At 40.9% G+C, this 108,530-nt stretch overlaps 3 protein-coding genes across 8 annotated transcripts; 2 read left to right on the top strand and 1 right to left on the bottom strand.

Annotated features, from left to right (window-relative positions):
• Positions 1-21,432: 21,432 nt before the first annotated feature.
• On the top strand, positions 21,433-73,013 carry sh2b2 (SH2B adaptor protein 2). Of its 2 annotated transcripts, none has more exons than XM_004911650.4 (9): positions 21,433-21,583; positions 47,630-48,507; positions 58,984-59,085; positions 60,654-60,745; positions 61,797-61,891; positions 63,712-63,897; positions 65,683-65,876; positions 66,078-66,249; positions 70,416-73,013. In XM_004911650.4, exons 2-9 carry the CDS (start codon positions 47,656-47,658, stop codon positions 70,721-70,723), a joined length of 2,001 nt encoding a protein of 666 aa, XP_004911707.1. In that variant the 5' UTR covers positions 21,433-21,583; positions 47,630-47,655; the 3' UTR covers positions 70,724-73,013. The 2 variants fall into 2 exon arrangements, with proteins under 2 accessions (XP_004911707.1, XP_002942312.2); XM_002942266.5 differs by having other exon boundaries at positions 70,413-73,013.
• Positions 73,014-75,087: 2,074 nt separating this feature from the next.
• alkbh4 (alkB homolog 4, lysine demethylase) lies at positions 75,088-81,058 on the bottom strand. 4 transcript variants are annotated; one of them, XM_018091489.2, is made up of 3 exons: positions 80,969-81,058; positions 78,150-78,329; positions 75,088-77,916 (listed from the first exon to the last, which is right to left on the bottom strand). In XM_018091489.2, the coding sequence occupies exons 2-3, from the start codon at positions 78,195-78,197 to the stop codon at positions 77,278-77,280; spliced, it is 687 nt and encodes a 228-aa protein (XP_017946978.1). In that variant the 5' UTR covers positions 78,198-78,329; positions 80,969-81,058; the 3' UTR covers positions 75,088-77,277. The 4 variants fall into 4 exon arrangements, with proteins under 4 accessions (XP_017946978.1, XP_002942310.1, XP_004911705.4 ...); XM_002942264.5 differs by lacking the exon at positions 80,969-81,058 and adding an exon at positions 80,795-80,921; XM_004911648.4 differs by lacking the exon at positions 80,969-81,058 and adding an exon at positions 80,836-80,918.
• Positions 80,975-100,469, top strand: lrwd1 (leucine-rich repeats and WD repeat domain containing 1). 2 transcript variants are annotated; one of them, XM_031895679.1, is made up of 16 exons: positions 80,975-81,061; positions 82,199-82,341; positions 83,230-83,464; positions 83,730-83,849; positions 84,085-84,237; positions 84,988-85,092; positions 85,323-85,646; positions 86,456-86,585; positions 87,230-87,315; positions 87,570-87,777; positions 89,575-89,647; positions 90,012-90,152; positions 90,841-90,944; positions 92,128-92,289; positions 96,901-97,019; positions 100,017-100,469. In XM_031895679.1, exons 2-16 carry the CDS (start codon positions 82,262-82,264, stop codon positions 100,155-100,157), a joined length of 2,181 nt encoding a protein of 726 aa, XP_031751539.1. In that variant the 5' UTR covers positions 80,975-81,061; positions 82,199-82,261; the 3' UTR covers positions 100,158-100,469. The 2 variants fall into 2 exon arrangements, with proteins under 2 accessions (XP_031751539.1, NP_001120130.1); NM_001126658.1 differs by lacking the exon at positions 84,988-85,092 and having other exon boundaries at positions 81,039-81,061.
• The last annotated feature ends 8,061 nt before the right edge of the window (positions 100,470-108,530 follow it).

Raw genomic sequence — 108,530 nt, 5'->3', positions numbered from 1 at the left:
TAAAAAGGACTGTGATTGGCTATTTATGTGGACTGGCAGCTTACATGAGGCTCTGTTTGCCGGTACACCTGTTTCTTATGCACTCAAAATGTACATCCAAGACAAGAATTCAAAAGTAATCACTTGCTTTAAGGCCACCAGGAGCAACATCCAAGGGGTTGGAAAGGGAGTACCAAGATTTTGACCCAAAACAATGTGCTTTGAGTATGACTTGAAGCTTGTCATTCATCCAGGTCAAGTTATATCTAGTATAAGTAAATCTAAAGCAACTGGACTTGTTAGGTAAGCATTGAAGACATTTCACTACTCATCCGAGCATCCCACAGCAGTAACTCCACAGCCTTCACACCTTTGTGAGTTTCAGCTTTCCCCTCTTTGAAGAGTTACAAAGTGCCATTGTGATTGGATTAGTGGAATAGTATACTGTATATGCTGAGGACTGTTGAACTGAAGAAGCTGCTCGGATGAGTAGTGAAACTTCTCAATGATTACTTAGCAAGTCCAGTTGCTCTAGATTTATTTATACTAGATAATGTGCTTTGGGTATATTCTATATTTGTTCCTGACTAAGTTGTTGTTGAACCCGGCCCCACACATACAGGAGATAAACATAAAGCCGTACAGTATGCCTATGAAACATCACTTTAAATAAACAAACAGCAGCATAAAAGGCAATGAGACAAAAGCAATAATAAAAACCCCACCATACATTTACTGTGAATATATATGGAATAAAATGAGAGGCTCTGCAGGGTACCTGGAAGCTACAAAGCAGGCTGTCTGATCAAATTATAAAAGGGAAGTTGCACAGACGACTGTTACATTTAATCAACCATCTGTGAAATGTATTATTAACACTTCCTTACATTTTCTTATGCATGTTTTTAACCGTAGCTTATTCTGAATACCTGAATCTGCATTCAGGAAAAAGCCTACAGGGCTATATTGTCTGTTGTCAATATGACAGCAAGTTCCCCTTGGCGACTAAAAGAATGGACAAAAACACAAGATGAGTATTTATTAACAAAGAAACAAAATAGCCTGTTGTGTTGTACAGTAAATTCAGCTGTTTAGAGCTTTTTGTTACGAAAGGTTTAAAATTTCAATGGTGTCATTGACTATTGGTGCAATTATGGACTACTGATCAAATGGGAATCCTCTGGTTCTTTAAAAAAATAAAGTGGAAGGTATATTCAGGCCAAGAGGTACTGGTGCTCAAGGCAAGTCCCCACCCCCAGAACTAGTAGCCGGGATGTATCATGCAGTCTTTCTTTTATTTTTTTCAAATTGGCCACCCACCATGTTGTGGTCTAGGCAGCTGTCTCTCTTGCCTACACCTAGTGGCCCTGTTCTGCTTCCATATAAACCATGTTCATTGATGTTTAGATTTCATCTTAGTCCTCAGATGCTCATTTCTCAGTCTCTTCAGTAGCCTTAATGGGGACTCATCTCAGGAGCATCTCAGGAGTCTTTAGGCCTGGGTGCCTGAATGGCTCTGTATCCTTTAGGTGAAGATTTGGAGTAAAGGTGGCCACACACGTGGCGATTTCCGATCTTTCATGCGACCATCGGTCGCACGAAAGATCGTACACTAACTGTTTTAACTAACTGTTTTAACCTGGCTGATTGGCGAGTCGACAGATATCAGCAGCCTCCTGCGATACCGGTCGACTCACTGACTTGCCATACACGCACCGAATATTGTACGAAACGAGGTTCTGTATGATATTATCGGTGCATGTATGGCCAGCTTTACACTGTTGATAGATGTTTGTTGAACATTAAGCTCAGCCTCCCAGCCACTCAGAAGATGACCTTCTCCTGCTGGCCCATAAACTAGAACTTCTCTTGTAGCAAAGCAAGTGAAGATTCTTCTGTTTTTGTTGGTGGCCTTGGGTTGGTGACCACTGCTCCTCTTTCCTGATGTGTTTTATTCTAGTTTGTCATACACTATCATGCTTTTTGACATAGCCCCTCACCCTTCACACCTTAAAAGGGAAGGTTCAACTACAGACAATAGTCCAAATGTGAATAGCCCCTGTCAGGCTTCAGAATCAGCGCTGCTAAAACTCTCATGGATCTGCTCTCTGCTCTCTCTGTAGGATTTCCCAGACCAGTACTTGGCAGGAAGACAAATAAAAAAGTTCACACTGACCTGGTTCTGCACATGCCTTCCCTCTCCTGCTTCATCTGCGTATCTTTGATGAATCACAAAAATGTTTTTCTGACAGCAGCTCTTCAAATTCAGAACATCCCCTTTAAATAATTTAGCAGGTTCTGTAAGTGATGTTCCTGCAATACAGACACCAACTTTTCAACTTCTTTCTCATATTTGTTACAAATGTGCATATGGATAGTCCTAATTTTATATAAAAATCACTAGTATTAGCAGTATGAAATGTGTTAGAGACGTTAGTGTGTGGATCACTCTTGTTGGCTGCTGTACATAATAGGCAGAAAAGTGCACTGACTGCATTTGGATATAAATTGTAGGAAGATGATAAGCCTTTAACTGTTTTCTACCTTTTTCTGGTTCTGCTTGTGTTTTTTACATATTACCAGCAGGGACAAACATAGGAAAGAGTTAGTTTTGGAGTCTGTGATGGGCTCAGGAAATCACTGGCCAAATTTATTGCCCCAAATAAGCAGGAGAATTCAGGGAGGCTGGTAAATGTATAGGGCTGCCAGCCAGGGTGAGTTTCTCAGAAAGAATTTGCACAGTGTAAACTAAAGAGCAAGAGCTAATAGATCTAGTAGAGGGATGGAGAGTTCCAGCCTGCACGCTGCCTGTGCTATCCTATACAGTCTGTCTGTATCCACTGCATTGCGCGGTGCTCTTACTCAGCTTGTGTGCAATTATACAACAAACAGAATGCACAGGAGATCACAGCTGTCCACACAAAATTAGCCCAGAATGTGTCTATTTGGAAGCTGCCATGTTGGTTGCTGTGATATCTCTCTGTATTAAATAATTTCCATAAACTTCAGTGAACTGGCACCTAGCGAGCAAATAGTTTTGGAAAACAGTGCCTTCTTAGCTATATTGTACAGATAGATTTGAACAGTAAATCTTTCCAATTTGGGAATACAACAAACAGAACACACAGAATTAGCACTGAATGTGACTTTTTTAAGCTTCCACACTAGTTGCTGTGAGATCTCTATGTATTTAATGTTTACTTTAGTGAACTGGAACTCCCCTGGGGGAGAGGCAGCCCCTGTGGGCCCTACATGCTCCAGTCTAACCTGTGTAAATATAATACCAACTAAAGATACAGCACAAGCCAATAACTTACAAGCCACAAATACCCAGGAAAAACCAGGCAAGACCTAAAAATGCAGATACAATATGGCTTATAAAATGCAGCTACTATGTCAAGGTTAAGACAGCAATGTAAGTATCGAGACAAGAGATCAGCTCTTCAGATATTGAACCATCCCTGCCCCATACCAAATCAGCATCTGGCAATATTTTGCATTTGCAGTTATTTGCACTGGAATATTTTTAACGCAATAATACATGGCAATAAAAAGAAATCATTCAGGTTGTTATCAGAGAGCCTCGATGTAAACCAACCAAATACAATAAAACAAACCATATAAGCCTATGAATTTACACTAATAAAATCCATAATAACAAGAAGAAATCAGGTCCTGGCTGGTTTGTTTGCCTTGTGCAACATTGGGAGATTTCATTCCCAGAGCCGTTATGTCTGTGACATTTCCTCCACTTGTTTAAATCATCACAAACTCTTTCTGTTCCTCATTGTTCCACAGAAGGGGGTTGCTGATCTAGGCTACTCTCCTGCTCCAAGTTCTGCGTTGCCGTGTGGAAACCAAATGTTTAACTATAGAATGGAAATGCAAGCCAGGGCAGAGTCATTACTGGGCTATTATAGGATCAGACTGTATTTGCACAGCATGGCAAGGCACCCTTGAAGTAAAACAAAGATTAAAGGGCAAACATAATTTATATTGTGTCACCGTTAATGTTGAACCCTCCAGCTGTTGTTAACCTTCAAGTCCTAGCATCCCTGTGTAGGGTGTTGGGAGTTATATTGTAACATCATCTGGAGAGCTGCATGTTGGCCATCTTTGATTTTTGTAATATATTTCTGTTCTCAGAATGGGGCCCCAGCACTCACTACTGAATTGTTTTACTGGAGCAGGTACTTGTAATCATTATACTGCAGGGATTTATATACTAAGGTATCCGTAGAACCCATACATAATCCCACTAACAGCTACTGATCCAACTGGATTTTTCCCATGATTCCCTCTGCTTTGAGGTGAGGGTCTCTTCACTTGAAATGCTTTTCATGTTATTCCCACTATTGCTAACACTTTAATGTCCCACATAAATGTTATAAACATAGGGGGGAGGTCCCACAGAGTGCACCCTCCCCCCCCCCCCACACACACACACACACACACACACACACACATACACACACAACCTAACTTGCATGTCATTCAGATGTCCAAGTTTGTGAGCACCTGTGGCCACAGGCCACAATGGCAACCTATATATACCATCTGCCCTATGGTAGGAGATAAGGACAGGGCTGTGCTTGCCTCCCAATGCTGCACTCTGCACCTTCTGCCAGATTTCTTATCCAAGCACTATCTGTATGAGTATCTCTCTTGCACATCCCTCTCCAGAGTCTAACAGGGAGATTTACTAATCCACGAACGGTCCGAAGGCGTCCGAATGCATTTATTCATAATGATCGGTTTTTGCTACTCTTTTCTCGGCATCGCAACTTTTTCGTATGTCCCACAATTTTTTCCGCGACTTTTTTGTCGCCGTCACGAAAAAGTCGGATTGGTTTTTCCGCCATTTACTATCGCTCAATACGAAAAAATCGCGACGGCGACGAAATAGTCATGCAAAATACAATAAAGTCGCAATGGCAACGAAAAAGTTGCGCCAAATACAAAAAAATCACAAAATTTTCGTTTCCAATACGATTTTTTCCCTTTCGGGATTCGGATTCGTGGATTAGTAAATCTGCCTCTAAGTGAATGACCTCTATTGTCTTTTTATAGAGCCAAATACATTTTTAAGAAAACCACGAACAAATGCCATGAAGAGTTAAATTTAATAAGATTGGACTGGATGTGATATTGTCTATTTGTATGAGTGGCCTGGGGATACATAGAAGTGTTCTGCAGGACTAGCTACCTACCAGGTTGGGAAATTCAGGGGGAATAGTCCATCCTACATAACTCCTAAAGGATTTTTCCCTGAACTAATGTTATATGGCTTATCATCTTCTAAGAAAAAAAAAATATTTAAGAATGGAAGGGGGATGTTATATAAGTTTTTTATGTAAAAAAATATTCTGTGGATGTAATAAATCCCTTTTACTGAAAAAGTCTTTGTTTCTGATATTCTCAGACTCTCTTTCATCAGGTATGGTACCTAGGGATTGGAAGAAGGCGAATGTCACTCCCATATTTAAAAAGGGAGTAAGATCTCAGCCTGGCAATTATAGGCCTGTAAGTTTGACATCCGTGGTGGGCAAGTTATTTGAAGGCTTGTTAAGGGATCACATTCAAAATTATGTAGTGGAGAATGGCATTATGAGCAGTAATCAGCATGGCTTTATGAAGGACAGGTCATGTCAGAATAATTTAATTGCTTTTTATGATGAGGTAAGTAAGAAGCTGGACAGTGGGGATGCAGTAGATATAATCTATTTGGATTTTGCCAAAGCATTTGATACCGTTCCCCACAAACGACTGCTTTCTAAGCTAAGGTCTATTGGTCTTAGTGAAGTCGTTTGCACATGGATAGAAAACTGGCTACAGGATCGGGTACAGAGGGTGGTTGTTAATGGTACATTCTCTACTTGGAGTAAGGTTCTCAGTGGGGTCCCTCAGGGTTCTGTACTGGGTCCACTTTTGTTTAATTTGTTCATAAATGACTTAGGGGAGGGTATTATGAGTAATGTATCAGTGTTTGCAGATGACACAAAACTCTGCAGACCAGTCAATTCTATCCAGGATGTGACATCCCTGCAGCAGGATCTTGACCAACTGGCAATCTGGGCAGCTAAGTGGCAGATGAGATTTAATGTGGATAAATGTAAAGTCATGCACCTGGGATGTAAAAATATGCAAGCCACTTATACCCTTAATGGGACTGCACTAGGCAAATCCATAATGGAGAAGGACCTTGGAGTCCTTGTAGATAATAAACTTGACTGTAGCAAGCAATGCCAGGCAGCAGCTGCAAGGGCAAACAAGGTTTTGAGCTGTATTAAAAGGGGTATAGATTCACGGGAGGAGGGGGTTATTCTTCCCCTTTACAGAGCGCTGGTAAGGCCCCATCTAGAATATGCTGTTCAGTTTTGGTCTCCAGTGCTCAAACGGGACATTATTGAGTTAGAGAGGGTCCAGAGAAGGGCAACTAAGCTGGTAAAGGGTATGGAAAGTCTCAGTTATGAAGAAAGACTGGCCAAGTTGGGTCTGTTTCCACTGGAGAAGAGGCGCTTAAGAGGTGACATGATAACTATGTATAAATATATAAAGGGATCATATAATAACCTTTCTAATGTTTTATTTACCAGTAGGTCCTTCCAATGGACACGAGGGCACCCACTCCGTTTAGAAGAAGGGAGGTTCCATTTAAACATTCGGAAAGGATTTTTTATAGTGAGAGCTGTGAAGTTGTGGAATTCCCTCCCCGAATCAGTCGTACTGGCTGATACATTATATAGCTTTAAGAAGGGGCTGGATGGATTCTTAGCAAATGAGGGAATACAGGGTTATGGGAGATAGCTCTTAGTACAAGTGAGGGAATACAGGGGTATGGGGGATAGCTCTCAGTACAAGTGAGGGAATACAGGGTATGGGGGATAGCTCTCAGTACAAGTGAGGGAATACAGGGGTATGGGAGATAGCTCTCAGTACAAGTGAGGGAATACAGGGGTATGGGAGATAGCTCTCAGTACAAGTGAGGGAATACAGGGGTATGGGAGATAGCTCTCAGTACAAGTGAGGGAATACAGGGTATGGGGCCAGGGGAAGGGGGATAGCTCTCAGTACAAGTGAGGGAATACAGGGGTATGGGGGATAGCTCTCAGTACAAGTGAGGGAATACAGGGGTATGGGAGATAGCTCTCAGTACAAGTGAGGGAATACAGGGTTATGGGTGATAGCTCTCAGTACAAGTGAGGGAATAAGGGGTATGGGAGATAGCTCTCAGTACAAGTGAGGGAATACAGGGGTATGGGAGATAGCTCTCAGTACAAGTGAGGGAATACAGGGTTATGGGAGATAGCTCTTAGTACAAGTGAGGGAATACAGGGGTATGGGAGATAGCTCTCAGTACAAGTGAGGGAATACAGGGTAATGGGAGATAGCTCTCAGTACAAGTGAGGGAATACAGGGTTATGGGAGATAGCTCTCAGTACAAGTGAGGGAATACAGGGTTATGGGAGATAGCTCTCAGTACAAGTGAGGGAATACAGGGTATGGGAGATAGCTCTCAGTACAAGTGAGGGAATACAGGGTTATGGGTGATAGCTCTCAGTACAAGTGAGGGAATACAGGGTATGGGAGATAGCTCTCAGTACAAGTGAGGGAATACAGGGTAATGGGAGATAGCTCTCAGTACAAGTGAGGGAATACAGGGTTATGGGGAAATAGCTCTCAGTACAAGTGAGGGAATACAGGGTTATGGGTGATAGCTCTTAGTACAAGTGAGGGAATACAGGGGTATGGGAGATAGCTCTCAGTACAAGTGAGGGAATACAGGGTAATGGGAGATAGCTCTCAGTACAAGTGAGGGAATACAGGGTTATGGGAGATAGCTCTCAGTACAAGTGAGGGAATACAGGGGTATGGGAGATAGCTCTCAGTACAAGTGAGGGAATACAGGGTAATGGGAGATAGCTCTCAGTACAAGTGAGGGAATACAGGGTTATGGGAGATAGCTCTCAGTACAAGTGAGGGAATACAGGGGTATGGGGGATAGCTCTCAGTACAAGTGAGGGAATACAGGGTATGGGAGATAGCTCTCAGTACAAGTGAGGGAATACAGGGGTATGGGAGATAGCTCTCAGTACAAGTGAGGGAATACAGGGTTATGGGAGATAGCTCTCAGTACAAGTGAGGGAATACAGGGGTATGGGAGATAGCTCTCAGTACAAGTGAGGGAATACAGGGTTATGGGAGATAGCTCTCAGTACAAGTGAGGGAATACAGGGTTATGGGAGATAGCTCTCAGTACAAGTGAGGGAATACAGGGTTATGGGAGATAGCTCTCAGTACAAGTGAGGGAATACAGGGTTAGGGAGATAGCTCTCAGTACAAGTGAGGGAATACAGGGTTATGGGAGATAGCTCTCAGTACAAGTGAGGGAATACAGGGTTATGGGAGATAGCTCTCAGTACAAGTGAGGGAATACAGGGGTAGGGGAGATAGCTCTCAGTACAAGTGAGGGAATACAGGGGTAGGGGAGATAGCTCTTAGTACAAGTGAGGGAATACAGGGGTATGGGGGATAGCTCTCAGTACAAGTGAGGGAATACAGGGTTATGGGAGATAGCTCTCAGTACAAGTGAGGGAATACACGGTTATGGGAGATAGCTCTTAGTACAAGTTGATCCAGGGACTGGTCCGATTGCCATCTTGGAGTCAGGAAGGAATTTTTTCCCCTCTGCGGCAAATTAGAGAGGCTTCAGATGGGGTTTTTTTTGCCTTCCTCTGGATCAACTAGTAGTTAGGCAGGTTATATATAGGCATTATGGTTGAACTTGATGGACGTATGTCTTTTTTCAACCCAACTTACTATGTTACTATGTCTTCTCCTTTATGCATGCCTTAAAAAAAGTGCTATGCACAATTACATTTCACCATGTAATAATTGCCTAATGTAGAATGTTACATTGTGAAATGCAGATTTTTTTTCTTATTTATGTACTTTTATTACATTATTTCAAAAGCATTTTGGTACTGTGACAAATAAATGTAAAATGCTGTTTATGGATGGCATTAGCAAAACTATGGTGCAACTTGTTTATTAATTCATTTATTTAAAGTCTCATGTTGCAGTTTTTTCTTGAATATATGTACTGAAACTAAGACGTTTTTTAAGACTAAGTGGAGGAAACACCTGTCACCGGTTCAGGCCAACAAGCACCAAAGGTATATTTAATTGTGTATACTCCCTATTTAAGGTAAAGCAGACTACAAAAAACTGTTTCATGTAAGCTGTTTAATAGGTTCTAACAAGGACTGCTGCAAATGTGCATAATAAGTGGTACCATGAAGTGAGACATTCAGTACAGTCTATCTAAACCAAGACCCAACTAGAATAAATACAATTTGGTCATTTGTATTCTCCAGAGAATTTGCCAATGTGTTTTTCAGAAATGTGTGGTTTCTGAGATTTGACTATGGCAGCAATGCGAGTACAAATGTACCCAGCAGAGAATACAGCTGGCAAGCTCACCCAGGCACAATAATATACAAGCAGAATGAATTACTAGTTCCCACTATGTTAACCCTTGCTATGAAGGTTTTTGTCTTTATTTTATTATTCTTTATATACATAACAGCAACATGTATGGCACAGTGCTTTAACAGGCTTTAACAGCAGTTTAATTTTTCCTAAGCCATATCTGCCCATATTATAAAATATTTTCAATGGAACTGAGTGTTTTCCTAGATTTTATGTCTTTGCCAAGGTTACAAATAGTAAATTCTAATTACCTGGACAGGCCTATAACAACACTTAGGGGCACATTTACTAACCCACGAACGGGCCGAATGCGTCCGATTGCGTTTTTTTCGTAATGATCGGTAATTTTGCTATTTTTTCAGCGTCTTTACGATTTTTGCGTAAAAACGCGATTTTTTTCGGCGTCTTTACGATTTTTGCGTAAAAACGCGAGTTTTTCGTAGCCATTACGAAAGTTGCGCAAAGTAGCGATTTTTTCGTAGCGTTAAAACTTGCGCGAAACGTTGCGCCTTTTAAGTTTTAACACTATGAAAAAGGCGCGACTTTGCGCGCAAGTGTTAACGCTACGAAAAAATCGCGACTTTGCGCAACTTTCGTAATGGCTACGAAAAACTTGCGTTTTTACGCAAAAAACGTAAAGACGCTGAAAAATTCGCAAAAAATACGAAAAAGTCGCAAAATGTTCGTTTCCAATCCAGGTATCCAGTTATGGATTAGTAGTGAATTTCCGCATTTTGTTATTGGCGAATAGTTTTACGAAACTTCCTCTGCAAAATTCGTCACACATAAAAAAAATAGGCGCGGACATGGCAAAAATAAGACGCGCAACAAAAAAAGACATGGGCAACAAAAAAATGTACGTGTTTCCACCATTTTGCGAATTTTTCGGCTAAGCAAAACGGGACAGATTCGCTCATCACTAGTGACAGCCTGTGCTAAATTCCCAGCGTCTGGTGGCCTTTCAATTGAGGGGTTAAGAGGCATATGGGAAAAAAATGACCCACTACTTAAGGCATATATACAAGATTACCTTCCCTTATTCTTCTATTCATACTGATTTGAGAAAGAGGGCAAGGATCCAGATCTTTGTGCATCATACCAGGTGCTAGCCACGTGGCTAAGATCTAATGTCACACAAATAATCTACTGAGAGCAAGTATATTTTAAAATGCAAGGACCCCATAACAACCCAGGGAATAGGGTAAGAGTTACCTTTAAGAAATTCTGTACAATGGCAATTATCTACAAGAAATTTAGCTTTGTCAATCACTTTATTAAGTGGATACAACTGATATAATAATCCCACTGCCCAAATTAAGGTAAGTGGTATGATCAAATCTACGTTTGGGAAGGGGAGCTTGTTTTCTGCTGAAGAAACAATACTGCTTTATACAGAAAACGCACTTCTACTCTATTAGAAATTTTCAGATACTTTGAAAGTTTCACTAAAAAGCTTATGTAAAAATTGATCCAAATACAGATTTTTTTCCATTTGATCAATCATCCAAATGATGTGGCAGATCCCCAAATTCAAAGAGTATCTCTTCTGGTACCTGGGAATGCAATTCTCTCCAATACTTAACAATTGGTATGCTGGAATACACTTCCTATTACTCAGAAATTGAAAGCATCTAAAGCCATATTGAACAGTCCATCTGTTACTGAATGGGGCAGAGTAAACCTATTTATCCCTAATATGTATATGTTCTAAATAATGCCCCAGTAGTAGTCCCCTAGGAGATACACTACCCCATGCAGGAAAAGTTAACACTCTTTCTTTGGAATATGACATCCCATGGGGTAATAGTTACCTTAGAGAAATTATCTTGTGTCAAAGCAAATTTGACACAGAGGCCATACTGCAAACAGACTGACAGTCTGACATATTCTTGGCTTTGTTCCTGTGCCTTTCTGACATCCCTTATGCTTGCTTTGGTAACTGACCTCAGATTGACTCTTGACCTTGCCTTCTGATTGCCCCTTGCTACTTAGCTCAGACTTTGATCTGATTACTGGTTCTGACCCCTTCCTGTATCCTGACCCTCCTTTATTTGCCTTGGTGAGTCCTTCACCACCCGACAGAAGTCTATCTCATACTATTATCTGCAAAAATGTCCCCTTCTCCCCATATAAAACATCCACCTCTGCCTTAATAGAGCAGAAAAACATGGTTTCACTACATCTGGGATAAATAAATCTAAAGCAACTGGACTTGTTAAGTAATCAGTGAAGACGTTTCACTACTCAATCGAGCAGCTTCTTCAGTTGTGACTGAAGAAGCTAATTGGATGAGTAGTGAAACGTCTTCAATGATTACTAAACAAGTCCAGTTGCTTTAGATTTATTTATACTAGATATACCATGGCCTGGATGAATGAAAATCTTCATAGTCATGGTTTCCCTATGTTACCCAAGCCAATCGATGCTATTAGAGCCCAGAAAACATCTTACCCATGTAATGCAGATTAGGTGGAAGATTACCACCTGCTAGGGTGTATATTGGGGTGCTGGTTAGCTTCTTATACATTCATTAAAATCCTGATTCAAGAAATATAGGATGAGCTTTTAGCACAATAGCAGTATAAATGACATAACAATGTATTCCTGTATTTTAAGCCTAGTTTTAAGGTGAGGCGAGCACTGATCAAATGTTGTTCCACAAGGGCAACTTATACTTCAAAAGTCTGAAAACCTCTGCTCTATATCAACTATCAATCTATATCAACTAGAAGCTAGTTAGGACTAATCTAAAGGTCTCAAGGCAATTTTTCAAATTCAATATATTACTATGTTTGGATATAAACTCTCCACGTTTGGAATGCTGTGGGTGTTTATAAATGTTTTGGGCTCCCTGGGGACCCATCACCCGTACTCTATGCAGAGGGTGGAAGCTTCTTATAACTGCAGAGGTGAATAATACCTTAAATCCCCTCAACTTTCCTGTATAATGCAGGTCCCTAGGGACCCACAAATCTTTTAACAAGTGGCACTGAGAAAAGAGTTCTTCATTTTCTGATGAGCTAGGACTCTTTATGTTGTGGTAAGTTTTATTTGTATCTGTCTGTCTAGATACGTATTCACAAGATATACCAGCACTCATGTAGCAAAGGGCTGCAGTTCAGCTTAAAAAATGTATCCAAACAAACTACAAATGTAGTTTTGAGAATTCTGATATACCAGTGAGGACAACTATTATACTACATGCTTGTTGATGTCACTTGTGTCTCGTAAATCAACAAAACTTGTGTATTCTGATAATATGATTAGATGTTTACTTTCAATCAGGTGACCATTAATTGCTCCTTGCTGATTGGTGGCTTGGGTTACTAGACCAGTAGTATATATATTAAATGGTTAGCTTGCATAAAACACTGGGCCTGTGAGCTCTAATATCCTTATATTTTTTATCAGGGGTGCATTATTGTTATGCATACATGTAAAAGATTCTGTATGCTGTATATCTGTGTAGAAAGGGATAAAACAAGAAGTTTCCATGTATATGAAGTATATGAAATTAACATGCATGTAGTGAAAGCTTAAGGGTGAAGACACATGGAGTTACTTTGTAGCAGCTACTGAAATAGACGATGCTGATCATTTTCTGATAATTGTCTCTATGTGTGCGTAGCAGAGGCAATTCTCACTATTGTCTATGGCAGGTTATTTCCTGGCATTTAGTAGCCATGACAAGTAGCTACTAAGCAGCTCCATGTGTCTTCACCCTAATACAACAGAAAACACCAGCGCTCTCCCTGTTCTTAGCACTTTCCTCTTGATAAATTAAATACCTTGGAGCAAATTGCATGAATGAGTTGCTCAGGCTTAGGGCTCTGGTACACGGGGAGATTAGTCGCCCGCGGCAAAACTCCCTGCTCGCGGGCAACTAATCTCCCCGAGTTGCCTTCCCCCTGCCATCCCACCGGCGGCGCGATTTCGCGCAAATCGCCGAAAAAGACTCGCGAGTCTTTTTCGGCGATTTCCCGAAATTGCCCCGCCGCGTCTGCCATCCCGCCGGCGACTTACATGTTCGCCGGTGGGATGGCAGGGGGAAGGCAACTCGGGGAGATTAGTCGCCCGTGAGCAGGGAGTTTTGCCGCGGGCGACTAATCTCCCCTTGTACCAGAGCCCTTATGGCACACATTGCAATTTGTCTTTTATCAACTGCAGTTCTGCCACTTTCAGAGAGAAGCCTCTTTTTCTCTCCTTTCTACTGTAGCCTCTTGCATCCCAATCACCATTCAAGACAGCCATCTGCACAGGTCATTATCCTCTAACCACCCAACTTGCGCTGATCTTTGATCTTTGAAGAGTCTTCAAACTGGTTCGTTTAGAAAAACTTAAGTAAACTGATTAAATTAAATTGATGTTGTGATTATTCCAGTATTCCAGCCTTTGCTTTCTCTTTAAAATAGAATATACATTTCCCCCACAACAGGCAAGGTTTCAAGAACTAATTCTGCAAAATGATTTTGATGCTTATCCTATTGGCATCAATAAGGAAATGGCAGGTGATTTTTTTCGTTTGACAACAGGCTTTAAGTGTTAAACATATTCAGTGAGCAAAGCTACCCAATACAGTGTGTGTCCTATTGAAAAAATGTTTTGTTTTCTCTAAAAATGACTTGCCATAGTATAACATTATAACATTAATATTGATGAATAAATTAATATTTATTTGCGGCAAATTTAATTTTTTACTATGTCCTTTTCAGGAAACAATTCTTACCTTGTGCCTTCACCCTAAAGGTATATGCGGAGTAAACTGTGGGAAAATGCAAAGGGAGGCAATTTTTGGGAGATTTGTCGCCTGTGGTAGTGAAAATGTAACCAGGCCAAAGCTGTCCCTATCAATGCAGCTAAACCCTGAAGCATATAGGAGCATATCCACTGCTCCCCCCTGCCAATTACTTTATTATTCCAGAGGAGAATAAAAATGTGTAGATAAAATGACTTGCTTAAAATGGACTGGATAGGAGATGTAATATTAAGCTTTCTGCATATCAGGTTTTCAGATAAGAGATGAGGGTGCTACTCTACTGCTTTCCATACTAACAAGACTAATATATATTTTGCCTGAATATTTCTGTGATTCTATTGTGATAAATTATTTCCAATATCTGTAAAGTACAAGTCCTCTTCTGGGGATTTATTCAGATCCCATAGTTAATGTTTTAGTGCCCTCAGATCCATAATATTAAATGCAGTTGCCACTGAGAAATAATGAAAAGTAGAGAGCAGAGCCCCATCTTCTTCCTGGGGGACTACACATTCATCTTCACTACAGCCACTTTATTGAAAAAGGCGTCCCATATGAACAATGCATTTTTGCATACATATTTATATGAGATTCCTCAAATACAAGATCTTTCAGTGCATCCTCACCATAACCTCTAGTAGGATTTCCCAGTGAGTCCCCCATCCCTTTTATTTCAGTAAATTCTCAGTGGAAAACAATCCCACCACCTGGACAAAGGGGAGTGCATGATAATGTCAGCGAGGTGTGTTGCTAATGTCATCACGCAAACCACTGACATCATCCTGCAGTGCCATCATGTGATGATGTTTCTTTCTGCTTGATGATGTCAGGGGCGGGATTATTGTGTCCGTCAGGACACAATTGTTATGGTTTCTGTCCAGCTTTCAGAATGTTGAAAGCCGGGCAGAAGGTTTTGACCTACACAGTCTCTTGGAAAAACTGGCTTTCTGGGTCAAAACCAAACAGGTCGTAACCCTTGCCAATACTGAGAGTCAGTTGGCTGTGTTGGGAGTTATAGGAGGGTTGGGAATTATGAGGCTGCAGGGTGTGTTGGAAATCTGCAGTTCTGAGAGCAAGTTGGCAGTTGGTTGGTAATACTGAGAGTCATTAAAGGGATTCTGTCATAAGTTTTATGGTGTACTATTTACTTCTAAGTTACAATGTGTACATAGCAAATATTTAATTCTACCATTTAACATTTTATTCTTGAATCAACAAATGTATATATATATATTTTTTTTTTTTGTAACTTCTTTTTATTAAACATAATCATTAATGGCAATTCACATAGTTTCAGTCAAAAAACATGATATTTTTTTTCATTTGTAATATTGATGTGTAGGTGCCATCTCAGTGCTTTGTGCCTGAGCTTTCAGAAGGAAGAGTCCCAAGCCGGACTTGGATTTCTTATTATTGAGTGCTATTCTGATATTTACTTGGAGCTGCTATAAGCTGCCCCTCATTTGCATTCTTCTGCTGATCAGCAGCTGGGTAGGCTGTGCAGAGAATCAGTTTGCACCGCTGTGAGTAGCTGTAAAATTAGAATCAATAGGCTGAGCTGGGAGTCACTAGGCTGAGCTGGGAGTCAATAGGCTGAGCTGGGAGTCAATAGGCTGAGCTGGGAGTCAATAGGCAGTGTTGGGAGTAAGTAGGCAGTGCTGGGAGTCAGTAGGCTGAGCAGGAAGTCACTGGGCTAAGCTGGGAGTCAGTAGGCTAAGGGGAGAGTCAGTAGCCTGAGCTGGAAGTCAGAAGGCTGAGCTAGGAGTCAGTAGGGTGGGGAGGGGGTCAGTAGGCTGAGCAGGGAGTCACTAGGCAGTGCTGAGTCAGTAGGCTAAGCTGGGAGTCACTGGACTGAGCTGGGAGTCACTTGGCTGAGCTGGGAGTCACTGGGCTGAGCTGGGAGTCAGTAGGCTGAGCTGGCAGTCACTAGGCGGTGCTGGGAGTAAGTAGGCTGTGCTTGAAGTCAGTAGGCTAAGCTGGGATTCACTGGGCTGAGCTGAGAGTTAGTAGGCTGAGCTGGGAGTCAGTAGGCTGAGCAGGGAGTCACTGGGCTGAGATGGGAGCCACTGGGCTGAGCTGGGAGTCAGTAGGCTGAGCTGGGAGTCACTGGGCAGTGCTGGGAGTAAGTAGGCTGAGCTGGGAGTCAATAGGCTGATCGGAGAGTCAGTAGGTTGAGCTGGGAGTCACTAGGCAGTGCTGAAAGTCAGTAGGCTAAGCTGGGAATCAGTAGGCTGAGCAAGGAGTCTGTAGGCTGAGCAGGGAGTCACTGGGCTGAGCTGGGAGTCAGTAGGCTGAGCCAGGAGTCACTAGGCAGTGCTGAGAGTCAGTAGGCTGAGCCAGAAGTCAGTAGGCTAAGCTGGGAGTCAGTAGGCTAAGCTGAGAGTCACTGGGCAAAGCTGGGAGTCACTTGGCTGAGCTGGGAGTCACTGGGCTGAGCTGGGAGTCAGTAGGCTGAGCTGGCAGTCACTGGGCTGAGCTGGCAGTCACTGGGCTGAGATGGGAGCCACTGGGCTGAGTTGGGAGTCACTGGGCTGAGCTGGGAGTCAGTAGGCTGAGCTGGGAGTCACTAGGTAGTGCTGGGAGTAAGTAGGTTGAGCTGGGAGTCAGTAAGCTGAGGGGTGAGTCACTGGGCTGAGCTGGGAGTCACTAGATAGTGCTGAGTGTCAGTAGGATGAACTGGGAGTCAGTAGGCTATGGGGGGAGTCAGTAGGCTGAGGGGGGAGTCAGTAGGGTGAGAGGGGGGTCAGTAGGCTGAGCAGGGAGTCAGTAGGCTGAGCTGGGAGTCAGTAGGCTAAGGGGGGAGTCAGTAGGCTGAGGGGGGTCAGTAGGCTGAGCTGAGAGTCAGTAGGGCGAGGGGGGGGTCAGTAGGCTGAGAGGGGAGTCGGTAGGGCGAGGGGGGGTCAGTAGGCTGAGCAGGGAGACATTAGGGTGGGGAGGGGGTCAGTAGGCTGAGCAGGGAGTCACTAGGTAGTGCTGAGTCAGTAGGCTAAGCTGGGAGTCACTGGACTGAGCTTGGAGTCACTTGGCTGAGCTGGGAGTCACTGGGCTGAGCTGGGAGTCAGTAGGCTGAGCTGGCAGTCACTAGGCAGTGCTGGGAGTAAGTAGGCTGAGCTTGAAGTCAGTAGGCAGTGCCGAAAGTCAGTAGGCTAAGCTGGGAATCAGTAGGCTGAGCAGGGAGTCAGTAGGCTAAGCTGGGAGTCACTAGGCAGTGCTGAGAGTCAGTAGGCTGAGCCAGAAGTCAGTAGGCTAAGCTGGGAGTCAGTAGGCAGTGCTGAGAGTCAGTAGGCTGAGCCAGAAGTCAGTAGGCTAAGCTGGGAGTCAGTAGGCTAAGCTGGGAGTCACTGGGCTGAGCTGGGAGTCACTAGGCAGTGCTGAAAGTCAGTAGGCTAAGCTGGGAATCAGTAGGCTGAGCAGGGAGTCTGTAGGCTGAGCAGGGTGTCAGTAGGCTGAGCTGGGAGTCACTAGGCAGTGCTGAAAGTCAGTAGGCTAAGCTGGGAATCAATCGGCTGAGCAGGGAGTCTGTAGGCTGAGCAGGGAGTCACTAGGCAGTGCTGAGAGTCAGTAGGCTGAGCCAGAAGTCAGTAGGCTGAGCAGGGAGTCACTAGGCAGTGCATAGAGTCAGTAGGCTGAGCCAGAAGTCAGTAGGCTAAGCTGGGAGTCAGTAGGCTGAACAGGGAGTCTGTAGGCTGAGCAGGGAGTCACTAGGCAGTGCTGAGAGTCAGTAGGCTGAGCCAGAAGTCAGTAGGCTAAGCTGGGAGTCAGTAGGCTAAGCTGGGAGTCACTGGGCTGAGCTGGGAGTCAATAGGCTGAGCTGGGAGTCACTAGGCAGTGCTGAAAGTCAGTAGGCTGAGCAGGGAGTCTGTAGGCTGAGCAGGGAGTCACTAGGCAGTGCTGAGAGTCAGTAGGCTGAGCCAGAAGTCAGTAGGCTGAGCAGGGAGTCACTAGGCAGTGCTGAGAGTCAGTAGGCTGAGCCAGAAGTCAGTAGGCTAAGCTGGGAGTCAGTAGGCTAAGCTGGGAGTCAATAGGCTGAGCTGGGAGTCACTAGGCAGTGCTGAAAGTCAGTAGGCTGAGCAGGGAGTCTGTAGGCTGAGCAGGGAGTCACTAGGCAGTGCTGAGAGTCAGTAGGCTGAGCTGGGAATCAGTAGGCTGAGCAGGGAGTCTGTAGGCTGAGCAGGGAGTCACTAGGCAGTGCTGAAAGTCAGTAGGCTGAGCTGGGAATCAGTAGGCTGAGCAGGGAGTCTGTAGGCTGAGCAGGGAGTCACTAGGCAGTGCTGAGAGTCAGTAGGCTGAGCCAGAAGTCAGTAGGCTAAGCTGGGAGTCACTAGGCAGTGCTGAGAGTCAGTAGGCTGAGCCAGAAGTCAGTAGGCTAAGCTGGGAGTCAGTAGGCAGTGCTGAGAGTCAGTAGGCTGAGCCAGAAGTCAGTAGGCTAAGCTGGGAGTCAGTAGGCTAAGCTGAGAGTCATTAGGCTGAGCCAGAAGTCAGTAGGCTAAGCTGGGAGTCAGTAGGGTAAGCTGGGAGTCACTGGGCTGAGCTGGGAGTCAGTAGGCTGAGCTGGGAGTCACTAGGCAGTGCTGAAAGTCTGTAGGCTAAGCTGGGAATCAATAGGCTGAGCAGGGAGTCTGTAGGCTGAGCAGGGAGTCATTAGGCAGTGCTGAGAGTCAGTAGGCTGAGCAGGGAGTCACTAGGCAGTGCTGAGAGTCAGTAGGCTGAGCCAGAAGTCAGTAGGCTGAGCAGGGAGTCACTAGGCAGTGCTGAGAGTCAGTAGGCTGAGCCAGAAGTCAGTAGGCTGAGCCAGAAGTCAGTAGGCTAAGCTGGGAGTCAGTAGGCTAAGCTGAGAGTCATTAGGCTGAGCCAGAAGTCAGTAGGCTAAGCTGGGAGTCAGTAGGGTAAGCTGGGAGTCACTGGGCTGAGCTGGGAGTCAGTAGGCTGAGCTGGGAGTCACTAGGCAGTGCTGAAAGTCTGTAGGCTAAGCTGGGAATCAATAGGCTGAGCAGGGAGTCTGTAGGCTGAGCAGGGAGTCATTAGGCAGTGCTGAGAGTCAGTAGGCTGAGCAGGGAGTCACTAGGCAGTGCTGAGAGTCAGTAGGCTGAGCCAGAAGTCAGTAGGCTGAGCAGGGAGTCACTAGGCAGTGCTGAGAGTCAGTAGGCTGAGCCAGAAGTCAGTAGGCTGAGCCAGAAGTCAGTAGGCTAAGCTGGGAGTCAGTAGGCTGAGCAGGGAGTCTGTAGGCTGAGCAGGGAGTCACTAGGCAGTGCTGAGAGTCAGTAGGCTGAGCCAGAAGTCAGTAGGCTGAGCAGGGAGTCACTAGGCAGTGCTGAGAGTCAGTAGGCTGAGCCAGAAGTCAGTAGGCTAAGCTGGGAGTCAGTAGGCTAAGCTGGGAGTCAGTAGGCTAAGCTGGGAGTCACTGGGCTGAGCTGGGAGTCAGTAGGCTGAGCTGGGAGTCACTAGGCAGTGCTGAAAGTCAGTAGGCTGAGCTGGGAATCAGTAGGCTGAGCAGGGAGTCTGTAGGCTGAGCAGGGAGTCACTAGGCAGTGCTGAGAGTCAGTAGGCTGAGCCAGAAGTCAGTAGGCTAAGCTGGGAGTCAGTAGGCTAAGCTGGGAGTCACTGCGCTGAGCTGGGAGTCAGTAGGCTGAGCTGGCAGACTGGGCTGAGGGGGGAGTCAGTAGGGTGAGGGGGGGGTCAGTAGGCTGAGGGGGGTCAGTAGGGTGAGGGGGGGGGGTCAGTAGGCTGAGAGGGGAGTCAGTAGGGTGAGGGGGGGGTCAGTAGGCTGAGGGGGGAGTCAGTAGGGTGAGGGGGGGGTCAGTAGGCTGAGGGGGGAGTCAGTAGGGTGAAGGGGGGTCAGTAGGCTGAGCCGGGAGTCAGTAGGGTGAGGGGGGGGTCAGTAGGCTGAGGGGGGGTCAGTAGGCTGAGGGGGGAGTCAGTAGGGTGAGGGGGGGAGTCAGTAGGGTGAAGGGGGGGTCAGTAGGCTGAGCCAGGAGTCAGTAGGGTGAGGGGGGGGGGGTCAGTAGGCTGAGGGGGGGGAGTCAGTAGGGTGAGGGGGGGTCAGTAGGGTGAGGGGGGGTCAGTAGGCTGAGGGGGGGTCAGTAGGCTGAGGGGGGGGGAGTCAGTAGGGTGAGGGGGGGTCAGTAGGCTGAGGGGGGAGTCAGTAGGGTGAGGGGGGGTCAGTAGGCTGAGGGGGGAGTCAGTAGGGTGAGGGGGGTCAGTAGGCTGAGGGGGGAGTCAGTAGGGTGAGGGGGGGTCAGTAGGCTGAGGGGGGGGAGTCAGTAGGGTGAGGGGGGTCAGTAGGCTGAGGGGGGAGTCAGTAGGGTGAGGGGGGGTCAGTAGGCTGAGGGGGGAGTCAGTAGGGTGAGGGGGGGTCAGTAGGCTGAGGGGGGGAGTCAGTAGGGTGAGGGGGGGTCAGTAGGCTGAGGGGGGAGTCAGTAGGGTGAGGGGGGTCAGTAGGCTGAGGGGGGAGTCAGTAGGGTGAGGGGGGTCAGTAGGCTGAGGGGGGGTCAGTAGGCTGAGGGGGGAGTCAGTAGGGTGAGGGGGGGTCAGTAGGCTGAGGGGAGAGTCAGTAGGGTGAGGGGGGTCAGTAGGCTGAGGGGGGGTCAGTAGGCTGAGGGGGGAGTCAGTAGGGTGAGGGGGGGTCAGTAGGCTGAGGGGGAGTCAGTAGGGTGAGGGGGGTCAGTAGGCTGAGGGGGAGTCAGTAGGGTGAGGGGGGTCAGTAGGCTGAGGGGGGTCAGTAGGGTGAGGGGGGGTCAGTAGGCTGAGGGGGGGGGTCAGTAGGCTGAGGGGGGGTCAGTAGGCTGAGGGGATGTTAGTAGGCTGAGGGGGGGTCAGTAGGCTGAGGGGGGGTCAGTAGGCTGAGGGGATGTTAGTAGGCTGAGGGGGGGTCAGTAGGCTGAGGGGGGGGTCATTAGGCTGAGGGGGGGGTCAGTAGGCTGAGGGGGTCAGTAGGCTGAGGGGGGGGTCAGTAGGCTGAGGGGGGGGTCAGTAGGGTGAGGGGGGGTCAGTAGGCTGAGGGGGGGTCAGTAGGGTGAGGGGGGTCAGTAGGCTGAGGGGGGTCAGTAGGGTGAGGGGGGGTCAGTAGGCTGAGGGGGGTCAGTAGGCTGAGGGGGGGGTCAGTAGGCTGAGGGGGGGTCAGTAGGCTGAGGGGGGTCAGTAGGCTGAGCCGGGAGTCAGTAGGCAGCGCTGTGCGAATCTGGGCTCCGCCCCCAGCTGGGGGTGTGGAAAACAAGAAAGGGATTTGGGGAAGGTGCTCATGGCTGGGGATGTGTTATTCTCGCTACAGGGAGAGGGATAGTGGGACCATGCTGACAGCAAAGCACAGGAATTAAATCCCCAGCGCACCCAGAGGACAGAAATGATTCCCTTCACAGAGTAAGTGCTTTGTATTGCAAACCTCCCCCCGGGGTTTATATGGAACCTGCACATTTCTCCTTATGCTGGCCGATCTGAATGAGAGGGGGCTGTCAGGTGTTGGGGGGCGGGGGTCTCTGCCTATAGAATGGATAAACCCACTCACTGTACTGATGGATCATTTCTGGCTGCCGTTTTCCTATCTCTTCCCCCTTTCCTTTGTGCGGTATAATGTGTTCCATGGAAGCATCTGCCCGTGTGTAAGTGCCTGTAATTATGTGCATCGCTCATGTAATCCTGTTTAGCTGCAAGCCCCGCCGCTCTCTGCTCCTCACAGGATTTATGCGCCTCAGCTTGCCCGGGGCTGAGAGAGCTTGCCCGGGGCTGAGAGAGCTTGCCCGGGGCTGAGAGAGCTCGCCCGGGGCTGAGAGAGCTCGCCCGGGGCTGAGAGAGCTTGCCTGGGTCCTGCTGCTCTCCTGCATTATTTATAGAGGTTACAGTATGAAGCAGCTGATGGTCCTTTCAGGCAGATGTTGTTCTCTGTGCTGGGGGAGGGTTACATGTATGTCTGCTTCTGCTAGTGCTTCCTAATGGAGAACAGAGACAGACTGCTCCTGCTGCTGTGAGAGAGGGAGAGAGACAGCTTCATCTCCTGCACAGAGAGGGGAGTTCATATGGATGTGTGGAGAGCTGTCAATCAAAGACTTAGAGGCTCAAATGCAAGTGATAGAGGCTGGAAAGAACTTGATTTATAGATTATTGAGTTAAATTCTAAATACAGTAAATAGGATTCTGTTCCACAAGAAGGAAACACAGAAAGGGGGGCACTAGGAGAGCGGTCACATACTGTTGCTTGAGAGGCACATGGGCCCGGGTAAAATAGTAAAATATTCTGGCATAAAAGGAATTGGTTTCTTATTCTATATATAAGTTATAAAAGCAATAGCTGTATGCAGAACTGATGGAAACCAGGGGTGTAAAGCTCCAGTTTTTTGTGATCTACACAGTGTTAATACTGGGAGTTGTAGTTTAGCAACAGGGGACACCAGAGGCCCCCCCTTTAAAACTTCCATTTGAAGCAGCGTAGGGGGTTTTTCACAGTGAGGGCAGTGAGGTTGTGGAATGCCCTTCCTAGTGATGTTGTTATGGCAGATTCTGGTAATGCCTTTAAGAGGGGCCTGGGTGATTTATTTATAGGTCTTAAGAGCTACAGTTATTTGGTATAGGTATTGGTGGATGTATAGTTTATATATGTGAGTGTTAAGATAGGTATGTATGTGTATATTGTGCACTGTGGGTCATTTGGACTTTTGCTTTTGTTTTAAAATAACTATAAAACTCTGTAACTATTTACAATGTAACAGCTGGAAGGCAGCCACAAAGAAATGGATGCCCCATACATTAAACTCAAGACCGGGGCAGGCACAAGTGACATGGCTTAGAGCAGTGCTGTCCAACTTATTACATGTAGAGGCCAGATTCATTCTCATACAGCTTCTCTGAGGACCAGATTATATTAAAATGATGGTGTCATACAATGAAGTCTCTGGAGCCCTAAAGCAAACCATAAAAAACCTTTGGAGGACCACATCCCGCCACTGGGCATTTGGGCAGCCCTGGCTAGGGTTGCCACCTGTTCCGGTTTGACCCGGATATCCCCTTAAAAAAAATTAGCTGTACAGGTCAAAACCTTCTGCCCGGTTTTTTTAATATTCTGAAAACCGGGCAGAAACCCTCGGAATTGTGTCTGACAGAAGCAATAACCCCACCCCTAATGTCATCACGCAATGACGTTGGGCTATGGGTGGGGGCAGCGGCCGAGCCTTGGGTGCATTTACCTTCTGTCCCAACTTAAATTGGACGGTACACTCTGCTAATCAGTGACTTTACTCTTAATGCATCCTGTTTCTTCAGTGCTCTTAACAAAGTGTTTACTGTTCCTATTTATAGTTATAGATGGCCACAGGTTGGAATGCCCCTGGAAAATAGGAAGGAAATTATAGAATCCTAAAGCATTTAACCCACTGTGTAAAATATTAACCCAAGTGTGTAGTATAGAGTAGGCAGGCTTTAGCATTTAATCCCCTTAGCATGTAATCGCCAATCTGTATCCAGGTTCAAGGATACAGTTGGTCGGGGAGGCCTGCCAGGGGTGCCTATACATGGGCAGATAAGATGCCAAATTGGCCTGAAGGACCCAAATCAACAGCTGAAATCTGCCGTTGTATGGCCAGCTTTAGGGTGCTGGTGCAAAGGGTGTTTTGTCAGGATTTAAAAACAGTTGAAAAAGCAGTTGTTTAGTACTTGGTCTTCCTTTCAGGTCACATCAAGCGATTTCATAGGTTTTGAATTTCAGCTTTTCCTTCGTTACCCCCAAGCCACTGTTCAGGGATCTTGTTACCTGCAATTCTTTTTCCTTATGGCTTAGAGGTATGATTGTTTTCTTCCCAGGCATGAGTCTCTGCACTTCACATTACACACTTAGCACTGAGCAACAGAATAGAAAATACCATGGCATGAATATGAGGTGGAACAATCCCCAGTAAGCGATGGGTTATCCCCAGAACTTCATAGGTCTTGGCCTGAAATAACTTGTTTTCTCAATACAGAGTGCCCATGGGTAATATTTCCATTGCAAAAAGCCTATAGGACAGTGTGCCAGATACACATTGTTTCGACTGTTGTAGCTGAATTGGTATTTACTTAATCTAACAGCCTGCTAAGTATCTTAGCTAAATATTTCAAGGCAGTATCTTATTACCCTGATGGAAATACTTGAATGACTGAATTCCCCCAGAGGGCTGTATAAGGGAGGGAAAAGCTCTGACATGATGAGAAATTCATGGGATCTCTGTAAATGGGTTTACCAAAGAGAAGTGACAGTGTGAAGAACTCAGCCTTCTAAACACAAAAGGAAATGCTGTACAATTAGCAGTGCTAAGAGAAAGGTACACTGCTTTCCTGCGATTTACAGATATGGGGTACAGTCAGTGTCATCCTCCATTTAATCAAGAATTATGTGTGGTACAGTATTATACCATGGCCTCTCATGGAGTTCATATTCCCATGGTACTATCTACTCAGTTTAGCTCGCCCCATTGTGTGGGAACCCTGGTTCAAATGTTTGCATTGTGCATAAAAGAACAAGTAAATGTTGCACAGAGGTTGCTCTCCACATACATAGAAATTAGTTTAGTTTTATACATGTGCTGCACTTATTTTGTACCAATATTAGTCCATATTCCCTTTTATACATATTGCACTTATTACTTTTAGAATGCATTGCCAGTCAGCATGTATCTTAAATACATTGTCTCTCTCTCTCTTTGTGGCACCCCTTTTCATATTGAGCCCTTTGTGGCAAACTATCCGCTGATCCATCCATTTTCCTCTCTCTCCTGCCAGTACAGTGATTCGGTGGGTAGTAATTATGTATACAGTATTTAGCTTGAAAGTATCCATATTTAAATCAAATTAATGACTCTACTATTTCCTCATAAGAGTGTTGGCCCAGCTGAATGGAAGTAGTAATGTATTTATGGTAATCACTGGCATGAAAGCACATCCAGCCTCTCACATCACTCAGCAGATGGGTTTTGGTACTTGTGTGCTTTTCACACAGCTGTTCTGCTGTACATCATAAAAGCTTATCACCATCTCAGTATTGACTGCGGAAGTGGAAAGCGTGGCTTGAAGAACACGGTTGCACCAGCTCCTCTCTGCCACCCCTTTATCCTCTGACTGATGGGAGCAGGCGCTTGGAACAAAGGAGGTTGGGGCTTACATAGAAGTCACTGGATGTACCTAATGCTTATGGCAGCACAGCATATGCTCCTCATTGTCTCTGCTCAATTACAGTATTTTCTCAGTTCTAGGGGCCTATTTATGAAGCTGTAAAAAGTGTTTTTTTTTACTTACTGAAATAGTCACTGGATTACTGAGTTACTGAATTCAACCTTTCAAGGCTACTTATCCCCCCCCCCCCCCTTCACACTTAACTCTATTTATATAGCGCTGAAACATTTACACTTCTGATCTTTGCACATCAGTGTCTCACACAGTGGAACACGCAATCTACGGTCACTATCACATTAACACAACACATCACACACGCATACTATGGTCATTTTCATGAGGAGCCAATTAACCTGCTTGTATGGATTTGCTGTGTGGGAGGAAACCAGAGCACACGGTAGGAACACACACACACAAAGGGAACATACAAACTCATTGCAGATAGTTCCCTCATTGGGCATGAACTCATAACTGAGCCACTGTTCAATGCCAAATCTTTCAGCCCTACTGGAATTTGTTTTGAGTCACTTGTATTTATACCCCAGACAAGGGGGAGCAAGGAACATATTGAAGTGGGGTAAGGTCACAGCCAGGGTATGCTGTGGGGATGGCAAGAAATCACCTCTATTAACTTCATCAACAGATCAAGTCAGTGACTTATAGGCAGTTCCTTCACGTAACAGCTAACTGCAGACAGCTCCGTATTCATGGGGGTAGCCTCAGGTCTATGTACTCAAAAACAGACTGCCTAGACCTGCAGCAATTATTCAGGGATGGAAATTCTGCATTGTGCCTGTTTTTTGAGCCTTTTAGATTGGCACCTACACATTAAAGTAAAGGTGGCCATACACGTTACAATTACAATCAAATATCCATGGTGCTGCTACACCAAACGATGCACAAATATCTCATTACAATGATATCACCCACCTTAGGTAGGCATATTGGGGGACAGATCTGCTTGTTTGGGTTTTATAGTGTATGGCCACCTTAATCCTGCCTCTTTTCTTACCTTCTGTATATCTTATGCCTTATTCATTTATCTGTGCTGTAAACCCATTGCCATTCTTCTCTATTGAGAACTTTTAAAGGGCATGTAAAGTCTATTTTACTAGGTTAGGCACCCCCCAGTGAAACAGACTGCTGAGTTTTTTGTTCGGCTGGTGCTCCTGTTTGGCCCATGGAAAAGATACCTAACCACTGTGCCAGCATCTCCATACCCTCCTTCCTTCTATCTTTGGTGCTTGGCAATCTGCACATGCACAATAGTGTAGATCATACAGGTCTAGCGCACATGTGCAAACAGGGATTGCTGAAGTTAGAGGAATACTGTCATGGAAAATTCAAAACACATCAGTTAATAGAGCTTCTCCAGCAGAATCCTGCATTGAAATCTGTTTTTCAAAAACACGCAGATTTTTTGAAATTTCACATGGGGCTAGCCATATTCTTCATTTTCCAGGGTGCCACAGCCATGTGACCTGTGCTCTGATAAACTTCAGTCACACTTTACTGCTGAGCTGCAAATTGGAGTGATATAACCCCCTCCCTTTCCCCCACCCCCCCAGCAGCCGATCAGCAGAACAATAAAAAGGTAACAAGATAGCAGCTCCCAATAGATATCAGAATAGCACTCAATAGTAAGAAATACAAGTCCGGCTTGGGACTCCTCCAGTTACATGGGAGTAGGAGAAACAATAGGTTACCTGAAAGCAGTTCTAATGTGTAGCGTTGGCTCCTTCTGAAAGCTCAGACTCAGGCACAATGCACTGAGATGGCGCCTACACACCAATATTACAACTAAAACTAAGAATAAAATTTTAAATGATGATTTAGAATTAATTATTTGCTATTCAAACCTTGTAATTTAGAAAAGTATACCATAAAAATCATGACAGTACCCCTTTAAGTAAAATGCTAGGACTGCGCTGATATCGTTTCTTCTCACAGGCTGGTGCAGTTTCATCCTAACATGCGCACCCATCTGGGGAAAAAACATTGCAACCGATTTCACTGGGGGAGGGGGGGGGGGCGACTGGTGGCCTTATAATTGGATAAAAATAATATATTGCAGGGGTTGAAAGATAGCATATGCTTTGGTGGCCAATAAAAAGATTTTGTTGTTGGAACCTGTAACTTTAAAATTAGATATTATGTTTTTGTGTTTACAAATATTTACATTTTATATATAAATATATGATGGAAAAGTTGGGAGGTTGGGTACAGGAACAATAAAACAAGGTGTAAGCACTGGAAATGTGACTAGAATATAATTATTATGATTAAATACACATAAATAAGCTGCTGCCTTTGTACATAATAAGGGGAACATTATTCATGTGCACATCCCCCAGAAGTTATGAGGGAATTGTTATTTGTAAATTACAGTCTAGCTCATGTTTTTGGCCTCATTTTCAAAGCATGAGTTGGAATTTTGTCCATTTTTTTCTCTGGAGAACATGTGCAACAAGCTAGAGACTACTATTACTAAGATATCACTTTCGCAGAAAGCTTGTTGCCTGGTGCACATTTAATTGGCAAGTGAAATGGACCCGCACTAGAATAATAGACTATGCCCATCCAAGTATACAGTCCTGTAGGCTAAATGGTAGGATAGCATCAACTGGTACAGAATGTGGCCCCTTAAATGAGAAAGTCAGTCAAACCCACTGCCGGGGGTGACACCTCTAATTCCAGCTGCTCCATGAGCAGGTGCATAGTCATTTTTTTGGACTTAGTGTATATCGCATATGCCCACAAAGGGTACCTGAGAAAAGAGACTTATAAACACTGAGCATATGTTTTTCCTAAGAATCAGACCCTTGACCTCAGCATGCTTGGTAAGAGAATTAACTAAAGTAAGTAAGGTGCAGATTGAAGGGCGCATGGTTTTATCCGCAAGTGAAGTGAGCAAAGTGCAATTTCAAGCACAATCTCCATGTTTTTTCTCTACAGTGCAGTGTTTATCCCAGAATCCAAGCATCATTGCAGTCACAATCTGCTAAGTGCAATTGTGCCACACTTACCACAATTGCGCCTGATTCAACAAAATTACTGCAACTGCACACAATAAAGGACTGGGCCGACGGGACCTGGGTAAAAAACCCAGTGGGACCTTGCACTTGTTGGCCCTACCGACCCAGTCCCGCTCCCAGAGCTCCATCAGGTGGGGGCACGTTCTTCCCTCTAACAAAGGAAAGGTTATGTCTCGGTAGAGCTACTTGGGATTGGATGGGTTGGAAGGAAAGTTCAAACTTCACCCATCCAATCTCTGTATGGCTCTACCTGGACTTTATTGGGAAAAGGAGCAGTTCCTATAGCTGTGTATAGGAAAGAACATTCAGGCCCAGGAGCCCCTTTCCTCCCTTCCCAAGTCTGCAGCTCACTGACAACAGTGGGGCAGGGGGGCCCTGACGTGGCAGCCCAATTGGGCCCCAACCACCCCAGTCTGACACTGACCACACACATTTCGTCACAAATAGGATACCATCTGGTTTCATTTCTGGTGTTTGGCATGCAAGTGAAGCCTACACTGTTGTGCTTATTGACACTGGGCATGAAGGGAACCCTGGAGCTCCTGCCTGTTCAGAAGGTGGCTGTGGCTCCAGGGTCCCCCTGCATCAAGAGTTGCAGCAGTGCACAATTCGTTATGGAAGGCAGGAGTTGCAAGCGGTGCAGAAGGCAACTATACAAAAGTGAGTACCAATAATGAAAGTGGTGTTCTGCAAAACTGACTGTGGGAAACTGTGGGGAAGTTGCATATAGGTAACAGAGACCCCTTTGCTTTGCACTGGTTATTTGCTCTTTACACCTTGCCCCAAGCTTTATTAATAAGGCCAAATGTGTGGGTAGGGAACCTCTGTAGATTTGTCATTTTGTTGAGATAAATGCCAATTATGCCAGAGACTCAAACTTTGAGTTGGACTAGAACTAAGAGGCATGGTACATACATGCAACATTTCTTCTCCTTGCTATTCTGACCAGCTATAATAAATTCCCCTTGCACAGGGAAGGCAAATCTAAACCACTTAGGGCTGCAATGGGGAAAGGTGCACTGAAAACCACAAAACATATTTGGACTAGCGCAATTTACTTCTCAAGGGCTTTCAGTATAACATTAATGGGAACTGCAGGTAAACTGATTATACTGAAGCAGACACTGCACTGAGCCCTGTACGGATTTATGTTTGTCCTTCCCTAACCCATCATTGAGGTAATACAGAACCACTTGTTTTTCTGTTTAGTCATCCTCATCATGCTCCTGAGCACACTCCCTTTAGCAACAAGGACAGAGGAAAGTAGGTTACACATTGATTTCTGTGAGTCACCCCATGGCATACAGACATTAGTATATTTAGCTAATAGCTACATTTAGCTGTTTGTATTAGAAAGTGAACATGACACATAGGATCACCTTTATAAATAAAAGAAGCATTAGCTTAGAAGAGGAGGACCACCATCAGCCCTTTTCAGGCCATAGCGGTCAGTGGCAGTGGCTGGCTTTACAACCAACCGGATATATATATACGGTATATATATATTTTTTTTTTAAACAAAAAGAGGTGTATAATTCCCCTTTATCCATGCAGGAGTATATGCACAGAAAGCCCTGACTGAGCAAGCATTCCCTATTTATCCCCTACGAGCTCACTTCACTGCATGTTCCATTTATTCATTCTATTCCTTATTACACCTGGAGATTCTGGGAGACAAATCTGATACTTACATCAAGTTTAAGGGGACAGTCCTCAGTGGTGTGGCCAAAAATTGGTTAGTGGCTTACATGAAGGAGGGCAGAGTTTGGTATCTGGGTGTTGGGTATGTGGCCTAAATGTCTCAGTTTTTTATTTGTAAATGTTGGAAGACATGCTACTGGACACAACCGTCTCCAATATTACCATCAGAACACCCATAATATTATTGCCTGTTGTACTGAAACACAAAAATTGCCCCTTTGCATCTCACAGTATGTCCACTGTCATGGATGTAATATTATAGACAGGTCATCTGCCATATGTGGGTCTAGCTAGCCTCTATCAGATATGGATCATAGACCCACAGCCATGGTGTGAATCTTATAAATACATACTGTACCTTTATATTATACAGGAATTGCAGTAAACTGGATACTTTTTAATTATTATTGATATTATTGTGGTCTTCAAGGAAAGTAATACTTGACATTCTATGTTTGGTAAATGTTTCTAGTTGTCACTCGGAGGCCCAGCCAAGGGTTTTATTTTTTGTAATGACCATTTAGAGAGCCTCCTGTAGGCTTAAAGTCCACATAGGGGCTACCAAATAGCCAATCATAGCCCTTATTTGGCACCCCTATGAGGCTTTTTCGTGCTTTTGTTGCTCCCTAATTTTTTGGCATTACAATGTGGCCCCCTGGATTAGAGGAACAGAAATTTTCTTTGATGCAGTGTAGGTGGTTCTTTACAGTAAATGGCAATGTGGTTGTGGAATGTCCTGCTGGGCGATGTTGTAATGGCAGATTCTGTTAATGCCTATAAGAGGGGCCTGTATGTTATCTTGAACAAGCATAATATTCAAGGCTATTGTGAAACTAAAATCTACAGTTAGTATTGATGTTGGTATATATGGTTTATGTGTGTGAGTGTATAGATAGGTCAGGATAGGTTTATGTGTGTGTTGGGTTCTCTTGGAAGGGTTGAACTTGATGGACTTTGGTCTTTTTCCAACCCAACTGAACTATCAAATAATAATAAATCCTATTATTCAACTGGGAGTGTCTACACAGGCCCTGGTTTGCTTATTTAATTCTATTGTTTTTCTCTTTTAGTGCTGGATTAGCACGTATATTGTAGAAGTTCCTGGTTGTGTTCCAGGTTGTTTGTTACAAACTGCTGCACAAAGGCTCTGGAATTCTGTTAGTACAGGATATGTAGAGCATCTCTTTAATTTTTAATCAAACCAACAAGATTCTTTTGAATAAGTTACTATTTAGCATTGCTGAAATAACACATTATAGCAATGTAACTAAAATACAAAACAAGTATTCTATTATGTAGGTGTTTCTTTACTGGGCCCCTGCAACCACAGGGTCTGCTTTCTCTGTAGTTACAGCCCTGTAACTTCAAGACTATTCTATTGCTATTTAGCTTCCCCTTAGGCTGATGCCACACGTGGCGTTTTTACGCTGCGTATTTTCTAATTCTCTCAGCGGCTGAAAAACGCCCGATATCATCATCCATAGAAATAACTTGAAAAGACTCGAAGCAAACCACACAATACACTAAAAAACACCTTAGCACAGATTTTTCAAGCGTTGGCCGAAATACGCCAGTATTTGCACAGCAAGCTATTCCTATGTATACACAAAGGTAGCTGCCAGACCTAGCGGAAATACGCTGCGTTTTTTACTATTTCGCACTATTAGCACAATGGAAACAGGATTTGCTACGTACTAGGCTGAAAAACACCATAGTCAGGGGCTGTGTGGCTTGTGCGGCGTTTTGAGGCTGAGAAAAACGCAGCGTAAAAACGCCACGTGTGCATGAGAGCATGTATAAGAAAGAGGGGGGTGCTTATCCTTATATTCACAGATGGAGACTTTGGTATTCTCATAAGATCAACGATGTCCAACCCACAGTTGACAGTATACATTAATTCATGGATAGAAGATCTGCTCTTGTTTAGCACTTGAGAACTGCAACTCCCATAATCCATAGCCAGTTGTGTAATCTTTTCTTCAGATTTCATTTCATTCATTCAGCATTGTCAGAATATTTAAAGGGAAGTACCCCATGAAATTTGCTTATGAATGCAAAGACTTTTGTTGATCTGTCCAGTTTTCCAGTTGTCATAACATTTAATTATGTAGTACTGCATGCACATTGTTACTGTAGGATGAAGCAATATGAAGTCATGGTCTGAGTCATTTATGGTGACTACTTGCTCTTTGTATTGGGACATTGTACAGATGAGGTGTAATGTTGCATCTGTGCAGGTTCACGCATAGTTTTCATAGTTAAAGCCCTTTGCTGCATCAACACTGTGGGCAACATGGATCTGGATTCTTTTTCACATGTCTTTCCCAGAGAATAGATGTGTCACATAGGAAGCAGCACTGAACAGTAAATGGGTGTATACAATGAACATACAAAAAATAGCCAATAACCTATAAAAGGGGGCATCCAGGGAATGGGGCCTGCAGGTGTGGGCAGTGGGGGACATGCAGCCTGAGTACTATTTTCTATTGTAGAGACAAGTCCCACTGTAAAGAGAATAGTTGAGGTTCACTCTAAACAGTATGAGGGACTGTTGTTGGTGCTATATTGCTGGGATAGGAGTGCTTCTTGTAGCCTGTAAAGCTGTGACACACCAAGCAATATGATCAGTCCAGTTGACTGTAACAATATATGCCTGTAAATATGCCATGTGAGGTATAGTCCGTTCCCACTTGGGGTAAGTTAATGTAATAAAAGGTGCAAAGTTTGTACTAAGTCTAGTAATGCATAGTAACCAATTAGCAAGTAGCATTCAGTAGACTTCTGTTTGAAAGCAAAGATCTGATTGGTTGCTCTGGGTCCCCTAGACCTGATGCAAACTTTTGCTTTAATAACGTCTGTGGAGAACTCAAGTGCAAAGTGCACAGAAATGCATGTGCCTTAATGGTACGCACAAAGCTACCTGTCCTATATACAGTATATTCCTTGAAACTTGCACCCAGGACCATTGCACCCTTAAAGTGCGCTTGAGTGATTTGCTTGCAACTTGTAACGTACAGGGTATAAAGATGCGAGGGAGCTCTAAAACTAACATCTGCCTTGAGGAGGTGTTATCAAGGGCTCCCTTTTGCATATTGCGCCTCCACATGCAACTGTCTTGCACCTGGTGCTATTTAAGAAGCCGCCCACATGAGTGTGCCAGAAGTGATGTCAGTTGTACACACATTGACTAAGAGCTGCAAATTGTGCAAGATTTAGCACCTGCACTTTTGTGGGCCGTAGGCTGTAACTTTGGGGTAAGGGATTCCACTTGTTGGATCCCACTTGGTGTAACCTGTTGGATGGCAATAATAATTTGTTCACCATGTATAAAAATTATATTGTGTGCATTCATGATACAGGAACATGATTTTAATGAACAACATGATCCCCTTCCTGGCCAGTACTGAATGCATTTATTTGTCATGGCTGCTTCAAATAGATAATTAGGTGGCTTACAAACACTTAGGAAAATGAAATAAATTATCTCAGAGCCATATCTTAATAACTGTCTTTTCTAATCTATGCTGACATGGATGACTTTGCAAAGTCAATTTCTCCTGCATGGAAGGTGGTGTGTGACGCACAGCAAAACATATCTGGGAATTATGTGTAGAGAACTGATGGGGTGAGAGAAACACTTTGATGAATGTGTGGTTCATTCTGACTGGGGCACTTGGGACAAAGAATCGATTCATGAAGTAATTACCAGTTTGTCCACCATTTACTCACTGGGTGATCCCAGTCTCATGACATTACAGTGAGCAATATGGGAGCTATCCTCAGTACAAATGTGCATTGGGACTTGCTGGCCTAAAGCAATGTCCCTCCATACCAAGCAGTTGTCACTGAACCCATCAGGTTGTTTTGAGACTGTAATTTAGCAGGAGCTGAATGCCTTGGGATAGTTGCAAACTTATATGTTTACCACCCTTTTATTAGGGTTCTACCAGACACGTACTCTTGCATGATTGTTAGATGTATACATAATTAATAAGGATCTCATGTTTAGCAACCATCAGGGTGTGTGTTTGGCAAGCAGCCTAGGTTGTGAAAACCAAGTACAAACATATGTCTCTAAAGTAAAAGTCTGATAATTACAAAGTGTGCGCTGGGGTTTGTATCAGACACATGATGTTGAATTGTGAGTGCCTGTCTCTAACATCTCTTGGTTTTGGTAAGTTTGGTGGGAAGAGTGAGACCCAGGCAATATTGCAATATTTTTTGAATATTTTTCTTATTTAGATTTTTGTTTCCTAACATGATTGATTATGTTTAGGGGCTCCCTTATTAGGGCAGCATGGAAAGCTAACTCAATATTTACCTCATTGAATATATTAACAAATCAGCTTGACATACAATGAAAAATACACAGGCCTTTGCAATTAAAACTTCTGGGTAATTTTTCCATGTTAGTGAGATGGGGAAAATATGTATAGGCAAAGTCCACCCACAGAATTGTGCCCCCCTTAAAAGGATTCTGTCATGATTTTATTTTTTAATCACACTGTTAACATTGCAAATAATTCACTCATTCATTCACCATTTACAGTTTTATGCTTAAACCTTATAATGTATTTTTTAGCTGTAACATTGGTGTTTAGGCAGCAACCTCAAAAATACACAAACCTTTGCAAAGCTCAGTGCATTGTTGCTTGATTCTAAGCTTTCAGAAGGAGCCAGCACTACACAATAGAACTGCTTTCAAATATGACCTGGCTGAACCGGACTTGGATTTTTACTATTAAGTGTTTTCTGATATCTATCAATAGGTGACGCATGGGAGCATTTTTAGCAATACGGTGTCAAGGATCTGTTATCTTGGTACCTCCCCATTGTTCTGCTGATAGGAGTGGGGTATGGGAGGGGGTGATATCACTCCAAATTGCATTGCAGCAGTAAAGAGTGACTGCAGTTTATCAGAGCACAAGTCACTTGGCCAAGGGCACCTGAGAAACTAAGAATATGGCCCCATATATAGCCCCATGTCAAATATCAAAATTAAATAAAACAATAGGAACCAGGACTCAGTTTCTGCTCCATCCCATTCTGCTATAAACAAACATGTACTAACCCTAACCATTTTGTATGTATTAGATGGGTATTGTGCCACATTATGCCTTTTTAATTCCCTCCCCTGTTGCCTACTATCATGTTGAATGGGGAAAACACCTGAAAATAACAAATTTTAACTAATTTTCATCTGAAGTGCACCAGTTCTGACAATTTTAGGTGATTCCCATTCAATACAACTGGAGGCAGCCCAAAGCATTTTTGGATGTTTAGGCAATACGACACCCCATGTGCCAAGAACATTCTAAGTTTAATGAAGAGCTTCAGTCACGTATCAACAGGTGGGGTTGCAAATCTCCCTAGCTCCTGCAGAATTATTTCTACGCAGTTTTATATTATTAACTAAACACCTCCGTGCTTAATGGTTGTGTTGGCTTGTACAGTAAAGCTGTGGTCTTTTCTTAAGACTATTACTTAGAAACTGAGTGAACTATTGATTTTGGCTTGTTTGTTCTGAGAATTAAACACATACCTTTTCCTATAGTTGTATTGCTTTATATATATTTAAAAGTACAGGTATAGGACCCTTGCTCGGGACCAAGAGTATTCCGGATAAGGGGTCTTTCCATAATTTGGATCTCCATACCCTAAGGGGGAGATTTACTAATCCATGAACGTGACCAAATGCGTTTTTTTCGTAATGATCGGTATTTTTGCAACTTTTTCGTCGCCGTCGCAACGTTTTCGTATGTTCCGCGACTTTCGTATTGGTTTTTCCGCCATTTACAATCGCTCAATAAGAAAAAATCAATAAGAAAAAATTGCGACGGCGACGAAAAAGTTGCAAAATTTTCGTTTCCAATCTGATTTTTTCCCTTTCAGGATTCGGATTCGTGGATTAGTAAATCTCCCCCTAAGTCTACTAAAAAATCAATAAAACATTAATTAAACCCAATAGGATTGTTTTGCATCCAATAAGGATTATTTATATCTTAGTTAGCTTTGCTGAGATTTTTTAGTGTAGGAGATTTAGTTGGATCCAGCTTGGAGTTCATTCAGAACTGAACATGATTTGTTATATGTGAAATGTTTTTTGCATCAGATTGACCAAAAATGCACAAAAAGGATTAAAGAAAACTATATGTATTTATTCTCCTTGCCACTTTTGTTGTTATTTAACCCATCCTCTCTCTCCCTTTCTTTTTTGGAAATATGTGAAATCGCACCGTGCATGTAGTGGAGGATTAATAAGGGCAATCCAGAGGCTTTTGGTTTCCAGAAGGACAATGGTCACCCAAATGTCAACCAGCACTAGTGGAGATGGACAGATAGGGGGAGGTGGTGGGGCACCACCCAGGGCCTTTATGTAAATGAATCCACCCCTGCATGCATGTACAGACATACCAACTCCAAGATATTTTTAGGAGTCAACCTATTTAGCATGTCACTTACCCGGTCATCCTGTCTCCCATTCCCTATACTTTAGACCTGTATATATGTTAATCACGGCATTGAAATTACTAAAAATACATCTGAACATCATCAGAAACCGAATGTAGACACAAACCCACTGAGTGTTCATGTTTCTGCTATACAGTGTCATACTTACCAATGGGCTAGTTTTCTGCAGGTCCCAAAAAGAAGTAGGGCTTTATGTGAAAGTGGGCAGATTTTGGTATTTTGGTTTTGTTGCTGTGCAATGTTCCCTCTATTCTTTTCTTGGCTGTGTGCACACTTTTTAAAACTGGTGTGCGCAGTACAAAATTGTGTTTTTTGGTCTCAAAATGTTTCTTGTGAGTGCACACAAGCGCACAGCTTAGAGGGAACATTGTTACTGGGGTTTGTAGTTTTGAAGTCAGATGAAAAAACTCATTCTACACCATCTTCCAGTGGTGTAACTATAAAGGAAGCAGACTCTGGGGGAGCCCAGGCAACAGGGGGTCCGGACCGTGGGGTCTGCTTCCTCTGTAGCGGTAGAGAACTCCCTCCTCCCCCGCCTGCCTCCTAATAGCAAGCAGGGAAGGGAGACACAGATAGATGGAAGACTCCCATGAGGGGCTGGAAGTGGACCATCGGGGCACCTAGTAGGGATCTCTCTTTGGCACACTAGTTATGCCACTGCCTGCTTCTGACTTCTTGTTATGGAATTATAAAGGCATTAATAAGAATGATAAAGACAATAGGTGCCCTGTGGGTTGGGATCTTGTAGCAAACCACCCAGTGAGACAACAGCTGGTAAAACCTACAAGCTTAGCCAAACATTTATTCACGATTTCAAAGCTTGTGGAAGGAAAAAAAGCAAATGGAAAATAAAAATGCATTCAGCTGTTGATCTTTTCTTTAGCCCATTTTTAATATTTGGGTTCACCTGTTTTGTGATGGTAAATGAGAGGTGCGTTATAAGTGGGGCAGTATACAATGGGAGAACTGTTTTTTAGAGGGTTACCTTCCCATAATTCCTTTGTTTTGCATTCTCTTGTTTAACACGACTAATGAGATGTAGGCAGGAACAATACAGCAAAACTGAACTACGATTTCCCCAGCATGACTGTGCTTCACTCACCATAAAAAATTGTTCCCATGCAAAAATGTAAAATTTTCAACTATAATGATTCTTTTTCCCTTAAAGAAGAATTAAAAAAAAAAAAAAAAATCTCTAAAATGACTCTGTATAGCCCCAATACAAAGAGGTGGCTACTGCACATGTCTCATTGATTTTAATTGGAGTAGAGGCAGTGAGTGAGTGCTCAGATAGCTAAGGGGGCGGAGCTTCATGCTAGGCAAGGAAGTAACTAAAATAATTGCTGTTCAGCTGCTTGTAATAGCAAAACAAAATATGCATGCAGAGAGAAATGTGTGTTATTCTGGGGGCTGTACAAAGTAATTTAAGGGAATTTTTAAAATAAAAGTCTTACTTATCCTTTAACTACACTAGAACTCCTAAAATAATGTACTCATCATATATTTATTTCATGCTGTAAGTGCTTTGTCCACTTAAACGTTGTACTCAGCAAGTGCCAGTTACTTATTCCAACAACAAGCACTGAATCTAAAGTATGGATCGAAGGACAATAAATGGTATCAGTCTCCTGCAGAGTAAACTATGCTAAACATATATAGAAAAATATACATGTAGTTGTATATATCAAACCACTGACCAGTTAGATAGCTAATATCTGCTTAAATGGTGCAGTATGTATAGAGTGCAAATGGTGGGCTGGGCAGCAGGCGGGAGACTAAAGAGAATGGTATGCTCCAGAGCTAAGACCCTGCTTTCAATATAGAAGGAAACAAGCTTTGACCTGGGGGGCTCACACAAGCAAACCTCTCTACACAGTGCCTAGAGTTCCCTCCCAACCCTAAAGCACACACAGAATTGAGAGTCATTCGAAAGAGTGGGAAATGGTGTGGGTGAATTGTTAGAGCCAAAAGGAAGAAGAGTGAGATATTAGTATTAATGTTTAATCATTAGAATTGGTGAGATATGATATTATTAGAGGTCTGAATACCTAAACACTAAAATGAAGATTTGGGGTTCAGTGTGACCAGCACGTGGATAAAAAGCAAATACTTTGAGGGTGGCATAATGAGGTGACTAATAAAAAGTAGAAAAGACAAAGACTTCTCCTTGTATCTTTGCTAGACAAACCTTTACAAAAGGTATAGGCTGGTAAGATACCTTGCACAATTCCTTATTTGCTTTTATTAGACAGGGACATACAGTGCTTGGCTGCCAATCATCCCCTGTACCCTATGATAGGAAGGCAGGCACCCCACAATAGGCATTGCGCTTCTACTCCCTTTTCAGTTCACACTGCTAGCTGCAGATCTATGGCACTGCAGAATAAGGAGCAGGCAACTAGCCACTCCGAAATGCCTTTCCACCGTCGACTCCTATTGTTGCCGGCATCACTTCGTTATTCCAAAATTGCACAAAGGCAACTTCATATGATGCAATGGCCTTTCCACCAGCAACTCCTATTGTTGTCAGTGGAAAAGCATTTCGGAGCGGTAAGTCAGTCTACCCAGGAAATACCTCTTCAACCCCCTTCTTCCAAGTGCCCTGCATCCAGTATGAGGGGGTAATTGTGTTAATCATTTATAACTCAACAACAACATTCTGCTTATATACAATTATTATGTCGGTGGGATTATTGCTATTCATAATTGGCCTTTTAATAACAGAAACCTGTTTGATTTTGATGGTTTTTCCAGTGAAGGGAAGAGAAGTGCTTAAATTCTCCAGGTAATACTCTGGCCTGGAGTTCCTCTAAATTTTTCAGATGTAAAATATGAGTCAAGTGCTCAGTTCTTTGACTGAAGTGTGTCAGCGGCTGGCTCCTCATGGGAAGGGATCACATGCATGACAGAAACATCTCAATTCTACATTACTCACACAAATAGAAGCATGTCATTCTATTCACTTCCCAATATCAACTTCTGCATTATGCACGAAAAAGCTGTTTAGAAATCAGGGCCAGATTTAGAAAGCTATTTAAGACTGTAAATTTATCATTGTGTTTTTAGGGATATTCTTTTATGTAAAGAAACAGTAGTATTTCCCAAACAAGGGTTTGGGTGACGTTAGAAGTAATGGCTGCCTACCAGCTGCAGGGTCTGAGGCCCCAAATACTATAATGTAGCTCTCTAGTGGGAACTACCCAGTCCCACTGTATAACATAACTGGTATCATGCATTGCTAAAAGCAGACCCCTTTCTGGAAAAAAATATCTCCATGGTACAATGGAGTTTTTTTACTTTAAACCTCATTTACTAACACTAACCGAAGTTTAATCAGCTTGTTTGGACTTAAAACTAAGCACACATTAACATAATACATAAAAATATTGCGTATATACATTCTCCTTTGCAATGTTCTGCAAACCCTAAATTGCACCTTCAGATGGCTCTGCTCTGAAGAATTACACACAAGCGCACACGGGGCTCATTAATCAATACTGGGCAAAGCTGCCCGTGTTTTTTTCCAGCCAGCTGCAGGAAGAACAATGAAAGCAACAGTTTGATTGGTAACCATGGGTCACTGCCCATGGGCATTTTTGCCCAGTGCTGATAAATTACCCCCAATTAACACAAGGGAACCCTGAAATTAGCAATAACCTAGACTTGTTGGTAATATCAGGCTTCCTTAGTGTGTCTCATTAAAAGGCACAACTTACACCCTGAAATTAGGTGCAAATGCTAGTATTAGCGCTGTACACAAATACAATCTGCATGATTTACTAAACTAGATGCTAATTGGCATCTAAATTTTGCATTGCATACAAGTAACAGTGGATACAATTGGCTCATGCCTACAATAACACTAGAATTTTGGGGGGAAATGCTGCATTGTTGGTAAAAAAAAAAAAAAACATGGCGGGAGGCCTGATAGTTTTTAATGCCCCACTCACCCATCCTCAGGACTCACTTAATTTCTTTCAATGCTAAGTGATGCCCATCCTCTGCAATAGGGCTGTAACTTGACGTTACTGGGCCCCACAGCGATTTCAATTTAGGGCCCCAAAACAAAGTTGACCCATTCTACCAAGATAATTGCTCTTTATTTAGGGACATACTGGACCCCCTATAGTCCTGGCCCTTTGCAACTGCAGGGTCTGCTTTCTCTATAGTTATGCCTCTGCTCTGGAAATATCTTTGTGCATAACCATTCTGAAGCTGTCTTCAACTTACTTCATTAGAAAAAAAATATCTTCACTAAACAATAAGGAAGACCATTGTACAATATGCATACTATATGCTTTAGATAACTAAACCAAGTGTTTGAGATCTATTATTATATGCTCCCTTTATGCATTTATAAGTAATGGTAATTACTTCTGATGCACACTGTTCCTGATTGGCCAGCTGTTCTTCATAACTCATATCTTCCACTCCCTTTATTAGCTCAGATATTGTTAAGCTGTTCATTGGGTGGAAATTGACCATGTGGTTTTGCTTTATTTTTATTTATTTTTATGTGAGGTCAGAGTAATTTGAAATATAATATTCTATATTGGAAGACAGGCTGAGATTGTAGAATACCCAGAAGGATATGATTATGCCTCCAGCATATTTAAAAAGCCATTTTGTGGGTATTGCAAGGAAAAAGCCTGATGAAATTCCATTTGTTGTATTTTTTAGATTTAAAAATAATCACACTTTAGATGGACAGGACATAGAAAAAAACTGTAGTAGTTAGTAGCTCCTGGCTCACTAACAGGCACAAATTAAACATATAGCAGAATACACAGGATAAATGCTCCGTGTTCCAATAAATCTTCTGGCGCCCTGGCAACGACGGACTGAGACACAGTTATAGCATCTTTAGGCACTTTGTATATGGAGAACTACAGCTTGAGATGAACTTTGTAGATTATTTTGTTGTTGGTGATAAAGAAAGCATACATATACAGTATATATGCTAGGAATTCTAGTTCATGAACAGCTTGATAAAGTTTAGCCGACAATCTGAAAATGCTGAAGAATTACTTTTCTTTAGGAAAACACTAACTGCTTGTAATTTTATACTCTCATAACATCTGTCTTCCCTGGCAGAGCTGGATATGCAGGTCCAAGCGTGGGGTACTGCATTGGGTCTCTCACATTTTGGGGAACCCACCGAGCAACACAAATAGGAGGAATACTGTGGCTGTGGAATAGCAGGTATAGTAGGGAGAGATGGTGCCTATAGTAGCAGTGGGGGGATAATAGCCTCTGGGAAGGGACTGTGGCTGTGGGATAGCAGGTATAGTAGGGAGAGATGGTGCCTATAGTAACAGTGGGGGGATAATAGCCTCTGGGAAGGGCCTGTGGCTGTGGGATAGCAGGTATAGTAGGGAGAGATGGTGCCTATAGTAGCAGTGGGGGATAATAGCCTCTGGGAAGGGACTGTGGCTGTGGATAGCAGGTATAGTAGGGAGAGATGGTGCTATAGTAAGCAGTGGGGGGATAATAGCCTCTGGAAGGGACTGTGGCTGTGGGATAGCAGGTATAGTTATGGGAGAGATGGTGCCTATAGTAGCAGTGGGGGGATAATAGACTCTGGGAAAGGGACTGTGGCTGTGGGATAGCAGGTATAGTAGGGAGAGATGGCGCCTATAGTAACCAGTGGGGGTAAATACGCCTCTGGGAAGGGCCTGTGGCTGTGGGATAGCAGGTATAGTAGGGAGAGATGGTGCCTATAGTAACAGTGGGGGGATAATAGCTTCTGGGAAGGGGCTGTGGCTGTGGGATAGCAGGTATGGATTTTTTAACCCATACCAAACCTAACCCAACCAAGCCAAACCTGATACCAACTCATCCCACCACATTGCACTGATTTATTTACCCACACCTGACCCACTCATCTCTAAAGGGTAAGTGCAGTTATATAAGTAAGTGCTGCAGCTTATTTGCGGCTTCAGTAGTGGGACTAAGACAGAAAGGAGAATTAAGGGAAGGGCTGATGGGGAATACGGCCCACCACCTGCAAGTATCCGTGATCTGACAGGGTAAACTTAAAGAAAATGAATATCAGTGCATTTCTTATACAAACCCGCCCTTCTCTGCACACAAGATGGAGTTTCTATATTGCCTGCCTTGACTGGGACATCCTCTATAGAAATCAACATATAAGGGCTTATTTACAAACACTAATGCAGTGTGCAAAGTGCAATTTTGGAAACAAATCAGCATATTTGCAGCCATAATGCTAAACTTTTTTCACATATTTCTGCCACAATTGCCCCTGCCGCATCAAAATAGGCGCAACTGTGCTCATGTTTTGAAGCAAATTGGCGACATATATTTAAGTAAGCACCTTAATGAACTGTGTCAGTGTGTTCTTTCCATTGTTTTCTTTTTAAAGCACCTGTACTTGTGGGTGTGTACTTAATGACCCCTATAATCCAAATATCCCAACTGTCCCAATATTCGTGGGACTGTCCCGACTTCAACAACTCAGCCCACAGTCCCTCATTTCCCTTTAATCTTGTGCACTAAATGCCAAAAAAGATACAAAGTTTCTCAAACTTAATTATATAAGTAGGCAGAGAGCCCAGAATACTCAACACCTGCACTTAGATACAATTGTAATTAATAAGCTAAACAGGTCTCTTGGGGGAACTGGGACTTGCATCTTAAAGGAATACTGTCATGGTAAAACACGTTTTTTTCAAAACACATCAGTTAATAGAGCTTCTCCAGCAGAATCCTGCATTGAAATCCATTTTTCAAAAAAACAAACAGATTTTTTTTATATTTAATTTTGAAATTTCATATGGGGCTGCCATATGCTTCATTTCCCAGGGTGCCACAGCCATGTGACCTGTGCTCTGATAAACTTCAGTCACACTTTACTGCTGAGCTGCTTGGAGAGATATCACTCCCCCCCCAGCAGCCGATCAGCAGAACAATGGGAAGGGAGCAAGATAGCAGCTCCCAGTAGAATAGCACTTAATAGTAAGAAATCCAAGTCTGGCTTGGGACTCCTCCAGTTACATGGGAGTGGGAGAAACAGTAGGTTACCTGAAAGCAGTTCTAATGTGTAGCGCTGGCTCCTTCTGAAAGCTCAGACTCAGGCACAATGCACTAAGATGGTGCCTACATACCAATATTACAACTAAAAAAATACATTTGTTGGTTTAAGAATAAAATTTTAAATGGTAGAGTGAATTATTTGCTATGTAAACAGTGTAATTTAGAAATAAAAAGTACACCATACAAATCATGGCAGTATCCCTTTAAAGGGCAATTTCACCTTCATTAGCAAAACTGTAATAACACATAAAATAAGACCCCAAGAAATGTGTTCAGACTTTACATAACCTGGCAAATTTTGATAAATGGGAGTGGTATTTAGGGGGCGTGTCACAGAAATGGGCTTGGTCAAAAAATTTAACTGTACTGAGTGCTGCATTTCCTTTTGTTCTTCTTTGCATTTTCCAAATGTTGGGAGGTATAAATTAATCTAGTGACTAAAATCAGATTTTGATGCAAGTGTATTTTTTCCACTGGTATTATTGCTCTCATCATCATAATTAAGCAAAATAAGGAAGAGATATTAAAGGGCAATGGAAATCAAATTGCGGAATCAAGCTGGTACTGCTGACATACTTGTTTTTAGCACTGTGATAAGTAGTGAATCAAGTTTTATTTTTATTCTTCTTGTTTATTAAAATAATGCTCCCCCCTTAAATGTTCTGCATGTAATCATCTTAAAGTGATACTCATACCAAGAGCTATCATTCTGTGTCAGATACCTCACACATACAGTCCAGTGTTACCTTTGGTTTTTTTGGCACCCAAATATCTTTACTTTGCAGGGTTACAATATAAGGGTATTACAGATATAGGCAGCAGAGGTGCCGAGCGCTCAACTAGGGGAGTTGCTAGGACCCTACACATTTGCTTCTGCTGTCTTCTCTAACTGCCTGGTATGGGGGGAATCTGGTTAGTAGGTGAGGGGGCATTAGAGGTGGTGGCAGCAAGTGGGTGGGGCAGAGTTGCAGATACCCTTGCCTAGGGTACACTCACTACTTGAAATGGCAATTTTATCTGTACTCAAGGTGGTCATCAAAATACTGATGTCTACAAAGTTATTATTTCAGTGATAATTCAATGCCTTCTCAAACATCTCACATCTTCTGTCTCTCTGCCAAACAGAGGTTCTTCTCTTCTCTATTTTTGTAGAAAAAAATAGCTTCCTCGCCAGGATTAAGATTTCATAATTATTACACAATGATAAAAAAGGGGAGGTGTTTGATTCCCCCCTGGGTTACAGTGGCACAAAGCCATCTCCTGTAATATATGCCGTTTTGTAGAACGTAAAATTAAGGTTCAGCTGTTTTTAGATTCTTTATTTGGCAGCTATCTGGTTGCTAGGGTCCAATTTATCCTAGCAACCAGGCAACAATATATATATATATATATATTATAATGTAGCTCTACATTTTATTCCTGTGTCTGTAGGACTGTGGTGGGTTTTCTGTGTTTCCTGCTAATTTTGATGTCAGCCATAGTGGAGGTTTTGTACTAGCTGACCGTAGTATAAAATATAAATGTATTCCTGTGTACACACAGCAGGGCTGATTTAGAAGCACGGGTGCTACAATGTACAAGTGCAGTTGCCACGTACAGAACATGACAGCAAAGACCTCATCCGTTGCTATTGGCAAAGTTTGCTCCCCATATATTTTAAAAAGCACAAAGCGTGCCAGGTGCAGTAACCTACAGCAACCAATGAGACGTTTGTTATATTATGTTTGTTATGTAACAGGTGACCAGTAAATGTGATCTATTAAACCTTCATTTTATTTTCTTTTTATGTCTTTAACCTGTATCTCAGCCAAGCAACCTTTGTTGAAACAGTTCATACAATTGAACTTGCTGTGGTTTTACGAAAAACATACTTTTTATTTTAATTGCGGTCATTACTGAATCACATTTAATTTTTGATTGTATTTATCTCTCAGGCACATTCTGTTCTGTGAAGCCAAAAAATATAAATGCCATGAATTATTTTTATTTTTATTTTTTTAAACATAAAATTCATTATTGACAATGGACGTATGTCTTTTTTCAACCTAACTAACTACGTTACTTTGTTACAAGCTGATGTCTTACTAGGTTTGTCAGTAATAGCTAGATTTGAATAAATCCAGGCACGTTGAATAAATAAATATTTGACTGCAGGGCCAAATGGTATCATTAGCATGATACCGCCCACCCAAGGTGAGCATATGGGGGGATTTTGTTCTCCTTTTTAAAAAAAGAAGGTGCAGCGGGCACCACCTCGCCTCCTCTTCCCAAGTTCAATGCGGCACCATCAGCTCAGCAATGAGCAACATACAGCTACTGGCTCAGTGGAGCTCAGTGCTGCCCATGTACAGTAATGTGCCTATGCCAGAAGGTGCCACACTGAGTAGTAGATGGGATGCTAAAATAATTTAGGCCAGACTGGGTTATTTTGTTGTTGAAGAGCAGCACTGACTCGGGAAATCAGGTTAGTGACCTGGATATGCCTCTTACATTGGTACCCCACCTCTAAAGCTGGCCATACACGCACCGATAATATCGTACGAAACCTCGTTTCGTACGATATTCGGTGCGTGTATGGCATGTCGGCGAGTCAACCGATATCGCAGGAAGCTGCTTATATCGGTCGAGTCGCCGATCGGCCAGGTTAGAAAATTTTGATCGGGCGCCATAGAAGGCGCCTGACCAAAATCTGCTGTCAGGGCTGAATCGGCAGAAGGAGGTAGAAATCCTATTGTTTCTACCTCCTTATCTGCTGTTTCAGCCCTGAACGGTGTGTGGCGGATCTGACGATGTTTCGTGCGACCATCGTCAGATCGCCATGTGTGTGGCCACCTTAAGTTTTGTTCTTTGTTATCCTGTAAACCAGATTTATACCAGAGGAATATATATAAGATGAAGAGGACATAGCTTGGCAACAATATCTAATTTTTCTATGTCATGTTTTCTGTTTGTTCTGTAGTTTAATTGCTTTCAAAAATGCTGAATGAAGCTACACTATGATCATTTATAGTTTTGTATGATGAAAAATATATCATCTTTTTGATTCAGATAAATGCATTGATTGCAGATATGAAAAAATGAAAGTGTTTTAAAGTAATTAAAATATTATGTACAGTTGCCCTGCGCTGGTAAAACTGGTAAGTTTGCAACAGAAACGCTACTATAGTTTATATAAATGAGCTGCTATGTCAACACGGGGGCAGCCATTGAAGCTGGGAAAAAGGAGAAAAGGCACAGGCACATAGCAGATAACAGATAAGCTTCGTAGAATATAATGGGGTTTTATCTGTTATCTGCCAAGTAACCTGTGCCTTTTCTCCTGTAAATGGCTGCCCCCGTGGCTACACAGAAGCTTTATTTATATAAACTATACTAGTCTTTCTAAGGAAAACACACCAGTTGTACCAGTACAGGGCAGCATTACATTATATAGTAATTACTTTTATACAGTTTCATTTTTTGGTGTTACTGTCCCTTTAAGTGCAACCCATATTGGGCATAATTATAGTCATGTAACTTTTTCATTTATGGACACCTGAAAGAAAACAGATTATGCAAATGTTTTATTTTTTCCAAATATGAATATGCTTATTAGGGATAGGATTCTGTTTGGTATTTGGCCAAATCTCTGTGGATGTATGGCCCACAAATATTGGTCTTGGACTTTAGGAAGGCCAAGCAACCAAGGCACATTTTTCCCTTCCCAAACTAATATATAAGCCTGTCATACCAAGCTGATTAGTTAAATGGAAAACTGCTTTATGGACGGATTGGCCCTATATTCTGACATCCCATTCCTATGCCAAATTACATTAATCCATGTGTCATGTGTCTCAATGAGATTCAAATGCTTTTATAGTAAATGAAAATGTTATTAGCTTAATAGATGTGGGGCATCCTGTTGCATGCTGTTGTGACTTTTCTGAGAAAAAAATCTGGCTTTATCCTTTTTTTGATCTCTGGAATACAAGTTGTGTTTGCTGAACATTCTCTTTTGTTTCCCTTTTAGTTTCCTAAGAGTGAAATGGAGCAACCATGAATGGTGATGCAGTTAGTAAAGACTCTTCCTCTCAGCCTCCTGACTGGAAGGAATTTTGTGAGCTTCATGCACAAGCGGCTGCCGTGGACTTTGCACAGAAATTCTGCAGATTTCTGAAGGAGAATCCTCATTACAATGCTCCTGGGGCTGAAACATCATTCTCTCATCATTTTGCTGCCAATTTTCTAGACTTCTTCAGTTTTGAGGTCAGCAGGGTATATGTGTCAGATTCGCCCACAAAATACAACATAGTTCCTTTTGTAGGTCTACAAAACTGCCAGGTGCCTTTAGCAAGAAATTTTGTACCCAGAAAAGAAGAAACGTCCACAGAATCTTTAGACAGCATGGACAATCCAGTCACAAATCGCTATCTAAGCCGGACTCAGGCTCGTGTACATAAAGTCTCATCTTATGGCCACTCACGAAGTTCCGAAGATGTTTCGGTTCACGACAGCTCAAAATCCAAATTTAAAAAGGGCTTCTCTTTACGGAATATGAGCTTGTGTGTCGTGGATGGAGTGAAGGAAATGTGGCATAGAAAGTCTTCTCCTGAGCCAAGTTTGGATAATGGGACAATAAGGCGCTCTGATCGTGAGCATTGTACTTCTGGTAGCAAGGAACACGTCGAGCCACGAGAAAAATGGACCCAAAAATTGCGACTTTCAAAAATGCAAGCATCAAAAATAGATGTTGTTGACATTCAGAGAGAGGGAACTCTCAGGTACATGGTGGCAGATGATTCAAATTGTGTTGGCAGCTCTCAGTGGCAGAAATGCCGCTTACTTTTAAGGAAAGCAGTGAAAATGGAGGGAGAAAGATTCCTGCTTGAATTTTATGTGCCTCCAAAGGTAATATTCCTTTATATTTTCTATGTTGGCATGTTGAGATCTTTAGACATTTGGCATGCTTTCTAGAAACCAATGTATTATTTTCCTATGTGCAACTTACTCCACTGGTGAAATACAACATGTGATTGAGACAAGAAGAATAGAGATACTCTGACTAGGGGTACAGCGGGAGATTTTAGGCAACATATAGATGATCTCTAAAATTGTTGCGTCAAAATTGTTGATGTCTCCAATCACCAAATACCCCCCTTCCTATTGCTTTTTATGTAAATTGCCCGTAAATGCTAGAACACAAAATTATATATTCCTGGTGATTTATTAGTACATAATTAATTTAGGTTGAATGGGCAGGACCCCCGCTACTTCTTGTATTGGTTGCTGGGGTTTTTTCTTTTTTTGTATCTGTTATGTTTGCTCAGGGTATACACCCCTTTATTTTACAGTGATGCAAAATATATTGGCAAATTTTCCAAATTGGGGAGACCAGCCAGGCAGTTTTGACCTGGAAAACTGAGTAGCAAGCATAGGCTACATGAGGCTACAGACAATGAGGAGGAAGGGTGGATGTCAAAATTGGAAGTGAAGTGCTGTATGTGAAGCGATGTATTATTGATAGCTAAAAGCCAGCTGTAAATATGTTTATAACAGGTACTGATGCTTAACAAAAAAAGACTATGTTTACTTTAAAAAGAACTTTTATTATACAGCTTTTTACTAATAGGTGCAGGTCCCCCTTAACTCACCTTCTTTGCACAATAGCCATTTTCCCAGCAAAATATTTTATACTACAGTATGTTCTGTGTTCTTCCCATAAGGGCACTGCCACACAGCCTGCAGATAAATGCCAACTGAGATTCTAGACCTATGCTACAAAAAAGCTTATTGATGTGCCTGCGCCCAGACCCATTATGTCAGCCTGCGTGCAGGCACACAAAGCAGATTTTGGCTGAAATAAAAGTATTGCTTCATTTTTGCACAGGTTATATATTAGGGAGTTGCCATATTTTTCAAGGTATAATATTGTCATATTATTGTTGACACAAGCTTTGTTGTTTTGCTGTGATTCAGATCCCACATATTTACGTATTTAAATGTCCAGTGATTTTTTTAGATTTTTCAGCCTCGGTTATAATCTCCTCCACTCTCATAGCTAAGTTAGACCTGACCAAGCAACAGTGTTGTAAATGTAAATTAGCTTTTCAGGTAAAGAGTTATTGATCCTGCTATGAGTCTCGTGAGACGGTTGCTCAGCTTCTGAGTATATATAGACTTTCTGCCATATTTACTTCCTGCCATAAAGCAAATGTCATGTGTAATTTTTTATTTTTATTTTTTGGTGCTGGTAGTCTGCTACTCAATCTGACTGTGAGAAGCACCTTAACCACCTACTGCGCTACCATTGGTGATTGCCTCTGGCAGGCGCTGGCGTATAGTAGCAGCAATCAAAACAACTTGTTACTTTTTACCTTTGCCAATTGTTTCACAAATTTCTGACCCAAAAAATTGACAGTGCGTGTGGGGTGGTGCAATTTGTTTTGTCCAGGTGGTAATAAAGTTGTTGCTGAAGGCAATAACCCCGGGAGAAATTAAGGGGGCAGTGGCAATTTAGGCAGTGTGAGTGACAGGGAATGGAGTGATTCTTACAGAGATCTTGGTGAATGAGATGCTGAATAATAAAGTTAAAGTTAGGTGACATATTTAAATCTTCCAAATATTTCATCAAGTACTTTGCATGCAGGCTGAGGTGCTTCCCAGTGATGTCAGTGTCATAGTAAAGTAGCCAGTATTTTAGTGCCCAAAGAGCACCTTTTGTGGATATAACCCTGTCATTCCTGCAAAAATTCAGAGCTGCTGGAGTCCCCTTAATTGTTAAGTCCCATTAGGGAATTGTATTAGCTGAAAGGTGAACTTTAAACTGCAGTATGGATGTTTGTAGGTCTGACAGAAGATGTTTTCACTACAGCTGCGGTCCATACAATGGAAGGAAAACACACAATAGTAGATCATGGGTAGTATTGGTGGAACAGGGTATGATGAAATGAGATGAAAAAAGGGCAGGCAAAAGAGGAGGAAGGGAATGGGATCAAAGAGGGTTACAGAGAATAGGAGAACAGAAAATGAATGGGAGGTGAAGGAAGATAAAATACATGGTGCTAGCGAGACCTGTGGAGATGGAGGCCCTAAGAAAACCTTAAAGCAGGAGAACCATTATTATGAGACTTCATTAGGAACCATGCAGAAGTGCAAGTGTAAAAATCTTCCATCCAGAGCATTTAAAGCGGACGGACCTGCCACCCTAAGAAATTTTGTGGGCACTGTTATTAAGAGAATCTTCAGCAAGGAAAATATACACAGGAGCACTCAGCGATAGACTTGCTGCCGTGCTGCACATGCACCACCCCCGGATGGACGTTGCCTCTCACAATACTAGTCCCAAGCATGGAGTTACAGCCAGTCGATTTAAAAATCAAAAAGTCTTTAATAATATAGTAAAAGCATCAAAGAAACATATTTGGCTCAACCCCACAACATACCCTGCTTGGCTTGACGCACTTCGTGGCCCATAGCCATTTCCTTGGAAGTGACTTTTGTATTTTTAAATCGATTGGCTGTTGCTCCATGCTTGGGACTAGTACTGTTATTAAGAGAAGCCAAAATCCAGGCAATTGCTACACAATTTAATGGTGGGAAGGGTGGGGGAATGTTGGGAGTGCAGAATGGAAAGTGAAAATAATTGCCTGCTCTGCCTCAAGACCTAATGGCAGGGCAGGCAACAATGGACAGCTGAGATTGTTATTCCTTTATCACAGGTATGGATGTTTTAATAACTAAAGTATTTGGGTTTTATGTTTAATTTGAAAAGGACTTTATTACACAGAATTTTCTGGGTGACAGGCCCTCTTTAAGGGAGGAAAAACAATCTTATCAACATTTCTGCTTGGTTCCCAATGAAGAGAATTCAGCAGGTAATTATGGGGCTCTTTTTACACCCGCACAGAATTAAGTAAATCTTACAGCTTTAAGTTACCCTGTTCATGGCCAACTGTAAATTCCTCCTTCCAAAAAAATCACGCACTTTCTATTCACATTCCACTAATTTATAAGGGATGTCTAATCTGTGATCCAGCCTCATCTATAAGGTATTGCATCGTGTAAACAGACACCAGTAGTGTAGTGAGGCAGCACAGAGAAATACTGGAAGTACATTCTGGCAACGAGTCAAAACACAGGATATGTTCTCTTCTCTGAATTAAACTCTGTTTTATGAATAATTTCCATTCATGTGAATAAATGCTTGTGGTAAATACCTTCTTTAAATAGTATAAGGAAACTATAGCAAAAATATAAAGCTGCTTTGTCTGAGGGAGTAACATTCACAAATATATATATTTAAAATTTTCCACAACCAGTCATAGCGTGGGATATGTGGAACTGAGACAGATTGTTTCGTGAAGGAAGACAATGTTTTTTCTATCTGCGCATAAGATTTCATGCTTGCTTGATCCTGGAAATCCTGCATTGAATTTACTCAGTTCACCGCTGAAAGTCACTGAGATATGTGGCACAAAAGACAATTGTATGCACTCATAAATATACTCTACCTTATATTGTATCATTCACACTTAATGTTAAAGGTATTCTGTCATTATTGTTATGGTATACTCTTTATTTCTAAATTATACTCTTTACATAGCAAATAATTCACTCTAACATTTAAAATGGTATTCTTAAACCAATAAATGTATATTTTAAGTTGTAATATTGGTGTGTAGGCGCCATCTCAGTGCATTGTGCCTGAGTCTGAGCTTTCAGAAGGAGCCAGCACTACACATTAGAACTGCTTTCAGGTAACCTATTGTTTCTCCTACTCCCATGTAACTGGAGGAGTCCCAAGTCGGACTTGGATTTCCTACTGCTGAGTGCTATTTTGACATCTACTGGGAGCTGCTATCTTGCTCCCTTCCCATTGTTCTGCTGATTGGCTGCTGGTAGGGGGGTGATGTCTCTCCAACTTGCAGCTCAGCAGTAAAGTGTGACTTAAGTTTATCAGAGCACAGGTCACGTGGCTGTGGCACCCTGGGAAATGAAGAATATGGCTAGCCCCATGTGAAATTTTAAAATGAAATACAAAAAAATTGTGTTTTTGAAAAACAGATTACAATGCAGGATTCTGCTGGGAAAGCTCTTTTAACTCATGTAACTTATGCATAAATGTGGGCAGAATTTTTGTGTTGGACCATAGTAAGGTCATAGAACAAATAAAACTGGCAAAACGATCATAAGAGCAGACGGGTGGGTGAGGGGCAGCAGACTGGCAGAAGTAGGGGCTCATGGGTCCCTCGCCTTCATTGGAAAATTGTGATACCCAAATGAATGTGTGGGCTAAAGGGGGTGTTTTTTTATAAGGGCCAGTTCTAAGCAATTGGAATAATCAATACACTTACATTTCTTTTTAGAATAAAAAAAATTGAGTGGACATCTCCTGTAAGACGAACAGGGTTGTTGCCATATCAAATGGCACAGCAGGCCTATGTCAAAATACTGATAATTGCAGACCATCTTTAGTCTGGGCTTTACTAACCTCTTACTTTTTGTTCAACTTCCACTGCTACTAAAATCAGATAAAATAAAATATGCAGATTAGTGTCACTATGAAAACATCAAGTTTTCTGTTTAAAGTTTATAGGGGGTTGCTTAAGGAACAATTATTATTGGTAATAGTAGTATTCTTCAGTTACAAACATATTCTGCCACGCTGTACTATAAAATGATGACAGATTTATACAGTAGATAATAGAGTTAACTGATTGATCCACTCAAACGATTACTCTCCTGTAATGGAAATGCAGAAAGAAAGGCATTTTTTTTCTTTGGTGTTGAAGATAAAATCCTGTTAGACGAATGGTGCCAGTTTGTGTTCCCTTTCCAAGTGTAAGTACCAAAAAGTAGCATCCTTAGGCTGATAATGGGTGTGAGCCATCCCCTGCTCCCAATATGTTTATCCAATTATGCTGAGTAGTATATCCGAGACCCCTGGGAACCAGGATCATGTGTCTTGCATGTTTTGTTTTCATTTAACTAATTTGCCATCTGCTGGCTCGGAGGCGACCACCTGACACCGCACCAGGCCTGTAGTCCAGATGCACGTGCTTATTTATGTGCTGTGTATGCCGCCTTCTTGCACGCTAAGCTACGAATCCTCTTATCTTGGGATTAAGTGGAGAGAGAAAAACCCTGTCTGTTGCCATTGCCTTTTATCAGTATAGTAATCTTACCAGTAATGTGTGTATGATCATATTAAACCTGCAGATAAATCCTTTACAATCAAAACAAAGAAAATTGCAATATGAAATGATTACGCAGTTGGCAAGGTAGTCAGTGTTGTTTAATGTCTGCCACTCTATACCGCTCATGTGTCGCTGTGTAGATGGGACATCCCCAAGCTGGGATCTGAAAAGGGACAGGCTTGCCAGAAAATGAGTTATCTTTTTGAAGACCAGAGGTGTTCCTGGAGGTAATTTGGTTTCTCCATAGTGGAGCAGAGGCATGGCCTAAAATACCCCAGTTGTCCTGAAGGAAATGTGTTGCCACACGACTGTAGTTTATTTGTAGGAAATAAGGTGTAGGTGAGATTTAAAGTGTGTTCTGAACAAATAATACCAGGGTCGTATTTACCCTTTGCCCTCCAGTATCTTTGTGGGCAGTGTATAAGCAGTGCACCCTGCATGCTCTATCTACCCCCACCCACCACCATTCTCATACCAGATAAACATGTAACTTTTTTTGAAGGCCTGTACGCAGTTTGTAGATGAAGCACTTCCCGGTGTTCTCTTAATGTCTTGGCTCAGGACTTACAGAAAGCTCTGTCTGGAAGTGTGCTATCCATTTTACATTGTGTCTCCAATAGAAACAATGAAAAGAAAAGTATAGCAAACAAAAATTATTGATCCAAAGTAATGTAATGAACAACAAAATCCCAATGACTCTGACATCATAGATCAACAAGGGCTCATTTTTGATCAGTCAATTATTATTTGTTCATAAAGCATAGTATTTACATGCTGAACGGAGGGGGAGATGCTTTAAATGTGAATACTGCAATCATGCATGCTACACAATGCAGATTTTAAAAAAATCTGTTTCCAAATTAAACCCAAATTCTTTTTTTTATTAAACATCTATAACTGGTATATATGTATTTAGGAATTTGCGCTGTCAGCCATATTGCCTGTCCCGCCCCTATGCCTCATAGACATAGAAGCAAGGCAGTCAGTTACTTTTACTTTGCATTCAGCAAGATCGTGCCCCTTGCATTCCCCCTCCCTCCTCACTGTCTAAAATTGTGTAGCCTGAGCTTGGACATGGGTATTATGTCCCCATGCTGGTCCATAAACAAAACTTTGGGGTGATACAAAACTTGCCTTAATAACAGTGTTCACAAAATGGCGGCTGCCTGCTTGCTGTGACTGTAATTTATATAATGCAAGTAAAATTTACTTTGCACAACACAATAGAAAAGGATTTTGAATTACTTAAGGCGCATTGCATGCTCAGGCTCTGACAAACAGGGTTCTATCCCTCCTATCAATGATGCTGGATCATGTTTTAAATCGTTATTTAGGGAAATCGCACACAGGCCATTTTGTCTCCAAAGAAAACGGCAACAAAATGATTGTAATTCTGGCCATTGCCAGCAGTATAAATCATGTGGCAAATGCTCTCACTGTAACCTGTAGGTGTTTACAAGAGCAACCTTTTTTTTAATGACCGAGCCACCGCTGAGCCTGAGAGCTAGTGTCTAGCATAGGGTCACTGCTCCTGGAAATCAGCAACAACTGGAAACTTTGCACAATAAAAATAAACATTATGCCCAGTCCCATTCTATAGTTGTCAAGCAATGTACAGGGTAGAAGTAAGCTTTAGGTAGTCTAGCATAGATGTTGGTAGCATTTTTTATTACTTAAACCTAAATAACTGAGGCCGCCATTCAGTTCCTTGTGAGCAGTGAGGTTGGAGGGAGATGCTTCATAACTTGTGCTATTTCTACAGGCACTTAATGTCCTGTTTAATAAACAGATTTTAACTGAATGCACAGGAAAATAGACTGTTCTGCTTGGCCATCTGCTGCATAACTGGAATATACAAATAATTTCATTCTGGTTTCAGTGACTGCTTTTTGGTATTGGTATGGGTGTATGGTAAAGTAATGGCAAAGCCAAAAGGATTTTCTGAACTCAAAAACAAACCGATGCCTAATAAAAGAAAATGTAAGTATTAACACCTTTCCACAATACATTGGTTAAATCTGAGATTTGTAAATGTAATTGCTATCGAAATCATTATCTGTCCAACTCATGGTATTTTTTTTGCACTGCTCATTCTCACTACTGAAACATTAGCCACCTGATTAACAAACCTGTTGAGATGAAGGCAAGCCATTGTGAGAATTTGAAGAGCAGACATCTGCTACATTGTCTCAGTATCAGAGCTAGCGGAAAGGGACAAATACTGCTTTCAGTTATGTTTACATTTAGAAATAACTTTAAAGAATTGGCGAGAGTGCTATTCTGAGCACTTTTGCAGTTTTAGAAGATATTAAGGCATATGCATACTATAAATATAAATTAATTTTGTTACAATAGCGCCACCAGCTGGCCAGTTTCTGACTGTGATCAGATCTAGAAACTTGTCAGAAAGAAAGAGTGCTGGTCTGATGTCCCTCTGGTTGGGAAAAACATTAGAAACCTCAGATAACTTTTCTCACATCTTTCCTAAACAGAACAACATCAGACCAGCCCTGTTTCTTTCAACTGGCCAGTTCCTTGACTGGATCATGGTTGGAAACTGACCAGCAGGTGGCTCTGTTGTAACAAAATTCATTCATATTAACAGTACATACTTTGATTCTTGAAAAAAATATAATAGATGTAAATTGCAAAAGTTCTTAGAATAGCACTCTCATCAATTTTATATGCCTCAGGAGATTTAATACTTAGCATGAACAGACTCTGCTCTGCAGATACATAGTTGGATTGAAAAAAGACCATCAAGTTTAACCCTTACAAGTGAACCGCAGCGCACACACATAGACTCATACCAACCAATCTATACACTCACATACATAAACTATATACTGTATACCAACATCAATACTAATCGTAGATTTTAGTATGAAAATAGCCGTGGATATTATGCTTGCTCAAGAAATCATCCACTTTTAAACTGTGCCAAATTTCTAATAATGGCGCCCAGAGGCAGCCCCTATTGCCCTACCCCCCTCTACTCCACTCAGGATCGCACATCCATTTAGCTCACATGCAGAGCACTGGGGACAGGACGTGCTGAGGTTTTCCATGTGTCCTGTCCCCAGTTCTCCATATGTGAGCAAAATTTGTGCCGCCCTAGGCCTGGGCCTTTGTGGCCTCACCATTGGTGGCCAATATGTTGCGTATGTACGCTGCGTTGCTTACGTGCGCATTCATGCCACACTTCCACATTCCCCGGTCGATCTGGCCACATCTGTCTTAAAGGCATTAACAGAATCTGCCAACTTCACACAGAAGGGCATTCCATATCCCTATTTCTGTCCATAACTTAACTATATTGGGGCAAGTCAAAAAGAATGTCCACAGGGCTGTCCCAAGGAGGCATGTGGGCACAAGGTATGTTCTGTGGATTATTTGATACTGTATAGGAGTGTAATTGCAGAAGGTAACTATGAATGAGTACCATCATCTGTGTCTAACTGGGGTATGTGATTAGCCCACTTTCAATAAAACACAAAGAGATGACCTCTTTGATTACTGAGTATGGAATATACTGTATATCTGTGACACCATTCCCCTTGCCCCGGGAGCTCTCAGAAGGCATTGAAGTTCTGACATGCCCAGTTTGGGTTGCTATGCATACTGGTTGGTGGCAGCATATTTAAACTAAAATTGATAGAACACAGTTTTAGAGAGACAATACAATGCAGCTAAGGTGTTTAAGTTTGAATCTTGCCCACACCACAGAAAAACGTTGCTTTGTTGAGCTACACAAATAGGATATTGGCACAGAAACCAAAAACGGAAAACTATGCATTTTCATGCTGATATCGGCTCTGTGTGTCTGCAGCGATACAAGGTGCAGCCCAGTGTATGATTGGCCTAAGGGGATTTGTTCTGAAAGGATATATCATATTTAACCGTTTTCATGCAAATTATGTGGTACATTGGCTGTAAGCAAAGTGACAGCCTGTTGATGATGTGGTACATACACTTATATTTTCTTTAACTACGCAAATTGTTCTTTGGAATTTACATCCCTTTTAATAAAGAAATCAGCTACCACGAACTATGTAGTGCATTCAGTAAAAAACCATATTGCTTACATTGCCTTCTTTCTGTCGATGAGAAATGCAAACTTTTGGTGCTAGTTAAAAAACCTATTAAAAAAGCTGGAATTACTGCCATGTTTTGGGGTGGTGGTACCTCCAGGGCTATCCATCGTCAGTAGGCTCACTCACACATAATTTAGCATAAGCAAGAGGAAGGGCAAATGCTGTAAATGCAAAAAGCTTTTTTGGATGCAAGGATCTCTAATGAATGCTATGAATATGTGCAACTTTTGTTTCCATTTTGTTTTCATTTTATTGTGTCCATTTTATTGTGAGCACACTTTGTCTGTTTTCTTAAATACTGTCATCTCTTTGCTACTGCATTAAAAAAATGAGGTGCATAGCTGTCAGCTTTTGGGTTATGACGTAGATTCCTGAATAAATATTGGTCTCTTAAGACAAAGGTTAGGAAACATAAATACTAACTGGTAACTCGTATATTCACATGCGTTTGTTTTATTAGACCTGTGACCATGTGATGCACTGTACAGTGTGGGAAAATGCCTAGCACCAAATAGATCTGTGTAAGCAGCAGTTATTATTTTTGCATGCATATTTAAATGCGCATTCTGGTATCTTTGTGATCCTTTGCTACAATCCTTTCCAAGTTTCAAGTTTATTGTCATATACAAATAGCAATGAAGCATCATTACTGTAATGACATTTTTTTTGACCCGTGTTCCTCCCAACTTTACATAGACAAAAAAAAATACAAATATTAAATATAATAAAAGTGTGCAATAAAGGTACAAGTATTTATTTACAATAAATAAATGCAATGAAATATTTGAAATTGTGCAGTGAGGATTTAAAGTGGCTTTGCTTAAAGTGACACTGCGAAGAGTCCAGTAGTTATGGGGAGGCAGAATGTCAGCAGTTCCGTAGCCTGATGGCTTGTGGGTAGAAACTGTCTCTGTATCTGCTGGTGCGGGTCTGGATGCTCCTGTACCGCCTGCCTGATGGTAGGAGCGTGAAAAGTCTGTGGCTGGGTTGGCTGGGGTGGCTGCAGACTTTCTTGGATTTTTTTTTTTTGGTAAGGTTGCCTTGTGCTCTTATTCAAATTTTTTTTAAACAATTTCTCTGTTTCTCTTTTTCAGTCTTCAAAACCTAAAGTAAGCATTCCACTCTCTGCTATTTTGGAGGTGCGGACCACCATGCCCCTAGAGATGCCAGATAAAGACAACACATTTGTGCTAAAGGTAAGCTGACTTGTCACATCTTTCTGGGCTTGCCATTAATATTTTTTCCCATTTAGTCCTAGCATATTTTTTTTTTTTAACCAACAAGTAAAAAATATACCGTAGATTTTATATAGATTAGAAAAAACAGAATAGAAATAGAATCTATAAGAAAAAACATGACTTTATTCACTTACTAAAATTACAGGGCATGGGACAGGTATACTGGCAGTGTACTGGCTCTGCAGAAGACTGCATAAGTTGCAGACCAGGAAGAGGCAGAACAGAAATGCCAATACATTGAAAATGTAATACAAATATAAAGACCAGACCCAAGTTTACTTAGATTAGGAATCTACATTATATAAGCCCCTCTCCCCAGGTCTCCCACAGTAACAGGTCTGTCTCCCACTGTCAGTAATTTGCACCAGAAACCTAACCCAATTTATTGAAATACTTAGAATAATAACCTGGAGTCCTCAAGATACGGTCTGAAGTAGTGGAGCAGGGAATACTGCAGAGGGAAGGGCATGGTGGAATGGGGGGCAGGCCAGAGGCACGACTGGCAGGGGCAGGCCAAGCTGACTGGGAGCCCTAGGCAACCCCGTTTGGCCACCTGGCCCCTGCACTCTCCCCCTGTCCACTGCATGTGTAGTGATGTTGCTGGTGGGGTCCTGTAGAATGACAAGTGTCGAGGGCAAAAAAGCACAGAGTGGGGTAGGCAGATGTACCTACCTGGCGCCCCCCCCAGGTGCCTCTTCAACCTAATCCTAGTTCCGGCCCTAATGACAGTTATGGCCACGATATACCTGCATCACCTTGGATCCAGTTTGTTATCTCTGGAACAGGTCTATCTATAGCATATACTTGCACATAATGTACTTTTGGGGTGGGCACCAGAAGTGCTAGTAACAAGAGGAAAATATACCAAGTTATATAGGGCTCTAAGAATTTAAACTTCTCCCAGAAACCTCTCCCAACTTTGTGAGGTCCTCTTTCTTGAATATATTTATGAAATGTATTTGTGCTAGTTTTTGGTTACTGGGACTCCAGGGAATGAGCATGCTGATTCTTGGCACCAGCACTGGAACTTTGAATCGCACCTGGGCATTTGTACCATGATGTAAATGGAGAAGCATTCCTGCAACTGTGTGGGAGCACCGCCATTTCCTCACCAAGTCTGAAAGAGACCTTAGAAACCTTCAGGGGGATTTAAGGAAAACAGAAACCACACAGGCTTTTAAACAGAAAACACACTCAATGTACAGGACCAGCAACACTGACAAATGATTCATTTGCATTGACATACTGTTTGTTTCCTTTCTATAATTATACTTACATTTCTTGGAAGTCCTGATTTTCATTGCAGTGGGTTGGCTCATTAGATGTAAAATTGAAAATGTCTTTGATATAAATACAATACCCCCTGCCCGTACAGTCTCAGAAATATGACTCTCCTTTGGGCTCTGGATTATATGTATGTTCTTTTCATGTGCAAAACAAACTCAGCATTTAATTAAGTTCTATTGTACTGTGTTACATTTGTAATATGCAATATGGCGAGCATACAGAATATTTTTTTCTTATAGGTAGAAAACAGTGCAGAGTATATTTTGGAAACGATTGACTCTCTTCAGAAGCACTCGTGGGTAGCTGATATACAGGACTGTATTGATCCTGGGTAAGCTTGGAACTAATTTTATAGAATTTTAACCTCAGCATAAACCCTTCTTCGCAAGACTATTTAGGTCATGCCCAAGTCTAGACCTGCCCATGTAAGGTATGCCCCAAAACCCTACTTTAGTAAAATATCACTTTTTGCATCCACTGTTCACTAAGGTGTGCACACCCTTACTGTCTACATCAGTGATCCTCAACCAGTGGCTCGTGAGCAACATGTTGCTCACCAACCCCTTGGATGTTGCTCTCAGTGCCCCCAAAGCAGGTAGTTATTTTTGAATTCCTGACTTGGCAAGTTTTGGTTGAATAAAAACAAGATTTCCTACCAAATAAAGCCCCTGTAAGGTAATAGTGTGCATAGAGGCTGCCTAATAGCCAATCTTAGCCCTTATTTGGCACCTCCATGAACTTTTATGGTGCTTGTGTTGCTCTCCAAGCCTTTTTACATTTGACTGTGGCTCACGAGTAGGAAAGGTTGGAGATCCCTGGTCTACATGGTTAACGGGAGGGCTGATCAGTGGGGTGTGGCAAGTTATGCATCTGATTGTGCTGACTGTACACATTTGTAAAGGTGAAAGAGTGGAAACAACTGATTTCACAAATATAACTGTTTTTTGAGATATATGAATAAAATTGATCTTGATGAGTTCAATGATTAGGGCTTGTGTGAACATACATTTTGCTTATTGTTTAAATGAAGTTTTTTTTTTGTTTTATTGTTATTTCTTGAGCTAAACAGGGCAAAAGTAAAAATAGAAGCTACTCCATGTTTAGTCCTTGCGAGGCTGATAATTAGATTAGCAATGCACCGATAATTCCCCTGCATAATGGTCTCCTGCTAACAAAACCGTCACAACAAAGGGAGGAAGGGATTGCATACTAGTTATCTAATTCCAAAAAAGCTTAAATTCAAAATGAATACTTCTGCCCTTTAATTAATACTGTAATCTATTTGTGCTTTATTTTTTAATTCTAAGTCACTCTGACCATCACATAATGAATAATTTTAAGAGAATTTTGCTAACTTTTACATTATTCCTTTTTATGTACAGAGATAGTGGGGATGACATAGAACTTTCATCTTGTGAACAGGGAACCTGCTTAGCAGGCCAAGCCTCTTCATGTAGCTGTGAGTTTTTGGCTGATGGTAAGTACTTGTACTCATCTTTTATGTCCCCTCTGAAGTGTATAATGGGCAGCATCTATGTAACTTCTACTCCTCTCAAGAAAATATATGATCTGTGGCATTGTTATAAGTTACTAGCCCCCACCAGAGAACCACTTTAGCACTGACTCCCTCAAATGTTGTGAAAGTTTAATAGTTTTGGACAGGGGCATTTTCGGCCCCTTAGGGGCCCGAGCTGGCTCCGCTGATGGCGCCTTGCCAACCAACGCTTACCTTTACAGCTCCAGAATTGGTCCGGGGGGGGCACATCGCTAGTGTAGATAGCGGAATTGCGATCTCTACACTAGCAGGGCCAAATTAACATTTTAAAAACTGAAAATTCGGCTCTTAAAGTTACCAGGAGCGGCTAAGGCAAGTTTTTCGACTCGCCTCATGGTAGAAGCGCCCCTGGTTTTGGAGATATAAGTTGGAAAATTTGTCAAGGTGTCTACTGAGCCTTTTGTACTCCTAGACCCTTAATCAGCCACAGGATCTGCTACCCTGTTTTTTATACCATAGATCAGTGATCCCCAACCAGTGGCTCAGGGGCAATATGTTGCTCACCAACCCCTTGGATGTTGCTCTCAGTGCCCGCTCAGTGAGTTCCTGACTTGGTGGCAAGTTTTGGTTGAATAGAAACAAGATTTCCTACCAAATAAAGCCTCCTGTAAGCTGATAGTGTGCATAGAGGCTGCCTAATAGCCAATTTTAACCATTATTTGACACCTCCATGAACTTTTATGATGCTTGTGTTGCTCTCCAAGTCTTTTTACATTTGATTGTGGCTCACGAGTAAGAAAGGTGGCGACCCCTGCCATAAAGTGTGGGCTACAATTAAGGCCAATATGGTAACTTTACATACTAGTTCAACTTGTGCTTTTCCCCATATGGTGATTTGGTAAGATCGAAGTGATTTAATAGACAGATATTGTGGAGAATTAGGATGTCAGTGAAAGCCCCTGGCAATAAATATCATGTACCCACATCTGCATGGGTTGGAAAAGTAGGTATTTCTTAGGAAAATCAAAGAGTCCACAGCAAAAATGTACATCACTGTATATCACTGCTTGCAACTTGTTATAGCCTTCATGGAATATATACCTATTTTCAGTTAATAAGGTTTGTGTTGAATGTATTGTGTTGAACATATTGTTATAATTAAGATTTGCATTAGGTCTTCCTTATCTATAAGTCTAAATGTGGCCATCTAGGTACAATAACAATCTTTCCAGTGACCATTGGTTGCAGGAAAGATCTTTCATCCACTCCACTAATGTTAAGAGCTGAACTGTCAGATATGCAGGTAGAAACTATAGAATGCTTCCCCTATCTGATGATTCAGCATTAACCTACTGCCGATGTTGCCCAATCAAAATTTTCCACCCTGGCCAAGCCACTGTGCAACTCTGTAACTCTGTGTTAAGAAGACACACAGGGAGGTACAGGAAGCAGGTCCCTTATTTCCAATACTATGGATATGTTATTCAAATAATGGACAGAATATTGTTTGCTTACGTTAAACACAGGTGTCTATTGCTCCTCTAAAATAAAACAATATATATTCCTTGAGAGTCCAAAAAAGCAGTCTGAGCGGTCAGCATTGTTGTAAATGTAATCATTCCAATATCCCTATAGATTCTTACAAAAAAGAAAAGGCATCTGTTTATTTTCAACCATTTCTATGTGCAACAATATACATGCATATTCTCATAGTTTCCAGATGAAGTGCTACTTTAGTGACTAGTCAGTTCTGACTTCAATCAGAATAATTTCTCAAAAAATCTCAATAATCCTCTCATTAGGATCTTTCCGACCTCTGGAGACATGTGCTACAGATTTTCCTGGCGCGTCTGCAGTTCCACCTCATCCAACTTGTGCACCACCCCAGCCCAGAAACAGAGATATGTCTTCTGCAGAACATCTCATACACGTCCCACTTGAACATTTTCTACAGACTTTGGAGCCCCCCACTTCTAACCACTTACCAGGTACCTTAGAAAAAAAACATTTATAGTCTTATATTCAATTAACTGGCTTGTTGTACTGATTTCTGCCAGTCTCTCTGTTTGGAATATCGTGACAACCATATAAGAGCTGCTTATGGGAGAAATTCATATTGGGTCGTCCTCTCTTGTAATAAGTTGATGGAAAGTATTGGGTATAGTTTTCTAAAGGGAAGTTTATCTGACACTGTATCACACATGTCATAAAGGCATTTGTTTTAGTTTTATCTCCTAGCTAGAAAAGCAGGTATATATCTCTTTTTTACTTTCCTGTAGCAAAAGGTTTGTGCTGGAAAGTAAGAGCATGAACCTCCTGTTTATACACTTGTACATGTTGACCGTTTGTATGCTGCAATAAAACAATTTAATCTCTGAAAAAAAGTCCCCCATGTGACAGTGCCTTTAATACATTTGGAGAAATGTAATAAAAGTCATAAACGGAAAAAAATGTGCATTGTGAATTTTAATTGCGCATTGCAAACTTAAGGCGTGCTTGAAGGTGGCGTAATCTTTTGGTGCAAACGTAACCACTTTTTCATTAAGAAGTTTTATTACATACAATGCGCACTGTCACCAACAATAAAATGTGCAAACTTTCTTCCACTGTCAGAAGTGGTCATTAAACTATTTCCGGGTTCGCAAAGCCCATATTAAATTCGCGCAAAGGAAAATTTGTTCGCGCAGAGGCATACATTTTCGTATTGTGAATGCTTTTCCCATTATCAACTTTTATTACATTCCCCCCATTATGTTCTGAAAAAGAGAAATTTATAAATACTTGGTTTTCTTTTCCTGGCTATCACTTAGGGTATTATAGACAAGCATGGCTATAGCCACCAGATGAGCTTACAGAGCTCAGTGATAAAACTTTATATATTTTCAACACTTTTGTAACTACAAGTGAAAAGTGTTGGGTATTCTGCTAAATGGAATGGGCAGGAAAAAAAATCACAGTGCTGTAAAAATACATTATTTTCTCTGGCCAAAAGTGGCCAGTATAAACACACTGAATAAGTACCCAAGATATCAAGATAAAGAGGAAAGTAAAACAACTCAACAAAAACACAACAGCATTAATGATAAAGTTATGATGCTCTCGTCCTTACCTAGGTTTTTCCAGGCACAAATACAAGGGCAAAAGGGATGCAAATTGATGCACCTTAGTGCTCAGTTTCAAAGCATTTTGTGCCTGGCCCATAGCTTCCATATAGCGCAAGGTGCAAAACTCAGCGCTGTGGCAGAGGTGTAGCCTTGTACTCACTGCTTGCCATAGGCTTCTTGTGCAATAACTTGCATATCTGAGTGAAGTGCAAGCTAGGTGGTGTCCAAGGGGATGTCTCCATGCTACCTCCAGCCTGGCTTCATGAATACAGCACTGCCATTGTGCAATTCTAAGACCTACTTGAATGTGGTGCATTTGAAGATTTTTCAGTAAAAAGTGTTTATTTTTTTAAAATTAGTTTTGTTTATTACATTGCCCAAACAGAGTTTCTTTATCTCCATCTCAATATATTGCTCTGTTGAATTTTTCTTGAGCATTATCTGTAGAGCTGTCTTTCTAGTCTTACTTCTTACTGAAATCTATGCAGACTTAGAACAAGGGAGGTTTTTCCAGGGAATCAGAAAGAAATACATAGGTGACTCTTGTATATTTAAAAATTGCAGTGATCTAGCTTTTTATTAAATCTTACATATATTGATTTATCATTTTAATATATATTTTTACGATATTGCATTGACAGAATAATCCTTGTTAATCTATATTTCAAGGTGAGGAAGGCGAGGAGGAAATTGAGATAAATCTCTCTGATTTCCCTTGGTTCCATGGAACACTGTCACGGATCAGAGCTGCTCAGCTAGTACTTTCTGGTGGAACTCGGAGTCATGGACTTTTTGTTATTCGTCAAAGTGAGACACGTCCTGGAGAATATGTACTGACCTTCAACTTTCAAGGGAAAGCTAAGGCAAGTATTAATGTAATTCCTCAATAAAATGGTCTAATAGTATCTATATATAATATATATATATATATATTGTCTTGGCCAAAAACCTTAGCTTAGCATGCAACAAGAAACAAAGGAACATTGACAGATAAATAATGTGGCAAATGTGCTGGGTATCCACTTAAAGATATATATATATATATATTCTATTTTGCATTACAGCACCTGCGGTTGTCTTTAAATGAAACGGGCCAGTGCCATGTGCAGCATCTCTGGTTTCAGACCATATTTGACATGCTTAAGCACTTTCATTCACATCCGATCCCACTGGAATCTGGAGGATCTGCTGACATTACCCTGCGCAGCTTTGTTGTAGCCCAGCGCCAATTATCAGGTGAGACGTTACTTTTATTATTAGTTACTATCTATTACCTGACCTTTTTTATATATGCCTACCAGATTTTACATATATTATGTGTATAAAATTATGCTAGATTAGTAAATGGTTCCTTTCTAAGCAATATACAGTTTTTAAACCTAATTTATTCATTGAATGCATATAAATTCTGGGTCCCATCTTCTGAAGAAGAAAAGTTTTTTCAAGCAATACTACAGCTCCCAACATGCATTAACCCTTGATAATATGTTGGAGTAGGCTTAAAATTGTAAAATTAACTGTGTAGTCCATTGTGAGAAGCAACAATGGTGTTAAAGTACTCTTTATGTTGGAGCTTTGGCACACAGTAGAAGACCCTGCGTTTGATCATTTTCTGTGTTACGCCATATTTATTATTATATTCCATTAATAATAAAATCCCAAAGGACTATGGACTTAAGGAAAAATATAGATTATATGTGAAATACCCCTTAGATATATTGCTCTTGCTTCTACCTTTCTCCTTTACAGTCCAACATCTGTTATACTTAATCAGTCATGGTACCCAGATTTTTACTTGGTGCTCTCCAATCCATTCCTGGAAGCTTTTATTTTGGTTACCTGCCTTAAAGGCAGGCCTGAACTTGCAATCCATGGGGTCCAGGTGAGGTTGCACCCACTGCTCCCCCGGTAGTTACACCACTGCTAGTTTCTTTACACTGTGATCGAAGCAGCATGGGTCAGAATGACAAGAGTATGGCTGGTTTATATGAATTTCAGGATTTTCATTAACTTTTGTAGTTGCCCAGTGTTGGACTGGCCCATCAGGGTACCAGGAAAACTCCCGGCGGGCCCAGGTGTTAGTGGGCCCTTCTGCTCCAAACCATTTGGCCTATTTATGCTCATTCCCCATTTCTGTTTGGAAACAAAGAGGAGAAACAGATGGAAGGATAGATTTTTGTATGAAAATAAAGACTAGGACAATAAAGAGTTTAAGTGAGGAGAGGAGGAAAAATTATTTCGAATGTGGGCCCATGACCTAAAGTTTTCTGGTGGGTCCCTGCCATCCCGGTCCGACACTGTAGTTGCCCATAGACTTCACATGCAGCTCAGAATATAATGATACTGTACAGAGAGTCTGGGTTATTTTTGTTGTACCCAGCAGGATGGAAATTATGCATGCTCTGTATATGCTTGTTCATACACTATGCATGACATCTTAGTGGGAATAGTCAAGGGACAGAGTCAGCCTCTTACACAAGAGCCCATTGATCTCTACATGGAATCTCTAATGCTTTTAACTTTCCCTGTATTCCTTCTTTGTCACATTGATCATTTTCTTTGATTTCTTTGACCTTCATTCTGACTGGTCTCTTGTTTCATAAAGGCTGGTTTTCAAGCACTTCCAATTATCTATGAAAATAAATCAACCAACAAAAACCACTGAGTTTTCAAAATGTATCTTTAGGTCTGATGATGTTTTAGGGTTACTTACCTAATAACAAGTTTACAAATATATGGTATTATTGCTGTATCTGCCATTATGCAAGGATTCATTGCAAAACATATGTCCTTCATACTACCCCGTGCCACATTCCCTGTTTTTGATGCCCCAGGGCAACAGCACCACAATCTGGGAAACTCTGACCTGGCACCAGTTGGCCATGACACACAAATCTGGTTTGTTACTCTGACCAGACTACATTCAACCTACTGTATATACTCGAGTATAAGCCTAGTTTTTCAGCACCCAAAATGTGCTGAAAAAGTCACCCTCGGCTTATACTTGAGTCGGGTGCCATAGGTCCCTCCAGACTAGCACACTCTGTCTTTTGTGTGAAAATTAGCCCACCCGCAACCAGACCCTCCAGTGCCCTGGCCTGCTCCCAAATGCATCTTCATCTACCATCCTCATCTGTCCCATTCTGCACTAGACACTGCACTTTATATTCTATATAAACTATATATAGTTTTGAAGGATTTTAACTCTTTGTGTTTTAGCTGGGTTGCTGATTGTGCTAAGGGGGTAGTACTCTTAAGGTATCATTGTTGATACCATGTTGTTTTTGTTGACCCTCTTCTCCACTTACAGAGCTAGTTTACGGTTTTTCTTTGAAATAAATATTAAAAAACATATACCCCACTGGTGCCTCATTTAATGTAATTTTATTGGTATTTATTTTGATTATTGAAACTTACCAGAAGCTGCTGCATTTCCCACCCTAGGCTTATACTCAAGTTAATAAGTTTTTCCAGTTTTCTTAGGTAAAAATAGGTACCTCGGCTTATTTTCGAATTGGCTTATACTTGAGTATATACGGTAATTAACTTTCATGGAGCCTAAGTTTATATTTTCATATGCTGTACTATTCTCTGAACTCCTGGCTACAAAATTGCAGTAGTCAGCTGTTCTGCAGCTAAAGGTGGCCATACACATGCCGATTTCACCTGCCGATTGAGGTTCTTCACACTGATTTGACAGCTTATCTGCCCATGTATGGGCCTATATGACCGATATCTGGCCTAAAATTGGCCAGATCTTTATCAGTCAGGTTTGAATTTCCCGTCGGATTGGGGACCGCATCGGCTCGTTAATGCTGTACTTGGCCTGACGACCCATATATCTGCCGTTTTAATTCAACTGTTTGACCCTAGGATGGCGACCTCACCAAACAAGAGGATCAGCACAGTGTATGGACACCTTAAGACACTAGTTCCCACAATCCCTTGCACACTTTATTAATTCACCTTCATTACTTGCAGTGTATGCAAAGTGTTGGAGGATTTGGAGTCTTGGCTGGAGGAGAGTTGACTACTGCTATATTGTTTCAGTGGTACATGTAGTTAGAACCAGCTTCACAGAGAATAGCAAAGGGCAGATAGATACTGATTTCAATAGAAAATACATTTACAGATAGCTTCAAAGTTATTGGAAATGATCTTTGATTAAAATAAAATGTGCCTTTATGACGCTAAATGTCATATCTGGGTTTTATACCTTATTACATTTCAGCCAGAACATTCTTTTTAACAGAAACCCTACGTTTTGCAATATATGTGCCAACTATAATTATATAAACAGTCAATCAAGCAAAAAACAATATGCTTAAGCAAAAAGAATTAGTTATAAACAAGTTTGTTTATGCAACTAAATCATTAGTTTGCAAAATGATGAGCACCTTTATCAGAAAAAATGCTTATTTACACAATAAACTTCACAATCAGTAAAAGGAACAGTAGAAGGATGTGGTTTTGTATTCTACATAATCATCAGAAAATCTGTCAATTACCTCTTTAATAGCAGGCCCAGGTTTTCTTAAATTCTAAGAGGACATTTAAGCAGTATTTAATTACTGTATAGAGGTGCTTGACCTATTTATGGTCCATTAACCCTTTCTATGACAAAAACAAGTCTGTGAAAGAAAAAAAAAAACATTTTGTGCTGAGAAAAGACAGTCTGTAACAGCAGTGAGTGCTCCAACTAAAGACACATAATTTGATAAGGGTTTATTTTTGCCATAGTGTGGTCCAGGTATAGGACCTGTTATCCAGAATGCTCGGGACCATGGGTATTCCGGATAAGGGGTCTTTCCGCAATTTGGATCTCCATACCTTAAGTCTACTAAAAAATCAATAAAACATTAATTAAACCCATTAGGATTGTTTTGCATCCAATAAGGATTATTTATATCTTAGTTGGGATCAATTACAAGGTACTGTTTTATTTCTACAGAGAAAAAGGAAATCAGTTTAAAATTCTGAATTATTTGATTAAAATGGAGTCTATGGGAGACAGGCTTTCCGTAATTCGGAGCTTTCTGGATAATGGGTTTCCGGATAAGGGATCCCATACCTGTATTACAGTCAGGCACATTAAATAAACCATGTATTACACTGGTAATCTATGACTTGAAATGCACTCTTTGCTTGAATGCAGTGTTAGAACAAAACTGACAAACCTGGGACTCTCGCTGCATTTTTGTGTAGAAATATTAATGCAATCCTGGTATAACATGAAATACTTGTGTGAGATGCAGAGTTAGAACCAGCCAACAACTTAGTAGGAGCTTGAGACTATTCACAAGACTAATCATACCTGTAACCAGTTCAATAAACACCCAGTTATGCAGATAAAGATTTTCAGTTTCAACAAGATGCCAATAATTCTCATTTTCTTTCAGCAGATCCTGCACCTCCCCAAAACGTGAGTGTCCAGCAACAAAACTGTAGGACTGAAACTCAATCTCAACACTACTTTACCAGTTCTGGGGCAAGTAACATGCAGCCAGTGTCTCCCCCCGAGAGCTCTGCCTCAGCCCCAGCCCCTCACCCAGCATACCACCGAGTAGAAGGCACCCTCGGCACCCGGAGCCGTAGCAACAGTGCAGAACTTTTGCTAGAATCACCCAATGGGAGCACAGAAGATTACCATGAAAGTGATGGGTCTCGAAGTAGAACTAGGGCTGTTGAGAACCAGTATTCTTTTTACTAAATCATTTGGAATTAAACCAGAGCACTACTACTACATCTTCCTTCACTCACACTGTATGGCCTGTATTTACTAAGTGGTGCTAGTCTTTAAGCAAGCCACCAGAATCAGGGGACATTGGCATGTCTTACTGAGTAGCACACCTTAGAACCTACCTACTGTTATTATTCGTGCGTTCAATTTTTTTTTTTTCCTTATGTAGCCTCTCCACATCTTGAAAGTATTGGTGCATCTGATTTCATATCACATGCAGTAGTAAATGGTTTCTTAGCTGTGATACAACCCTATATCTTCCAGAAGATATTATTTACAGATACTATCAGTAGGCATATTCCTAAATCCAATTGCATCCATTTTACTAACAATCTAAGACCGTTAGTACATATCACCTGAGCAATTTCCAGGTGGACATGAGGGTAAAACACATTCTGAGTTGTTGCACCCCATACATTTCAATGGCAATCATTTAGACACACAGGTTCACTTGTAGATAGGTGTTGGAATCCGCACCCCCCCCCAACCCCCAAAAAAAAGCTTTACCCCACCTGTTTTAGTTAGATCCAGTGCCTGTTTCATTGCAGAGGATCCCCCACACTTCTGGCCTCACCAGCACCCAAAAAATATCTTTCATATCTGCTTCACTTGTAGGTCAGGAAAAAGTTGCTTAAAAAGTTTAACTTGCATCCAGAAAAATAGGTGTTATTGCCCCAAAATGCCACTATTAGTATTGGGCTAGTTTTGCCAGTCTAAGCACAATGTTGAAGCCAGTTTTACACCGGCCTTGTTACCCATAGAATTTTCTTTAAAAGAAAACACTTGATTAGTTGCTATTTGTTAGTAGACCCACTGCCAGCTTCATTACATTACACCAAAAATGTCTTAAAATAGCTTCCATTGTTTACAAGAAGCTCAGCATTGCTGAAAAGCGGTATCTGCATCATGGAAGAACTGGTGCTACTCATGCTATACTCAGGCAACACTAACCCTTGTGCAAACCTGCCTGTAGACAGAAATAAGACCATAGCATGAAAAAACTCACTTGGCATCCACTTCTACAAGAAATGTAATGTGGTCTTTAAAGGGGGAGGTCATGGAACAATGTAATTAAAGGCAACAATGATGACAATAACTGATATTTATCAGTTTTTAAATTACCTGTGTGTGTTTAATGAGTTACATTTCTCCTCTCCCCCTCTTTTACCTGACATATAAAAGGACACTTGATTACTAGATTAACCAATATAGGGTGGCTAGATTAATTAGTTTAAAATATATATACAATTATATGGTTTTCTTCTATTTGTTCTCCAGCTTTCTATTCAAACAGATAGCGATTGGAATGACACATTGGGGATGGGAAGATAGCAAATAAATTATTTCAGTACCCTACCCCAAAGAAAATTTCTATGTGGTAAAATACAATGAAAAATCATTTTTATGTGAACTTCTCCTTTAAACAGCAGTGCTGATGTCTCGGCTAGAGTGTGCGCACACTCTCTTTCTCTCTGTCTCTTTGTGATGTCAGACAGCAGGCAAGTACCTTTGATGTAAAAACTCAGAAAACTGCTAAGTTGAGTCTCACTGACAGACATTTTCTCTGAAGGGCCAATAATCCTTGATCCACGAGGACAGCGGGATTATTGTTCCATACATCTCCTGATGGTTAGGCAGTATACTGTTGGTTCTGCTATGTGATCAGTTGGTACACTTGTGCCTAGTCCCTGTGTTCTATGGCATTCTATAAAACATTTTCCCATAACAGCAACCTGAAGCTTTACGGTTACCTTTTATTTTTACCCGAGAGGGCAAAACACAACGACCATTTTTTCTGAGATCTTAAATGTCACTGTTACCAGTAACATGTTCTTAAGGGGTTTAAATTGTATGGGCTCTCAAGATTTCTGGGAACTAGATGTTCTACCTTCTTTTACTATCCATTTTGAGGCCAAGGATGCTGGGAGTTGCAGTCAGTGGCAGCTACAGGGCAAGAAGCCTGCCATCCCTGCAAATTCAAGATGCAACAAAATGCAGTTTCAAAAATAATACTTTTTTTTTTTTTTTTTTTTAAAGAAATTTGTTTTCTATGTAGACCAGTTGTATAAATTAACTTTTGTTGTAGTATAATTAAGTAATTTAAAAACTGCCAAAATACACTCCTGTAAAGCATAATGTTCATATGTTTTGGTAATGATTTAGTAGTGATTTTTTGATATTTGTATGATTTATTCCCTTTTACCACATAGTTCTTCTTAAATATCGTAGTAGAGTCTTTAATAAAATATGTATAATTATATCTCTCCTGTGTGTGCTTTTGTGGTATTTACATTGCTTTATATGCATATCAGCAATACTACTTAGCAGAATATGTTCTGCCTTATAGAGACAGATTCATTTCAAGGTTTCGTTGCAGAGCCTATGCAAGACAACAAAATTGTTTATTTAAATGGTGGATCTTTAAAAGAGATTCTAGTAGAATCCCTAAATCTTCTAGAAGGCCTTTTGTTCCTTTTAAATTATATTCACTTATGTGAACATTATAACGAGGTTGGGGTTATTCTCTCTGGAAAAGAGGCGCTTGCGAGGGGACATGATTACTCTGTACAAGTACATTAGAGGGGATTATAGGCAGTTGGGGGATGTTCTTTTTTCCCATAAAAACAATCAACGCACCAGAGGTCACCCCTATAGATTAGAGGAACGGAGCTTCCATTTGAAGCAGCGCAGGTGGTTTTCACGGTGAGGGCAGTGAGGCTGTGGAATGCCCTTCCTAGAGATGTGGTAATGGCAGATTCTGTTAATGCCTTTAAGAGGGACCTGGATGAGTTCTTGAACAAGCAGAATATCCAAGGCTATTGTGATACTAATATCTACAGTTAGTATTAGTAGTTGTATATATAGTTTATGTATGTGAGTGTATGGATTGGTAAGTATAGGTTGTGTGTGGTGGGTTTACTTGGATGGGTTGAACTTGATGGACTCTGGTCTTTTTTCAACCCTATGTAACTATGTAACGTAGTGTAAGTGCAAATTAAAGGAGAAGGAAAGGTACAATCACTGGGGGTGCCAAATGTCAGGCACCTTTCAGTGATTGTAATAATTTACCCGATACCCCAGACCAGTGATTCTGTTAGCAGAAAACTGCACCGGCCTGGGGTATCTCTTCCTTCCATCTTTTTTTTTACAATTCTGGGGCCGACGCATGTGCAGTAGAGTGAAAAAGCTAGCTTTTTTTGTTGAAGTTCAGCTTTTCACTCTAATGCATATGCGTAAGCTGTGCAAAGAAATATGTGTACACTCTGGCCACTACAGTTTTCTGCTCACAGGAGCACTGGCCCGGGGATCAGGTAAGTGATTACAATCACCCCCCAGGTAAAAAGGAGAGAGCAAAAAAAGAGCGAAGAGGCTTGCTGTATAGACAACAGTGATAAAAAAATCATCAAGAATACCATAAAGCATATTAGATATCCTATGGATCTATGGTCACGGTTGAGTCAGCTGTCCAAGGGCTCCAAACCCTTTTAAATGTATCTGGGCAGGCTCTGCTTATATAAGTGGGCTTGTATAGGGGTAACATTATTTATCATTCTTTTCCAGTTTGCCAGAGTAGGGGAGGTGGGTAATCTTCAGTACTATTATCTTTCAAGTATAAAAGAATAATACTTTCAGGAGAATGAGTGGCACCTTTTACCACTCATCTCATCATTAACCATGTTTTTTTCCTCTCCAATAGTTGTCTAACAGTTCATGAAAGCTGAATGCTTTCATCCACAAGGTGGCAGCAAAAGCTAGGTTATTGAGACGAACGGGAGGATAGAAAACTGAAAAACATGTTTTGATTTACCAGAATGACTGCATATAATGGACCCCAACAACATCACGGTGACAGAGACAGTCTGACTGAAGAATCTTGTAAATGTAAAAATTGTGAACTGTGAAGCTAGTAGTCAAGCCAGAAAATAAACTATGAACACTTATGTAATAGAATATGACAGGGCTAGATAACATGTCCTTCCTATTGTTGCTGAACTAGTGGGATGCTGGAAGTAGTAGTTAAATATTTAGAGGACTCATTTGAATATGTATGAATTCCTAATAAAAACTGTTATTACTTAAAATTATTTATTATTCATTTTGACCCCAGGGTAAAATGACAAAATATAATGTGCCCAACAGGGAACATGGAGGGAAACAAGGAGACATGGAACCTGTGGCCTTGGGCAAGCTGCTACATCATCATGTACCTTGGGCCAAATTTTTAAGCTGTACACTCCACAGGAAAGGACCATTTGTGCCTAAAAATGTAAGATTTCAGTGTACTCCACTGTGTGTTAGAGAAGAGGTAGAAATGCAGATCAGTAATATGCAAGTTTGGCTTTTATATGCATAGATTTATTACGTAATAAAACGTATACATTCATTAAAATCAATATGCTGCCAGAGACATTAAAGCAGTGGTTTTCAGTTATTCATTGAGGATTAACATTTGAGCATGGCCCCTATTCATCCCAAACTTCGCTCTGACAGTCCTTCAAGATGGGTTTCTAGAAGTATATTGTAAATAAGTCCCCAACTGCAGTTTGGAAGCAAATACATTAGAGGGGCATTCTCTCTTTTATTATAAAGAATTCCCCTCATCGCCAGTGAGAAGCACAACATAAGTTAGCATTCAAGTAAGAACAGTACATGAAATGGCATCTCAATGAGCAGAGGTAGCACTGAGTTGGTAGGGAATGATATTGGTTTGCTTCTGATAAAAGATATTTGGAAAGGCTCAATATAATGCAAATGCAGCCCCATGATAACTGCCTACTTTACAATGAACCACAGGCAGGGTCAGAACAAGGGGTAGGCAAAAGAGGCACCTGCCTAGAGCGCAATGATGGGGGGGTGGTGCCAAGCAGGTAACCTCTACTGCCTACACCTAACCCACACTCCCTTGTCATTGCCCCCATCACTTGTCATTACGCAGCAAGGGCAATGACTCCCTCCCCCGCAACAGCATAGTGCATGCATTCACATACGCATGGGATGTGGCCGACTGGGTTGCCTAGGGTGCCCGGTCGGCTTGACTCACCCCTGATAAAATGTAGCACAATAGTAAACTGAGGCCCCTGCACTCCATTTTGGAGCACAGGGACCTGCAGACTGCTCTTTGATGTAGTGCAGCCCGCGTTAGATTCAAAAGGGGTGGCCGGGGGAGGAAATCAGGCGTCATTCTAAGGCGCAAGGTAAGAGCGGCAGTACAAGCAGTCTGCATTCGGGCTGGGCTGTGTATTCCCATCACTGTGTACTTCATCGAGCATCAGATTTTTTTTTATCCGGGGCTTAGTGCAGAACGTAGTATCAAGGGGGCGCAAGTGCTCTGTAGATGAGCACTAAGTCCCTTATAGTGATCTTACAACCCCCGGGGTCTTAAATGACCCCTATAATTCTGCCACATTCTGCACACAGGGAGATAAGTTGCCCACTGTTAAATTTATGCTTTAGAAGTTGATGTCAGACAGAAAGCAGGGCAAAGTTCAGACAGGCTGAAGACAAATATAAATAAATATAAAAAAACAAGCACTGACTGCTGGGATATTGGTGACACTGGACTGTAATGGGGGTCCAGGGGAGGAACAGAGGGTTTGTTAAAGGGATATTGACATAAATAAAAGTATCACTACCCCTTTAATTAACAAAATACCATTACATATTCATATTTGCTGCTCTGAAATATAATTGTCTTAAGAGAAAATGTCAGGCACTTTGGCACTATAGACATCTTAATTAAAATAAAAATTATTTGTTTTATAAATAATATAAAGAGGGGCAGATTAATCACCTGTTTTCTGTTGGCCAAACTGATTGCAGGAAAGGAAAAGTGTCTTTTTTTGCCATAAATAAAATGTTTGCCAGGTTTAAGGTGGTAAGTTTTTCATTCTTTGCCAAAACCCACTCATGAGGAAAAAATACTTTGTTTTAAAACATCATTGGGAAAAAAATAAAAGCAATTAATTGCAGAAAAAGTGATATTAGGAAGTCACTTTTCTGCATTGTGCCCAACAACAAACATCATACATCTTGGGAGGAGGTTAATTGTGGAGATCAAGACTGAATAGTGTATATATTCACCATGTTTTCTAGTTAATTGGTGCACAAATATTGCCCAAACACCAGCAGAACCTGGTTATCAGATCAGACACTCATGACAGTTACTAGCCTTTGGCTAGGTGGTGCACTAGCCAAATATTGATTGAACTGGAAATAAAATCCAATCAGCCAAAGAACACATGGGGCACAAAGTTAATTTCCCAAGATGAGAATTCTGAATTTTCAATGATCCAGTGACTGCAATGATTCAATATGTCCAAAAGGCTAATCAATCATATTAAAGAAATTCCGACAACCATATGAATGGGCAGATTGAAAATGTATCCATATCAACAGAGCCACCGCCTGATCAGCCATATATGCTTATGTTAAAAATGTATAATTTCAATGTAAATGTTATGACAAAGCCCCAGTGAAACAACTGAATGCAAATAGCATAAAACATTTAGACAACAATTCCCAGTTTATATTGGTTTCCCCTGGAAGCTAAGAGCTATATTCACTAACATTTCCCCGAGTTTTTCTTTCTTTCCACCCAAGCTGAACTCTTTTGACAGTTCCCTAAAAGTGCTACAAACTCGCCGGTGCTCTATGTTTTCACGATGAATGGCATGTTTCCATTTGTATCGGGCATCTCCGTATAAAACCACCAAAGACCTTCGTGGTAAACGTATGGCTACTTCCACATCGCAGTAGGGAACATGCTTGGCCTGAGATTTACTATATCCTGGATTCTGTGTATGGTTCATATCACTAGCATTGTTACCATCTGAACTGGTTGAATTTAGTTCCGATCCTTCCTGTAGAACCGGCATCAGTTGAAGGCTACTTACATCATCGCTTGTCATGGTGAACACAGTATCAGAAAGAAGATTTAGGCTAACCAGACGTTCACCCCAAAGCCAAGAGTCATCAAAGTGTGGATCAATGGACGAGCCTCTCTCTGAATGGTAATCCAGATTGCACTGTTCAACAGGCAGGAATCCTTCAAGGACAGTGTGCTGCTTCATCCTTTCCCAAATCACTTGGCTAACATTAGGAAGACCTGAGAAATTACCAACTCTTAGCTTCTGTTTCTTGAAGTTCACCTTTGGACCAAAGTCCTTTAAGCAGAAGAATACAGATAATGCAATTAAAAGTAATTTATTTCTGAATTATCAGAAAATTGATTCCACAGCTCTAATGGATGATGGGGCTCGTGTGCTAAAAGTGGCCACATTTGCATTAGTGCATTAATCTATAGCACCCAATCATCAGTTTACTTCGTATAGAAAAAAAGCAAATCTGCTAAAATCTGTAAAATCAAACAACGTCCAGTATGTGCAAAATATTTTACCTGCTTCCTTCGTCCAGACTGCGAAAGCCGCCACTCTTCTTGATCCATAAAATTTACCAAGTGTTGTTCCTCATCCTCCGTCACAAAGTCTTGTATCAGATACACACCTGGGAAATGAAACCAGCAGCCATCAAGTCCCTTTGCTATGCCTTCTAATGGACTGTATATGAAAGGTAATTTCTGCAGAATAAACAAAATATGTTAAGAGGTAACAATAACTCAGTGGTTAATTTTGCCTTAATATCCATTTGTTTCCCATGAATAAAATATGAAGGTGTATATTACATGGTCATACAGCTGATGCAGCAAATATGGCAATATCTACTCATACATATCAACAGAAGACCAAACAGAAACAAACTATCAGAAAGTTATATGCCCACAGCAAGCCTTGTATGCTGCTTAAATAGCATAAAGTACATTAAATATAAACTCTAAAGCATATGGCAGTGATGCCAGTGATCATTTGCCTGTGTCTGTATGACCTGCTATATTTACCAAGGAGCTCAGCATTTCCCCAGTAATCAATAAGAACAGTATCTGCCAGAATCTATAGAAGTGCTATCCATGGCTGATTTGGAGACCAATGGAATATGTTTTTTTTTATGAATGCAAGGTCTCCCATAACATTTGCTTGGAAAAGTGACGTATATCAGAAAAATCTCAGGTGACAAAAGTAGCAGTAACAATAAGTGCCTTGACTGTTAAGATCTGCAATATAATTGAATTATTTGGAATAATAATGAAGACTGGTTGTAGACTGCACACATTTCCAGTGTATGTTTGCCTATGTGTAGGGTATACAAACAATAGACAGTAAATGCAGTTATCAACAAAGAACAAAGAAGTAAAATGCTAGTCCCAAAATAGTGTGAAAATCACAACAGGGGGTGAAAAATGATATATTCTATTCAAAAGAACCAATGAGCCAGACTTCATGGAGCCAAACTGGTCAGAGACTACACATGAATATATTTGTTACCCAAATCATTCATTTGTAAACCACAGTACAAAGCTTTCTATGCATATTCAACCACACCCAGGAAGTACCCAGGTGCATAGTTTCCTAAGCTACCCATAAATGTGCAACAGGAAGGGCAAGAAAAATTAAATTTCTCCATAGTATGATGGCTGATTGCACCCGTAACAAAATGACCCTCCAGTACCATTTGCTGTACTGTGGATTTGGTGCTATTCTAACAAACAATTTCTGATACATTACTATGGGAAGCAGTGACCAATGAAGTGGGCATTTTCTCTCTCATGGCAGTAGTACTAAAGCCTGACATAAGCCTAATATTCTTTGGGGGAGACAGTGGGTCTGGGATAGCCGATGTGCTACTGCAACATGATGACAAAGCACTTTAAGGCACTTGTGACTTTGCACTGGATAGAAAATGTAACCCAACGTGCAAATTACAGGGCACAAGGGACCAATGTACTTAAACTACTCCTCCCTTGGTGCTCTTCCCTTATGCATCCTTGCAGCACTGGGGCCATGAGATCTATTTTATGTGCAAGGTAAAGGTGTTTAAGGGACTCCTAGGTTCAAATAATTATCCTCCAGTATATTGTGCATCAGGGCCCAGGCAGCAGTGCATTCTGGACAAGAAGCAATTAATTTCAATAATTTCCCCTGCAGGGGCCGGATGTGAATTCTAGGTGGGTAAGATGCAGAAAACATGGTGCTTTGCTCCTGCTTTGTCGTCGGTATGTATTTCAGGGGCAGTAAGCTTTATTTTGCCCTGATCATAGTGATAACAAAGGCAACCCTGATACCACCTACCACAGAGAATCAAGAAACCAAACATGTATATTGCACTAGGAAGACATCTCCAGATGCTTTTTCTCTGTGCTTTATTATAATGAGATCATTTAAAGTTCTATTGTATAGGAGGGGGTGGGAATCCATGACTAGCTCTGCATTTACTCTGCATTGTTGTTTCAGTAACACCATGTTTTTGAATAGATGTGCATACAGAATCTACATTTTAATTAAAGCACATTTGCAAAGTACATATTGTATACTAACTGGAGTGATTGGTTTAATTAAACTGGTTTAATGAAAAAGTAAAACTAAATTTCAGTTTAACATTATTTTCATCCATGAACTGTACCACATGACTATCTACACAAGTGCCACACTGATATACTCTCAGCACTTGAATTGTTTGCCCTCACCTGCCCAAGGGGATGCAATTGTGTTTTGATAAATGCAGTGTGGCTATTTCTTGTGTTGCACTACCTTTATAACAAATTACCACAACTGAATTGTTTAAACTTTGCAGGATTAACCCAAAGCTGGCCCAGTGGAGCTGACCTGCTGGTTCTCACTTCTGAAACAATGTAGCCATGGCAGCTGATTAACAAACCTGACTTCTGCTACAATGTTTCAAGAGTCACAGCCAGAGTACAGAAAGGGATAAACACATTGCATTTGTATCACAAATTAACTCCACCATTTTTAAAGCATACATATTGCTAAGATGCAATTCACTGTCCTATATAAGCCAATATCTAATTAAGACAACTGACGGCGAACTTGCTGCTGCCTTGTTACTATTCCCACCAACCAATAGCCAGAGGCGTCTCATCGCAAAGCAAGCAGGTCGGACAACGTGGTCACATCCCCAGTTGCTAAGTACCTTATGAAGCCCCTTAGGTGCCCCCGTTGCCCCACGCTCACACAATAAACAGGACCGGATCCCTTTACACCCACAGCCCTTCCAGGCATCGCAAACAACCTCGGCCATAGGCGACTAAACACACTAAAACACAGCAATTGCATCTATTAGCAACTTCCGGGTAATAGTACCAACCCCGGAAGTGATGTCATGCTAGCGGGAGATAGAAGTTCGAAGGAAAAAGTAGCCGCTGCATGAGAGTTCCCCGGGAGTGGAAGCCAGCAGGAAGTAAGTGTCCCGCTATTTAGCGCTGTATTACTTGCCTATTCGGCATTATAGGCTTCACTTTGCAATATGTGGTGGGGCTATTTAAAGGGCAATGCTCTTTTCTGGGTACATTCTAGTAGCAAAAGGATTGGTCGCTTAAACACATAAAAGCTAATTGTATGTATATCTTGTATATCTTTATTTATAAAGCGCTACTTATGTACGCAGCGCTGTACAGTAGAATACATTAATATAAACGGGATTATTAAGATAATAATAGATAAATACAAAGTACAACAATAAATACAGATAGATACAAGATAAATACAGTTGCAATAAGTTAAGAGTCAAAGACACAAGAGGATGGAGGTCCCTGCCCCGTAGAGCTTACAATCTATATGGGAGGGTAACTAACAGACACAAATAGGCAAATATAAGTGCTGTAGGTCACAATGGGTGACACTACAATATAGGTGCTAGTTCCCAGATCAGGTGCTGGGTGAGTGCTCCAAAAGGTAGTCTTTAAGTTTAGTTTTAAAAATATATATTTATCTGGCATTTACAGCCATTGATTTTTTCCTCCGTGTCTAGAAGTGACTATCATATCAATACTGTATGGGCATAAACAGTCATAGGCATCACAGGCACAGAAGTGTCTCTCACTTCTAGGAAAAGTGTTATTTTTGATGTTTTGCTTTGGTGGGGAAGGATACATCCTTGCAACTGTGGCTTTGATATTAGGGCAGGTCATTATGCAGAGGACTTATCTGCTGACTGGTAATCTGTTTTACTAGTTGTTTTATTTTTTGTTCTGTGCAAGAAATAAAAATCATAGATATTCCTTAATTAAAGGAGACCAAAAGGTATAAACACTGGGCTAGGTGCTAAAATGTTTGCCCCCCCCCCATCCCCGTTGATAATAATCACCTGATACCTGGGACCAGTGCTCATGTTGGGTAAAAGCAGCATTGGTCCAGGGTATTTTTGTAGAAGTTTATGGTTACCATCTTGTTTGGCTTCTTCCTTCTTTTTTTCCATTTTAGTCTAGGCAGGTGCATGCGCAGTAGAGTAAAAAATCAAAGATTGACACAAAAAGCTGGCCTTTTTACTCTAATACACATGCACTTACCCATCATATTCTTTTTAATCTTTACAAAGATATTAACACCTGAGAAGAGAAGACAAGTACATAGGTGTATGAAGAAGCAACAGTAATTCAAAATGAGCAAAATTACTGCTGACGTCCTGCTGAAGGAAGGGCTTCCTAAATCCATTCATCTAAAAGATCTGAAAAAACTGAAGTAAGTTTTTCTGATTCTGTGTCATGAGCTTAAACAATATAAATTGATGGTAATTTATATGCATGGCTTTCAGTAATTTTGCCTACAGTTATAAAGGAATTTCAAGCAAACAACGTTACCAAATAAATGAAAAAGTGCTGGGCAAAATAGCTATACTTTTTATTTTACTCCAGTTTTTTGTCTAGGTATTTCCTCTTTACCTGCTGGATTAGTAGTTGTGTGTTGGGACCTGTTATCCAGAATTCTTGGGACCCAGGGCTTTCTGGATAAGGGATCTTTCCGTAATTTGGATCTCCATACCTTAAGTCTACTAAAAAATCATTAAAACATCATTTAAACCAAATAGGATTGTTTAACCTCCAATAAGGATTAATTATATCTTAGTTGGGATCAAGTACAAGGTGCTGTTTTATTATTACAGAGAAAAAGGAAATTATTTTTAAACTTTTTGATTATTTTCTTATAATGAAGTCTATGGGAGATAGCCTTTCTGTAATTTGGAACTTTCTGGATAACAGATCCCATACCTGTGTGTGTGTGTGTGTGTGTATATGTATATATATATATATATATATATATATATATATATATATATATATATATATATATATATATATATATTGCAAAGCTGATAAAAGCGAGGAAGATAACCATGGAATGATCAACACGTTGATCAACACGGATTTTGTTTAATAAATCTTATTGCATGTAATCTTGATGAGTGCAGTACTCTGTCCTGCTATTATATGAACTTTATTTTACCTGCATGCAGGCAATCTGTTGGGGGAGCTTATCCTTAGCCCAAGCCCTAATGAAAATCCATCCATGAAATTGTAGCGTGTTTATGGTAAAATATATTTTATTCTCTGTGATTTTTATTTCTTCTAGTTTATCCAAGATGCATTTAGAAATGAAAGATATTGACCCAAAACTATTTTCACAAATGGTAAATCTTGATGAACTGGATATTTCCCACAACACTCTTTCTGAACTTCCTGACAATCTTGGTCTCCATAATTTAAGAATTCTAAACTTTGCTGACAATCATGTTGAAGATGTTACTGTGTTAAAGCAGTTTCCAAACCTGGAGGAGGTTATATATGAAGATAATATATACTTAACGGTAAGTTATTTCCAACTGTAGTAGCCTTGTGCAAAAACTCTGGTTGCTTCTGCTTTGCTTAATAAGGTACAAGGCACAGGAGACAATGTAGCCTGAAATTAATTTCCTGAGGAGGGGTTACTTCCATTTGTGGGAAACCTAATAACCTTGAATTAAATGTAAAATAAATAAATAAAAATGTACTGGTTTTATGATTTAAATATGAGAATGCTGCTAATCATAATTTAAAGGTAACACAGGGATGTGTTTTGGTTATCAATTTTAGGTCAGCGATAATTACAAGGTATTTTGTCTTCTACCTAAACTCAGAAGGCTGAATAATAAGGACATAACATCATTAGCAAATCATGTTCGGTTTGTGAATCACAGGGAGTTAAGCAACAGGGTAAGTATTTATGTTTGTGTAGTTTTATTTATAAAGCTCTGCAAGGATACCCAGTGCGATACAATCTTACAAGGCTCTGGCACTTCATATGCTATGTCAAGTCTTTCTTCATCCTATTTTTAATTAATTTTTTCACTCAGTCAGTGACTGTCCTAGAGATGAAAAATGTAGTATGGTATGCTTTCTCATTCCTTAGTTCCTGCTCATCTCTTTATGTATATAAATCTGTTTGCAGGTTGAGGCACACTGGGACAGTAAGTTCAAAGACAATCTCCCTGACAAGCCTTCATCACAGAAGATCAATGCTGTGGCTAAAGATTTTATAAAGTCTGTAGTGAATAATATCAAATATGGACCAAGTTCTCTGAAAGAATTTGTGAGGTGGAAAGTAAGTGCTTTACAAATAACTGCATCAAGTTTTTTTCACTGCACCATGAAATGATTATATATTGGCTGCACTTTCATGTAGACCAGGCTAAAACACTATAGAGTAACCAAAAATGTACCTAGTCCAAAACACTCATGCAACTGAATGAATCGGCACTAGATAGCTATCAATTTTGTGTAGTTAAAACAAAGAAAAAAAAATACTCTGGTGGCAAAAGATACGCAGTGTTTCATTTCCAAAGTTGCAATAAAGTGCATTGCCTGTGGCAAAATATAAGCAGAGGTTTGTTATCCAAAGTTACCTGAAATTTCCTCAAGAGCAAATGGCACGACTTTGCTGCGTATGTTTTGCCACTGGTGATTCACTTTAGTGATGGTGGGAAAGCATTTAGGGGAGATTTGTTGTCTGATGGTGGGAAAGCATTCAGGGGAGATTTGTTGTCTGTGTTAGCCCAGATTTAACCGCGGGTGACAAATCTGGCTGTGTGCCATCACCCTAAATATATTGACTGAAATAAATGCTAAAGTTTCTCCAATGCAGGCACAAATTACAAGGCTATGACTTGAATACAGTATTAATGGAGGCAATTTTAAAGTGTTGGTAGTTCAAACCACGACACTATATGCTGGTTTTACAGGTGGGGTAAAACAAAGGGGTGCAAAAATACTAAACCCGAATCCTGGATTTGATGCTTGCCTCACTGTAGATTGCAGTTTCACAATATTTTTCTTGTTTTTAATTTTAAAATAGGTGGAAATCATAGCAAGACAACTAATCTCCTCCCTGTCTAATAACCAGAAGATTGACACTCATTCTCTTCTACAGACAACAAATGAAGATACTATGAGTGAGCAAGTAAGTATTTTTTTAGCATACTGTTTCACTATTTTTGGCTAGTTCATTTTAGATAGTTTCCACTTTTTTAAAGCTGTTTAATGTTGAAGTAGATTTAATTAATGTAATTACAATTATTTGTAATACAAAGCATCACCTTTTATGTAAAAAAAAAAAAAATGTAAAGCAAATTGTAGAGCATTGAGTTTTGAGTTTTTTGTATAGCTTTTTTTTTTTTTTCCTTTTGTAAGGCACTTGGATGTTCTGGTAAAAAACGTGATAGTGCAGATGATTGCACAGAGGGATCTCCTACCAAGAGAACCCGAATCCAACATGAATTGCAGTCAATACCTTTGTCACCCCGAAAGTCAAACAGACTGCAGAACAGCCCATTGTCTTTGACACCAATCAAGCGTAAACAAGAGACCAGCACACAGGGAACCCCAAGTAAATCTACAGAGACTAAGTCTCCTAAAGTAGCTTTGAAATCCACACCATCTAAAAAACAAAGTAATGAAAGCAGTGCCAAGATTAATGGGAAACAAAAGCTTTCATTGACACCAAAAATTATCCAGGTAAGTGCTTGTGCCCAAACCCCCTTTTAAGCCATTTATTTTAATAATATATTAATATGTATATATATACTGTGTGTATATATATATATATATATATAATATATATGTAATATATACATAAGTCATTATTAAACCACCACGGGCCTCAGACGTGACGGTAGCTCCTGGGTTCACACCACACCATGGGGCTCATTTATCAAAGTACGATAGCTTCCGAATACAAAAAATACGTTTTTTTTAAGTTTTCGTACTGTGCATATTTTTTGCGACTTTTTAGTTAATTTGCGCAACTTTTTTGTACTTTGCATGCCGAGTACAAAAATTTCCAATTCATTCAAGCTTCGGTATCATGACTTTCCTTGGGCCAGGTTGGAGTTGCAGTGTGCCATTGGGTTTTATGGGAGGCTTCCAAAAACATGCACAGAAGGATCAAAGTCAGATACGAAAATTTTGTGACTTTCGGATCGCCAATATGATATGCGATCATCACAAGTTATCGTATCTAATCTGAATTTTACCCATTTTGGAATTCAAACTCGTACTTTGATGAATCAGCCCCGATGTGTCAGTAGCTGAAACAGCACTCAAAAAAATTTTTTAAAAAAAGTGCACAGAGCACATTTGGATACAAGCACCTTTAATGAAAGTGTAAATGAGCCCTCATATCTAGGAACACAGTATTTCTCCCTTTGAAGGTGATACCAAACAAATGTTTGAGCAATCATGAATTCCTTTGGTGGATAAGGTTCCATTCTTTTTATTGATTGCTGTCAAGGTGCAAATTACAACATATTTTTACTTTATTTTAGAAAGCACTTGACAACATTGAACCCCTCCACTTCCTTCAGTGCCACAGTAAAAACAACAGCTGTGAGGATTTCAAGACCCAGCTATGGGCTTGTGCGTTTGAGCCTATTTTGGACTCCAGTTCCCCGAAAGGTAGGAAATTGCAATGCCAGCAGTAATTGTTTAGCCTCCTTTACAATAGTCAATGGGGGTCATTTATCAACACTGGGCAAAGCTTACATAGAAGCTATCACAGGTTGTAATGCTGTTTCGGAACTTAAATATCTTGCGCTAATTTACTACAGCTAGACTGATTTCTAAAAGATGTGTATAACTTTTTATACAAGTGTTTGCAGCATCTAAAAGGTGCAATATAGTAAGTGATAGAAGCACAGAAACTTTATTACTGATTACTGCCAAATACAGCCTGACCAGGCAGTCACAAAATATCTAATATTTTTGTATCTTTGCTGCATCTGAAGAACTGCTTTTTTTTTTTAGTGTAGCTGTGTGTGTTGTTCAAATTTTGCTTGCATGTTTGGCCAATTAGAAGTTATAGTATGACCAAATTATAAAAGTGATTATCTGTGTCAACTAGGTATTGCTGCCCATTTTGTCTTCTATCTGCTAATGGATTAACTTTGTTTTATCAACTACTGATACTAACACAGCTATTTTGTACACTAAAACTTTTTATGACTGTATTTGTTTTGAAAAGACTACCCCCCCCCCCCATCCTTTTAATAATAGACTTCTGTTGTGATTTAATGATGTTTGCTTAATACTTCATCCCTTAGCTGTAGCAACCTGTGGTGGGGACTCTGTCTGTATCATTGACTGTGAAACTGGAAAAGTTATGAAAAAATACAAAGTGACAGGAGAGGTAAGTTTATTTTCCCTAAAACTTACAAACCAGGGATGCTATTTAAAATCTTCCCAGGCATTTCCTGTTTAACACCCAAATAATCAATAAAAGCATTAGTCCACATTAATATCTTGTTTGAGCCTTCCAAATTCAATTACATATATTATTCAGTTACACATGCAATTCATTTCTATTGACCGTTGATCAGAAGAATTTTTATGCTGGAGAAAGTATGTAATTTTTACTTTATTTTTTTAACTTTGATATCTTAGGAATTTTTCACATTGGTTTGGACTACATTAACTATGATAGGCAAAGATGAGCAAAAGCGAAAGATCAATGTATTGGCAGCTGGTGGAAAACATGGAGTTGTAAGAATAATCCATGCCAAAGTCAGCTTATGCTATGGTGAAATAAAGGCACATAAAAAGGCAATATCGATCATGTGTTTTAGCCCAAAGCAGGACACCTTCCTTTTCAGTAAGTTCCCAATCTTGAGGTTATATTTTTCATGAAATTGTCAACAAATTTCTTTCTTTATATGAATGATGTGTGCATATTGTGACATGCTTGACTGCCTGTGCACGTAATTTTGGGGGAATTAGCAATGGTAGGCAGGCATGCAAAGGATCTGGATCAGAGACAGGGACACCATGTCTTTAGGCAAAACACAGGTTTATTTAGGGCAAATTCTTCCCAACATAAATCTTAAAGGAACACAGTTCATCAACATACAGTTCATGGATATGGTTTGTCCCTTCTTCAGGGCTCTCACCTTCCAAGGTTACTTCCACACTCTTGAACCTTTACAGGGTTTCTCATCCACCTGGTCACAACTCCCTCTGCTCCTTTCAGTGGCAGGAGGCACCCCAGCTCCTCTGGGAGTTCCTGACACAGGCAGGCAACCTTCCTGCCCTGTGCCCCACTCTGAGAGTGACCTTTACTGAGTCTAGAACCAACTTCAACTCAAACCCCTGTGTAATCACACAGCCCTTTTATTTGCTGCTCACCTGCAGCCTAATCAGGCAGCTCCCTACAGCTGGCCAACTGAAAACAATAACTGGAGTTTGGAATGGAGGGTCTATCCTGCTCTCCCTCCATTCACTCCAGGGAGCTATTAATTTGGCTTTTCCTAAGCCAGTAACTTAAACACAGCATCACCTGCTGCAAAAGCAGGCATTTTACCCAGTGCTACTTGTATCCCACCTTTTACACTGTTGGAAATACACCAAATAATCTTTTTTTTATTGCATCTCTCACAATATTTTTATTTATTTAGTACTGCTAGTATTTGCAGTAGTTTCTTATAATGCAATCTCATGGCCATACATAAATTTTAGCTTATCACGCTGGTCACACTATAGGACCATCATTTATTGCCCTATTTAGTGTCTTTTGCAACTGAAGCTTTTGATCCCTTTTCCCCTAAAAATATAGTAACACAAAACAAAATTATAAAGGTGACCCACACGAGTATAAATAGAATGGTTTTTGTTTGTTTTTACACCCTTCGCAAGCAGTTAGGAAACACCACAATGATTACAGGTATAGGAATTTATAGGTATTTCGTTGATTGACTATACACTAGTGTCAGTAGTACTTGGGTCATTTTGCAGTAATTTGATGACAGTCCTGGGTTTGACTGTTTTATGTAAATAATGTTGTACTCATCATGTCGGACATAATTGCTAAGCAAATTTAATGTTTGGACATTTTCCCCAAATATATTACGGTGAAATTAGGTATTTACCACTTTTAATTTGTGAAGTTACCTGTTTATATAATACTGTGTACAATAATCTGCAAAGACTATAATTGGCAGAGTCTAGATACATAAAGAGAACAAACTGGGGCTCATTTATAAACACTGGGCATATTTGCACCTTGCCAATAATCCATAGCAACCAGCCAATGGTTAGATTTTTTTCCAGCCAGCTGCAGGTTGAACACTAAAAGCTATTATTTGATTGGTTGCCATGAGTTACTGCCCAGGTACAAATTTGCCCTTGTGTTTTTAAATGACTCACCACCCCACCACTGCGTCAGTGGATGAATACTGGATAAATCTGCAGTAGTCCTCATTTTGTCAGGACATAATTGGTAAATAATATGTGCATACCTGCTGCTTATTATGGCCTCTTTACCTACCCATACTATTTCCTTTTGTCCTCTGTGCTTCACAGATAATCTTTTACCCAATATGTTTTCTTTGTTCCAGAATGGTTAATGTAATATGTTTACTTTTTTTTTTTTTTTTTTTTAAACCCGCCCCTTCAGCTGGATCATATGATAAGCGAATCATCTTATGGGATATCGGTGTTCCAGATTGTGACTACAACTTTAGACCTAGGTATGGCTCCAAACTAATTTTACAGGACTTAATAGCCCACACCACTTGCACACAACCTTTACTTCCAGGATCATTGTATGATAATGAACACCCCACATTTTCTATTCCTTTATATTACCTGTTAGTATCTTATAAGATAGATCAACTTAAAACTTGCTTAGAGGAAGTCTATTTTATTATTATTTATATAGTGCTATTGTCTCTTACAGTGTTACAGCTAACCTTAATTTGTAGTCTGTTTAGAAAATTTGCTTAGAATTACATTTCTTTTATTTACTTGAGTTTAGACCTCTTAACATTTCTGTTAGATGAAGTTAAAAAACAAAAACAAAGATGTAGAATCCACATGTATCTAATTTTCTAGTCAGTTGCTGACACTGGACACTACGTCAGTTCCTCTAAGAATGTGTCTGGTTCCTTCTTGTCCTGATGAGTTCTTGGTGGCTGCCTGCGAAGATGGATGCTTTGCCTGGGATATCAGACTAGACAAGAAACAAGGAAGACGGTAATTTTTTGGTGAACCTGTAATGCTTTTGTTTTATAGTTACATTTACATAAATCTAAGAGTACAAAAAATATCAAAAGTTGTCCAAGGGTTTGTCTATCTCTGTGTCCTGAAGAGGCTTTAATATAATTAAGTAGGATGGATAAAAATGTTAAGCTGAAGTATCAGCATCTTTTAGTATTTCCCCGTAATTGTTGCAATTTTCTTGTTAGCCTTAGCAGATGTTACATGGTATATAGTTGTTTATATAACATAGTACTGCCCAGCTTTTTCCATGCTGGGGCCAAAAATACCCTATTTCAGAGACCGGGATTATAGAAATCATTGCAGGAGCAACATGTGGCCCCCGGGTATCAAATTGGACAGCCCTTAAAGAAGTTAATTTTTTTAGTGTGCTCTCTACCCACCCAAAACCAGTAGTTTATTTTCATATAGCTTATTTACTCCTGGCTCCATACCAGGCAGTGGAGAGTAGTAGACCTCTGACATTATGGTGTCATTGAGCTATAAATGTCCTGACTAAGCTATATATGTAATGAGCTTCTCTTGTGATAATTACTTAGAAATAACTGCTGTAGTAATTTCATTGTAATTTTTGTTGGAGTTTTAAAAAGGAAGCACATGCTGTAGAACACTGTATTTCACAAAGGATATATTTTTAATTTTTTTATTATTTCTATGCTTACAGGTCATATGAAGTAGAACTCAATTTTCCAATATACAAAGAAGAAAGAAAGGATAACGACTTTCATGTCATAGACAGCCTAGCTTTTCTAAATGAAGATATTATAGGTATGTTACATTTTTCATTTTCTACCTGTGAGCATCCATTTAGATATGAAAAGCAAATATTTCCTGCAGTTTAATGGGACTGTTAATCACCTTACTAATATTTTCTGCCTGAACTTTGGAACATTTACTGCTCAGTTTGTTTCCAAAAGTCTCCCACTCACCCAATGTCATTTTAAAGGCAACAAGCAAAAAAATGATTTCTAGTGGACTTCCTAACAGCCAAGTGGCATTTGCTTTGAGAATATGGACTCTTTTTAATGCTTTCATGCTTTTTTGTACATGAAATATGCAGAACTTAGAAATTGTAAGTGAAATGCATTTGTAATTTTGAAAAGCTGCATCCAAAATTTTGTCAGAGAAATAGAAGCTTTAAGCTGTGTGCTTCCACTGTGCAGATTACTGCCATCAGCAGTGGGTGCATCAGCAGCCCTATAAGTACAAGGGACTACACCTCTCTATCACTACTTGAGATCTGTTACCTGCACTTATTTGTGTGTGTTGCTAGATTCGATATTTGACCACCCATGGGCCAGCTGGTTGCCCACTAATTATTTATAATAGTGACTGTTCCCCTTAAAAGGAGAAGGAAAAGCTATGTCACTTGGGGGTGGCAAAATGTTAGGCACCCCTAAGTGACTTAAATCGCTTACCTTGTACCCCGGGCTGGTGCCCCTGTTAGGAGAAAACAGCACCAGCCTGGGGTACCTGTAGCGAGCGTTTCCTTCTTCCGCGTTTCTTCTACGGCGAAATCCCTGAGCCAGCGCATGTGCAGTAGAGTGAAAAGCCAACTTTGTTGTTAAAGTTCGGCTTTTCACTCTAATGCGCAAGCGCGCCAATGTGGAAGGAGGAAGCGCTCGCTGCTACCTCGGGCTGGTGCTGTTCTCTCTTAACAGGGGCACCAGCCCGGGGTACAAGGTAAGCGATTAAAGTCACTTGGGGGTGCCTAACATTTTGGCACCCCCAAGTGACTTATCCTTTCATTCTCCTTTAAATAACAGCAAATTTCCTGTACAAAAGGCCGATAATAAGTTCTGTGTGTAGTGTCTCAGATCAAGCATTTTTGATTGTACATGTAATATTAAGGTATTTACGGTTAGAAATAAGTTATCCATATAACAAAATGCCTTTCTACCTTGTTCATCTGTATGTGAATCACTATCATCATTGTGTTTTTATCCAATAGCTTCAAAAAGTGTAATGCAAGGATCTATATACCTGTGGAGCTGGGAGAAGACTTTAAAGACCCGAAAAACTAAGAATGTTAAAAAACTGGATGCAGTCATTTTAGCTCAAATGAAATGGTCAAGCTCAGAAACACCATACCTTGTTCTTAGTACTTCTCCAGGTATTTGCCATATTATTTAATGGGCTGTTTTGCCCCATATTTTTCACTACCATAATATTTAGGGGCTGATTTACTTACCCACGAACGGGTCGAATGGAGTCCGATTGCGTTTTTTTCGTAATGATCGGTACTTTGCGATTTTTTCGGATTCTTTACGAATTTTTCGGATCCAATACGATTTTTGCGTAAAAACGCGAGTTTTCCTATCCATTACGAAAGTTGCGTAAAAAGTTGCGCATTTTGCGTAGCGTTAAAACTTACGCGAAAAGTTGCGCATTTTTCGCGTAAGTTTTAACGCTACGCAAAATGCGCAACTTTTTACGCAACTTTCGTAATGGATACGAAAAACTCGCGTTTTTACGCAAAAATCGTATTGGTAACGAAAAATTCGTACAGAATCCGAAAAAATCGCAAAACATACGAAAAAGTCGCAAAATGTTCATTTTCAAGTCGGAACTTTTCCAATTCGGGTCGGATTCGTGGGTTAGTAAATCAGCCCCTTAGACTGGCTTTCTCAGGTTTGATCTGGAGGATTCACAGATATGAGCAGCACTGCTGAGACCAAACAAAAAGTTTGAAGAGTTCTGAAATTCTTGTGTTTCTTGCTTTTTGTTTTTCCATATATATAATATTATATATATATATATATATATATATATATATATATATATATATTATATACATACACTACTTAATATTAGTTGAAAAAAAATAATTTAAATTTCATTCCATTAACAATAACAACCCCATATGTATTGCCTAACACATTTCATGCTTACCCAGCACTTAATCATATGCTACAAGAGGGAAAATGCAAATACAAAGAAAATTATGTGAATCAAACCCCACCTACCCTTAATTAAAAACAGTCAATACAAATCATTACCCTCACAATGACACACAAGTCACACGTATAGATCTCTGCTATCATAGGCCACTAACCACTCCAAAATGCCTTTCCACTGGCAACAATAGGAATTACGGGTAGAAAACCCTTTGCATTGCTTTGGTTTTCTGAAGTCGAGCAAAGTTGCTTGCAGGAGGAAACTTTGCAAGGCTTTAGAATACCAAAGCGATGCAAAGGGCTTTTCACCGCCCACTTCTATTGGCGTCAGTGGAAAGCCATTTTGGAGTGGTTAGTCCACAAAACACAGAAAGAAAATCGCCAGCGCTCAGTCTAACCTACGCTGTAGTGTTCACCAGCTGCTAGAAACACTCTTGTGCCAGCGCTCTGTCTAACCCACATTCTGGAGTTGACCAGCTGCTAGAAACGATAAAAAGACATTATTTATACACAAAAAGAAAGAAAGATTTCCAGCGCTTAGTTTGCCTTTAAAATTAATTTTTACGAAAAATTAGGTGTTAGTACCACATTTTGGCCAAAATATTGAAGCTCACGTGCCACGTCAAGGCCCCTCATTGTACGTGAGTCCAACACTGCCTCTTAACATTGAGATGAAATGAAAATAAAGTCCCCCAGCAAACAATGTGAGTAGTAAGACCCTGTTGCACCTACCTTTAGCTCAAGGGAGCTTTTTAAGCCCCAGCTCATTAACATACACATGAAAGTAGTTCATTAGTTTAAAGGCTACATAGCAGCTAGAAGCAATATTTGGCTACAATTTGTACACAAAACACAGAAAGAAATCACCAGTGCTCAGTCTAACCCATGCTGTAGTGCTGACCAGCTGCTAGAAACACTCCTGTGCCAGCGCTCGGTCTAACCCACATTCTGGAGTTGACCAGCTGCTAGAAATGATAAAAAGCCATTATTTATACAGCGAAAGAAAGAGTGCCAGCGCTTAGTTTGCCTTTAAAAATAATTTTTACGAAAAATGAGGTGTTAGTACCACACTTCGGCCAAAATATTTTAGTACCATATTTTGGTCAAAATGTGGTACTAACCCCTCATTTTTCGTAAAAATTATTTTTAAAGGCAAACTGAGCACTGGCAATCTTTCTTTCTTTTTGGAGTGGTTCGTTGCCTGTGATAGCAGAGATCTATTGCAGGCAACTAAACTGCTCCGTGGGACATCAAATAAAATATCCAATACAAAGCAGAGCGGTGAATTATATCACAGAGAACTTTACATCAAAAGTAACAAAAACATATTTTACATTCTGTTAAAAAAAAAAGTTGTTTGTAGATTTAGATTAATTGCTAAATTTTATATTATGTTTTTATGCACTAATAGCTGTCAGGAGTAGAGATGTAGCGAACTGTTCGCTGGCGAACTAATTCGCGCGAACATCGGGTGTTCGCAAGTCCGCAAATTCACGAACTTTTGGAGATGTTCGCCATTTTGGGTTCGCCGCGGTTTTTTTTTGCGCCACGTTTGTTTGCCTCGGTTTTTTCCGCCGCGTTTTTTCGCTTCGGTTTTTCGCCTTTGCGTATACATAGGAATAGCTTGCGTTTTTTTTTTTTTGGCGTTTTTTTTACAAAGTATTTTTCAGATAAATTTTTGCCCTTGATCCCCCTCCTGCATGCCGCTGTCCAGGTCGTGGCACCCTTTAAACAACTTTAAAATCAGTTTTCTGGCCAGAAATGGCTTTTCTAGGTTTTAAAGTTCGCCTTCCCATTGAAGTCTATGGGGTTCGCAAAGTTCGCGAATATTTGCGAGTTTTGGCGAAAGTCCGCGAACGGGTTCGTGAACATTTTTGGCGATGTTCGCTACATCCCTAGTCAGGAGTCCTCCTGTATGCAAAAAAACAAAAATACCTTTGGCAAATCTGTGAAGCAGTGAGAAGTGGCACATTTTTGGGCCCCTGGCAGTTGGGGGCCTTTACACCAGGAGGCACCTTACCCTTATAGGTACTTTATACTGGTGGAAGCACTCCATCTTATGTGAATGGAACAATAGTTGGTGAACCTGTCCCTGCAAAGTAAGATGTTGCATCTGCACAGTGTATTTGTGCTCCCATAGACTCCCTTTACTTGGAAGCTATTCAGAAACCATATCTACATTATCAAAAGAATATAATGCTTCTATATGGGGCTGACTTTGCAAGTTGAGGAATGATAAATAGATGCATTGTGAGGATTTAGCTCTTTAGGTAGAAGCGGCAGCTCCTTTCACACACATAAGAGACAGGTACACAAGCTGAATTTTGGTGTAAGTTTATTTAACACAGCAGGCTTGACAGAAATCATACAGCTGATATGCCAAATACAATCAAAAAGTAGCAGTCTCGATGAACTGAAAACTGTCCTTCCCAGGGGACGCACACAGCCACACTTGGGCAGAATAAGCCAATATAGGTAAATGCAGGTTACAGTCACAGTCTTTTGGAGTATTCCTGTGCTTTCTCAGAAGCAGCTGCACTTCAGTCCCTCAGTCCTCCTCTGTGGATAAATATTCCTCTGGCTCTCAGAGGAAAACAGTTCCCAACAGGTCCCAAACAGGATAAGTCCCACAATGCAGCTCCAGTGTCTCACTTCTCTCCTAGGAGAAAGCAGCCCAGACACTACACTTGGAGCAATTTTTAACTACAGGTGAGGCTAATCAGCCCTCACAGCTGCACAGACCCTTAGGCTGATGCCATCATCCATAGAAATAACTTGGAAAGACGCGAAGCAAACCACACAATGCGGAAATACGCTAGAAAACGCCTTAGCACGGATTTTTCAAGCGTAGGCCGAAATACGCCAGTATTTGCAAAGCAAGCTATTCCTATGTATACGCAAAGGCAGCTGCCAGACCTAGCGGAAATACGCTGCGTTTTTTGCTATTTCGCACTATTAGCACCATGGAAACGGGATTTGCTTGCGTCACCAGTACTAGGCTGAAAAACACCATAGTCAGGGGCTGTGTGGCTTGTGCGGCGTTTTTAGGCAGAGAAAAAACGCAGCGGAAAAACGCCACATGTGGCATCAGCCTTAATTTCACAGCCTTCTGTGCTACTTCATAAAGGATTCTGGGAGGGATATACTTTCCTTCTATGATTTTCCCAACCATGCTACACCATATACATTTTTTTAAAAACATAGGGCTGATTCACTAAAGTGCGTTAAAACGTGCGCTATTTATAGCATGTGTTAAAAATGTTATTGCGTCCAATTTTTCGCGTCTTTCACGATTCACTAAAAGCATACTTGCGTTAATTTAGACGCGATGCTGCTTGCGTTATTTAAGTTGTGAAGACTATTTCTATGCGGTATTTCACGGAACGCGTGCTAATCAACGCATTGCGCACAAATAGTCGCCGCGTGCGAAAAGCCATACACGCCATTACTTTTGTAAAACTACTTTTATGAAAATGACCATTTCCCTGCAAACTGGAGGCTGCATCACTCTGGGGCCAACACAGACTTAAATAAATCCCACTGCAAAGTCCATATTGTGTTGCCAAAAGCTCATGAACTGTACTTTTCTATAATTACCGCCTGCCTCAAGTAGGTGTTATTTTTTGCACAGACAAATGCGATATTTAGCGCATCTAAGTGTTTGTGAATCATGCGTTAGTATTATTTCTGCTCGCTAATTAACGCATGCGATAATACTTAAGCAAATCGCGCATTTTTTTCCGCCTCAATTTTAACGCAAAAATACATGCAATAAAACTTATCGACCTTTAGTAAATCAACCCTCATGTCTTTTATTTTTTTTACAGAGAGATACTGTGTTTTTTGTGGTGATGAAGATGGAAAGATTTGGATATATGACCTTGATTCCTGCAAAGCAGACCTACAGAGAGGCAAATTATGCAGTGTTGTTAAAGAACCCACAAAGGTATTCACCTTATCTATGTAAAGCAATATTTGGTATTTAAGATACAGACACTAGTAATAGGTGGGTAATCCCTAAACCTGTGGGCCAGACATGTTTGTGCAGAGAAATTTGCCTTGGAGCAGGCAGTGGGCTGTTATTAAAGCAAGGCCCTTCCATGTTGATGACACACTCATACCAACCTCCTCCCTTCCAGTGACAATCCATGCCAACTCTTAGGGGCACATTTATGAAAGTACGAATGAGTCCGAATACAAATAATTTGTATTTTTTCTAATTTATAGAACTGTGCATATTTTCTGCGTTATTTTCGTTAATTTGTGCAACTTTTTCATACTTTGGGACAAAATTTATGCAACAAAATCGTATTTGTCATGCAGAGTATGAAAGTTTTGGATTCATTTAAGCTTCGGTATTGTGACTTTCCTTGGGCCAGGTTGGAGCTGCAGAGTGCCATTGAGCCCTATGGGAGACTTTCCTTGGGCCGGGTTGGAGCTGCAGAGTGCCATTGAGCCCTATGGGAGACTTTCCTTGGGCCAGGTTGGAGCTGCAGAGTGCCATTGAGCCCTATGGGAGACTTTCCTTGGGCCAGGTTGGAGCTGCAGAGTGCCATTGAGCCCTATGGGAGACTTTCCTTGGGCCGGGTTGGAGCTGCAGAGTGCCATTGAGCCCTATGGGAGACTTTCCTTGGGCCGGGTTGGAGCTGCAGAGTGCCATTGAGCCCTATGGGAGACTTTCCTTGGGCCAGGTTGGAGCTGCAGAGTGCCATTGAGCCCTATGGGAGACTTTCCTTGGGCCAGGTTGGAGCTGCAGAGTGCCATTGAGTCCTATGGGAGGCTTTCAAAATCATGCACAGAAAGATCAAAGTCAGAAAGGTTTTTCCGCCATTTACAATCGTTCGGATACAAAAATTTAATGACTTTCGGATCGTACCACGATATTATCATGGCTATTACGATTTTTTCGTAAGCATTTTCGTGACCTTTCCGATCATCAGAAATTATCGTATCGTAATTATCATATTTACCAATTTCGGCATTCGAACTCTTACTTTGATGAATCTGCCCCTTGTCATCAGAGGGGTCAGGGTAGGTGCAGGTTAAAAATTTGAAAAGGGCTTCTGGGAAAGAGCAGGCATCTTTAGTAAGCAGCAGGCTAGTGTCAGATGTGTGTTGGAAATTTTGAGATCCCTCCATAAGTGATCTGTTAAATGTTCTTACTATAGTACCTTAATAAGGTTTCCAAACAGTCACTGAAGAGTGATAACCTAGTTCAGTGCTGTCCAACTTCTGCGGTGCCGAGGGCCGGAATTTCTCTCGCATACATGGTGGAGGGCCACTAATGGAAGCACGTTTTGGCCACTCCCCCATTTTTAACCACACCCACTTCAAACCACACAAATTTTATCACAATGGTCGCTGCAGGGATATCAACCATCATTCATATGTTAAAGAATTACAGTATATTATGTCATATTAAGACACACCCTTAAATCCATATGCCTCCTCCTCCCCTGTGGATAGCACAGCAACCCCCAGCATATAATTACACACCTTAGGGACCATTTAATGGCTATTTCCAACTGCTAACAAACTCCCAGAACAAACCCCTGCCAGGTTCACCTCCCACAGGCAGCATAGGGCAGGCAGAGTATGGCACACACAGGCATAACTCTGCCTGTCCTATGCTGCCTGTGTGTGCCATACTCTGCCTGTCCTATGCTGCCTGTGGGTGCCATACCCTCCCTGCCCTATGCTGCCTGTGGGTGCCATACCCTCCCTGCCCTATGCTGCCTATGTGCCATACTCTGCCTACCCTATGCTGCCTATACACAGGCAGCATAGGCCAGGCAGTACATACAATGTCTGAGGTGTGAAGAGGTGAACAATGTGGGTGAATATAGCCTGAGGTGTGAACACTGCAGGGGGTGAACAATGCAAATATTAAAAGGTGTGAACAACACAGGGGATTACATTTTTAAACAATACAGAGGGATTACAGCCTGAATCTGAGGTGAGAACCATGCAGGGGGCCAGTTAATCTCAGTACCATTTAAAGCTAACACAAAGTTAAGCCATCAAAGCAGCCAGACAGGTGGGGGGCCACACAGAGGGGGGTCGAGGGCTGCATGTGGCCCGCGGGCCGCCAGTTGGACAGCACTGACCTAGTTTATTAAATCATTCTTGCTAAGCTGTTGTACCTCATTTCCCAGTTACCTCCTATGACTAAACACATTTTTCATTAGCATGGTTATGTTTTTTTACTTACACCCTAAAGACTTTAATTTCCAAAGAGCAAACACTTTAATTTATAAAGTTTTTTTTATTTTATTAAAAAGAAATTCACCTGGAAGCTGGCCAAAATAGTATACTTTCTGTAACTTAACAACCAGACCGTTGGCCCAACCCATGCATTCCCTAAAAAAGGCAAGTTATGTTAACAATTTCCCTCTTGTTTGTCTTATAACAAGAGAATATGCATATCTACATATCTACATACTTGATAAAGGATATGCTAGCCTGAAACGTGTAGTGTGGTACAAAACCAATAAAGTTAATTGCGGCATAGCTCTGCTTCCTCCATATTGTGTTTTGATTCACTACTATTGTGCTGGGACAGGAGCACAGGGGATTAAGCTTTAGAGGATCTATTTAAGCCATGACTGCTTGAACTGAAAACTCTGGTATTGAGAATATGTATAACTGTACAATAGTATCATGCTAAAACATAGGGAAATATTGCTTTAAAGTATTCAGTTATGACCCTATTTAGCTGCACTTCATTGTCATTGTGTTAGATAACACCCCCGTTCTATTTTTCTGGAAGGCAGTGTTTTGACCTGGAAGCCCAGGACAATGTGAGTTTAAGATCTAAAACAGTTAGGTCAGTAAAGCCTTAATAGTATAGTATCATTTTTCCGTTAGACATATATGGGGAAAAGATGGCATAATGCTATTATATAGAAGATGTCTAACAAATTCAATATTTTTCTGTTCATAGATTCTCAGTTGGCCAATACTTTTTTCTCCGAAAGAGAAGGTGGAAAAGACACTAATAAATGTGGTGACTGTGGACCCAACAATGGAATATTTAGTGGCTTTAACAGATATTAATATTGTTTCCATATGGAAAATAAAATAACTGATTTTTAGTATTAGGTGCACATGTTATGTGCACATTAGGTTCTTGTTATACGGATAGGGAAGAACATTACTTTTATTGTACAATATTTTAACATGTGAAAGAGTGTTGATTTTATACATTTTATAACTTTAATATGTGATATATGTAAAATAATGTACATGTTTTGCGCATATGTATTATTATTTTCACTTTCCTTTTTTTTATTAAGGAAAAGTTAAAATAATGGATTCCCTAATTTATATGCTGATTGCATCTTTAAAGGTTTGATATTTCAGAACTAAAGCTATCAATAAAGGGAAATCCAAATGATGTATAGTTTTCTTTTCTTGTTTCAGAACTGGGTAGATGGGTTGGTGCCTGTGTGTTTATGTATATATTTATTATTATTACTATTAGTAGTAATAGTAGTAGTATTGTATTATTATTATTTATATATTTTTAACCCTTTTACTGCCAACAACGTACGGCGTACGTTGTTACAGTAAAAGGCTTTATCTGCCAACAACCTGCACCGTACATTGTTTGGCAGATAAAGGTACTCTCTGCAGAAATGGCATGTGCGAGAGTTCTTAGCGATGACAGCCCCTGGGCAACGAGCCAGGGGGGCTGTCATGTCGGCCCTGCGACACGATCGTCACAGGGCTGACCCCCAAGCAGCAGACGCAATCGCGTCTGCTGCTTGGTCTTCACTTCCTCCTTCCTGTTTTCCCCCCCAAGCGCCGGCCCCGAATGAAGACTGCAGCAGGAGGACCAGGACTGCGATCCCTGCTTAAGGACAAGTAAGGTGGGGTTTTTTTGCACTTACACACACTCACACACACTTACATACATTTACACACACTTACAGCACACAATTTAGCAGTTTTTTTTTTTTCATTTTGCACACTTATATACACATTTACACACTGTCACACAACTTTTACACATGTACACACATGTATACACAAACACTTTTTTTTTTTTACCACTTTGATTTTAGTTTCTTTTCCCTAAAAACTGTATATTTTGACAGTGTGACTATTGGATCAGATATTCTGACCACTAATTACACTGTTGTGTGTCTTATTTTGTTGTTTCACTAATTTGCACAATTTTTGTGGTTTTATTGCATTTTTTTATCCCTGTATAAGTGTTCCTGATCTGTTTTTAGCATAGCTTTGCCATATGTAACTTTGGTGTAGAAAAATAACTTCGCCTATTTTAAATTCATCAGAATGTGTACTTTCCAAAAATATATGGTTTTCTGGGGGTCTCTGTATAGTTAGGGGGATTACGGCACATAATACGCTGTCAGGGGGCTCTGCAAAAGCTGAGCTGGCAGGCGAGAAATCCATATGTGCTATTTTCATTTTGGGGTCAGTAAATACCACAGACTTTGGTATATCTATGCATATTGGGCATCTAACTGTTCAGTAGGCCTCTGGTGTTCCTATTTGGGGTGATATGTTTTTGTATGCAAGAATTTGAGTGAGATAAATGCAGCAAATTGCAAAATTTTTAGGCGATTTTCTGAAATGTCATAAAAACCACTAACTTTAGGAAAGCTCTGCAGATTGGTACTTTGGTGTAGAAAGGATTCTTTACCGATTTGTCCAAAACTATATGGTTTTCTGGGTTTTTCTGTATAGTTGGGGGGGTGTTACGGCACATAATATGCTGTCAGGAGGCTCTGAATGCAAAAGCTGAGTTGGCCGGCAAGAAATCCTTATGCGCTATTTTCATTTTGGGTCAGTACACACCACAGACTTTGGAGTAAAAACATAGGCGGATTTTCCATAAGGCTAGGGGAGGCTAAGCCTCCCTAAACCTGCTTGGCACATTAAAAAAACAAAACAAAACAAAAAAAACCTTACTCCGTTTCTGCACTGTGCTGGAAATCTGTACCTGCAAGCCCGTTTTGCTGTGCTCCGATTGGATCTTTCTTCTTGTGGATTCTCCAATCAGAGCACAGCTTTCTTGACAGACAGTAAAATTGACCAATCAGAGCACAGATGCACAAAGGGATCGGGAGATTTTGCAAACTGGAAGCAGTGTGAGCAGAAATGAGGACTGAAAAGAAGAATCTGCAGCTGTAACTTTACCTAAGAACCAACTCTCAACTTTTGCTGCAGTTTTCATCCCACAGGTACTATACCCAGGTACTATACCCAGGCACTATACACGGGTACTATACCCAGGCACTATACCCAGGTACTATACACAGGTACTATACAGTTCTAAAGAATCACTAGCTGACATTAAATTGTTTTTTGCCTGACCTGACATCTATAATAATTTATAATCTATCCCCTACCCTAACAGATGGAGGGTAAGTTAACTCTTTCCCTCTGAAAAAGCTCATTGTGTGTTTGTATATTTGTTGTTGTTTTTTGCACTTACTATTTTTTTTTGTCATTGTTTTGTTCATTTATAGTAAGTTACAGTGGAGCCAATGTTGTGTATCAGTGCCAGTGTTATAGTGCCAGGGCCTGAATATCTGCCATCAGTACCCACTGCTTCTCACTGTATATAATGTGCTGGTTTTGTAAATAAGGACTGCGTCTCACTGCATATAATGGGGAGTCAGTATCCACTGCCTTTCTTGCTATAAAACTAACATAAACACATCTAAAGGGGTGGTTCACTTTTAAGTTAACCTTTAGTATGTTATAAAATGGCCTATTCCTAGCAACTTTGCAATTGGTCTTCCTAATTAATTCTTTTGAATAATTTGCCTTTCTCTTCTGCCTCTATACAGATTTCAAATGGGGGCCAAAAAATATTGCTCTGTGAGGCTACAATTTTATTATTATTATAATTTTGTATTACTTATTTTTCCAAGTAGGCCCCTTAACTATTCATATTCCCATCTCTTGTTTAAACCACTACCTGGTTGCTAGGATAAATAAGACCCTAGCAACCAGATAGCTGCTGAAATACCAAATGGAGAGCTGCTGAACAAAAAGCTAAATAACTGAAAAAACCATTAAAAGTAAAAGTGAATTCGAATGCGAACTACCCCATTAACTCTTTTACTGCCAAGCACGTATGGCATACGTGCTGGCAGTAAAAGGGCTTAAACGCCAACGACGTGTCTCATACGTCGTTGGCGTTTAAGCGCTGCCCTCTGCAGCGGCGGCATGTGCCGCCGCTGCAGAGGGCTTCTAACAATGACAGCCCCCCTGGGCAATGTGCCAGGGGGGCTGTCATCAGGGTCCTGCGAACCGATCGCTCGCAGGACCCTCCAGGAAGCAGCAGATGCGATCGCATCGCATCTGCTGCTTCCTGCTTCCTCCCTCTCCCCCAGCGCCGGCCCAAATGACGAAGGAGGCGATCGGTCTTCAGGAACAGGTAAGGACTTTTTTTTTTTATTGCATTTACACACTTTTACACACTTATACACACATTTACATACATTTATACACACTTACATACATTTACACACACTTACAGCACACATTTTAGCATTTTTTTATTTATTTATTTTTTTTTTTTTCATTTTTCACACTTTTATACACTTATTTACACTCATATACACACTTACACACTATCACACAACTTTTACACATGTACACACATGTATACACAAACACTTTGGGTTTTTTTTGTTTTGCTTTTTTTTTTTTTTCATATTACCACTTTGTTTTTATTTTCTTTTACCTAAAAACTGTTTATTTTGACAGCGTAACTATTGGATCAGATATTCTGGCCACTAATTACACTGTCATGTAACTTATTTTGTTGTTTCACTGATTTGCACAATTTTTGTGGTTTTATCACATTTTATCCCTATATAAGTGTTCCTGATCTGTTTTTAGCGTAGCTTTGCCAGGTGTAACTTTGGTGTACAAAAATAACTTTACCTATTTTGAATTCATCAGAATGTGTACTTTCCAAAAATATATGGTTTTCTGGGGGTCACTGTATAGTTAGGGGGGGGTTACTGCACATAATACACTGACGGGGCTCTGTGTGCAAAAGCTGAGCTGGCAGGCGAGAAATCCTTATGCGCTATTTTCATTTAGGGTTCAGTACATACCGCAGACTTTGGTATATCTATGCATATTGGGCATCAAACTGTTCAGTAGGCCTCTGGTGTTCCTATTTGGGGTGACTTGCCTTTGTACGCAAGAAATTGTGTGAGATAAATGCGGCAAATTGCAACATTTTTAGGCGATTTTCTGAAATCTCATAAAAACCGATAACTTTAGGAAAGCTTTGCGGCTTGGTACTTTGGTGTAGAAAGGACTCTTTACCCTTGTTGGATTTGTCAGAATGTGTACTTTCCAAAAATATATGGTTTTGTGGGGGTCTCTGTATAGTTAGGGGAAGTTTTGGCACATAATACACTGACAGGGGGCTCTGTGTGCAAAAGCTGAGCTGGCAGGCGAGAAATCCTTATGCGCTATTTTCATTTAGGGTTCAGTACATACCGCAGACTTTGGTATATCTATGCATATTGGGCATCAAACTGTTCAGTAGGCCTCTGGTGTTCCTATTGGGGGTGATTTGCCTTTGTACGCAAGAAATTGTGTGAGATAAATGTGACAAATTGCAACATTTTTAGGCAATTTTCTGAAATGTCATAAAAACCAATAACTTTAGGAAAGCTCTGCAGATTGGTACTTTGGTGTAGAAAGGACTCTTTACCCTTGTTGGATTTGTCAGAATGTGTACTTTCCAAAAATATATGGTTTTGTGGGGGATCTGTATAGTTAGGGGAAGTTTTGGCACATAATACACTGACAGGGGGCTCTGTGTGCAAAAGCTGAGCTGGCAGGCGAGAAATCCTTATGCGCTATTTTCATTTAGGGTTCAGTACATACCGCAGACTTTGGTATATCTATGCATATTGGGCATCAAACTGTTCAGTAGGCCTCTGGTGTTCCTATTTGGGGTGACTTGCCTTTGTACGCAAGAAATTGTGTGAGATAAATGCGGCAAATTGCAACATTTTTAGGCGATTTTCTGAAATGTCATAAAAACCGATAACTTTAGGAAAGCTTTGCGGCTTGGTACTTTGGTGTAGAAAGGACTCTTTACCTTTGTTGGATTTGTCAGAATGTGTACTTTCCAAAAATATATGGTTTTGTGGGGGTCACTGTATGGTTAGGGGAAGTTTTGGCACATAATACACTGACAGGGGGCTCTGTGTGCAAAAGCTGAGCTGGCAGGCGAGAAATCCTTATGCGCTATTTTCATTTTGGGTTCAGTACATACCGCAGACTTTGGTATATCTATGCATATTGGGCATCAAACTGTTCAGTAGACCTCCGGTGTTCCTTTTTGGGGTGATTTGTCTTTATCTGATCTTTATCAAGAAATTGTGAGAGATAAATGCGGCAAATTGCAACATTTTTATGCGATTTTCGAAAATGTCATATAAATCTGCAAACTTAGGAAAGCTTTACAGCTTGGTACTTTGTAGCAATAAGAAATATTTACCCATTATAGATTCGGGGGGATGTGTATTTTCCAAAAATATATGGCTTTCTGGGGTGAATGTACTTTTTTTGTAGCATTATCCCACATAAAGGATGTAAATGTGTTGATTTTGCAGGAGCTGAAATGATAGATCATATGGGGGTATGTTCCCATTGGGGCCCCTACATGCCACATACTTAGGTAAACCTATACATATTGGGCATCAAACTGTTCAGTGGACCCCTGGCGTTCAAATTCAGGGTGTTTTATCTTGGTACCCTAATGCTATGTGGGAGATAAGATGCTTCAAAATGGAAGCTTTGAGGGGATTTTTGGAAATGTCATCAAAATTGCTAACTTTAGAAAAGCTGTGCGGCTTGGTACTTTGGAGTAGAAAGACATGGGTACCCATTTTAGATTCGGGGGAATGTGTACTTTCCAAAAATATATGGCTTTCTGGGGTGAGCGTACTTTTTTGTAGGCTTTATCTCACATATAATGATGTAAATGTGTTGATTTTGCAGGAGCTGAAATGACAGAAATGACAGTATATATGGGGGTATGTTCACATTCGGGCCCCTACATGCCACATACTTAGGTAAACCTATACATATTGGGCATCAAACTGTTCAGTGGACCCCTGGCGTTCAAATTCAGGGTGTTTTATCTTGGTACCTAATGCTATGTGGGAGATAAGATGCTTCAAAGTGGAAGCTTTGGAGGGGATTTTTGGAAATGTCATCAAAATTGCTAACTTTAGAAAAGCTGTGCGGCTTGGTACTTTGGAGTAGAAAGACATGGGTACCCATTTTAGATTCGGGGGAATGTGTACTTTCCAAAAATATATGACTTTCTGGGGTGAGCGTACTTTTTACTAGCTTCATCCCACATATAATGATGTAAATGTGTTGATTTTGCAGAAGCTGAAATGACAGAAATGACAGTTCATATGGGGTATGTTCACATTGGGGCCCCTACATGCCACATACTTAGGTAAACCTATACATATTGGGCATCAAACTGTTCAGTGGACCCCAGGCATTCATATTTAGGGTGTTTTATTTGGTTACTTTATGACCTGTAGGAGATAAGATACTATAGACTAGAAGCTTTGAAGCGATTTTTAAAAAAAATCACAAATTTTGATAAAAACCAATAACTTTAGGAAAGCATTGCGACTTGATAGTTTGGAGTAGACAGACAGTTGTGCCTATTCTGTATTCCCCAGAATCTGTTCTTTCCAAAAATGTACAATTTTCTGGGATAAACCTTCTGTTAGTGGAATTTTGGCCTTGAAATCCAAAGTATGCAGTTTTTTGGAGCAGTGCTTTGGGAATTTGGTAGTGTACTGCTGGGAGTTTTTGACCTATACAAGTGAGAAATCTCCATAAAACTATATATATTTGGTATTGGCACGTTCAGGAGACATGGGACTTTCCAAATCAGTTGTATATTCGTGCATAAAATAATTTTTGTTTCTAGTATGTGTGATTATATTATGGAAAATTTGATTTTTTTTGCATTTTTAGACATTTAGAAGCCTATATCTTGTTACAGAATTGGAATTACACAAAAATTCTACCATATTTTGAAAGCTTAGGTTGTTCTGAAAAAAACGATATATTGTTTTCCTTGGTAAACTAAAAGTCCCCCCGAGGAAAGGCCCCTAAAGTGAAACAGTGCAAAATGTTCAAAAACTGTCTGGCAATACAAGTTCCGCTTTGACCAAAATGGCTGGCAGTAAAAGGGTTAAGCTAACTGATCCCAAACACAAATGTTTGCAGATCCCCTAACAGAAGTGCGCGTATGAATACTTTTACATACTAAACATTTTAGGGTAATAAAAAGCACCCCCACCCGCACTTTTGTACAGTATCCCTGGGAGTCAGTGGGAACGGCAAGAGGTAGTTGGGAGGTTAACTTTTTATGCCAGCAGCGAATCCAGTAAGTGTCACATTAGCTGTAGGTCAGTCTGTGTATGGGCCATCTTTAGCCTCCCCAAACAAAAAAGTCACCCTCCGCCTATGAGTAAAAAGAAATGTGTACCCATTATAGATTCAGGGGAATGTGTACTATCCAAAAATATATGACTTTCTGGGGTGAGTGTAATTTTTTTTGTAGCATTATCCCACATAAAGGATGTAAATGTGTTGATTTTGCAGGAGCTGAGATGACAGATCATATGGGGGTATGTTCCCATTGGGGCCCCTACAAGCCACATATTTGGGTAAACCTATACATATTGGGTACCAAACTGTTCAGTGGACCCCTGGTATTCAAATTTAGGGTGTTTTATCTTGGTACCTAATGCTATGTGGGAGATAAGATGCTGTAACATGGAAGCTTTGAGGGGATTTTTGGAAATGTCATCAAAATTGCTACATTTAGGGTGGGTGTTTGAAGGGGTGTGTGTGGAGGGGGTGGGGGAGTGTGTGAAGGGGGTTGAGGGGGTGGGGGAGTGTGTGAAGGGGAGGAGAGGGTGTGGGAGTGTGTGTGTGTGTGTGTGTGGAGAGGGTGGGGGAGTGTGTGTGTGTGTGTGTGTGTGTGTGTGTGTGTGTGTGTGTGTGTGTGTGTGTGTGTGTGTGTGTGTATGTATGTGTGTGTAGAGGGTGGGGGAGTGTGTGTGAAGGGGTAGAGAGGGTGTGTGTGTGTGTGTGTGTGTGTGTGTGTGTGTGTGTGTGTGTGTGTGTGTGTGTGTGTGTGTGTGTGTGTGTGTGGAGAGGGTGGGGGAGTGTGTGTGGAGGGGTGGGGGAGTGTGTGTGTGGAGAGGGTGGGGGAGTGTGTGTGAAGGGGGGGAGAGGGTGGGGGAGTGTGTGTGAAGGGGGGGAGAGGGTGGGGGAGTGTGTGGAGAGGGTGTGTGTCTCTGAAGGGGTGTGTGTGGGTGGGTGTGTGTGAAGGGGTGGAGAGGGTGTGCGTGCGGGGAGGGTGTGTGTGTGGGGAGGGTGTGTGAAGGGAGGGTGTGGGTGT

The sequence above is a fragment of the Xenopus tropicalis genome, chromosome 2 (assembly GCF_000004195.4).
Source record: "Xenopus tropicalis strain Nigerian chromosome 2, UCB_Xtro_10.0, whole genome shotgun sequence".
NCBI classification, from domain to species: Eukaryota; Metazoa; Chordata; class Amphibia; order Anura; family Pipidae; genus Xenopus; species Xenopus tropicalis.
This window is presented reverse-complemented; position numbering and strand designations above follow the sequence as displayed.

What these genes read in the sequence shown, in the direction of transcription:
- sh2b2 (XM_002942266.5), top strand. Translation starts at nt 47,656, where the DNA reads ATGAATGGTGATGCAGTTAGTAAAGACTCTTCCTCTCAGCCTCCTGAC. An exon ending in CAGGACTGTATTGATCCTGG is followed by an intron (nt 60,746 to 61,796) that starts GTAAGCTTGGAA and finishes TTTTATGTACAG; the next exon opens with AGATAGTGGGGATGACATAG. An exon ending in CACTTCTAACCACTTACCAG is followed by an intron (nt 63,898 to 65,682) that starts GTACCTTAGAAA and finishes CTATATTTCAAG; the next exon opens with GTGAGGAAGGCGAGGAGGAA.
- alkbh4 (XM_002942264.5), bottom strand. Translation starts at nt 80,902, where the DNA reads ATGGCCGAGGTTGTTTGCGATGCCTGGAAGGGCTGTGGGTGTAAAGGG. An exon ending in CACCTAAGGGGCTTCATAAG is followed by an intron (nt 78,330 to 80,794) that starts GTACTTAGCAAC and finishes TTTATTCTGCAG; the next exon opens with AAATTACCTTTCATATACAG. An exon ending in AGTCTGGACGAAGGAAGCAG is followed by an intron (nt 77,917 to 78,149) that starts GTAAAATATTTT and finishes TTCTGCTTAAAG; the next exon opens with GACTTTGGTCCAAAGGTGAA.
- lrwd1 (XM_031895679.1), top strand. Translation starts at nt 82,262, where the DNA reads ATGAGCAAAATTACTGCTGACGTCCTGCTGAAGGAAGGGCTTCCTAAA. An exon ending in AATACAAAGTGACAGGAGAG is followed by an intron (nt 87,316 to 87,569) that starts GTAAGTTTATTT and finishes TTGATATCTTAG; the next exon opens with GAATTTTTCACATTGGTTTG. An exon ending in GCAGGACACCTTCCTTTTCA is followed by an intron (nt 87,778 to 89,574) that starts GTAAGTTCCCAA and finishes CCGCCCCTTCAG; the next exon opens with CTGGATCATATGATAAGCGA.